Genomic DNA, 107,204 nt, shown 5'->3' on the forward strand with positions numbered 1-107,204 from the left:
CTCCCAAGTTCTATAATTTATCTGTTTAATAATTCACCATCTAGTTAAACAAATGATTACTGTCTGAACTAAATAACCAAGAACAAGTTCTTTTGTTTTTCTTGTCATGATCTGTTATATTGTAAACACTGATCAGTACATAGTCGCCAGACAATAGTAACCTGTCATTTTACTAGTAGTAGTTTAGCTAAACCGAATATTTACAAGCCTCCTCTTGATAAACTAACATAACTCACAGACCAAAAATAATTTTCCCATCATCGCTTTGGCACCCCCTCTAGCGCAGCGCATACCCACTTTTTGCGCCACTGTTTCAGGAGATTCAAGGTTTTGGCTCATTGAATACGTCAACTAACCTGTACTTCTTATTTTACTCCAACGTGTTTCTAAAGTATTCTTAACCCAACTTGATCTCCACTTACATTTCAGGAAAAAATAACCGAGTACTGTTTCTTCGCAACAATCGACGATCTTGGGTAAATCTTTACGTAATGCGGAACAGAAACACCGACGTTGAAAGTTAACTATGGCAAACAACGAATCAAAGCCGCGCAAAGATCTCGATGAATCGTGTGTTTTCTGCCTTATTGCGCACAATAGAGACGAAGTGACGACTGTTATAAAACAGGTGAGGCGTTTTTTGTTGATTTTAAACGGGAGAGATAATAAACATCTATATGAAAACATTAAAGATCAAAGTGAATTTCTTGGCATGAAAAAGTCTTGAAAGGCCATATTTCATTTATTAACTCACGTTTATTTAATCAGTTCAGTTAGCTTCTAAATGTGTGTGTTTGTTTTAGTTGTTTTTTGGGGCTAATAAGTAGGTATTATGTATGTATGTATTTGTAATTATTTAAAAGTTAAACAAAAGGAGATTTCCTCCTTTCCTGCATCCATTTTGTATTTCTTCTGTTTTTGCCTTATTTTCACACTTACGTGTTTCAGCTCATTAAACAAATTTTAATAGCAAAAATAACGTGAATAAATACAAGGGGCAATTTTCCATTAATGATTTTACTTATTGGGTATGGGGTATTATTCATGAATAATTTATGATTACCCACATTTGTTTTGGAAGTCTGACTTCAATTTCGCCAGGTATACCCAGGCTGGGTCACTTCCAGACATGTTGAATCAAGAAATGACTTCAATAGAACTTGTCTGACTGTATGAAGTAGGATAAAAGATCTCAAAGAGCATTATTTTTTTGCTTTTTGGGATTCCAGTGGACAACAGTGAGACCTGTTATCCTCCAAGAGGTTACAAAAGGACCCAAGGGTCTCTGTTCATGGTTTAACAATAATAGACACTGGGTAAAAAGGGCACCATGGGAGAGATACAAGGGCAAAACCACTGCTGACCAAAAGGAGCACAAAGGCTCTTCTCACATGTACCAAACAAAACCATGTTGATGATCACCAAGACTTTAAGCGAATACTTTCAGGACCGATGTGCCAAAAGTAATTTTTTTGAAAGCCTGGATCCCAATTTATCTGGCTTAGAACTAGAAGCATTTCAGAAGAGGAGAATTGGACATGGTGGTGGGAGTGTGATGGTCTGGGGCTGCCTTGTGACCTTGATGACTTGCAGTATCTGAAGGAACCATGAATTCTGCTCCGTAGTAGAAAATCCAGAAGGAGAATGTCTGGCCATCTGTTTAAGCAGAAACATTTTGGGTTATGAAGCAGGACAATGATCCATCAAGTCCACATCTGAATGGCTTCAAAACATGAGGGTTTTGGAGTGGTCTAGTCATAATCTGGACTTAAGTCCGATTGACCTGCCTTAGCATGATTTTAAATGGGCAGTTCATACTCAAAACCCCTCCAGTATGGCTGAATTAAAACATATCTGCAAAGAAAGTCCTCCACTGTAATTTAAAACACTGACAAGAACAGCTTGATGGCACTCATTGCTGCAAAGGGTAGCACCATCAGTTATTAGGTTTAGGTGGCATTTGCTTTTTCACATAGGGCCAGGCTTGTTAAGCTTTTTCCCTCAATAAAGAAAGTAATCATTCTGTATTTACTCGGGTTGCCTTTGTCTTGTATTAAACTTGTGATGATCTGCACCATTTAAGTGTGACAAGGCAAATTACAGTGCTGGGAAAACCTTTTCACAACGCTGTAAACATGGGTTGAGTCAGCTTTCTTTCATAACATCTGATTACTTCAATCCTCGGCAGGACGAAGAGCTGGTTTGTTTCAGTGATATATATCCCGCTGCTCCTCATCACTACCTGGTTGTTCCTAGAGAGCACATTCTCAGCTGCAGATCATTGAACAGAAGAAACATTGACCTTGGTTAGTTATGTTCTCATTATACTGGTTCTATGAAATTTTTATAGCTGATGCTCACAGCAGCTGAAAAATGTAAATACTCTCAAAATGTCTTGCAAGTAAATTTATCCTTTCTTATGTTAGTAGACTACGGGTAGACTTCTTACCTGTGGATGCTACCACTAAAACGACTACATTCATTCAGCTAGTATTAACTATTCATATTTCAAAATTTAGGTCACTGTGAGACAGGTTGAAACAAGCACAATGTTTAGTTGTAGAAATAAGGCCATCCATTGAGGTGATTCTTCTTTTTCTAATAAAATCTCTGCCAACAATAACAAGTAATGTGTTCAACAGTTGAAAGGATGGCCAAATTTGGGAAAGAGGTGCTCTGTGAGCAGGGGATCACTGATCTGAAGGATGTAAGGTAGGTGGAAAAACACAAAGTGTTTATTTCCCGAAAACAACCCCCCCCCCCCCCCCAAGAGTTTATACATGGGGACAATAAAATGTAACTATAAGATATTCTGAATGTGAAAGAGACTAGATTCACAAATTAAAACAACATAAATGAGACAAAATGCCAAAATATGACAAACACAACATGTAGCACGGTGAGCAGAGGATGGCCATTAAGAGACAGATGGAGCAAAAATCGATAGTGAGATTGTAACAATAGACCAAAATAAGGTAGTAAATGAAAAAATAAAAAACCGACATACAAATAAAAGGATATGAAATGGACAAATGTAAGCAAAAAATGGCCAAAGTGAGGAAATTGATTTAATCTTAAAAATTACTGGAATGTATTGAATTTGATTAAAGTATATTTCAGGTCTGGATAGGTATGAATAAAGAGCATGCCTGTTTCCTTCCTTTGTCCCTTCCTCCCTGATTTAACGTCCAATTTATTTTCCTTCCCTTTTTCCTTCCTTCCTTAATTCCTTCCTTCCTTCTTCCTTTTTGTCCCTCTTTCTTTTCTTCATTCCTTGAGTCCTATCTTTCCCTCTGTTATTTCTTCTTTCCTTCTTTCCTCCTGTTTCTTCCTCAGGCTGCATGGTGGTGCAGTTTGTAGCACTGTTGCCTTGCAGCAAGAAGGTCCTGGGTTCAACTCTTTCTGCATGGAGTTTGCATGTTCTCCTTGTGTATGCGTGGGTTCTCACCGGGTACTCTGGCTTCCTCACACAGTCCAAAAACATGCCTGTTAGGTTAATTGGTTTCTCTAAATTGCCCTTAGGTGTGAATGAGTGTGTGCTTGGTTGTTTGTGTGTTGCCCTGCAATGGACTGGCGACCTGTCCAGGTTCTACCCCGCCTCCCGCCCATAGACTGCTGGAGATAGGCACCAGCTCCCCCGTGACCCACTATGGAAGAAGCGGTAGAAAATAAATGAATGAATTTATGGGTAACAATGTATTTGTATTCTAAAAATGGGTGAAATGGAATAAAAACTCTGAAAAACTGAGTCTGGTAAAGAATGGGAATATGCATAGGATGAAAAATGTGTTAACTTCACTTATGTATCGTGAGACTTTGGTAAAAAGAAACTGAGCTCAGCCCTGGTATGTGTTTGTCTCCCAGGTTAGGGTTCCATCAACCTCCTTTTATCTCAGTAGACCACCTCCACCTCCATGTACTCGCACCGGCCAGCCAAATCTCAAGTTACATGGAGTACAAGTTCACCCCAGGGACCGACTGTTTTATAATTGTGAGTTTGGCAGACACGTTTTCTTCATCACTTTCTTATATCATTATAATGTTGGCTTCAGCTTCGGTGTCTTCGGCTTCATCCGGGACCGGGTCGCGGGGGCAGCAGACTCAGTAGAGACACCCAGACGTCCCTCTCCCCAGACACCTCCTCCAGTTCCTCCAGGGGGAGCCCAAGGCGTTCCAAGGCCAGCCGAGAGACATAGTCCCTCCAGCGTGTCCTGGGCCGTCCCCTGGGCCTCCTCCCGGTGCAACATGCCTGGAACACCTCCCGAGGAAGGCCTCCAGGAGGCATCCGGTATAGATGCCCCAGCCCACCTCAACTGGCTCCTCTCGATGTGGAGGAGCAGCGGCTCTACTCCGAGCCCCTCCCGGATAGCCAAGCTCCTCACCCTATCTCTAAGGGAGTGCCCGGCCACCCTACGGAGGAAGCTCATTTCCGCCGCCTGTATCCGGGATCTCATTCTTTTGGTGATGATCCAAAATTCATGGCAATAGGTGAGGGTAGTAACATAGACTGACCGGTAAATCAAGAGCTTCGCTTTTCGGCTCAGCTCTCTCTTCACCACAACGGACCGGCACAGCGTCCCCATTACTGTGGCAGCCGCATCGATCTGTCTGTCGATCTCCCGCTCCATTCTTCCCTCACTCGTGAACAAGACCCAGAGATACTTGAACTCCTCCACTTGAGGCAGAAACTCCCCTCCAACCTGAAAAGGACAAGCCACCCTTTTCCGGTCGAGAACCATGGCCTTGGACTTAGAGGAGCTGATCTTCACCCCCGCTGCTTCAAACTCGGCTGCGAACCGCCCCAGCATTTGCTGTAGGTCTTGGCTAGAGGGGGCCAGCAGGTCCAGGTCATCTGCAAAAAGAAGAGACGAAATGGTTCTCAAACCAGACCCCTTGGCTGGAGGGGGTCCCCGGCAAAGGCCTTACCATGGAGGATGAGGAGTGTGATCCCCCTGCAGTTGGAACACACCCTCCGGTCACCCTCCTTATGAAGAGGGACCACCAACCCAGTCTGCCATTCCAGAGGCAATGTTGAAGAGCCGTGTCAAACATGACAGCCCCACAACATCCAGAGACTTGAGGTACTCAGGGTGGATCTCATTCACCCCCAAAGCCCTGCCACTATGGAGCTTATTAACCACCTCAATGCTTCAGTCTGAGTGATAAAAGAGTCCAACCTCGGGTCCCCACCCTCTGCTTTCACCAGGGAAGGCATGACGGCAGGATTGAGGAGATCCTCAAAGTACTCCTTCCACCGCCCGATAATGTCCCCAGTCAAGGTCAGCAGCTCCCCACCCCCACTGTAGACAGTGTTGGCGAAGCACTGCTTCCCCCTCCTGAGGCGCCGGACGGTTTGCCAGAATCGCTTCAAGGCCAACTGGTAGTTCTTCTCCATGGCCTCACTGAACTCTTCCCAGGCCTGAGTTTTGCCTCTGCCACAGCTTGGGTCGTGGTACTCTTGGCCTCACAGTACATGTCAGCCACTTTAGTAGTCCCACAAGCCAACGATAGGACTACTTTTTCAGCTTGACAGCATCCCTTACTGCCGGCATCCACCACCGGGTTTGGGGATTGCCACCGCGACAGGCACTGCAGACTTTACGACTACAGCTACAGGCAGCAGCCTCGACAATAGATGGGGAGAACATGGTCCATTTGGACTCTATGTCTCCAACCTCCCCCGGAATCTAGTCAAAGTTCTCCCGGAGGTAGGAGTTGAATACATCCCTGGCCGAGGGCTCCGCCAGACGTTCCCAGCAGACCCTCACTATGCGCTTGGGCCTGCCAAGTTTGTCCGGCTTTCTCCTCTTCCAGGGGATCCAACTCACCACCAGGTGGTGATCAGTGGACAGCTCAGCCCCTCTCTTCACCTGAGTTTCCAAAACATGCGGCCGAAGGTCTGAGGACACGACAACAAAGTCAGTCATCGACCTCCTGCCTGGGGTGTCCTGGTGCCAAATGCACTGATGAACAACCGTATGCTTGAACGACAATCCATGACTAGCACAGAAGTCCAATAACGAAAGACCACTCGGATTCAGATCGGGGAGGCAATTCTTCCCGATCATGCCTCTCCAGGTGTCACTGTCGTTTCCCACGTGGGCGTTGAAGTCCCCCAGCAGAATAATGGAGTCCCCGGGAGGGGCACTATGCAGCACCCCCAACAGGGACGCCAAGAAGGCCGGATACTCCGCTCCGCTCGGCCTGTAGGCTGATACGACAGTCAGAGACCTGTCATCAGCCTGAAGGCACAGGGATGCGACCCTCTCATCCACTGGGGTAAACCCCAACACGAGACGGTTGAGATGGGGGGCAACAAGCAAACTCTCCCCAGCCCGCCGCCGCTTCCTGCGGGCCACTCCAGAGTAGATGAGAGTCCAACCCCTCTTCAGGAGATGGGTTCCAGAACCCACGCTGTGTGTGGAGGTGAGCCTGACTATTTCTAGTCAATATCTCTCGACCTCCCGCACAAGCTCAGGCTCCTTCCCCCCAGCGAGGTGGCATTCCACGTCCCTAGAGCCAGCCTAAGCATCCGGAGATTGGACCGCCAAGGCCTCCACTTTAGTCCACTGACCAATCCTATTTGCACCGGTCCCTCATGGTTCCCCCTGCAGGTGGTGGGCCCACTGGGGGATGGCCTCACATCTCTAGTTCTGGCTTGGCCTGGCTGGGACCCATGAGGAGCAACCCGGCCACCAGGCGCTTTCCGACGAGTACCGACTCCAGGCCTGGCTCCAGGGTGAAGGTGTCTTGAACCGCTCTTTGTCTGATCTGTCACCTAGAGCCTGTTTGCCATGGGAGACCCTACCAGGGGCATTTAAGCCCCAGACAACATAGCCTCTAGGATCATTCGAGCACTCAAACCCCTCCACCACGTTAAGGTAGCAGTTCAAGGAGGGGTCATTATAATCTTTTCATTTCTCAGACTTTAGATATAACATGAAACAAATACAGTGATGTCTGTTCTTTCTCTACTCTCTTTCCAGGAAGAGTCTCTGAGGAAGCGCTTAGGGAAAGTGTCCTCACCAGCCATTAAGAAATTTTGACAATTTTTGGAATATTTGTGAGTTTTCAGATCCAACACTGACCCTAAAGGGACTAAAGCAGAGCAACAAACGACCTGTTCATCAAGAGGAGCTCATCAACTTCTAAGTGTCCTGCACCCGTGCCAAAAACCACAGTTTGGAAAGAAACTTGTTGAAAACATTAGCATTCCAGCATGCTAAGTTTGTGGACATGCGCTGGATGTACTGTATGAGTGTTTTGTTGTTTGCAGTTGTGTACACTCCTGTTTAGTACATTTATCATTATTTAAAAGAAAAGTGAATGAAATTATATCTGTATTTTGAGTAAAATTTGGATATGAAGGAGACAGGAGGGTAAACCCAACAAAGCCAAACTGCTGCCTATAAGTTATCAGTTTCAGATTGAATTGTTTATTCAAACCTGTTTAAAATGATTTGTTGTATTCTGTTGTAATTTATAAAAAAAAAAAAAAAAAACTGCCCGATAATTAATATTTAAGTGTTAAGCACCAAAAGAGGGGTTGTTACTTGTTAAATCATGGAAAAAATGTCTGGGTATAAAAAAAACAACTTAATTTAGGAAGTGCACATCTTTTTAAAGGTGATTTTGATCAGTGGAAATAAACCACAACACCAACATTTCCATCACCACAAACAGCTCAGAGTAAAAACATTCCCAATGTGTCGCCATGAAAGCTTGTTCTAGACCTTATGTTCAATTCATAAATGTTCAGAAAACTAATAAAGGATTGTTTTATAGGATAGAAGTTAACCTTTTTTACACCTTGGAGTAATTTTTGTTCACGTCATTTGGAGTCAACTATCGTTCAAGGTGCAGTCAAATCAGACTAATCAGCTTGATGTATTTTTCATTTTATCAGTGTGCTGTGGATAGCTTGCATGTATGCAAACAATCCGATGTACAGTGGACATAAAACGTTTACGCACCTCTGTGAAAACTGCCAGGTTTTTTGTGACGTAAAACAATATTTGCCCAAGATAAATGGTTTCAGCACTTTTTTCCAATTTTTTTATGACAAATGCTTCAATAACCTGGTTGTGTATAATAAGTGTGCCAAGACAGTTATCTGTAATTGGACAAAAAAAGAAACAGCCGTGACATTACAGAAACTAGATGTTCTTTGATAAAAAGGCAAGAAGGAGGCTGCAAGAATTTCTACAATGATTCTCCATACAGGACCATCAAACAGGGCTGAAAGACATAATTTTCTTCTAAAGAAAACATCCAGAACTGGCTAATGTCTGCATTAGCGGGACTAAGACCTTAAACACAGCTTCAACAGAATGATTTTAATCAAAGCATATTCATGTGTGTAGGTGGCCCAGTGAAAACCCAGACCACAAACCAGTTAAGAATCAATAACAAGACTTGAGAACTGATGTTCACCAACACTCTTCATCCTATTTAACTTAGCATTAATTATTTTGCAAAGGAAAATGTGGCATAAAAATAAAGTTGGTGCCTTCTTGGATTTAAATACGATATGTTTTTTTTCAGGTGGGATATTTTATACTTAATATTATTATATAATATTACTGTTCAGTATTACTATATTACTGTACAGTCAGGAGGACATACCAGCAGTTCTTTCAATAAAATGCTGTCATTGCTGGTGCTGACGTTACATTCCTAACATACGTTAACGTTGAAGCGTCGCTGCTGTGGTGAAACCCCGCCCCTCCCGCCGTCAACAACTGGATTCCTGCTAATTGTATTTTCGACAACTAGCATCGCTAGCCTGCTAACGATGATTGCGTTTGTAAATAAATAACGTATCCTCGATGGACTTGTATTCGTTTCTTTTCATCTGAGACGGGCTCCATTTACGGCCCGTGTCGTCTGCGCAAGCGACTGGACCAGCGGCCGCAAGGCGTACCGTCCTTTAGCCTTCTCCGAAACAAGATTAGCGGCTATCGCTAGCTGGCTCGCTGACAGCTGCCTCGGTTAGCTACGTGCCTTTAACGGCACCGTAGCAAAGATTTATTTCATAAAACAATGAGTCGTCTCTGACATTGGTGAGTCAGCGTAATGATTTAATTTGTTTTATTGTTCACGTTATTTTTCAAGGGAACAGTGCTAATCATCGGCTTGTTTGTAGCCGTAGCTACAGAGCCACGCCTGGACCATTTAAATCACTGCGCCGCAAGGCACTAGGAACTTATTTCGGCTCCTGCTGTCTTACAGTGTTTGTGTCCAGAATATTTAAGGCATTTCAACTGTTTTTGATTCACAGAGAGTGCTGAGGCCCTGTTGGTTGTCACTTTGGAGTTATCCGAACTCATTTCTCGGTTGACTCTGCATTGGTGCCATTGAAGATCCGCTTGTGCGTACACGGTGGTTGGGTTTTACCAGGGCTGCCAGTATGATGCCGGTGAGTACATACTGAACATGGATGACTGCCTGGATTAATGTTGATTTGGGTGCTTAATTATACAAAAATTTAATATGCTTTCATTAGATCGATCTGCACAATTTCTAAAAGACTTGTGTGAAAACAAATCATTTTGAAAGATTATTGAATGACCGTTCAAATCGTACCAACACTAAGAAAGTTGAAAAAATATGTTGTAACCTAAATCAGTATGTTCATCACATAACTTGGCACATTATCAATTTTCTTTCTAAATATCGCAATTAAACGTAAAAATATATATATATATCGATTCAGAGCATTAGGAAATCAATTTAATTTTTTATAGTTTTATTTTTCTGAATTCTATGTTTTAGTAGATTTGCAAGTAGGTTTATTTCAGGGGAATTAAAGGAAATAATGATTTTGGGGGAGGAAAAGACTTACAAAGGATGTCGTGGGTTTCATAGGGCAATAATTAATGTTTTTTCAGCAGTTAGGACTGACTTGGTAATTGGTCAATTATATAATTGAATTGGAATTGTAAGATTCCTTATTTTAGCCAAAAGGTTACTGTGAAATATTCTATTTTTACTATTAAAAAGAGCCACAGAAAACAGTCTGCCATGAAATGCAAAGGATTCTGCTAGTTTCATTTTTCATAGTAAAATGTATTATTTTCTTAAATTAAGATCATTTCTATTTCAAATTAATTGAAAAAACATTTTTAAAATAAACCAAAAACTTTTTTAGAATATGACAGAATATCATAGTTCTTGTTTTAAACAAAGAAGTTGGTTAATGTAGAATATGTTTTCACTGTAAAAAAACAGAAGAAAATTGACAGACGGCATTCTGCCATTACAAAAAAGTAAGCATTGTAGAAAACTGTGCTATTTGTTAGTCCAGAAGTGGGCTTATTAAAATGGAAAGCTTAGCATCTTATAATTTTATTTAAAATGTTTGTTGTTGAATATTATTCAGGTAACAATCTACATTGCAATTTCTATGATGTCTTTTTATTGCTATATTCCATATTAATGTAAACCAACATTCAGTTTATAGTACATTTTTCCAAAGAAAAACCTCTTATGTCAGCTCTGTTGATATTGGCTACATACCCACTACTGTTTATTAAAAAATTATTCTAAACAAGAAAGGCACTGATGTACCTACAGGAATGTTTGTTCATGCTTCTTTCATATTTCTGTGCAGTGTTTACCTCATTGTGTTGTTCTGTTTAGAATATAATATCTGAATGACAACTCTGTAGTACTAAGACTTTGTTGGGGCCTTTTTAGTTGGCTGTAGTACTGAAAACACAGTGACGAATTGGGTGGAAAATAATCACACTCCTTTTGGGCAACATAAAAGCAAATGTAGCATAAATTTACCGCAGGGAGGTGTCATGATTAGAAGGAGGCGATTTGTACTTGCTGTGCCATCTAAAAGCTGCAGAGAACAACCTCAGTGAGGCTCCTAGAGCTTCAGGTGTGCAGAGTTACTATACGTTTGCTCCAGTGGTGACCTCCATCGGGTCCGACTGCAGCCACAGTGTCGGCGAACAGTCGCATCCTTTCCAACCGGATGTCGGAGTCAAAAGGTTAGTCGTGCAGAGAGGAACTCCGTTCTCTCGTGTGACTCGGCCAGCCAATGAGACCTGGGTAGATCTAGGTCTGAGTGGATTGTCAAGAGGCATTAATCTCGTACAGTTGAACTGGGCAGAGCGTGACTTTACTGGAAAAAGTAAACATTGTGGGTTTTTTTCTCACTCCAAATGTTTATAGATTTGCTGGTTCGACAGTAACACCAGCAGAGCCTCATGGTGGCGTTTAAAAGTGCTTGTCATAAAAAATAAAACATTCAGAGTTGAATGTGGAGGTTATTACTCTTTATCCTTTTTACCAAACCCATTATGAGTAGATGGAAAGAGTCGGGTATTGATTTATTTAACAGCTCACACTTGTTTGAGGCAGCTGTTTCTATTTTATCGCTTGAATAATATACATTACTTATGCTTTTTGAATGTCGTCCTAATGAACATCAGTCAGCATTCGACTCAGAAATGGCCCCTTTATAAGGTGCAGAAAAGACGTTGTTGGACTTTGACACCTTTTCCTTTTTAAGTCGCGGCATTTCTTCTATTCTTTTTGAAGAACTTTACAACTATGTTTTATAATCTAAATGTGAAATATTAAGACTTGCTACAGATTATTAAGCACACCTGCTTAAATGTTCCAGAACAATCTCCTAAATAGCCAAAGTAAGTCTTAAATCAGCTTATTCAGAGAGGAAAGGCCTTGTTGCAATGTCAAACCAAAAGAAACATTTCCTAATCACGTTTGTGTTGCCTGTATTTCAATTTTGAATTCATATTGAGACTCCTTTTCAGTATTATATTTTGTGTTTTAACACAGAATAGTGTGTCATTGTCCAGTGTCAATTAAAAATCCAAGCATCTAGTTATAGATTCGCTTTCCTATGACAACAGCCTGTTAAAACTGTCTCTTTGATTTCATTTTAATCATTTTAACCTCATTGTGCTTTAAATTATTTTAGTTATTGGGATTGTTTCTCTTTTTCGGGGTTTATTAAGGTTATGTTTCCCTCTGCTCCATTCTGGGCATAAATTGTTATACTATAAATCGTATGAAAAATATGTAATTCTTTTTATTGTTAGAAAGGCTGCTGTAAGAAAATGTAGTTATGAGATTTACTAATACTTAGTGGTGTAACGGTACATAAAACTCACAAGAATGAGTCGGGATGAGGTTTTAATGATACTTTAAATAAAACTTTAAAGATCGCATTTTTCAGTGTTGTCTGTCCTGTCGATATTGTCCCCACAGGTGCTGCTGTTTTAGGCACGTTGCTGTGGCGGTTTTGAAGATGTCTTTGCATTGTGCTAGTGTTTGCCGCAGTGTACGCTAATGTTTCTTTGCAGTGTCTGTCATTCTGTCGCCATTTATTGTTTCTACTGGAAACCCAAAATGCTGCCAAACAAATGTTTAAGAGTAGTTGGGGGCATCTTCTATAACAGCTTCATCAGGAGAAGCCATGCCGACCACAACTGGCTACTGCTCGCGAGATAGCAGGCGCCTCGACGAGAAATACCGTGACGTTTTAATATCGCGAGATCTCATACGACAAGATCTCGTTACACCCCTACTTATACTTGTTTTTGGTTTGATTGGGGGTTCTTATCTGTCATGGCTGACAGGTGAACAGCCTTATAATGAGGATTTAGAATCGTGACGAGGGTGGAAACGGGTGCAAAACAAAATCCTCAGAAAGTGTCATGGAATAATGCTTGAGGTTTTATGATTTTTCAGATTATTTATTTCCGTAAATCACAAAAATTTTAAATTACCAAACAAAGTAAACTGATTCAGTAGTTGCATACCTGGTACAACACCATACTATGACTTACCAAAAGGCTGAATTGACCCAGGGCCTTTTACCTTAGCGCGTTTATCCTGACCATATTTGATATTTGTGCTCTCTTGAAACCCATTAAACATCGGCCTAAATCACAACTAAATGAATCACAATTAAAGCTTTTCAGTAATAGTTATATCTGCAGCTAACAAACTGTTGTGGACAAATTGTTTAGATTACAATTCTCACAAGGTTTTTAGTTATTCATGAGGGTTTGAGGGTGTTTCTTTCTTGCTCTTAGGTTGTAAAACACTGCTTTCACGTTCAGCCGTGAAAAACCGACCTCGTCCCATTTTTGCATGACGCCACAGCTGCCGTTAAAGTAGCAGGCAGCACCACATCCCAGCCACGCTTTTCTGTCAGAAACTCTTCTTATCCTCCTCTGCCCTCTCTCCCTCTCTTGTCCGTTCTCTCTTTCTCTTACTGTTAGTTATACACTTGCTCACTCTCCCTCGTCCATCCATCCCCCCCACCGAACTGCACATCCAGCTCCTGTTTTTTTTTTCTTTCCTCCCGTCTCCTCTGCACCACTGTTGTAATGCACGCACCGCTGTCGGCTTTAGAGCTCTGCTCGCGATGGCATAATGATTAAGTCTCATGACTGCAAAAGCAGCAGCGCAATGATGAAGAGGTTTGTGAATATAATGCTGCGTGGCCTTGTTAGCCTCTCCAAGGAGAGCCCCATTTGGGCAAAGGAACATCATCAGCCGCTGCCAAAAAAGAAGATCAAGAGGAAACGGAGGGCGGTGAAGAGAAACAAGAGTATGGGCAGACGCAACTTAGTGAGGGCGGTTGGTATTTCTCCTGTGGTCCTTCACCAGGATCATTTGAGTTCCTGCTTTCTGAGCTGCTGTTATCTTTATGCAGGTTTTTGATTCTGTTTTTCTGTCGTGTGATTAAGTTAATTCTTATGTGAGGATGAATGAAGTTTAAATTTATGTCTTGATTTTCTGATTCGTTTGAGTAATTGTAGGATGGTTTTGAGGCAGAAGATTAGAATGATGTGTTGAATTGTAATTAGAATATTATTACTCTAAAATAAACAGTTTTAAAAGAAAACAAGGAGGGATGCATACCATTCCCTCTCAAATCTAGTGGATCAATTATACCTGAACCAATTTGTTTGTTGTTGGTCATATTGGTTGTTCTCAAAGTTTTCTCCATGAGTAGATGCATAGCTTCATTGTTTTTGTCAGTATTGGTGTTTTTCCCAATGTTTTCATCATCCTATTATTATTTTGCCAATATGGTGTCACCACCCGTGACTTATCTGCCAAGGTTCACGTTAATCCAGTTGGAAACATCATCAAAAATAGGTGGTTTTCTGTCGGATTTGTAAAGGAAAGCAAAGATAAAATATTTGCCTCTGAACCTTTGGGCTCCTGGTCATATTAGTGAGGATTCAAAGAACAAGTGATCACACGGGTATAGTTGGGCTGCTGCTGAAAATGTCAATGAATCAGATGCTGCATCACTGATATTCTGAGTCAGTTTGTCTGAGAAAACCTTCAGGAGTTAGTGTTTAAATGTAGCTCAGTGACTGGAATTTAAATTATATATGACAGAGCACCTGAGCTGTAAATGGACTCCGCAGCTGTTTTCACAAATGTGAATCTGAAAAGCTGAAAAGCTTTATTTAAAGCACAATCATTGAGTTTGTACCTGTAGCCAAAAACCAGACATGCTGCAGCAGCAGTGAGAAAACATGCTATTGTGCCTAAAGATCAGTCATGTTTATAGGCATGTTGGGTGGATAAACCATTTTTTCAGTCCACTAAATATCACGATTATAGACTTTTTTAAATTATACTTAAATTAAGGTGACCAAAATATATTAATATTTTGCTAACGTCACACCTCCAAATAGGAGACGGCACGCCAACAATATATGATCACAATTTTGTTTCTTGTAGTAAATTCACAAGAAAGATTTTAATGATTTATACACAGCCACTGACTGTATTTTGTCTCAAAAGGTCTTTTAACCAGAAATTTAAAAAGCGATCCCACTCAGGTAAATTGCTATATAAAAGGTAGTTTATGAGGCTAGTGGAAAAAAGATTAAACTCAATCTGGGTCCAATGGACATATCGTGCCTCTAGATGCGATCATCAACTCAAACTGCCTCACCGATAAGTTTCTCCCAACATGCAGACACATTTCTCCCCTTTTTATGGTTTTTATGGGATGATATATTCTGCAGATTCATTGACTTCACTAATTTATAAAAACTATATGTTTAAGTCAGCTACAATTTTAAAAGTGAATGTTAGCTGCTCTTGTCGGTTGGTTATGAACAGATTATCTGAGGTTTGCTGATGACCCTCTGTTGCTCAGCAGGCCTCTGTTTTGTCAAAATGCACATTTGCGGTTTTTTTTTTTTATCCGTTTTTTTCCCTGACCTTCACTGCTTGTCTAAAATATGAATGTTTTGTTCAAAATATTCTGTTGTGATCATTTTCCCAGAAAATTTTAATATTTTTTTACTGGACCCAAGCAGTTGTTTACATGGAAGCGTCTTCCATAAAGGGGAGACGAGTTACATATTTGAATAACACCAAAAAAAAGCCAACATTGCATGTAGGGGTGCACCGATTGATCAGCTGGCTGATTGATTGGCCCTGATTTACTTAATTTTTCGGAGATCGGTTATTGGCCGATTCTTACATGCGAAACCGATCTTATCTACTTGTAGATACGAGTTGTAGTTCCAATAAATAAATGCAGCGTAGCTATATTCTAAATGTTCCTGCTTTTTATGAACGTTTGTAGTAAATGACCTTTACACGTGCAGGCAGAAACATTATTGTGCTTGACCTTCCAGCCTAAACTGCATATTCAATATCGGACCCTAATCTATGTAAACAGAAAAGTGGCAGGCACAGGCCTGTGTATATCAGGAGCTCAAGCTATCAGTCACGGATGGTGTGCAGCATAATGTAGCGTCAGCACAGTGGGCTTTGTAAGTCACTGGAGTGGGTAAAGCTCCAGCCTTCAACCACACTGTCACACAATACTGGGTTCTGGTATGGATTTAGGTTTCCTACAGTTTTGTTCCCTAGGTTGTTTATTCCTCACTCAGACTTTGCCTGTGTGTCTTTCAGGTGATACTGACGGTGTACCTCAGTGACGGGGAACAGATCACAGCCGAGGTCCCCATCACACCCGAGACGACGTGTCGCGATGTCGTAGAGTTCTGCAAAGAGCCTGGCGAGAGCGGCTGCCACCTGGCTGAGGTCTGGAGAGGCAACGGTGAGATGTGCCATGAGCTCCCTGGTCTTTTAAGTAGTGCATAAAAATGATGTAATCTGAAGCCCATTATTGCCGAGGCTGATGCTTTCCTTTCATGCACAGTAATTTCATTTTGCTGTCTTTTTTTAATTCTAGAAACATGCTCCATATTACTAAGGTGTTAGGATGAGTTAAGCATGAGTTACCTTAGTACCTCATTACGAGAAGTCAGGACATGAAAAGAGGAAGACATTATTAGCTAGTAAGGTAAATGGCTTCAAGTTTACATTTTAGAGAAGGGTTACAGTTCACAGGATTGTCACAACAGGTTCCCCTTGATCCAGGTAATTTACACCCTTCATACCATACTGTCGCACATGGTCCAATCAGCAGTTTTTGATCAGAGGCCCTTCTTTTCTTCTACATCCAAACAAAGTTATGCAATCATGTTTGCTTGGCATTTAATAATCCAGCTCTCCCCTCCTCTAAAATCTTTCTGAGTTTCACTCTTTTATTCCACTCTTTTCACTGGACTGTAATGACATCCAAAATGCTTTAAGCTGTGGAAGACAACACTGATCTCATTCTACAGCCTTGCTGTAGCAGGCAGGCCGATTTAAATCCCAGCTAATCAACGTGTTCCTGCTTCCAAACTTTTTTCCTGCTTTACAGAACGGGCGATCCCATTTGAGCACATGATGTACGAACATCTGCAGAAGTGGGGGCCTCGAAAACAAGAAGTCAAGTTCTTCCTCCGCCATGAAGAGTCTCCTACTGAGAGCAGTGATCAAGGTGTGTACTGCTTTGCTCTGTGTTGTCTCTATAAAGACCAAATGGGGCTTTGTTTATAAGTAAGGAAAAATCCTTGACTATAACGTTGCTCTTTATGATGGACATTGCTGTCATCCTGAGTTTAGTGGAATCTTCTGGGTCTGTTTGACACATTTTCTGTTTTCTGTCATTGCACTTCAAAGCATGAATGCTGATTAACATCAAAACATTTAAGCCAGTTTCTAACGTCGACTTTCGAACATCAACGTTAAACAATAAGACAGCTTATATGGGGCAGGTTTTTTTGGAGTATTTACTTTTTTAAGCACATAATTAAATAAATGCTTGCGTAGTTGTTTAAAATGCGTGCTCAGTGTGTGTTAAAAGCATTTATGATAAGGTGTGTTTTTGTGTGTTGTCACTCAGCTTTACCATCAGCTTCACCACAGACAATTCTTTAAGGAATTCAGATTTAAACAATTTAATTGTGTATCTAATAAAGTAACACATTTAGTATAAATGCATTTGTTATATATTCAGTGTATTTTTGTTTTTAATATTAGATATAAAATTATTTATTTAGCTAAGTATTTTTTGGATTAGAGTTTTGACAAAAATACCTACTGATGTTCTTGTGAACAGTTGACAAAAACATGGAATTGCTACAGGAAAAATACAACGGATGAAAAAATAAAGGAATTTTTTCCACCTATTTGTCTTAATATAAATTTGTATGTGATGTTAAAACATCCATTTACAGTTTTTTCCACTGAGCTTTAACAGTGCCGTTTCCATAGTTTCCAAGTTATTCTGTCAGTTTGTTCCACTCATTGTTTATTATCTTACAGCCGCTGTTGTCTGTGCACCAGCATGTGCATTGGTCGTGTTTTTGTATGTTTGGATCTGTTGGTTCGTGATGGTGGCCGCTTCCTATTTGTTTCGCAGGAAGTCAGCAGTCTCAGGATCAAACCGGTCACAGAAGTGGCAGCACTGGAGAGAAGCACAACGAGAATGGGGTGAGAAGTATTTCATTTTTAGCAAGCTGTTCTGTGTTTAAGTGCATTTGGCTCATAAACATTCCTAAATTTCCAGAGTGGTTTTGATAGCACCTGATTTACGTTCTGTCTCGCAAGTAAAAACAAGAATAATGGATATATGATCCTGCTGTAATGCCCTCAGACGGCTCTTCTGCTTTAGGACGTATCCACTTGGAGATGCGACTGACTCAATAAGAGCTCCCTCTGGCACGACATCCTTTTTCTGTCTGACCGTCTGTCCCAGATTTTGCATCTAAGTGTTGCGGTCAAGGAAATGTAACTAATTGAGCCTTTAGGGTTAGGACAAGAAGCCAGTGCAGCTAGTGAGATGAGAGGAATACTGTTTTGTAGGTTTTTTCTACAAAAAAAAGAAACTGCTAGTTTGAGACAGGAGCAGCCAGAAGCAATACCCTTTTTACTATTATTTGTTTGGGACGAGGAAATATCATCATTATAAATGAAAAGTATTTGGATACCATATCATTTTCCTTTTGCATATTTTGTCGTCATTTTAGAGATGTTTGTGATGCTCTTAACAGTAAAACAATGATTAGGCCTTTGGTTATCCAGTGTTTTCAATAGAGCTGCACAATAAATCAAAATGCAGCATCAATGTGCAAAATCGCAGTCGCAATGGACTGCTTTGATGCAATATTTTGCAGAGGAATTGGGATGCAAATAAATACAGGTGAAACCAGACATTTACATTCACTATAAATAGACATAACCTTTCATAAAACAAACCATTGATTCCTAAGGATGAAATTAACTCAAGAGCTGCATGGATGGCTTTCTGGAAGCTCTCCCAACTGTCAGAGCTCATCTGTGTCAGAGTTTCTCCCCTGTGTCAGATTCATAGGACTTTACCACACAACCTTCTGGAGGATACAATTGTCCCAAATAGGACGATTTTCTTTGGCTTTCTTCAGCATTTCCACAGGCTGTTGCTCTGCGGAGTGCGTCTGTCTGCCAAGCAGAACCAGTCGTCCACCGAGGGAGGCTGCTGCTTAGAACAAAGGAATAATTACATTTTTATTTCTTTAAAAGTCTTCAAAAAACCTGACACAGTTATCTATATTGACTATTCAACTGAAAAGCACAAAAATAAACATTTTGAGACATTAAAGGCTGTTAAATCAGTTAATTCTACAGGTTGTGTTATAAATTCTTGGTTTTATTCGGGTATTTAACAAAGGCCTTGACTTCAGTTCTGTTAAGAAGGTAATCATGAGATGGCGTGCAATTGTCAAGACACCATAAATCTTGGTGTCGATTAGCTATGACAACAGGGTGCAGGATAACTTTACGCCACTGGAAATCTCCCACTCAGTCCACTTTTAAGGAGTGGATACAAGTTTTAAGTTCAATGGCGGGTTACCTACAGAGTGGCTGGGAGGGAAGACTTATTCAATGAGGTGTGGGGTCCATTTCTAGCTCAATTGCAGGACATGTGAGGATGGCACTTTCTACCTATATTTTATAGATACAGGTACAGGACTGATATAGTATGTAGACTTTCTGGGGTGTTTTGTTTTTTTTTGTGATTTATGTTTTGTGTTGTAGATCTGGCTTGTTTTTTTTTTTTTTGCATTTGCTTTCCTTTTTGTTTCGCCTTGTTTTTGTTTGTTTAAAAATTAAAATAAAAAGAACATTGCAACAAAAAAAAGAAGGTAATCATGAGTATCTGGAGTTTTTAATTCTCAAGCTTAATCCGTAATGGTTTTGTCAAGCATACAGCTTTAATTTGTTGAATATTTACAAGTTGATGCAGTTTGTTTTGCTAGCACAATCTAAGGGTTTGCATGTGTGTGTTTCTGCTTCTCCCTCGGATGAATTGTCATTGATGCAGCTTTGCCTGAGTGAATCTGAGCGTAGCTTCCTTGGCATCCTCCCCTCTTTCTCTTCTAGACATCCTTTCATGCGAATGCTTTGACAAATGCCACGTCGGGACAGACTGCCTGAGTTGGGCTGGCGACACTGCGGAGACGTTGGGGCATGTCTCAGCTTAATGTTGCTGTCTTCCTGCACGATATTTCAGAGAAATGGAAATGTAGAAATTAAAATCGCACTGGAAAAGAAGCAGTTTTTTATTCTTAGGAGATGAGTCGCATTAATCTCTATCAATTAAGTTGAAGTTTAGTACACTAGATACCCATTTAGCTAGTTTAGCTGAATTGATAAATGCAGTAATCCTCTTGCTTATCTCTTTAGCAGACAGTACGCTCTTTCTGACCTATTATTCCACAGTAAAAGGCGCCACCATCAGATGTCTGGCACCATCTGCTTTCTCTGTAAGCAAAGTCTGGGAGAGTCTCAAGCACGTCAGTAAGGCAGTTTGAAGAAGCATGGAGTTCACTCATAATGCTCTTTTGCTCAAAGGTTGCCTGGATGGGTGCCTGATGTTTAGATGTTTGGTTTGGAGGAAAAAACAGCTGAAGGCTTAATAGAAGTCTCCTTTGTTCTGAAAGCTACAAAGTATCATGTTGGCACCATGTTCTGTGGGTAAAGAGGAGAGAAACGTCATTAATATTTCAGCAGGTTCTCCAGATAGTTGTGCATGGAGGCTGTCACCTAAAGGTCTGCTGGTGGTGGATTGTATTTACATTGCAAACTCTACGAGTTGTTTAGGGCCATTTGAATTTCTTTTAAATATTTGTCTTTCAGGATTTAGTTGTTTTATTATTATTTCTCTGTATTTTTTTTTTTTAAACCGGCTGGATTTGTTTCAGAAAATAAAATGGGTACAAAATAAATTCTAAAAAAATTATCAAATGGATTTAATATTTCATTTATACATTTTAATATTTGTGAAGTTTGGCGTAAGTTTTTTTTTTTTTCCTTCCTTTTTATTTAAATTGTCAGGTTCTAGTTCTTTTCTCATGTAAACCCAGTATTGTGTTAGCCATCATTATCCACTTACCCCTCAGATCCCGGCTGTGCCAGGAATGCTGCCTGGTCTGAGATAAGAGACGCTAAATTTGGAGGAGGTCTGTGAACCCGCACGGAGGTGCAGAAATAAAGAAGAGGGGAATTTCTCCAGCAGTTAAAATGACTATAAAAAATCCTACCAATTGGCAGCTTATAAAATACATCATAAGGTGCTGATTTTGTTTAAGCTGTGTTTACAATGTTGACCTTCCTATTGTTTGTGCACACAAAATGGATATTGATACACAAATACACAAATTAATATTGTTAAAAACATCAAAATATAACTGCTCCATCTTACCAACAGCAGATCTCCTTCCAGGAAAGATGATGTGCTGTTTTGTATGGCAAAGCTACACTGAACAAAAATATAAACGCCCCATGTCAAATATAAGAGTTCTATTAACATTTGTGTTACGCAATATATAGAGAAACTCAAAATATATTTTCAGTAATTACTGATCTTCATATCAGCATTGATAACATCGTGGTATGGCCATTTGTAGCGGATTGACAGTCCTTTGAACATGATAGGGGTCAGGTTGAGGAATTTGATTTTTCAGTATCTTGTGTATCCGCCAGCTGCGTCTCTCAGAGCAACACATCTTCTTCGCATGGAGTTGATCATATTGTCTATGGTGGCCTGCGGAATGTTATTCCATTCCCCCTGGAGTGCCACACGGAGCTGACCCACATTGCCTGGAACTGGAACACGGTCCCGGACACGCCTATCCAGAACATCCCAAAATGCTCTATTGGGGACATTCCAGTCCAGGACTTCAATGTCCTCTGTTTGTTGCCAGCATCCATGCAGATGCAGGTCATGTTGAAAGGTGATGTCATGCTGCCGCACCTACGGCACAACAAATGGGGTGAGAATCTCGTCCCGATATCTTTGTGCATTAAGGTTCCCTTTAATGAAGTGCAATGGTGTCCTTTGCCCGTATGTGATGCCTGACCACACCATAATGCCACCACCTCCATGGGCAACCCTGGGCATAACATTTGCATCTGCAAACCGTTCACCCACCCGTCGCCAGACACGATACAACTGGAACCTGGATTCATCCGTGAACATCACTCTTCTCCAGCGTGCCAAGGGCCATCGGACATGTGTATTCGCCCATGCTAGTCGGTTCCTACGCCGGACAGCAGTGAGATCCAGACCACAGTGAAGGCGCCGAGCATGCAAGTTGGCTTCTCGTAGGCGGTTATGGACAGTCTGAGGTGTGATGCGTCTGTTGTGCAGACCAATAGTCTCATCAGCTCTGTGTGTCGCTGATCTTAGTCGATCCTGCAGATGGACGAGCCGGATGTGGCGATCTTGTGCTGGAGTGATCACACAAGGCCGACGAGGATGAAGTCGGTTTGCAGTAGTGCCAGTCTGTTGGAAACGAACTCTTAAATGGCCTATGGTCCAATAATGGACATTGAGCCGTGACTGACAGAAAGTTGGATTAAAAATTAAACATAAATCAAGAGAAATATTACTTTTGTACAATAAAATGTCAGCAACTGGTCATTTACAGTTGTTAACTCCACATGGCAACAATATTTTACTTGGGCCGTTTATATTTTTGTTCAGTGTAAATATTCAGATTAGAGTTTTGTTGCCAGTTTCCAATCTCTAGTTTCAGTTTTTGTAAAGTTTTAATCTGCTGATAACTATTTATTTCCTCATAAACAATAATTGCAAATGTTAAAATATTTTTTTTGTTGCCTTCCTAGCTGTGAACTGTATCATTAGAAGTAGCTATAACGTCACACCGTGAATGAGACACAGGATTCGTTGTAAAACAGTTGTACTATTAAAACAAGGACATAATAATTTGGACATTTTGACATTTCAAGCTGTCTTTAGCAGCTATTAGCAATTAAACGGTGGTCTCTGTGTGCTTCTAAGAGTGCAGATCGTTACCTCACTCTGAGATTTCCAAAAGGCTGCCTACATTTCCTAATTTAGCATGTGCCATGACAGACAGACGTTTAAAATCCCTAAAGATAACTGCGACTTTGCTGTAACCCTACAGCCTTCCTGTTATCTGCTGAAGTCGGCCCGATTTGCAGATTCGTCAAAGCGTCCCCAAGGAAAGGTGCAGAGTGACATCCCGTGGTGCACGGCTTTATCTTGTGTTTTCTCTGACTTTATTTTTAAAACCTCGTTAATACTGAAAATATTTACCTTGGAGACCCTGCCCTTCCATCAGTAACTTCTTCCACACTGAACAGCGTTGTGTTTAGTGCCACCAGGGAAAAAAAATACTTCGTCGATCTAAAAATTATCCAATCGTGTTTAAAAGCCATTTTGTCATTGCATCTCTACATGTAACCGATGCAAGTATTTACCTGCCACCCATTAATTCGAAACAGTTCTCTGTACTTGGGTTAAACTCCCAGCTGTGGACAGCATTGAAGGTGCGTGGGGTCGAGGAGTTTCCTTCTAACGTAACCAATGTATCTCCTGGAGATTCAGTGTGGTGTCTTTAAATGGTTGATGCTCTGGTATCTAATTGCATTGTCCTCTTCATGTGATCTCATATAAAGCTCATGCCACTAAATGGCACATTGCCCTCATCTTCTCCCCGAGTCACACTGAGGATTTATTTGGAGAAGACAGACTCGCTGTTGTGCAGAATTCAGCCCGATGCTGTGAATATCTTTTGAAAATAATTTTTACAAATGGAATATTTTGCGTAACTTATCCTTTTGTATTTTAATCTGGCACTTTTTTTCTTTTTATATAATGTTTTTAGCTTATGTAACTTTGGATGCCAAATGTATTATTCCGCACTTAATGACTTTTACATTTGTGGTTGCCGTACAGACTTGTGGAACATTTACCTGAGTGGTGGCCTTAGGAGATACACAGATATGTGACGCGGAGTCTCGGCGGCAGCTTTCAGCTCTTACAGCTTTTTATTTCTCAGTTAAACCTTGATGTTGTGGCTGGATGAAAAGCTGGGTATGCGCTAAAGTAAATCATCCTACTCATCAAAGCTGGAGGGGTGAAACAAAAGCTCAGGTCACGACCTTTTCTGAACCAGGCAGCTTTTAATAGTGGGAAACTATCTTCTGTGTTGTGTGTGTGTGTGTATGAGTAGTTCTTGTAACATTTCAGTGCGTGTTAACATTGGGATCACTATGTTCAGATTTTAGTGTCTTGACCACTGTGTGTGTGTGTGTGTGTGTGTTTGTAGGTGGGGAATCAGCGCGGGGAGCCCACGCTGTCAGAGCTGCAGGAGATGGCCACACGACAGCAGCAACAAATCGAGGCTCAGCAACAAATGCTTGTTGCAAAGGTAAAACCTTCAATCCTAATTTATTTTCCAGAACTGTTCTATGTTTTTAGATTTTGAGTTTCTATAGTTTAAGTTTCATGTATCTTTTTCTTTGGGTGTGTTATTTCAGACAGTCACGTTCTTTACATTTCATACTTCCTCTAAAATGAATTAGTGAAATGGCAGGTATATCATAAAGGGTAGGATTAAAGTATTGTAAACCAGACCTGCGCATCGTGTGTGCAGAAATATTACAGATACACTTTATTTCCTTTTTTCATTTTTCTCAAAGACCTTAAAACTACCTATTACATGTGTAATATATGTATATATCATGGTAAAATTTCTTAATGTAATTTTCTTAATATAAGTTATTAAGAAAATTGTTTCTTTCTAGTACTTCTTCCATCATTTGTGCTCAACAGTTGCAGTATTTCCAAATTAAAAGACAAATCCATGCAAAAGGTAAAAAGATACAATTTTTTCAGATTTGCGTTCTGCTAAATTGGTAGATGAAGCCAATATTTGGGTTGTTTCAGGGTAAAACCTGCTGGTAATGAAGCATGAGATTCTCAGTCTAATAAGTAAAATTCCAAAGGATTGACTCAAAAAGTTTAAACAATAACGTAAAACACAATCTAAGTGCTTTTATTTAAAGCTAAAAAGAAACAATTATTTCTTCTGCTGCTAAAACAGTATACAGTTAAGTCCCAAATTATTCACACCCCTGTCAGATTTAGGTTTAAATTCATCTTTTAATTTTACCAACATGTTTCCTCTGACTGGAAGAAATTGTATTACTTTGGATCGGCCCAGCAAGAGTACTGACTTGAATCTTACAGAGATTCTGGGTAAGGAGCTTAAAGATTAGGGTGATGGCAAGGAGGCCTTCTATGCTCAAAGACAGAACAGATATAACAATCGCACTTTGCCAACTGTAGTTTTAAAACACCTTTATCTTAATAAGGGTGATGTGTGGCCCTTTTTAAATCTCTACACCATGACTCACTAGAATAATTTTATTACAAATTTATTGTGAGGGAAAAGTATTCGAACCTTCCTTCAGCCAGCTGGACAGCAGTGCACAGCAAGATAAGGGGGAAGGGACAGTACTGCTCTAATCTACGCTTCATCCAGCCAGTGAAAACTGGTATCTCAGGCAGTTTTCCTGCATCCCATTAGAAAGACTTGAAACTGTAGGAAAAGTGTCAGTTCAGAGTAAATTTCATCAATGCATGTATCAAATGCCCGCTTGACTTTAAAAAACCTTCAAACTTTTAAATTTGATTCTTTACTTCATTTATTAGTGGAGAAGTTCAGTGACTTCTTTTAAAGCAGCCCAAACTGATTAAATGTAAAGCAGTAATTAAAATGTATTCCTTTCAATATGACACAGATTATTCATATGTTTGAGCTGATCAATTAGAAAGAAAAGCTCAGTTGATGGATGCCTGTGTTTGAAGTACCAACCCCCTCACTGATGGTTGGAATCCTAGCTAATAGCTGCTCTCAGATCCTGCAGGCTTGCCTTTTAGTTTGCATTTTAAACCACTTATGCGTTTGTGTCATGCAAAGCTTTTCTCATGACCTCAACGAAGGACCAAGCAGTTATATAACGATTGAAAGGGGATGTAGTGTGACTTGTAGCAAAGACACTACAAACACATTCAAAAATACAATGCATTTAAAAAAAAGAAAGTTTACTTGTGAAATCCGCTGTTTATGGGGATTTTGGCAACACTTTGATGCACTTGGTCCATCTGTTGTGTTTGTGTCACTCAGTGACATTAAGATCTGTCTCTCTAACGGGAGGAAGGGGACCCTGTGCCGTTTTAGCACACTGTCTCACTCCAACGTTTGTGTTTGTGGTTTTGCTGATCAGTCATGCAGAATGTAGCCCACTGAAGACCCCCCAGATAACGTAACAGTTTATTTCCTTTGTTGTGATGTGTGAAAAGTAGGCCCCACTCGAAGCCCTGCAGTCATTTGGAAACACAGGCCTGTCGTTTCCTATTTTAGGACCCTAACTGGAGCAATTCTCACTTGGGTAGAGATGAAGTCATCTGACCCTTTCTTCAGCCCTCAGACAGCCCTGACACAATGGAGCATCTCATCTAATTCACACAGCAGACCTGTTTTAGCCTTTTAAAAAGAATGTCTTCCTCAGAAAAATATTAAAAGCGGTGTAGGGCGGTGCTTTTAATGTGTTTTAATTGTGTTTTTTGCAAGTAAATGTAAGTTGATCACTTGCAGCATAGGTCAATATTTCGTCCTTCTGTTACAAAGACTTAGAAGGCCTCGAAGGTCAGACATAAATTTGCTGTCGCCCCCTGTGATTTTTCTTTTTATATCATTTTTTCTTTTTTTTTTTTAAGGAGCAACGTTTGCGTTACCTAAAGCAGCAGGAGAGGCGTCAGCAGCAAACTGTGTCCGAGAGCGAAAAGCTGCAGCGGCTGAAGGAGCGCGTGGAGAGCCAGGAGGCGAAGCTCAAGAAGATTCGTGCCATGAGAGGCCAGGTGGACTACAGCAAGGTCATCAATGGCAACTTGTGTATGTAAAATGACCATATGTACTCAGGTCTTCCTACACCTAATAAAGTCTTAACTAGATATGCACCAATCAGGCTTTTCCTGGCCGACACAGATTCCTAATTTCTTTACCTTATGAGTGTCAATGTTCTGATGGTAGTACAGCACAAATAAGCTAATCCAATGATTATATGTATAAATATGTTTGCCAAAGAACTGTGATGAATATTAGTGTGTACCTGGTAAAATGAACAGTATTTATTTTGGATTTTGAATGAGCTGATGGGATTTTTGTTTTGACATCCAGCGGCAGAGATTGAACAAGTCACCAGTTTGTTTCAAGAGAAGCAGGCCGAGTTACAGGCGGCTGTGCTGAGGGTGGAGCAGCTCAGCCTGCAGCTGGAGGACCTGCGAAGAGGAAAGCTCAACGGCATACAGACTGGCCTGGGCGGCCAAGTAACTGGCGCAGCAGCCTTAGAGCTCAGAAAGCTTTACCAAGAGCTTCAGGTAATGTGCTGCACGTTCTCACTGGTTTCAGGAGATTTACTTTGCTCCGGACTGCGGTAATGAGGATGTTTTTATATTCTTTAGATTCGGAATAAGTTGAACCAGGAGCAGAACAGCAAGCTGCAGCAGCAGAAGGACCTTCTGAACAAGCGCAACATGGAAGTGACGCTCATGGACAAGCGCATCAGCGAGCTGCGGGATCGCCTCTACAAGAAAAAAGCTGAGGCACGTCAAAAAGAGAATCTTCCTGTAAGACTAGGAACACTCACCCCATCTCTGATTTCTTGTCTTTTTAACCCCCAGGCATCATCATGGACACTTTTCTCCATTTGATCACTTTTTTTTTTTGGTCACGATTAAGCCGGCATTTTTGTTATTGCACATTGGCAGAAAATTAAACTGACGCCTGAGGGTTAAAAACCTTTTCAGTCAAATATAAAATTAAACATCAACTCTATGTTCCTTTAGGTTCTCTGAAAGTATCTATTTATAAACAGATGTTTTCCATTTTAACATTTAAACTGTCTGACACTCTTCTTACAGCTTAATAGAGCCAATGGGCCCCCCTCCCCCCAACCAGCCCCTGGTACTCTGGGCCGTGTTGCTGCTGTTGGACCCTACATCCAGGTTCCCGTACCGAGCCGACAGGATGGAGGCTACACACTACCGCCTGATCCACTGAAGCCTCAAACACTAGGTGTGAATGACCAAGCCAACCAGGGTCGTCCCAAATCAGGTGGGCTGGAGCTTGTCGAATGATGGATAACACTACTACCAGGAAAATGAGAAACTTTATAGGGTTTTATTGATCCCGGCGGCAGAAACTTTCAGTCAGCTTGAGCAACAAATTTAAAGATGAGCTTCTTTCACAGAAAAAGTGAAATATGTTTGATTTCAGTGTCTTCAAAATGTTTCCTGTTAGGATAGCAAGGCTTCAGCCGTCATTCTGCATGCGCTTTAAACAAATAAGGCTTTTCACTTCTTCACTTTGAACCCTTCCTGCATTAACCAAAGCTATTTCTTCCCAATGTCAACTGTTAGATCACAGCTTTGACTTGACCTCTGTGATTTCTATTTCCCTCCTCTCTAACCTTCATTCTCTCCCTGTGTTGTGTGAACTGTGTTTTCCCTCTCTTTGCCCGTCCTGGTCTCTCCTCGTGTTGATTCTGTCATGTCCATGTAATGTCTCTGTTTCACTGGGGGTTGGGCTTTTGGGCAGACGGTGTGCGAAAGCCTCCTGGTCCTTGGAAAGTGTCTGATTTAGACATCGTTGTGGACCCGGTACCCCCGTTCTTTCCAGAGTCGCACCCGGGCCCCGGGGCCTCCAGTGGCTCTGACGGCGCGTCCCGTGAGTCCACAGAGCTGCATATACAAAGGAGGGGCAACAAGTGAACCTTGTCTCTTGATTGTAGCACAGGATTCTCAGTATGCTTTAGATATTTTATTTGACAACAAATAACAGGAGGAAGAGATTGTCACCCTTATAATCCTCCTCAGAAACTCAATAAGGCCCATATACCACTTTTATTTGTTTTTATATTAAACTGATGACATCGTGAGGATTTCCTCAAACATTTGCAGATCCACAATACTGTACTCTGTTGCCTGAGTACAGTATTTATACCCCTTGACATTTCTCCCATTTTAACCGATTACAACCACAAACTTTAATTAACTTTATTGGGATTTTGTGTGATAGACCAACACAAAGTAGTGCATAAAAAGACGATGGACAGAATGCATGGTTTACAAAATGTTTAAAAATAAAACTGATGTGCTTTCCCCTAAATAAAATGGGAAACTAGCTGCTTCCAAAATGTTACCAATAAGTTAGTTAGGCAACCTCTGTGAAGGGCTCAGAGGTCAGAGAACATTAGTGAACAAACGGCATCATGAATACCAAGCAGCACTTCAGACATCTAAAAATAAATATAGTTTGACGCAATCTGCAAACCCGTCGAGACATTGCCGCCTACCTAATCTAACAAGCCAAGTGAGAAGAACATTAATCGGAGAAGCAGCCGAGAGCCCAGTGGTAACTCTTGAGGAGCTGCAGAGATCCACAGGTTAGGTAGGAGAATCTGTTTACAGGACAGTTTTTATTCGTGCACTCCACAAATCTGGCTCTGACGGAAGAGTGGGAAGCGGATGAAGACGACCATGGTTGAACGAAAGTGATAAGTTCTTCTTGTAGGGGGCATGGCAAACGTGGAAGAATGTGCTCTAGTCAGATAAGACCGGTTTTTTGACCTAACAGGAAAACTTGCTAGAAACCTAAGACTACACATCACGCTGAGAACACCATCCTCGCTGTGAAATATGGTGGTGGCACCATCAGGTTGTGTGGATACTGTTCTTCAGCAGGGAAGCTGGTCAGAGTTAATGGGACGATGGATGGAGCTAAATCCAGGGCAGTACTACAAGACAGCTGTCATAGACTGGGCTAGAGGTTCAGCAGGAAAAATTACACTACACACACAATCGGAGCTACAAATGAATTTAGAACAACGCATATTTTTTGTTAGCATGGTCCAGTCAGTCCAGACTTCAGAAATCAAATCCAAAATCTGTATCAAGACTTGAAAAATAATGTCCAGAGTTGCTTTTAATCCAGTGCTCCTTAATCTTAAACGGTTTTGAGCTAATTTGCAAGGAAGAAAGATCTAAAGTGTCTTTCTCCAGATTAGGTTTGTACAACATATCACAAATTTGTCCTTACCAGTATATCACTGCATGCAGTTTACATAATGCGAAGAACTGTCTGGGCTACAGTTAATGTTAGCTAATTATTAAAGACAGTTAATGTTAGCTAATTATTAAAGACAGTTAATGTTAGCTAATTATTAAAGACAGTTAATGTTAGCTAATTATTAAAGACAGTTAATGTTAGCTAATTATTAAAGACAGTTAATGTTAGCTAATTATTAAAGACAGTTAATGTTAGCTAATTATTAAAGACAGTTAATGTTAGCTAATTATTAAAGACAGTTAATGTTAGCTAATTATTAAAGACAGTTAATGTTAGCTAATTATTAAAGACAGTTAATGTTAGCTAATTATTTAACTACCACGCATTTAGTTGCTTAGTGACAGATATGTTCTGTGACACTTGTAGATTATTGCAGCATAAAAAAAAGTTTTAGAAGGTAAAGAGGAGGTTAAAGCTGCTGTAGGGAGTTCTGAGAAAACCGTGGACTTAGCCAGAAAATTTGAATAAGCACACCTTACAGGGGTGTGAGCGGCGCTTACATGAGCGTTATTGACGCGGCTAAGACATTCCTCCTGACTGAGCGGGAGCGGCGTATTTCTGCAAATGGCAGTAGGACCACTGGGAGGCGCTTGATTTATTTTATTTTTTTTTTCCTCAGATCATCTGTCTCATATTCTACTGTCAGGACGTAGTGACAGTTTTAACAAATATGTAAAAAATACATTTTTACAAAAGTTACCTACTGCACCTTTTAAAGGTGGACAAGTCACTAAGAAACTGCAGCTAAGCTGGTTTAAAGCTACAGCAGGAGACAATGTTTACAATAAAACATTTTTATTGAGATGGAAATAATTAATTTATCATTCTCCGGGAGCTGAATAGACATCATTCATCACTCATAGACTCAATATACTGTAGTTGTAATGGGACAAAATGTGGACAACTTCCAGGGGTATGAATACTTTAGTACGATGCTGCACATTTTACCTCGAGAGTATTTGCCACATTGTTAGGATTAACTCATTGTTTTTACTAGTTTTACGTCTCTTTAAAATATTTTCCCCTCTTTAGAAATGTTTGCTTTTGTTAAATGAACAATGAGCAAAGCACTGCTGATCCCGTGCATTTCATTTACAGTTTTGAGAAGGTTCGAAGAGTTGAGCGCCTCATTTGTTTTCTCATACAAACCAGCCAATAATCTCTTTTTTTTTTCTCAATTTTATAACATTCCCTGACTGCCTGTTGTAGCACTAACCTACATGCAGATATTGTAACATCTAAAGCACTGGGAAGCATTCACTGTTGTCAAATGCTTTGCATGCACAAAATGTTGACTTGAATCCTAAAATGTTTCCTCATAATCATTAAGAATCCTGATTCAAGTGTCAGAATTATTAGTTTTAATTGATTAAGTGAAAATTATTGCTTCCCAATTAATTGAAGGTTCCAACAACATGATTAAGCCCTTTCTGCTTTAGTTGTTGTTGATTAAACTTAGCCTCCACTTGATCTAAGACCTACAAGAAATCTGTTGATGAAATCTCTTAAACACATCATTGCTCACCCGCTTTATGGTTTTCTGATTTTTGTCGTCTTCACATTTACTTCTGCTGTTCTGTTGTTTCTTCTTCAGTTTTTTTTTTCCATTTGCCCTTTCCTTGCTGTCTAAAAGTGCAACCACTTAGTAAAAGAGAATTTTAAATGCATGTATTTGCTGTTTCAGCCTAAATCCACATCTTGGTCCAAGTGCAGTAGCTAAAAACTAATGCATGCAAATCCATTGGCATCCCTGCTGTGAAGTCCAGGCTCAGGATTTTTGTCCTATTGATCAGTATTCCTTTTTAAAGTCATTATTTCCAGCTCTGGTTCTGATCGATATCAGTTCAGATGGATTTTAGGCAATCTAGATATCTGAAATACAAAGTTGAAGTACTTCCCAAGAAAGTGTTGCTGTTCCCTGCTGAAGCAGTGCATTAGATAGGTCTCAAACCTGGATCAGTGCGTACCCAGCATCAGTGTCAGAGGTAAACACAGGGTTCCTGCACAGTCCTCAAAAGCATGTAATTTGATTTTATTAGATTTAATTTTCAATTCTGAAAAAGTATGGAAAAGAGAAAATTAGCAGTGGTTTCCAGACTTAATTCCTTATGCCAGTATCTAAAAAGATAAAACATTCTCTTTAAAATGGAGCTTTCTTAACATTTACAGTCATTTTTATTCAACATCATAACTTTTTTTTTGTCAAAAGTCATGTATTGATTTAATTTAATCAACTCATTCAAATATAAAAGATCAATTTAACCATTTGTTGGTCTGTAAACCTTTTAGATCAAGGTTTTTGTTTTAGATTCCAAACAGAGAAAACATTGAAACGCCTTGTTTTTTTAAAATGTATTTTTACTGATAAAATATGGTTATCACAGACCACTAAAACACCAAATTCTAAATATGTTGTGTAAAATAATCCAGTCCAGATTGGAGAACTCTTAGCTTTTATAGCTTTAAAAATACATCTAATTCATGTTGGCTCAGAGCTCTAAAACCAGGCCAAAAATTACTTTACCGCACTGACAAATCAAAGCCAACTTCCCCATCAGGTTGTTCAATGATTTCTGTAACAAATAGATATTAAAACTTAACAGTTTTTTATTCAAATATCCACAAAATTATAAGAAGTCCCAAATCCAAGTCTGGATAATTATAAAATGGACAATTTGTAGAAGACTTGATGAAACTGCCTGTCGGAAAACTTGTAGACGAACAATCTGTGTCACGGCATGATTTCTGGTTAATAGGAGCAACGTAAAAATCCTGAATCCTTCATCTAATCTGGCAACATGTGCTGGTGCTTACATTCCCTCACTAATATTCCACACAGTCCCGAACAACCATTTCATATTTACAAAACAAAGTCGAGTTAGTAAGAGGCGTGCATAGTGATGTTTGTCATTTTTCAGCATACTTATTGTGCCCTGGTTGTGTCCTAGCTAATGACACTGGCTGGCCTACTATAGGCAAGACCAGCACAACTCTGAAGCCTCCTGAGAGACGAGACTCAGGGACCGACAGCCAGGGCAAGAGCCCACCCTCAGGCTCCCCCGTCACCCCAAATGCAGAAAAGGTAAGGTGTTTTTTTTTTTTTTTTACATATATATATATCCTTCTTCATTAAAAAATCTATTAACTGCAGCTAATTTCTGCTTTTTGAACCTGTGAGAACCATAAGATTTGAATAGTCATCAACCTGTTGTTGCAGTGGTTAGGAAAAATCACATTATTACATTTAAACAGAGGGAAAACCTTTAGTTTTCTCAAATATAAACAACGAAAGCAGCTACACTTGAAGTATTCAGTCCTACCATTCAGCTATCTCTCTCTATGTACAGCTTCAGGATGTACCATATCGTCAGATCAATGTTTGAAATATGGCATTCAAAAATTCAAGCAATCCACTGGCATATTGCAACTATAATTAATTCAAACTCTGCCTGCCACTGTTATGTTTAGCTAACGTTTAGGGGCATTAATTGATTCTCCTGCTCAGACCAGACATGTACTCTGTGGGAATGTTGTAATGATGGAAAAGGGAAGAAAATAGTCAGGAAAATGTTTGTGTGTCATTGATATCGTCATCTTAATATTAAGAAAAAGCATCACAATTGCATGTTTTCCTGATATCAGTACAGCCCTAATAGTGGATGCTATCAATTAAATAATATGCTGATTTATGTTCAGCAATTGAACATAAAATGTTACTTTACAAAACCCTGATACTAAGTGGTGTCCTTTTTCAGAAATGTGAACTGTTGCATCCATTTAGTTTTTTTTTTGCTGTATTCCTTAGATTTTTTTGAGTAGAAATTGATGTAGCTTCCTTTTTATAGAAATGTTTTGGCTGTTTTCTGCTTTTTAACAGGTGCTAGATCCAAAGCTTGCTGTATCCTCCCCTGCCATAACCAAGCCACAGCCGCCACCATACGGATCACACCTCACCTCTGCAAACTTAGCCAGCTCCTTGGAGCGCCGCAAAGATGCACCTCTTCCACGCCCGCTTCCAAACCCACCGGCGCCCGCGTGGCCCCGTGTGCCACCCTCTACCGGCTCCTCCTCTCAGCAGATCCAGCAGCGGATCTCTGTGCCACCGAGCCCCACCTTCCAGCCCAACATCCCGCTATTCCCTCCTATGCTGAGTGAGCGTCTGGATCCTCCGCCTGCTGTGGCAGTGCGCCCCTTTATCCCAGACAGAGGGACACGGCCTCAGTCGCCCCGTAAGGGGCCTCCTACCGTAAACTCAAGCTCCATTTATCACATGTATCTCCAGCAGGCTGCGCCAAAGAGCCAACCATTGAAGCCTGCTGTTAAAGCAGGTAAGATTTAAGAACGTTTATAATTAATTTAAAATATGAGATTGAAATAACGGTTTGCTTTAATTCGAGCATCTGTTTTTACCTCTAGTATACGGGAAGCCTCTTCTCCCCTCCAGCTCGACACCAGCATCTCCCCTGCCATACGTCCAGGCAGGTGGGGCTTTCCCGGCGCTCCAAGGCCTGCCTGGCAGTGACGACTCTGTAGATGGAGAACTTCATGATCACGAGGGCTTCCAACGCCTGGACCCATCTGCACCTCCTCCAAGTGTGGAGAATATTCCACGACCACTCAGTCCCACGAAGCTTACGCCTATGGTTCATTCCCCGCTCCGTTACCAGAGCGACGCAGACCTGGAACTGCTCCGTAAAAAGCTAGCCAACGCTCCAAGGCCGCTGAAGAAGCGTAGTTCCATCACCGAACCAGAGGGCCCCAGTGGACCTAACATCCAGAAACTTCTGTATCAGAGATTCAACACTCTGGCTGGAGGCATAGAGGGGAATGGTGGGAGTGGATCAGGTGGGAGTACTGGTGCTGGTAATGGAACACCGTTTTATCAACCAGCTATTCCACCTGGATACCTGGGAGGTGATTTGCTGGCCGACACAAACAATGGCAACCTTCTCTCTGAGACACAGCTGCCTCCGCCACCAGGAAAGAATGGACCAGGCTCTGAAGCTCCCTCTACCACCGATGCTAATGACAATGAACCCATGACCTCGCCACCAAAAGCAGATACAGATCCAGGTGAAGAGGAGGAACCAGAGGACAACACTAACAACAACGTAGGAGGCTCTGAGGCATCTCTGCCCAGCCCGGTGCCAGAGGTCAGCACTCCGGAGGAGAGCGGGATGGCTGTCTCACAACAGCTGGTGGGACACTCACAGAGGTGTTTTTTTTAAAAATACACCGTTAATTTAAAAAAATAACAGACATATCTCTCTCGTTTTTATTGTTAAAGGAGAAGCGCACAAACCTGAAAAAGCCCGACTCTGATCGCACTGGTCACGGCTTCAGAGTCAAGTTTAATCCTTTAGCCCTGCTGCTTGATGCATCATTAGAGGGAGAGTTTGATCTGGTTCAGCGAATCATCTATGAGGTATGTCCTTAAGATGAATGTTTGATGTGCTTCTCATTTATAGAGCTTTGTAAAAGTATTCATACCCCATGAACATTTTCCTTCAAAGTCAGAAACGTTTGTGTATTCATTGGAACCAACATAAAGTAGTACATCACTTTAAAGTGCAAGGAAAAGCTGAAGAGCATCTGTGATCAGCTTCTTATAAGTCTTGAAACGTTTTCTCAATTGGATTTAGGTCTAGACATTGACTGGGACATTCTAACACATATACTACATGTGACACAAATATGGCTTGGTATAAACCATCCCAGTTTATCTGTCAGCTCTAAGGAACTTCCCTTTCCCTGCTTAAGAAAGGCATAGTGTGAATGGTGTGTTCAGATTCACCCACCTGGCGTGTGGATCTCTGTAGCTCCTCCAGAGTTCCCATAGTTTCTTCTGTAATCAATGCTGTCCTTGTCCAAGCCTTTCATCTCGGATGTACAGCCTCTGAGGCATTCGCAGAACAGAGTGTTTGCACGGGATTTTGTGTAACTGCAGGTCACTTTTTTTCTTAACTGATTGCTGGAAACCGTGTATTATCTTCCTTCCACTTCACAATGATGCACTACTTTGTGGTAATCACATAAAACCTTAGTATACAGTGAGGTTTGTGGTTATAATGTGAAAAGGTTACGAGGTGTATGGACACGGTTTCTTTCCTCCAGGTTGAGAATCCCAGCACTCCCAACGATGAGGGCATCACACCTCTGCACAATGCAGTGTGTGCAGGACACCACCACATCGTCAAGTTCCTGCTAGATTTCGGTGTGAACGTCAACGCCGCAGACAGCGATGGATGGTGAGTCTGACACCAGAGCTCTGCATGGCGACCCCTCCTGCATCTGCTTCCTTGAACTGTTTGTGTTCATCTGAGCAGGACTCCTCTTCACTGCGCCGCCTCCTGCAACAGCGTTCATCTCTGCAAACTGTTGGTCGAGTCAGGAGCCGCCATCTTTGCAAGCACCATTAGTGATGTGGAGACCGCAGCGGACAAATGTGAGGAAATGGAGGAAGGCTACATCCAGTGTTCCCAGTTTTTATATGGTAAGAAACAGCGCATTGAGAGATTGTGAGGAAAGTCTTTGTTTTCTAAGGCTTACTGCTGTTTCATCTCATTAAAATCTGACGGCAACTGTTCTGGACTCTCTGGCATAGGTGTTCAGGAGAAGCTGGGTGTAATGAACAAGGGCACGGTGTACGTTCTGTGGGACTACGACGCCCAGAGTCCAGATGAGCTGTCGTTTAGGGAGGGAGACGCCATAACAATCCTGAGAAGACAGGACGAAAATGAAACGGAGTGGTGGTGGTCCCGGCTGGAGGACAAAGAGGGCTACGTTCCCCGCAACCTGCTGGGGGTACGAAGAAACATATCACTTGTTTAATACTCTAGTTTTCCCTTCTGATGACATTCAGTCATCAATACCCTACCTGGCGCTTCCACTGCTGGGATAGAATAAGCTCTGTGCAAAATAAACTTCTAGATTTATAAACACTTAGATACAGGAAACGTTTATCGCACTAATTTATTGAACACTAAATACCACACATTAAAACAGAACAACATTCTCTAGGATCTATACAGCACTAGTGGGAAAAGTCATTCAATAGATGGTGGAAAATAGGATTCCTGCACAGTCTGGAAAAGTATGGAAAAAATACTAGTATTTTCGTGCTTTACTTCACGTTTTTTTTCCAGCCTTCGTTACTTACTTCCCACCTTATCTTCCTGTTCTTGGTTGTCTTCTTTCACTTTTTCACTCTTTTTCTTACTTTCACTCTTTCATTTTTCAATCTTTTTTCATTTTTTTCAATCCGATTTCTGGCTTTTGCAGGTTCCATGCACACATACACTCAGAGCTAAGTTCTAAGTCTGGTGAAGACTGTAATGAACAATATAGAACAATAAAGACAAAATAAAACTAGCACAAATAATTGTTGAAAAACAGGTAAATAATAAAAAATGTGAATAAATTCTGAATTGGTCAACCCAGAAATTTAGTATGAATGAAGTACTGGTAATAATGCAAAAGAAAAGAACTGTGATATCTGCGTTTGTCTCCGCAGCTTTGTCCTAGAATTAAGCCTCGTCAGCGCTCCCTGGCGTAACGTCCCACACCTGGACCAGAGACACAACAGAGGAGCCTGGAGCTCTGACTCCCCCCTGTGGCCATAACCTTCCCCAGCCTTGTGCTTTCACTAAATCCTCCCCTCATATGCAGAGGGAACTGAACTTTGACCCACCTAAACATGTCTGCACACACAAAGACAAGCACTCCAAAGTCTCTTGACTGTCTCCTTCCTTATTGATCTCACCACATTGTTCTGACTGATGATGATTTAAAGATTCAAACACTATCCCTTGTCTGTATTTCTTGCAGTGTTCACACTTCAGCCATCTCCCTAAAAAAAGTCTATTGATGGCATAGGTTTACATGATGCTGTATAATAACTGGAGGTTTATCTTTAAGTCTGATTTGAGTTTTAGGACGTTCTTTTTCTTGTTTTGCTCCACCTGAATAAACACTATTATAGGAAAAACTAACCACCAAAGACAAAAATAAGTTGAGTGTTTTAATTCACATTCTCTGTAGAAGCTGGAAGAAACGCTGAAGATAATCAGGTTCTTTGCTGCGGTCAGTAATTATTAACGTTCCCAGCAGTTAAAGTTGCTCTTGAGATTCTAACAGAGCTGAAATTGAAATATTATGGATAAAATGAAAATATAAATCCTCAGTATTACTCACACAAGCTACTTCAAAGGTTAACATAGAGTGACCTCTCATGCATTATGTAATTGATTTCATTCTCTTGTTAATGTGTAAAATCTGGGTGCAGAATTACTGTGGATCTGTGGCAACAACAATAAATTATAAGTGAGCCTTTGAACAATAATTTTCCATGTATTGTGTAACAAAGCCCAAACCGAGAGGGTTTAACATGTATACAAATAATCTCTGAAATTAGCACATCCCAAAGACAACGTGGTGACAGTGGGCAACAATCAGTGTTTTGCTTTTCAAGAGAATGTTGTGTGTGCAACTGTAGAGAGCGTGAGGAAATGCGTGTAACACAATTGATAGCTGCGTTTGCAGTGAAGAAAAGAGGTCATTATTGTTAAATGTCACTGAAATCCTAAATAGCTTTATTTATATCCATCACCCCTCCACAATTCATTGGTGCCCCTGGTACAGACGTGTACAAATGCCTTAAAGTAGATTATTATTGCAACTCTGTGACCCCCTGCAGCAAAGAGCCGCCACTCTTTGTTGCACCTATCTAACAGTGGGCGTTTAGAGTTTTTTTTGTCTACCTATAGTACCCCTCCTCAGTGTACGAGCAGACGTTATAAACTTGGGTTCTCATTCAGTCATGTTTATTGCAGTTTCCATTGTTTTAAGCTTAAAATATTTAATTGTTCTTACTTTAGATAAGATGAAGTTGTGGTAACTAGAGTTCTAGCCATTTCCTCCATTATAGAGATTAACACGCATCCACCATACTTGAGTGGTATGTTCTTTTGTCTTTCCCATTTTGAGGAGTGGCTGAGAGAGCTGGGCCTTTACGTCAAGTCATATCTATTCCCCAGAAAAACAGGATGTCATGGGTTACTTCATACAGATTCCTAGATACTCTGATAAATGTAAACAATTTCAAAACTTCTTCAGTTACATTTATTTCTGCGTGTTTGTTATTGTCAGTTTTATTTCTGCAAGTTATTTTAAAACAGTGCTGTGCAGGTTAGTTTGAAAACACACAGAGGCACTACAGCAATGTCTACAATAAGTGAAATAAAGTATGAGGAAATTGAGTAAAAATAGACTAAAACACTCAGCAGTATGAATATCAGGTGGCAGGTGGGGCGTTCCAATAAGTGGTTATTTCACATTTATTTCTTAACCTAAGATTTTTTTTCCCCACCTGAATAAATGCATTCAAAATAAAGGTTGGATTTTCTAATTTTTTTTCCTATGAGATTATCCTTGTAGAATTAAAGATGGGTTTAATTTAAGGCATTTTACGCATCTTTACCGGGGCGGTCAATGACTGAGTGGAAAACGTGCCGTCATTTAAGCAGTAAAGGGTTTCAACGTTCTTAAGGAAAAAAAAAAAGTAAGACGAAACCTGAAAGGACACCAAGTTAAATACACAAAAGAAAATGACTGATTAATGTTGCATAACTGTTAGCTATGATGTATAATTGCATCTCGAGGCGTTTTACTGGTCAGTTTTCTTTACGATTGAACCGCTTGTTGCTTTCAGACTCATCCCTACAAACTAGCTTTAAAAAAAAAGTACAGATAATTTATCATAGCTAGTTTTAGACTCTGAAATATTGGCTTTCCTTAACACGCAACTTCATAATCAGTCTGAAAAGAATGCAGGAAATGGACATTGTTTTTCTTTGGATATATTTCTTATTTAAAAAAGGTCCAAGCAAGTAGACCCAGTAGCAGTATCTCACTATTCTCTTCCAACAAAACGGACACTCATGATTTCAAAAACAATTACTTAACAGTTGTTTTTTTTTTTTTCGTGTGACCTTACACTCAAGTTCTTAATTTTATTTATATATTCTCTTTTTCTCCGTTCAAATCTTTTTTTCCCATCCTAGCTGGAATATACAATAAGTCTTTGGTTTATTTCTTATAATTTGAACAACTCCACTGAAATATCTCAGGACTGACAAATTGCAGCAGACACATTTCATCTCAGCTTTGGTATAGCATTTAACAAATTGCAGTCTGTTGCAAATATGTCTGGGCCATCATTGTAAAACTCCTGTTACCTTTGGTTTGTGCCATAAATACCTTTAAATTAGAGTGTGAATATTAGAATTGAACCTGTTTGTTTGAGCTTTACGTTGCTGAAATGCTAATAAAATCTATTTGCTCTGTTTAACTATTCATGGTAGTTTTTTATTGATTTTAAAAATTACAAAACTCTTGCGGTAGATGAATATATTCCAGCTGATCTTATTAAACTGAACACTAATATTTCACAATTTTCCATGTATTGCAGCAGATTGCAGAATGGTCATACACAGTATAGTTGTATGCAGGGTTTTTTTTTTTTTTGTGGAAATTAACTTGGTTAACCAGCTTGAGATTTGACTTAAAGTTAGTTTTTGGGTTCTTCATCTCTGGGTCAGGCATAATTTCTAAATGATTAGGACAGTTATTCTTAACAATCTAGCAGATGACCGAACATTAAATGGCCTTGCTTCACAAACGCTTTTTTAGACTATGACTTCTAATTGAACACTTTTTCCATCAATACTTAAATCTTAGTACTCGATACTGGACAAAGAAGTGGGTTGGCTGTGTCAATATGGAGAGAAGAAACGGAAAAAGACAGATTATCTTTTTAAGTTCAGACTGTAATTATGTAGTTTGGTGCCACCAGATGGCAGTAAATCACTTCTGTCCATGACCACTCAGTTTTCAAAGTTGGTTCCTGCTGATGAAAACCAAGATGGTTCTGGATTTTGTCTTCATGTTGGTTTTAGTTGAAAACAAAATAGTTTTCTTGATTTGATGAACGAGCACGACCCCTGGCAAAAAAGAAAAATGGAAATGCTACTTTAGAAAAATGTTGCAGTGAATTCTTTCTACACCTAATGTTAAAAAAGATAAGGTGTAGAAAAATTAATCTTGCAAACTCTGGAGGAGATCAGATGTGTTTCTTTGTTTTATTCTTTGTATGTTCATGTTAAATTTAATTTGGAGCTTTCAAAAACTTAAAACTGCAAAAATGTGAATTCTGTGCATAGACACTGCAGTTTATAATCAAAATCAGAATCAGCTTTATTGCCAAGTTCGTGCATACAAACAAGGAATTTGACTCCGGTACACTTTGCTCTTTTGTTCTGTTTTTGCATTACAGAATAACACAATATTTAACGGTTTTTTTCAGCATTAAAGAATGAACCTATGTTTTATGGTGACAGATTTTGGCACATTTGTTGGCACCATAGGTAAAGATGTGTAAAACGCCTTTGTGCAACCATCTTTTTACAAAAGGGGAATACTTGGTCTCCTTCCACAACATTTCACAAGGTTCAGAGAAGGACAGAGAGAGTGATTTTTCACCATCACTTCACAGTTTTATTTTATGGGATTTAGGTTGGGGAATCAAGATGGCCATGAATGTAAGGTGATTTTGTTTCTGATAAACGGTTTTTGTGTTGATTTGGTAAGATGCTTTGGATCACTATCCTGTCAGAAGACCTGCTGACAAACTGTTTTCAGTTTATTTGCAGAGGCTACCCAGATTTGATGTAAAATGTCCTGGTATTTTAAACAGTTCATGATGCACAGCATTTTCCCATAGCCCATGAATGAAAAAAGAAACATCCCATAGCATCACAGATCCTCAACCGTACTTAACAGTGAGAATGAGTTACTTTTCCATAGTGTTTGTTTCACGCTAAATCTACCCTGAGTGTTTGTTGCCTTAAAGTTCAGCCTCAGTTTCATGGGACAAAAACAAACCATTTCCATTAAGTTTAGTAGTTGGTAGTAGACCACAAGTTTATGTTTGTCATGGTAGGGCAAAGAAGGCTTTTTTTCTGGCATGTTGATGGTGTTTAATTACTGCTTTGGGTGCTTGGTGACCCACAAGTGCAACTCATTTTTGCAGTTCTCAAACCTGAACCTTTTTAAGCCCGCCTTCATGCTGCTTACTCTGTATGGCGACAAGATAAACATGAGTTCCTCACACAGCCTTGTGGCCAGTGACGGGAAGAAATGCGGTTATGTTTGAACATGTTTATGCCCCGGGGTAACAAGTTGTCAAAGATGACAAAGTTCCTAGAAACTCATGTCTTACAAAAGTGCTGCATAATAAACAAAGTCAGTTATATGGCATTTAAATTAGTCATTACTGCAAAACCAGCGGTTTAGTTAAAACTTTGCTTTTTTAAATGTGGGATTAATTCTCCCCATTGAATAAATGCTACTATTTGGGTAAAATTATTTATCTTAAGGTATTGGGAGAAAAAAAACAACTTATGTTACATAGCTCCTAGAATTTCTTTCCTGCCTGACATTAAAAAAGAAAATCAAGCACTACAACCCCCATGAGGCACCGGGGTAAACATTGAACGACGCGTGCGCATTACCTGGTCGAGTAAACCGATAAGGTAACGCGCAGCTCGGACCAACCAGCCAGAGGAATTCTATCCATCCGTCTTTCTGTTCTAATGTGGTGGTTTTTTCTTTGATAAACTCACCGACACAGAAAATTAGAGAAATGTCCGACCTAACGAGGTAAGTTCGGCGGAGAGACACCGGAACCGGGCCGTTTGCTTTGGTCGTGTTGATTGTGACCTCCGCACCACCGCCCGGTGAGGCCAGTCGGTAAAAAGCGGAGTAATGTCGGGGCGAGTTCAATCACGCTGGGTTGGTTTTCTGAACTGACTCACTGAGCTTTGTAATCATTAGAAACGAAAATATTAACCAGACAGGAGCAGGCAGGAGTCGGGTCAATATTTGCATATATTTTGTTTGTGTTTGGCGCACTTTTTTAATCATCTCTGAAATAAGCTGACCTGTCTGAACAAGTGAGATTAATAGAAACAGGAGCAAAAATGTTCCAAAAAGGTCCCTAAAAGTTACATCTACAACCCAGCCTTATAGACTTTATTCACTCTACAAGCTGCTTTAAACATGCAACAGTTAAATATTTCCTACATTGTGCTTGGACTTCGGTATTGTCTTTTGAAATGTATCCGAATAGTTACTTTAGCCAATCAGTATTAATTTTAACTGGTAACTGTAGTATTATTTGACCAAATCTTGCTTAATGGTTCTATATATATATATTCGTATGTCATAATGCATGCAAACCTAGCATTATTGTTGTATGATTTCTGTTTCCATGTTTCTAAAGCACCAATTGGTTATGAAGATGCCTGAATTAATATTTGCCTCCAAAACTTATTATTTAAAGCAATTATTTAAAATAAAAAACATTTTGCAGAATGTGAACCAGGTGAAGCTAAAGCTAGGCCACTTGAAGAGTTTTGGATAGAGCGTATTTACAGACAGGTTTTCATCTTAAATGCAAAATGTATATATATTTTTGTACAGTTTTGTCCTAATTACTGCTCTGAGTGGGTTGTTCTTTCAACAAATGACATGTTTTAGAGACTGTATTAGTTGGCATTTTTTCAAAAATCAATGAATCTCAGCTGATTAATTGTTTCAGCCCTAAAAAATAAAATATATGTTTATCCTTTGTGGTATATTCTTACTTACCTACCTAACTGGCCTATTGAGTTATTATTATGACCAAACATTTCATGGTCTTTTTTTTCATAATTAATATCTTCTTCCAAATTATGATTTTTAAAATATTTTAAATTAAATAAACACTTTTATTTCATCAATATATTGTTAATAGGGATTGAGATTCAGCCTCACAATGACTGCATTTATTTCTTTTAGCCATATAAATTATTTTCTTAAAGCAGAATGTTTTTATTTTGTCATCCACCAATTGCAGCATCATAGTATTAGTTGACATGACACTTTCCTCATTAAAGTCTTGAAGTTATCAGACATTTAATACTTCACTGCCATGGTAAAGTAACCAGCTCCATCGTGTGGAATAAACCCCTTTGTGGAGTAAAACAGTCACAGGTTGCTTAGAGTCCACAGCTGAGATTATCTGTAGTCTTATACCCAGTTGGACATTATTCAGAAAAGATTTAAATTCCAGTGCATTAAACAGCCCTCCATGGTTGAAGGCCTGCATGCGCTTGTAAGAAGGCTTAGTGATGTGGTGTCATCTGCAGACATGTTGTGACTGTAAACACTGGAGAGGTCTGACGTTCTTTTGTCCACAGCTTTAATGCTCAGAGAGGGAGGTGAGCAGGTGAAGATCAGCACTGACAGGCCTGGATATTTAAACTGAGTGTCTTGTTTTTCTAAATACTTTGCAGATGAGTAGTTTGTATTGAAACGGTGTTTTTCCTAAGCGTTAAGCTATTTTGTTGGCACCTAAACAATTGCATAACAAATGGTACATTTCCATATTTTAAATCAGTTGCAGTTTTTTTTTATTGTAATGCACTTCTGCCTTTTTGTGTTCAGGCTCATTATCCTATAAGTGTCTAAATGTGGTTGTATTTTGTGGCCATGTTTTTAAATGGCTGCGTTTCCTTCCATTAAGCGGTTAATGTGTCTTTAGGCTCGTCGCACCAACACCAACAGGTTCCATGACAACTTTGTTTCTTTTTGTTTGTTGACTATGTTGCTGTCCATCAGCTGGTATGAATTGGCTTTTGGCAATCTCAAGCACATCAGGTGACCCATCATGGCATCACTTCCTCTAATGGCGCACAGGGTTCAGCCAGAGCAGCTGCTGTGATGTTTTTTGGCGTCTGGTATTTGTTTGTGTTCTTCAAACTCATTTGATCATGTGGCTCATGTTTGTGATGGTGACTGATCCCAGTTGAAGGTTGATGTCAGTTGAAAATAATTGTATAAATGCCTGTTGGAAGGTGATGGATTAATTCGTCCCATATAAAAACCTTCAGTCGAGTTTGTGCTCCAGACCAAGGCTTCAGCACCAAATGTGGCACTCCATTAACAGTGGCTGCCCATTGTATGTCTTTTGGCACATGTACCACCAACACATGGGTACCTCAGTTAATGATCTGTGTTAAATTTCACTGGGCTGGCAGCGTGTCAGGGTGGAGGCTCCCTGGATAGTTCACCACAGCACAACTAAATGCCTGCCTCAACAACAGAGAGGAATGCTCATTTAGAAGAGTCTGTAACACAGCTGAGACCTAAAGGGCTCCATCTGTCTGCATTGTTTCTAAATCTTGTGTTGCCATTAATACACATTGGCCACAGCAATGACTAATAGCTCAAATGTAATTAGCAGCCAGACCATTAAGCTGACCGCAGGTGTTGTTTGTGAGCATAAAGTTTCTTGGGCATGAACATGTCTGCTGACATTCAAAAATCAGATTATTAAAGTAATTCAGCAGCAGTTCTCTTCAAATGTACCTACTACCTGTTTGCACAGGTCAGTTACCTGCAACAGTTCTTTATTTTACTCAATGTATGAGGGAAATCAGTCATGCATTGTATTTCAGTAGTTAGCTTCCCTTCCAGTAGAGCAGCATAAAATATTTAAAGTTGTCATAGCATTATCCTTGTTTGCAATACGGCGGCCAAAACAGACTGCTTGGACGCAATATTTGGTAAGATACTATTTTTTTATATAATGATAAATAATTGCTAATAAATTTATTGTATATTGGTAATAAATTTGTCCAGTTGGGTCTCTAACTGTCCTTAATGCCCATAACGCATGCATATTTTTACTGGCTAAGATGGAAAACTCATGAAGAGTAGTAGGGACTACATTTAATAGTTAAAAAGAAGAGTGTCAGCAAATATGGGCGTTTCATCGCAATTTTCAGCATAAGTTTTGCAGTTTAGTCATTTCCTGATATCATGCCGCCCAACCTTCCAAAGACGACATATATAGCAATAGCTTGCAATCACATGTCTATCCAAGCAGCAGAAGACCAAGAATTACGTAGTTTGAGCATTATCCTCATAATACCATGTTGATGTATACATTACTGTAAAGCAGTTAAACCCTAATGAATAACACATGAAGTGAATAAGAGTGCGTTTTTTTTTTTAGCTGCTTTCATTCACTGCTGCTATAGTTTACACAAGGGTTGTATGGTTCGCCAATTTAAAGTTCTGATGACAGTTATACAGAGCAACAGTGAAAACAGTGAAATTTCAATGTCAACATGAAATCTGCTATAATCTGTGTTTTTGGTAATGATGCATTTTTTGTCCAGTGTGCTCATTCATTAGTGTGGTGATGTTCATGAATAATGGGCTTGGCATGTCCTTTTAAATCCCTGGGAAAGGGTGCCGGTTTGTTAGGTCTCCAAGCTACTGCTCTTCAACAACATTTCTCCTGACTTCCTCCGCCACACTGGACAAATTGCCATATAAATCTTCACACCATGAGCTCGCGTTTTTGCTGGAGACTTTCAATCACCATTTTTATCATGGGGGTCCATTGTGTGATGCTTTGTTGTCCAAGTTTGGCGTTCTGTGTGCAACAACGTCACTGTTAGTCAACATTCTCAGCTGCGTTGTGCTCTTTCTTTTTTACATGTCTTGTCATTGAGGAATGAAACCATTTGATTAAACACCTAATTGAAAAGTGCAACTAAAAATAAGATATGAGAGTTACACTAAGCTGTGTTAGATGAATGGGCCTGGCTGTGTTACTTTAAATCATGCGCTGGGGAGTCTTGCTTAACCTGTTCCAATCTGATGTGCATGTGTCAGTGTCTCAGATGTTTTTGTTTAAGCATTTAGAGGATCTGCTGAATGAAAACATGCTGGCTTCAGTAGCTAAGGTGGTAAATCCGGTTGGTAAAGATACCTCAGATACTTTCTTGGGGTTAAATATTGACTACCACTGCATGTGTACATGCTGTTTTCCAACAGTGTGATTATAAGATAATTCAGTGGTGTTTAAAAAAAAAAAAGCTGTTTGTTTCTGTTTTTATCATTCTCTACTCATCCACATGAAAATGTAATATCCTTGATCTTCAGCATCTGTTTTATCACATCCAGGATGTCCTCCCCCATGATCAAACCATTATGATACCTAAAAACACCTGAATTTGTTTGGCAGGAGTGGAGGAGTTCTAGATGGTGTCACTGTTTCATGTTCCCCAGTCAAACACACTCAGCATGATGTGTGGTGGATCTTGTGGCTTCAGTGCGGATCTGCGTTATTCTGCTGGCCCGTCGCAACAATAGGCCTGTATGATTGTTTGAATGTGCCATTCTTTGTGCGGTGTGCTTCACTTGGGCCAGACAATGGCGTCATTTAGCATCCCATCTCCGTTTAGGCCTGCTCTGTCACCACGGCACCCCCCCTGCCATACCACACACTACCCCCCAGTCTGCCCTGCCTTTGCACTTGTTCTTGATATTGGGGCAGCTGTTCTCTAGACAACCTTTGTTGGCCACACCCAAGACCCAGCCTCATATTTTGAGGATTGTTGAGCCATGCCAGGATGTGGGTGCCTTACTACTCAAAACAAACAATTTCACTCCAGGAATTTCCTGATTTAAAAAGAAAATAAAATAAATTCCTGCTGATATTTTAAAGATTTTCCTTGAAATAACTTTCTAGGAATAAATACAAAAAATAACATTATTTTAGATTGGAACAAACACAGTACCTCACATAAACCCGAGTCCTCGCTTTATACAGTTAGTTTGGTTTTACAAAGTAAACATTTTTACACAAACCTTTACAATAAGTTATAACTAACATATCCATCTGCAGGTTAGTTTAGGGGCCCACTAAGCGAGTCCACACTGCTTGTCCCTCTTTGAGACCGTTGACTCTTGACCCTCCTGATTGTTGAGAGGTGAAAAGGCAACGCACACAGCGCCCAGCTAAGCCACTTGGTGATGGCAGATGTTTCATTGATGTGCTGCAGCCTGAGTGACCTCAGAGGTCTGGGAAGTCCTCTACCCAGTCTTAACTCTGAAAACGCATCCTAATGCATGTGAGCCACATCCGTAATAACAGAAGAAACACATTCATAGCAGATGTTATGCAGTCTCAAACTTGATGTGCTGTCGTTTAGGGTTGGATGAATACAAACCTGATGTCATTGTGCATTGACATGTCATTGATGCCAACATCTACGTCACCCTCCGCCCACTATAACACCTGTGGTTATTAAGTATGTTAGGGTTTTTAGACTCCGTCCCAGTTCCAGTTTGTGCAGCTCAGACTCGCCTCCGCAGTTTAGCCCATCCTTCACCGTAAAGATCCTTGATCTGCAGCTTTCTGGTTTTATATCTAGAACTGGGTGACCTATCTGATTTTATTTTGGGCGATCTGACCTTGTTGCAGCCATACCCATGAGAGTACTGGCAGTACAAGTTGTGCTACTTGAAATGAATGCAGCGAGAGATCCCAAAATTGTTCATACCGCGTGAACATTGTTTCATTGGGCTTTATGTTATAGACCAGCACAAAATAGTGCTTTATTGAAAAATGGAAGAAAGATGTGGTCTGCATTTTTATTGAGCTCACTTTACTCTGATGACCTCTAAATAAATTCAGTTAAATCAAAAAAGAAAAAAGGAAGCTGTTAAGCTGTCCTGTTTTCAGTTTGCCACAAGCAAATAGTAGACACTGCAAACCTCTTGGGGAAGAGCCTTTGGTCAGATGACTTAAAATCTGAATTTTATGGCTTTCATTGGAAAACACTGTGTGTGTGTGTTGGGTCACCTTGAACACATCATCCCCATGGTGAAACATGGTGATGGCAGCATCATGCATGGGGATGCAGTCAAAGTCCAGACCTACAGCCCCAACACTTGAAGGTTGATGTTCACAGACGCTCTCCATCCAATCCTACTGAGCTTGAGCTGTTTTAGAGTTTACATCCAACGCTGATGAGGAATTACTCAAACCCTTGCAGATGTGAATGCAGTGAAGGGTGGTTCTACAAATCATTGGCTCTGAAGCTAAATGCAAATGCGCCCCAGCGTGTTTTTGGTTTTTATTTGTAAGAATTTTTTTTTTTAATGCATCCTGTTTCTTTTTGCTTCTTAATTACACAGCTTTGTGGTGCTCTTCCACAAAGAATCCCAATAAAATGCAGACATGGAAGTGTTTAAGGGATGAATACTTTTAAGGCACTGTGGTTTCCCTTTTAGTGCTTAAAAACGCAGTACCTGCAATACGTGTGTAATAAAACTTGTAGCGATGAGGTAGACACTCTCTCAAGTAAATCATTAACACTTCCTTATGTTTCACTTTGCTGTGAACTCAATCAGATTTTATGACAAGTCTCATCCTCCCACATTAAATCCCATCAGCGGTGCCGGTTTACCACAATACGGAGTGACGTTTCTATTTTGGTTGATGGTCTTTCCTTTTCCTGAGGTCTGTTATTTGGACTAATTGTTTTAAGCTGTTAGTCTGTCGTGTAATAGAAGATACATTTATACCTTTGTTGGGGTTCAGCCATAAGCATTTGGATCGCTTAATTCTTCTCAGCATGTGCCGTTTTATTTTTCTAATTAATCAGTTGCTTCTTCCTTTGGTAAAAGAGGTTTTTAGCCATGTAAGATGGAAAATTACATCTGTCTTGGCAGTCGGAACAAAACGAGGCAAACCTTAGCTTATGACAATAGGGATCAAAATGAATCACGTTGGAGACTCAGCCACAAGATGTGTAAAGAGTGCAGCCATGGAGGGCGTTCAAACAAAGGGAGCATGAGGGTCCTGTGTGCACGTGTGAGGGGGAGTCCCTTAACCAAGAGTTTGCTTTGAGAGAAAGGGAGGAGGTTTAATAGGCCTGGAGGGATTCATGTTTCACCTCATGCTCTCCTTCTGTGCCTCTTTGTCCTGGTCATATTATAGCTGGTAAATCCTGAAGCAGGAAAGTTTTCCCCTGTGGCGTCTGTGAGCTGTCTGTCTTTTATTGTTTTTGAAGGACAGCTTCCAGCTGGTTGGGTGCCAGCTTTTTTGTTTGACAGCATATTCAATCAGATCAGGCTGCTACTTGAAGTTCTGGTAATGGCAGCTCAATTACTGAAAGCTGACGCGTGTTCAACATTTCAAAGGGTGAATTATTCCACACGCATTAATCCACCTTCAATATGTGCATGACACGCTGTTTTAACCATCAGATCTTTTAACGTTTATCACGTTAAGCTTTCACGATGCCCCCTCAGAAGGTACAATGTAGCGGAGTTGGACTTCAGGACCTACTCAGGGTGCAGATTTTACCCGCACACTTTTTCTTGGATCTTGTTGGAACACGTGCATTAAACAAAGCTCCTGTGATGACCTCACAAATCTAAGCTGTCTAATTGTAAGCCTCAAGGGTGCATTTATTCAAAAACATCATGTGGATTTTCAAATTATGCCATGCATAATTCTTTTGTTTTCTTTGACTAGATTAGGTTTGACGCCAACACGTGCCTTGCCTGTACACAAAGCTAACTGTGTGTAACCGCTGCTGATAAGCAGATGGATATTGTATTTAAAAAAACAGCCTGTGCCAGACCATGGCATGCTTAAAATTGTTACCACACCCTCCAGAAAGTTAGGCTCGTGTTCTAACTTGTAGTTGACTTATAAGAGCAAGGCATGGAAAAAATATGTTTAGACTATGTTCTGCACCCTTCATTCAGTCATGACTTCATCAGCTCAAATGATTCACAGGTCCTCAAGATGCTTTCAGACCAAACTTTCATTGGAAATCATTCATGTCTTGATTATTTTTAGCATAAAAATGTTTTTGATTAGTATTGTTTTTTTGTTGTTTCTTTCCCGCTTACACTGATTTGTTAGTATATTTCCTAGTTAATTTAATTTCCTTTAACAGCCACTGATGGCAGTCATGCTCATTTTAAATGAATTAGAAGAATTGGAAATTGTTTTTAAAAACAGATACCTTTGTTAGGCAGTAGGTTTCCTGTTGCACTCATTTCAGACTTAAACTACTGTCTTTATTTTGCCTGAAACTGCATTGGCAGGTACAAAATATGTTGTCCTTATCTGTTTGTCCTCCTTGAACTCCAGATGCTTTGGGTTCCTTGAACTTGACTCTAAGCTGCTGCTAAAAAGAACAGGTTCCTGCAGTATATCATATATCTGTGTGAGCAGCGTTAAGCACCAGTGTAGTCTGATGACATCAGCTGGCTACTCACATACTTGTGAGTCATTATATTACTAGTCTGGTTATTTTCTTTTCTGAGAGAGGGTTGTTTAAAAGTATTTACCTCCTGACAGGAGGTAAAACAGATATAAGGAGGTATATCTCCTTATATCTGTTTTACAACAGATGTAAGGAGATACAGAGCCCAAAACGTTCCACCTTCGTCTAGTTGGTCCACAAAGGATTTTCCCAAAAGGTTGGGGGGTCATCAAGGTGTTTTTTTGACAAATGTGAGATGGGCCTTTGTGTTAATTTTTCTTAGCGGTGGTTTTGGTCTTGAAACGCAACCGTTAGTTGAAACAGAGGCAATTGAGGGCTGCAGTCCTTTAGATGTTGTTCCAGGTTCTTTTGTGACCTCCTGAATGAGTTTCTGGAGTAATTTTTGATAGGCCGGCCATTCCTGGGAAGGTTCACCATTTTTCCATGTTTTCTCTGTTTTGTTTATAATGCCTCTAACTGTGGGTTATGGAGTCCCAAAAGCCTTTAGAAATGGCTTTGTAACCTTTTCCAGACTGATAGATGTCAATGATTTGGTTCCTTTTTTGTTCTGGATTTGTTTTAGATTGGGGCATGATTTGTTACTTTTTGAGGTCTTCGAGCCTACCTCATATTGTCAGACTGGTCCTATTTAAGTGATTTGATTCTACAGGTCTGGCAGCAACGAGGCCTGGGCATGGCCAATAAATTGAAGCAATCAAATTTGTTAATAAGTTAATTTATTAATTAACATGTAGAACAATACATATTTTTCCACCTAGGGGCAGGTTAGTTTGCATAGCCTTTTCTCTAAATAAATTAAATCCTAATTTGAAAAGTGCCTGTTGTATGTACTCAGGGCATCTTTGTTTGAAATTATCACTTAAATCATTTAGAAAGACAATCAAAAGCGGAAGAAAACTGTAATGGCATCAATACGTTTCACAGCACTGTTATCCACTTACAAAACTTTTGAGGGGTCTGATTTCATTCTACAGCCTTATAAATAGTCATTTGAAAAGCATAATATTTTAACAAACAGTACTTTGAACATTTACCATGTATTAAATTTGTTATATGTTAGCAGCTGCAGTATAACTCTGCTCTTAGCACAGTTGTTTGTTTCTAATGTTTGCATTTTGCAGCTGATTGCTGCGACGCCGCAGGGCAGAAGCTGCCAGGTCAATCCTGTTAAACACCAGGTGTCCTTGTTATACTCCCCCAAACATCTTATGTATTTTTTTTTTTTTCTTTCTGCTGTGCATGTTTTGCTTGAAGTTTTCCTTTGCATTGCTCAGAGTTATTGTGGCGTTTCATCGTCTGGTCCCATATTGTTTTCTTGTTCTGCTGAGATTATGACAGCAGATAAGCAGCTAGTATTCCAGACGCCTTGGATTCTCTGTATGACACACAAGACTTTGCTTCTGTCATGAATCCAGCTGGCCAAGAGCCAGTTTCACATCTGTGTTAGCTGAGTAAGATAAGGCCAGAACCACAGACCTTTCTCACTTAGATCCAGTCTGGCGGATGAACTCTCAGAGCACCTCTGTGTGTCAGTAGCTAATAGCCACACAGTACTTTGAAGCTGTCTTCACACTCATAGCAGTCTGAGCACTGAGTGGATTATGTTGGATTAACGCTACTTTATTTGATTTGTTTGTTTGTATGTATCCAAGCTCTTCTGTAATACTTATTTCATGCTTCTCTATTTGTGAAAACCTCAACCACTAGCTTCTCACTGCTGGCCTGCATCTGGAGAGATCAGCAAGTTAAGCTCCTGTCTTTTAACCCCCAAACTCTGTCAATCTGCCACAAGCAGTTTCTCTGCACCTGCTTAATGTCGTCATATTTTTTCACAGCCTTGCATTTGTTTTTGTAAGCCCTTTAGTCCAACATACACCAGCTTTGCTTGAGAAGTAGATGTATTTACAGTTATGTAGTTAAATGCAAAGATGTTAGATACAGATGGAGATGCCCTGATTCAGTTTTTGGGATTCCTATCAGATATTTGCAGATATATAGATTTTCTAATCTGGAATACTTTTTATTTAAACATTAGGTGATGTTTTCGTCTTGGTTGCTGTACAAGCTTTTATTAATAACCCAGACAGGCACCGTCAACTACAGTGAATCACAACCTCAAAGTCAGAGTATTTATTTATGAAATCTGGATTTTTCATTGTAAACAAGCACCCGATAGCATATAGGTGTGAGGTGTAGAGAAAAATCGGCTTTTGTATTCAGCCCACGTGAGTCAAAACTTTATAGAACCACCGTTCACTACAGCTGCAAGTCTTTTGGGGGTATGTTTCTACCATCCTTGCACATCTACAGACTGGAATATCCAACTTCACATTAACTCTCACAAGCTTCCCTGTCGCCGCTAACGAAAAAAAAATCCCCACAGCATGATGCTGCCATCACCATGCTTTACAGTGGGAAAGGTGAGTTCAGGGTGATATGCAGTGTTAGTTCTATGCACATACTGTTTTGCATGTAGGCCAAAAAGTCACTTCTTCCACATGTTTGCTGTATCCCCTATAAGGTTCATAGCAAATTGTGAATGGGACAGCGTCCACACAGCATGATGCTGCCAAATACATCTGTTAATATATAATCATCTGTTTGTACCAAATTGACTGTATATTTATTTAATATTTGCTACAAAAGTTTGGCTTTAAGCTCAAACCTCCACAGTAAAACTAGCCAAAACATTACTTACAGCTGTACAGGACCATGTCATCTGGAGAGGTGGCCTTGGTGGTCCAATACCAATACTGGATCAAATTAGTCCCATTTGTAGTTTAGATTCTTACTTCGTATTTACTAAAACGTGAAATTAATTACTTAATCACATGACCAGGAACAGCATTGAAACCACTTCAGTGTAAGTGCTTTTTTGGACCCGAGATCCATTTTGCCAGCTCTTTACAACACTCATCTTTTTTGCATTATTATGTTATATACACTCAAGCTCAGTGAGATAAGTGACAGTATAATTGTGGATACTTTAGTCATGATGTATAAATTGAAAACACTCCTCCCTGCCATTAATATCATTTCCTTAACACAATTTGCCTTGTTGGCTGCTTCCACTTTGAAACATATTTTCTTGCTTGGTTGTTCTCTTTCACAGCCCTGCTTCCTCTTTTTCTGAATATCTAGCCCATAAAGTGTTATTATCAGATCTTGGACCACCTTTCCTTGTCTACACTTGCTTGGCTGTGCACTGTGTGGGCTTTCTAGGATGGACCTGATTCAGAGGGTAATTACAGGCTTTCTGAAGGGTGGGTAGAGACAAGAGGGACCCTCTCCACTCCTGGCATTTTATTTGTAAATGATGGGGTCTCCTTCATGGGAAGGGTTATATGGTTGGAATTTTTAGATACAGCCCCATCCTTACCCTTCACAATATGCTCTCCCTTATTTGCAGTTTGTAGGCATTTTAGTCATAATCTAGCTCAGAATAAAGACATCTGTTGCTATGTTTTAATTTTCTTTTTTAGTTTTGTTCATTTGTGTTTTCTGCTTTAAATCTGTACAAACGCTTACTTTTAATAGCATTTTACTTGTGTGCTTTAATTTCCAGAATACAGGGTTCCTTGGCTTTCTGGACAAGTAGGGAAAAATATGGAATTTGATTTGGGCAATTTCCAGGTCTCGACAAGTACGGAAAAATGAAATAGTTTGCTAAAACATATTTGTTTCCATCCATTCATCCAGATTCCATATTTAAAGTCTGTTGTCTGTTAAAATATCTGTTCACAGTGACATTTTGTATTCATTCGTTTAAAAACGGGCAAAAAGTGAGACTGAAACCTTCGGGGGTTTGTGTCTGGAAAGCCTGAAATTCTCACTTGAAAGATGTGCACGAACAATCAGAAAAAAACTATTTATCACAGCAATAATCCTGAAATATTTTATTATAGCTGAATTTCAGAAATTGCACCATCACCAGAATATTTCAAACTCTACTACTGTTTCTCACATTTGAGTACAAAGTAAAGTAGCTGTGATCTGTCAGCAACTTTCAGCTTTAACTTAATTTTATTTAAGGAATAGGACACCCCAAAAGCAATAATATGATCTGTTTGTGTCTCCTCGCAACTTCTTCTCCCCTTAGAAACTTTTCAGATGATGGACAGTAGCTCTTATTTAATCATTACCAGGAAATTTAAGTATGACTTCAGTTTTAATCTAATAATGCCTCAAACTAGTGCTGAAACATGGAGGTTGCCATGTTTATTATGTCTCTCAAGCTTTGATGGCTTGATCAAAAGATCCTAAACAGACTGCACCTCCCTTTTAAAAACTGGAATGAAAAAAGTGTTGATGTTCAGTATTTTATCCAGGATAATACTAATTATGTCTTTTAGTTTGTTCAGATATGCTTCTGTTGCTTTAACCTCAAATTAATACAGCACACAAATGTAGGACAATATAGGTAACTGTGAAAACTATCATCACCCACAGTGTGCTTCCATCTGCTGATGTACCAGGTGAGCTTAAGGTCAACAAAACATCAGCGGTGGCTCTTTACTGACAGAGGAGAAACGTCCCCCAAGAACAGAGGTCCTCCATGGGAACAGGTCCTGTCTGTTATTCCAGCTGCATGCCATTCTTTTCAGAGGCAGCTGTCCAGGACTCTACAGCTTCCACTGTTATCCATTCATGACTGCACCGGAACGGCTTGCCAATGGAGTCTGTTATACCAGCACGGAAGAGATTGACTGTTTCACACAGGCTCGGTTCCGTGGATTAAAGCTCCCAACTTAAACAGGAAAGCTTGCAGCGTTTTTCAGTAGATGAGGAATGGTATTGGGCAGCTTCAATGCGTGACTTGGAAGTGCTTCAGACATCTTGAAGATGAAGGCAACGTTACAAGCTGGCATCTCTGAGTGAAATGCAGCTGTTGCAAGACTTTGAACTTTTAACAACATGGAAAAGTGACATTACTAACTAACCCACATTGTACCTTCTCATATCATCATGTTTACACATTTTTCTATTCAGTTGTGTCTGCACTTGTAGCTCACAATACGTTTTGTCAATTTCATGTTCAAAGTGTTAAAATAAAATCATGGGCAGCTAAAGGTTGCAGTAGCAGTAGCTTAAAGACCTAACAGACCGGCACCCTAACCAGGAATTTTGAAGCACTCTGTCTCATGGCCTTTTTCTGCCTGTAATTCACCACAGCGGTGAATGTCTGTCTGCTTTTGACCAAAATTGCAGTTAAAAAACTTTAAATTCTGGCAGCATTTAGAAAGCTGTAGTAATTTGTACTCCAGTTCGGAGCAACATTGTCACTCAGATGCACATGGGAATCAGAACTCACTTTTCTCCCAGAGTGGCTGGTTAAAGCACAGCACCAGTGAATGGAAGCAACAGAAAGTAAAGTGTGTGTTATTAAAATTACTTAACTCTTTTATGACAGGAAATTGGCAGATAGTAATTTATTTGTTATACGGTATCAAGATTAGTGGCGTGTTGTTGCATTTATGTCCTGCAGCAATGCTTGACTCACCAATAAAAATTAAGTCGTTGAATTACGTATCTTTTGTAAACAGCTGCCAGGAAGCATTCTGGGCTTGAATCAGGTAGAAGACAGCTGTTCTTTTATGAGGACATGTCTGATTGTCTTTTTGCCTTTTCCATAAATAAAGATGAATAAGTAATAATTAGTCCTGATTATTCAGCCAAAGATATAACTTAGAAAAGATACATGAAGAGATGAGTAACAGGCCAGTGGATACTGGGTTTCTTGCAATTTTTGGATGCTGGATTTTTGTTAGTCAGCAATTAGCTAAGATGCATGTGCTCTAAATCATGTGGGAGTGTCAGGAATTGTTTAGATAAAAGGAAAAAAAATCCTCTGAAATTTCTCCAGTCACGCCATAGGCTGCCCTTGAAATGGATCATAGGTGATTATGTGGGGTTAATGCACAAAGAGGTGTTGTTGGGACCAGAACAATGTCAAGGTAGAGAATAATAGTAGCTTTTCTTCCGTATTATAGCTTTTTTATTCTTCCCTAGCCTTTCAGCTCACATCCACATTTGCGCCGCTGGTTTTACACCTTAATCTTGTTCTCATCTTGCAGTTTCCAAACAAGACTTCACTAAACAAGCCTTAAACAAGCTTTCCAAAGTCCTATCTAAAGGTGGGGGAGGGAGGGAGCGAGCTGGGCGGCGGCCACTGCTCGGCTGCATCCTATTAGAACTGTGAGTGTTGAAAAGGGGTGTGGCCTGAAGCCTGTAACATCTGTGCTTGTCCCCTTTGCCCCCAAAGCATTCTGCAGAGAAAGGGAGTGGAGAAGAAGGCTGGGGAGAGAGAAGATCTCCTAAGAAGTTCGTGCTGGCCAGATGGCTGTTTTGCAAGATCTCAATTAGATGTTGTCTTCATGGCAGGTTTATCCTATTTACCCCCTTGGTAACGGAGAAAACCATCCCCCATGTAACTGGGATTTTCTTCTTGTCTGATTTTTTTTAAATAATTTTTGACAGCTTCTGGAAAGGTGCTCATTACCCACTTCAACCACAAACAGATGCCTTTGAACCTGCATGGATTACATGCGTTGCAAAAGGAAATGCTCTTCTGTGTGCTGTGTACAAGTTTTCTTTATGCCGAGCCTGCAGAGAGCTGGATGCTGCAGTGAGCAAAGGATATAAAGGGAATGCCTAGAGCACAGCAGAGGCAAGCTCTCTCCAGGACAGGGTAAGACGAGCCCTATAAATCTGTCTCTTATACCCTATAATCAAATGAATGCAAGGAAACAGAGAGCTGGAGCTGAAACCGGCTATCTGGTGACTGGAATGTGTGCACGGACTGCATGTGACCAGCAGATAGTTAGAGGCTATCAGTCTGCGAGTGTGCCTAAGAGGAGTTGTGGCTGCTGGTTTGATTTATCTCTCCCCCCACCAGGACGTCAGCTGGATTCCTCTCACCAATACGTAGGTTATTGTGTCATGTCTGTCTAATTGAGAGGTGCTGGTGCAGGGAGCGGTGTTGCTGTAGTAACCAGAGAGAGGGGGAGGATGACACGGCACTCCTGTTACGGCCCCGGGCAGATTTCTCGGTGGGAGAGTTGTGCCGTGCACGCAGGGAATGCCCCGTAATGACAAGGCTGTTCTGGTGATGGGGTGAGGCAGTGGTAGAAAAATGTGCTCTCACATACAGGGGGCTAACCTCCCACCAGCTTTCCCTCCCATTATCAGCATCAAGTCAGTCTGAAAAAGCGAGAGAGGATGGCATACTTTTTCCATGATTGGGGGGGAGTGGAGTGGAAATAATCAGGTCAACGAGAGAGAGAAAGTCACCTTGAGCGAAGACAGGTCCGCGTGTCCTCTTCTCTCATTTCCTGCTCCAGCCCACTCTTCTCGGGTTCTGCTCCCAGGAGGGTGTGTGTACTCCACATCACATGCATCACAAAGGGACTGACAGCTAGTCTTTGTAATTCAGTGGGATTGTGCTGTGTCTCAGAGTGATGAAGCTGGATTTTTACCCTGTAATCCTTACTGGTTCTGTTACTGATTTTGTCTGCTGAATTAGAGGGCCGATCTTCTATTCTTCCTCTATAAGCATCCAGAGCAGATTAAAAAGGAGGGCAATGTGCATTGGAAAGGGGCTTACATTAAACTTACACCCAGCTTGCTCCGGTCCCCCACTGCTGCGGTTACTATGGCAACTCGGGAAGAGGCAGGGATTTTTTTTTTTTTTTTTTAGGCTTATGCTGCCTCTCGGGGAATCTTCGGAAATATTACAATGCTCCTTATGCTCTTTTATTGACAATCTGTCGAGTGGCATTTTTTTTTAATGAGAAAGAGATTAGTGAGTATTGTTTGCCTGCGAGCAGCTGAGCACACATTAATGTTTACTGTTCCGTCTGCAAAAAGAGACTGAGATGTTTGCTGTTGTTGGTTTACCCACCTCAGTCTTTCAAAGTCTGTAATTTATGTATAAGCTCATCAAATGTTTGTTTTTTGGTCAGATTTGATCTTTCATCAAGTTTGCTACTTTCTTTTTATTCCCTTCTTCTTCACTGCGAAGCCAGTTACCTCTAAAGATGAAAGAAGCACACACTTACCAGATAATAATACAAATTTCTCTCCCAATGCTGGGTGTCTAGAGGATATATTACACTGTACCACCCACATTTATTGACACCATAAAGATGTGTCAGAAGCCTTAAAATTAATGCATCTTTTGTTGCAGCTCCATATCTGGAAAATATTGGAAAAATTCAACCCTTTTGATAATAACAAATTCAGCAGTTACCACTAAAACTGAATATAATAATAATAAATATAACAAAAGCATCTCTAATTAATGCTTTGTAAAAAGTATTAGTTTCTATGAACTTCCTTATTCCCTGTGCTACAATTATCAGACAGCACAGGGGTCTATTTCTTTTAACTGCTGGTCAGTAAACTGGATGAGGAGACATCATTTATTTATTTTAAACATAATCTCAGTCCACTATTGAAGAACTGAAACAAAGAGTTGTGTCTTAGGGTCACCAAGTTTCCATAACCATTAGATGCTGTCTACATGCCAGCCAGTAGCTGGTCCTACCATCGCAAATGCAAACATGTGGATCTTGCTAAACTCTACTTAGGTAGAGTAAGCATTCAAGGTAGGTTTGCACTGAAACCAAGAGTAATTGAGTGAAAAACACTGTCATGGAGGATCTGGGAATCTTGTTTAAGTCCGTGGCATCTGAACTCTTTGAAACACCAGGACATCTTAAGCAAAATTCTAATGCAATCTACCAGAAAAACTAAAAGTACATTGCCATTAGGTCTTTCAGCTGGATTATGATCCAAACCAAATGACCAAATTAACACAGAAATGGTTTACTGGGGACAGCTCATTTCAGACCTAAAACCCGTAGAAAATCATTCAGGTGAGCTGAAGAGAAGAGAGCACAGGAAAGAATCCACTATGGACAATCCAGAAAAATTGTGCAAAGAGAAATAGTCTCTCTTTATGCCCCAATCTTGTGAAATGTTTTAGACCACAAAGTGTTGTGATAATGGCAAAGGGGGGCTGCACAAAGTATTAACAGCAGGCTATAGATGGTTACTTTAATTAAAAACCGAATAAATTCAGTTGTATTAAGGCTGAATTTGCAAACCTATTTTGCTAATGGAGAACTCGCTTGACAACGTTGTCTGTAAAAAAAAAAAGAAAACAAAAAAAGAAACAGCCTTTAAACCTGCTTTTTAACCTCTGTCCTCTCTACATTTTTTTTTATTCCCATTCTTTAATTAAACTTTTGCGTTATTTTAATCTGTAGCAGCAAATTTAATGCTATGATAAACTTGTCATTTATAATCTAAATTGGGAGGCTTCCACTTAAGCACTTCTCTTTAGGGATAAAAGGTTTAATAGACTCAATGATGTTCAGTATTTCCAAAGCAACAAACATCAAAGATTATCTGCTTATCAGCACAATTTGCACAATCCTTTGTTGATGAAATAAATCTCTTGCCTCCTATAGGTAAAACATGTCAGGAGCTCCAGCTACAACTGATTGTTGCTCCAACATTCATTTATAGCATGAACAGTGACCTCTCAGAGTTGATTAGTTTGCTTCGCAGTCTTTATGTCCCTCCTCTTTCTGTTTGAAAACCTCTGGCTGCTGGAAACAGGCTCGCCTCCAGCAGAGCTCATCCAACCTGTGGTGTTTCTGTGTGCCGAGGATATGTGTGAAGATTTTGAGGTTTCTTAATGAGGAAAGATGGGCTAAAAATTGAATTACCTTTATGTAAGAGGGCTAAAAGAATTTACAAGTTTTGAAACGGCAGACACTTCCTTGTCTTTTTAATGGAGACCCACTGCAAAATCATAATCATCCCTATTTCTGACTTTTAATTTGTTATTTTGAGTCTTATGATTGTACCTAAACTATCTTGGCAACATTTGGTTTTATTTCAAACAAAGCTGTACTCTAAAGTACATGGAGGTGTAGCGTGAAGGTACTTTTTACAAAAATAGTCTGGGCTCAGACTAACTTTGCAACAACTAAAAGTTGTAAATGAGTAGACCGTTTTTAACCCTCTGCCATGTAGGCAAAATGTTTCTGTTGTTAGAAGAAATGCTTCCTTTGTCTGCTCCTGTGCTGGTATCACCCTTCCTCACTCCCCTGTATGTTAATCCTGTAATCCGAGAGCCCCTTCAGCTCTCTCAACCATGTGACATTAATGCTCCAGAGGCTATACCACAGCCACATTTCAACACACAATCATGTAATTCAAATGCACGGTAGCACCTTACTATCTGAGCCAGACTGCTGCTGTAATGCTGTTGGCCAGACAGTCCTGCCAACTCTCAGCTATCAGAGAGATGTGATTGATTTTAATCTGCTAACCTTCCAGCCAGCGATGCTGTCATGGCTCAGGTCTGTCTTTGTTCACGCATTGTGTTCTCTGTCCACCATTACCTCGTTGGTCGCAAAAAAGCTGAATGTGTGATCAGGCTGTTCACAAAACTTGGGCACCAATGTGGCATTAAATATCACTATATTTGTTGATTTACTATGGAATATCTTCACATGGGCTTGGTTTTGATAATCTGTAAGATACACAGCACCCTCATTAGATTTAAAATGTACATATGGGAGTGAAGTGCAACTGTATTCTTGAACCCCACTGTTGATAGTGCCTTGCGAAAGTACTCGGTACCCTTGAACTGGTCAACCTCTTGCCACATTTCAGGCTTAAAACATAAAGATATAAAATTCAAATTTTTTGTGAAGAATCAACAACAAGTGGGACAAAATCGTGAAGTGGAATAAAATTTATTGGATGTGTAAAACTTTTTTAACAAATAAAAAACTGAAAAGTGGGGCATGCAATATTATTCGGCCTCTTTACTTTCAGTGCAGCAAACTCACTTCAGAAGTTCAGTGAGGATCTCTGAATGATCCAATGTTGTCCCAAAAGACTGATGATGATGAATAGAATCCACCTGTGTGTAATCAAGTCTCCGTATAAATGCACCTGCTCTGTGATAGTCTCAGGGTTCTGTTCAAAGCGCAGAGAGCATCATGAAGACCAAGGAACACACCAGTCAGGTCCGAGATATTGTTGTGGAGAAGTTTAAAGCCGGATTTGGATACAAAAAGATTTCCCAAGCTTTAAACATCCCAAGGAGCACTGTACAAGTTATCATATTGAAATGGAAGGAGTATCAGACCACTGCAAATCTACCAAGACCCGGCCGTCCCTCTAAACTTTCATCTCGAACAAGGAGAAGACTGATCAGAGATGCAGCCAAGAGGCCCATGATCACTCTGGATGAACTGCAGAGATCTACAGCTGAGGTGGGAGAGTCTGTCCATAGGACAAAAATCAGTCGTACACTGCACAAATCTGGCCTTTATGGAAGAGTGGAAAGAAGAAAGCCATTTCTCAAAGATATCCATAAAAAGTCTCGTTTAAAGTTTGCCACAAGCCACCTGGGAGACACACCAAACATGTGGAAGAAGGTGCTCTGGTCAGATGAAACCAAAATCAAACTGTTTGGCCACAATGCAAAACGATATGTTTGGTGTAAAAGCAACACAGCTCATCACCCTGAACACACCATCCCCACTGTCAAACATGGTGGTGGCAGCATCATGGTTTGGGCCTGCTTTTCGTCAGCAGGGACAGAGAAGATGGTCAAAATTGATGGGAAGATGGATGGGGCCAAATACAGGACCATTCTGGAAGAAAACCTGTTGGAGTCTGCAAGAGACCTGAGACTGGGACGGAGATTTATCTTCCAACAAGACAATGATCCAAAACATAAAGCCAAATCTACAATGGAATGGTTCACAAATAAACGTATCCAGGTGTTGGAATGGCCAAGTCAAAGTCCAGACCTGAATCCAATCGAGAATCTGTGGAAAGAGCTGAAGACTGCTGTTCACGAACGCTCTCCATCCAACCTCACTGAGCTCCAGCTGTTTTGCAAGGAAGAATGGGCAAGAATTTCAGTCTTTCGATGTGCAAAACTGATAGAGACAAACCCCAAGTGACTTGCAGCTGTAATTGCAGCAAATGGTGGAGCTACAAAGTATTAACACAAGGGGGCCGAATAATATTGCACGCCCCACTTTTCAGTTTTTTATTTGTTAAAAATGTTTGACACATCCAATAAATTTCATTCCACTTCACAATTGTGTCCCACTTGTTGTTGATTCTTCACAAAAAATTAGAATTTTATGTCTTTATGTTTGAAGCCTGAAATGTGGCAAGAGGTTGAAAAGTTCAAGGGGGCAAAGTATTTTTGCAAGGCACTGTATGCTTTGATGATATGATCATAAAATGTTATGATTCATCCCAAATCCAAAAAGATTAATATTCAGGGCACTTTAAAACCTTCCTGGTCTTCCCATAACACGGCTTCAGCTATAAAATTATATTTCTTTCATTTAGATGCTTATGAAAAATTTCCATAGGGTTATAACCCGGCCCTATATTCACAAAGAATCCTAAGACTAAAAGTAGCTTCTAGTGACGTCTTTCTAAGAAAAATCCTTGAATTTTAAGATTTTTCTTACAATGTTCCCTTGGTGAGATAAAAGTTTTTCACAAAGCATCTTACGCCTTAGAGAGCTCCTAACGTGAGGAAATGTTAAAAGTATTCAGGAGGACTTTTAGTGAGCCTAAGAGTGTGTTAATCAGAGAAGATGGTAGGAAGACCGAGAGAAAGGAGAGATATTCTCCTAACAATGATTAACAGTGAATTAATAAAACGCTACCAACTCAATCACGCAGGGATCCAACCCCTTAATAGTCGAGTAAATGAGCACATAAACGTCTATAGCAATCTTACAATTATTAATATAGGTATAAGATAAAGTTTATCATCCCCCTAGGGGGAAATTAAATAGTTTCAGTGGCAGGACAGATTAAAGGTTTACCTCTAGTAAGGTAATATTAGGAAAGATAATATAAATATAAATAATAGAAACAATAATGAATAACCATGCATAAAAAGTGAACAAAATTACAAATATAGTACAAAATTATTTAAAATTTTGCTGTCTGTAAAATGTTTTCATAAAATAAATTTGGAAAAAATTGGAAAAACTCGAAAAAAAATATTTACATAAATACAAACTCTAGACAACAGGACATTAATCTAAGCACTATATAAATAGAAGGAAGATGTAAATGATGTGAATAAGTATTTGCTGTATTGTACATAATGATGTCAGCAGCCTAAATGGTCATCTACAACGCTCCCCGTCTGTAGAAACGTTCTTTGGTTTGCTGCTATCTCCTCTCTAGCTTCTGATCACAGCAGGAACCAGAGCTGCTCCCGTTCCAGACTGGTGCTCAAAGCAGAGGGAACGACGCATTGATCTGCTGGGAATAACTGTTCGCACCGTAATCCCAGGACCAAATTTACCTTTCAACACCCCTCTGTTCTCCTCCACCAGCAGGCTCTGCTCCTCTGTTCAGTTCAGTTTTCTCCACCTTATTTTCTCCATTTTATTTTGCTCATTTTACTAAACTAAACCTTATTATACAAGAAGCAGATCACAGTAAAATGCTGAATTTTAATATTAACATGAAATGAATTAATATGAAGAAGATGCAGTTTGAAAACGACCAGCATGGCGAGTAAACATAATAAGCAAATCAAAATGACAAGCACATAAATAAGCTATGTTCAAACATTTTGATGCTGTGTGACAATTAATTTAATCAAAGTTTTATCATGATTTACACATTTCTGAATCAGGTCTAAATTCTGTCATCGGTTAATTTCTCTCCATTGATTATTAGGAGCGTTGTTTTTTTTGTTGTTTTCTTTTAACAACCAATCACAGCTCTTAGAGGACAGCGTCACACCTAGTAACTGGGTCAACCACACCTCCTCACTAAGAGGAATTTCTGTTGTCTCCTCGCTCAGAGTCGCTCTCAGCAGCGCACAGAATCAGAGTCCTTGCCAGGATGTTTAGGCTAAAATAGGAGTTCTTTGAGAGGACTCTGTGAATCTCTGTGAATACGGGCCAAGATCTTTATCTCTTTTAACAACTTAATGTAATTTTCATTCAGACCCTCGAAATTATAATCTGAGATTGGGGGGAGAAAGCTTAATACTGCAGAGATTCAGCAAACAGAACTCTGTGGCAGATTTCTTTTTTCAGATTTTTGTGAAGATTTTGCCTGCTGATCCCGATTTTAGCCAATTCTGAACTAAAATAAGACAAAACATTGGAAAATATGAATTATTTACATTATGAGCAAAAGTGACCTCACTGTGTGTATGTGAAGAATTCACATTTTAAACAGTTTTTAGCATCTGGTATTAGCAATTAGTGTTGCTAGCATTATTATTAGCACAGTCTCCCTGTGTATTCCTTTAAGATTGTATATCCTTACCTACTCTTTTATCCTTATTTTTGTGTCTAAAGTTTATGTATTTCTAGGTAATTTCGGCATGATGTGAGTGCTGGAAACCGAAGTTATATTATTTGTTTGTGCACACAAACTCAACAAAGATTCTGGTTCTAATTCAGATTTCCAGAAGGCTGCTAACAACAAGTCTGACATGTTCCATATGAGAGCCTATAAGGACAAAACAGAGAAACTCTTTCTTTTTCTCTCTTTCTCTCGTTTTACTCTACAGTTTCTGTTCTATATTTAGTGCTTGCCTGCTGTTGAAATATTTGTCATAAATTTTTAGTGAAGCTTAGTATTTTATATATTTAAATAAACATAAAGGACTGGGAACTCTGGAAAATCAATCTGGAAAAGTCTGGAATTTTGCATGAACAATATGGACTTCATTTTTAAATACCTGACTGATCATTGAGTCTTCTTCCAGCAGTAACAGCCGCACCTATGCATGGTGGCTTCACTGATTGCAATAAGATAAATTTTTCAGTTACCACATCACGTCTTAATATCTCTGAAGTTTACTCAAGATCTTTTTGCAGAAACAGATTGTTGCATAAGTAAGTGTCAAAACATAACAGATATTGTGTTGTGCTTTTGAAACAAATCAATAACAAGCAATTCTACTGTGAAATACCTTTACTGATTGTCATTCAATCTGCTGCCACTTTCCTCTGTCTGATGCTACAGTAAACAGTTTATCTCTATATTTTACAGACAGCATACATGTGAGGTACAATATTAGCAGATTATGGTCACTGTATATTTAAAAAAATTAAAACTAATCAGTCAGAAACTACTGAGAGATGCCAGCTAGTGTAGAAGAAGGTATTTCACACATCTGTTTCCACTACACAGCTATCCACTATGTTCTCTGTCCAAGGTTGAATTCTTGCTCCAAGTCGAGCACATGCTCACGAAGAGTCATCATCCCCAAAAATGACCTTTTTACTATTTTTAAATTATACACAGATCAACCTAATTATGTTTTTTTTCTGGGACTGATACAACTATACAGTGTATTTATGTAAACATTTTATACAATTTATTATAGTTTTATTGTTATTTGTAGTGTCACTGTCTCATATAGCCTTGAATAAATTGTTATTTATAGAACAGAAAATCAAATCCCCTTAAGATGAGCATTCATTTGTCTGCAGTTATTGACAGGAGACTCAGTCTAAATAAGATGGGAATGAAATGAAAAAAGGCAAAATCTGGAAGGAGACCGTTGTATGAAAAGTGTCAGGTCATCTTAAAACCCTCGCTCCTTATTCTTCTCATCACATGTCTGGTAAGGTGTGGGTCTCTGTGTTTAGTTTAAGATGTTCTTCTCAACTTCTGCTTTTCCTCCAACAGACCTGACAGTTTTGAGAGTTTTAATAGGGGGTCCCAGGCAGGCACCATGCACGAGCTCACAAACACTGGGATTCTTTTTACAGTTTGGACCTCTGCCAGGTCATCCGCCAAACCACATGGTCAAGAAAACAATAAAACCATCCAAAGACTGAAGTCTCCCTCAAACAAACAGAGAAGTGTCTGGATATAGGCAGGCGGGGTCTCGTTAAATGTGCATGAATTAAGGAGCACAAGAATTGTTCTGTAAGCAGGAGCATGGCCCTTCTACTGTGGCCTGGTCCAAGAGTTGATTTCTGGTGGTATAAACAGCATTCTTCTTGATTATATGAAAAATGCAGCTGTTGCATGGCATCACCATCAGCTTTCAGCCTTTTCACATTTCAAACATGCCTATCTAAAAGAATAATTCCCAAAGAGCACTAAGTGCTGGTAAATGGTAATGCTTGGACAGCTAAGGGTCATTTTAAAAAGCTTGCCTGCACATTCAGGAGCTAAAACTGTGAGATGAACTGTTAGGGCAGCTGACGGTGGAAGATGTCTCTTTATGGGTGTTGTTCAGGGTCACAGGGCTCACCTGGCTTTGAGAACAATGTCGTCCAGTTTCAACAAGCCTGTTTATTTGTTGGAAACCTTGACCGACTGTCAGGCAACCTCTGGGGCTAATGTCTGAGCACACAGGTCTCCCAGGTTAAACAGTGACAGCATACAAACAGAGCCTCTGCAGTGACACTGTCTCTGTGTACCTTGTACCAGTTCCTGTGGCTTTATATGGCTCACAACTTTACACAAAGCTTACAGCGGGCTTTAGCTAATGGAAAAGAAGGGTGGTGTTTTGTACTAATATGGTCAAAGAGGGCTTTGAATATCTTCTTCCCTTCATGCCAGAATAGATGGTGAGTGTGAAGCCAAGCAGCTGCTGCTGAGACCTCCAGTAGTCCATTCTGAAACATCGAGGATGTGTCAAAATAAATACACTATTCAGGGCGTAAGGAAGAGGGAGCTGCTGTGTACTTTATCCCACATGTGGTCATCTGGTTGAAGGAAGTGCAAAGTCTGAGGAGTATCTATATTAGCACATTAATAGTTCTTACAAACCTAAGATTATTTTTGCTGTGGAGTTTATTGGCCTCCGGAGAGCAGTGGTGAAGTAGGCCACTGTGTAAAGTTTCTGGTAGAACCTCTTGATATATTTCTTAGTCTTAACAGACTAGACACAAAGTAACACAGCAGGACTTTGTGTTTGACTCTAAGTAACGATTTTTCCAACTATTGCTAAAATGATATAACATACTGAGTATTATAGGTGTTATTTTATTGGTACTAGTTTTCAATTAGAGCTGGTTTGGGATGTAAAGGTATACAGAAATCAAGGTTCGATACATTTTAAATACATTTCAGTCGAGACAAAAAGCCAAAATGTAACAAATCTTTTTTTTTTTTTTTTTTTATTTTTTATTTTAATCAACCATGAACAGAAGATGTTTACAATTTCCGACAAAAAAATTTTTTTTTTCTGGTTTGATTTGGTATACATGTATGTACCAAACGGGGAAATTCTCAGTAGTAATACACCTACCTTTAAACCACTGGTGCTGGTCATTTTACACCTTTGCAATTTCATACCAATGTGGTTTTGGCCTAGCTAAACCTAAAGTAGACTGCTAGTAGAAAACACGTACCAACAGAAGGTCACCTGTAATGATTTTGGTATGATCTGGGATCATAATTTGTCTATTTTCATATGAGCCAACTGGTCCAAACGAAAAAGAACCAAAGTAAATGTTAACGTGGTATAGTATAAAGTTTTTAGAAAATAATATACAGCTAATTAAACATTAAATTGCAACATTTTTATGACTATTCAATTATTCTTTAAAGTACAAAACTGCAAAGGGAAATAAACTGATATGCAGAGTTTAAGTACATGGGTACAAAATCATCTTTTATGGGTGCAAAATGGAAGTTGAAAGGAACAAAATCGCAACATCTGGGTATGACATGGAGGGAACCAATTTGGCAAAGAAGCAAGGCAGTTTTCAACAGCTTATTTTTTCAGAAAATTCAAACTTTTTATTGTGCTGCTCTTAATAGAATAACACAAGTATAACAAGTTGATTTTAACGTACTAGTCGGATACCTGCTCTTGTAGCTAGCCTGCAGTCTGCTTCTTTACAGACTTGCCACTTAAAGTCTAACTGGGGTTTTTACTAATAAGAGTAATTGGTGGCACTTCTTTAGCTTCAATAACATGACCCAGTGTTTTTGGTAATTGGAAATATATCCAAACAGCCGAAATGTGATTTACGTAGTAGTTGTCTTTCATCAACGGGTGGGGGAGGGGCAGCATTTTAACTCCATACAAGTAGAGAAACTGGTCACTCTTGCCCTTTCTCTGACATCTCATTAAAATGATCTTAAGCCGTTGTATAGTATTCTATCACTTTTCAGACCATAACTTTGTCAAAATCTTGGTAAACAGCCATTGCAGACTTTTGTGGCATTTTGAAAAAGTAAACTATCTAGTAAGGAGTTAGAGAATCTGAAGTTTGAACAGACCAACCCTTGTAATTCAGACACACTGTTGATGCCATCTTATCAGTGTCATGTTTGTTTTGGTGAGTTTGGCATAGCCTACCTTTTGACTTGGCTAAATGAGTAGATACCACAGACCTCCATTCCTTACTCCAGTATGATGTGAGCTCAATGTTTTGTTAGCTTCACAAGCAAACCAAAGAGTCACAGCAGATTCACGAGTCAAGAAAGCGGATTACTTTAATGTTTTAACATGGTGTCAAACTTTGGGGAGTTATTTTAGGTTCTGGCTAATACAGCTAACATTTTGGGAGTGGGATGAATATTAAATGGCATTTGAAGTATGGCCTAATAAAACCACATGTGAAGTGTCGGCAGCCAACGGGTTTTATCCTGTCTGCAGCTCTGCTGATTCATCTATATGTTAATCTGCAACATAATCTAAAGTAATGGCCTCCCTCATAAATTATAGACAACTGCTGGGATGTTAATCTTAAAATTATTTTACATAAATTAGCAATTAGAAAAAAACTTCTCAAAGCCTTTCTTTGCTGTTAAGACTGATGTTTAAGCTGCCTCATTTTTAAGGAAACTGTGACATTTTTCAGTTCATAACAGAGCTGTTAGCTTAAATTATATGCCCAGACAGGAGAGGCATGGCAGAAAGTTGAGAGACCATTAAAAAATGTGGGCTACTCTGTTTTCATGCATGACAGGGATAATGCCACGAATGCATGAAAACAGGAGTTTCTATACTACTGGTTTTAATGAACGTTTTTGTAGGATTTGGGAAGCTGCTTCCAGATGGTGAGGCATACAGTAATGTAAGTGTTATGCATGTTAACCTCAGTTTTTATGGCCCAGCTGACCAAGCAGAACTTTTGTAGTAGGATTCCAGGAGCTAAAACAGAGCCTTCCAGACAGGATGACAAGAGTGTCTGGGTAATGTACGACACAAGGCAATGAGGAGATGACGGGGTTCCTATACGGTCTTGAAAAGTCTGGAATTTGCCTTTTTATATATTTTTTATGTCTGGAAACTGTGGATGCATGGAAAAAATAAAATTTTCTTAAATTGTTTTCTCTTCACATTTCTAAACACAAAAGTCTAATGTGCATAGTTTTACAATGATCTATAATAAACTGGTATGGTTCATCCTTACTTTGACATCACATGTTGGTTTCTTTTCTAAAACCCAAAAAACATTTGAACACGTTTGGTCTCTAGACAACTTTAAATTTAGGTTGAACTGGACCAGTGATTATTAAACTCAGTCTATAATGCCAAGCATAGTATTAAAACTCTACATTTTAGGACATTATTAAATGTTGTAAAGTTCCCAAACTGTGTTTCAAGTAAGCTACATTTAGTCTAGTCTAGATTCTCCATTCCTTAGTTGCTGTTTTTGAGGTAAAACTGATCCGGAAGGTTGATCCAGGCACTAAAAAAAGCACTGAGCCTTTACCACACTTTGAAAATCAGAAGCCAGTTTTAAACTTTTGTTGTTTTCATTAGTTGTGGTAACTACAAATAATAAGAATGACTCCCATTCAAAAACAGACCTAATATGTTGTACCCAAAAGTTCTAATTATTCTGAAAATACTGCTTGTAAATAGAAGAACTTAAATATACAGATTAGACCACAACATGTATTTTCTATATAGATGAGGTTGTCTTAGGACATGTTCTTTTCTTTCCCTTTAGAACAATTAAATATGGCTGTATGCCCCTACCTCAACTGTCTGACTATACGGTCCTGCAGTTTTCTGATTACAGTAGAGGACATGACCTGAGCAGAGTAGATTTAGAAATTAATTCCACAGTTTATGATTCATACTGTCTGGATGTAGACATCAGCATGTAGTAAATCTTTGCAAAAAGGTGAGTGTGGTTGGGCTCAGCAGAAATCTGGTCACCAAGAAAAGACAACCAGAAATTCCTGTAGGTCAGAGTCAGCGCTCCCTCTGCGGTTTATGACACCCTGCTTCACAGCGTGGAGGGAGGCTGCAGGGCTGCCATGGTGAGATACTGACGTCCTAGCTGTATTTGCCAAACAGCAGAGATGCTTCATGAATTTAAAGGCAACCAGCAGGTTAGAGATCCTGCAGTTTTATGTTTGTTTTGCATGTTTGTTCTCCCCTTTTTTAAGTAGGATGCTCATGTCAGGTCTGAGTAGGATGACTAAAGGACAGCATTGTTCAAACCAGAACTTGTAATAGTGGAGGAAGAGATGTTATTAATGTTTCAAATACAATTCCATGCAAATTGTTGTTTTCGAGCTGTTTGGTTTACATGCATCAAATATAACTTCCCTAAACACCCTAGAAGAAATTCCTGTAGATAATCAAAATGGTTTTGGTCTTTTTATATACAGTAGCTTTTGCTGACGCAATTTCATTCAATCATTTCTTACCCACACATCACCATTTTGCCTCTTTCATGTCAAATCTGTGACCTTAAACCACCGTGTATCTGTGTTTTGTTCTTTATGTTAAGTATTTTCAAAATTTTTGGAGACAAATTGTCCCATCGATGCTCTAACAGCATGTATTATTCATTTTAATGGTTGATTAATTTCAAAAAAATTGTGTACTACCCCGATTTCCATTTATTTTAGTTCTTGGTTTTTATCAAATATGACGGGTATGACACCTCTTAAGAAACTCCTGCTGGTCAATATAATTAAAGTCACATAAAGTCATTTTCGTACATTAGACTTTGAGCAGATGATGGAAAATGGCTTTAAATCAAGTTTGATGATTGTACTGTGGTCAGTACAAAATGCCCAAGGCAGATGACCTCAGCTACCAAATGACCAAAGCTACAAAGGTTCAAAAAAGGTGAAGGAGCACAAAGTCAGAAACAACCCAAAACACATAGTAATCATTTGTATTTCGCAGTCTACCTAAATTTTGCAGTGCTTGTTTTTTATGCTCAGCCCTTTTCTGTAATGTTCATTTATGACAGCTGATGTATGTATTTTTACTCTTCATAAACATGTAGGCAGATGGAGCCACAGTCCAACAAGAATTGCAAACATTTCAAATATCACTGGTAAAACTGCAGCTGTTGGAGGCTATGCTATGGTCTGTAAAAACATTGACTCCTCTTCTGAAAAACAATACGCTGTACCTCTCAGGGTGGCTGATGCCAACAATGAAGAAAGTGGAGACAGCGGGGTCACCCGCTAGCTGCCTTTTATTATCTTTTATTGATTTTTAATGACATCATTTAACATTACCAGGTTCAGAGATTCAAGCTCTACATTTATAAACTTCATCCTCTTTAAAGACGTTTATTTGGTCATAATGAGTATTTTTGTACAGTTGTTGGGGATTTCATGTAAAAAAAAAAAACCAAACATATTAGTCTTTTTACTGAGTGCTCTTCAAGTAATATGTCTTAAGCTGATCCTAATAATTGGTTAGCTTCTGTAACCATGATTCTGATATTTAATTAAACACATCTATGGCACTTCTGTGACTTTCCTCCCAACAGATTTTGGCGGGCCTCGGTTAAAGCCTCACCCTGTCCTCCCTCTGTGTCCATAGTGCTCTCTGACGGAGGCCTAACTGAGAGGTGGAGGAGGCCGTAAAGAGGCCCAGAGGAAGCCTCCCATCCTCCCTTCCTGATCAACGCTAAACGTCCACCAGCCATGGCTCCTCGGAAGCGCGGGGGCGGCGGCAGCCGGGGTGGCCTCTCCTTTGTCTTCTGTTGTTTTAACAGCAACGATCACCCAGAGATTACCTACAAGCTGCGGGACGACTTTGCCCTGCAGAGCATGGAGCCAGCTCTGCCAATGCCCGGATATGACGAGCTGGATAACATGTTCTCTGAGTTGGTGGTAAGATATTGCTTCTGTGCTTTCTTGCTATTGTTTTCTTGCTGCACCCAGCAGGAGGCCGTACTAAGAAGATCCCTTTATCTAGTGCTTTCTGCTAAACTAAATGCATTCATCTATCTCCATCTGAAGACTTTTAATGCACTCAAGAAGCCACACTTTTTTTGTGCTGAAGAGTCTAACAATTTGGCTTGGTTCAAACAAGACAGCATTGTAGAAAAAGTCACATTAGTATCCAATGGCATAGCCAGATGATAAAATATTTAAATTATATGAGCCAAAACAAAAAAGGTATGTATTTGCAGATAAACCTTAACATATTAAGAAACTCTTTGGATTTAAAAATATTCTCTCAACTTTTATTTTAGGACATTACTAATTGAAGTGTAATTTTCTCCTCGTTTACAGTTACAATGTCTTGTGAGTAACCAGGCCAGCATGCTTTCCTTTCTTTCTTATTGTCACTTCTAATTTGTCCAGCCCCCGTCTCTCTCTCCTGGCCCGGTTTCCCCACGGTTTCCGCCACAGTAGGCTCTTTGCAAATCAATGGGCCTCATTCAGGGGCTCTTTATTTCTCGGCCCGCTCCATCTGCTAATTGCTTGTTTTTGTCTGTTGATCTATATGAAGACATAATTGAGTAAGTTTAGTGTTAAGACAAGGAGGCTTTCTGTTGCTCTGTTTACCACAAGGACAACAGCTGAGTGCTTTCTTTTTCTCAGCCACTAGCTGACCTTTTTGTGTACATCCTAAATAGGTTTGATAGGATGGGGAAAAAAAGGTTAATACTGGGAGAAAACTTGTTGACATATCTGCCATTACAATCAGTTAAACCTAACCATTGAGCATGATGACAGTGAGTAAGGGTCAAGCTTATTTCCCCATCATACATTAAGTTCGGTCAGAACTTATCATAAATCAACCAAGATCAATGAAAAAGCCTTAAAATAAACTGATATTTTTTTGCAACAGCATAATCTTACACTAAAGATTTTAGAAAAATCCAACTCTTTGTTTGAGTACTTTTATTTACTGGATTTAAAAAATCCCATGTTTAATACATTATTGTCAGCTCTATTATCCCGTTTAAAATGAATGTAGCTAAATCCATATTATTATTTTAAGTGGAACCATGTAATCCATGACCTTCCTTTTCCACAGTGTACAAAAATGGCATGAAATAGAGGCCCATTTCTGTAAACAGCATGCCACTGGGCTGGTCAAAAACCCAGGTTTACCTTAGCGAAGTACACACTGAGCAGAATGGTAAGGAAGGGAAAATAATCTTTGAAGCTTGCTGCAGCAAAGAGTGGTATCTTGGGCTCACCAAGTCTCTATCTCAGTTGCTAGATGCAGTGCACTTTGGTTGTTTCAGAGTGATTTCAGAAAAAAAAACTTTTTCTAACTTCTCATCACAGAGGTAAACATTGTTTGTTAAATTCTGCTGTGGTTTTAAACGTAATTGTGTGCCTTGGTCAAATGAATGATAAACTGAGCTTTTTGACAACGATAACTACAGGTGGGTCTGAAACATCTCCTGAGAAATGTTAAGTAAAGTAGAGGATCTGTGATGCCCTGGGCCTGCTTCTCTTCCAAAACCCTTGGCAATCTATTGCGAAGTGTCAGGTGTGAATACAAAACGACCTTGATCCGACCCAACTACATATCCAAGTATGTGTTCTGTCCCGCCCCCATCATTTCTGTCCAATGGGAGCAACGATCGTCACATGCATTGCGAACCGCAACAAATTGTAAAAATAAAGTCCTCTTTTGGTCCGGACCAAACAAGCGGACCAAAGGACTCTCCTGGTGTGAATACACCCTTAGAGTGGATGGCATTATGGACTCTTTGAAATACTAGACAGACAGATAGGCATGCTTTATCTTCTGTCCCAAAAGTAACACAAATTCTCCTTTCAAAGGTCTTAGTTAAAACATGTATTACAACAGGAAAACAATCAGAAAAACATTACACATTATTTCTATTAATAATTGAGTATGATGGCTTGTTCAGGGCCCCTATTGCAGAAGGGATAAACCATCTTTTATACATGTTTTTCCTGGCAGAGGGAGGTTTGTAGTGCGGTCAGAGGGGGAAAAGCGGTAAAGGTGGAAGTGAGTCGTCCTTGGGATTTGGGTGGCATTCCCGACCACACCGCATTGTACAGCTCAGAGAGTGAGCTTTAAGCTGAACTACTAGTTAAACACAATCATTATCCTATTAAAAGACCCCATTGTGTATTTAACAGTTTAAAGATCCAAAACATATGGCCTAATCAACACAGACACAGAATCAACCTTCTGTCATGGTCATCTTAGTCACTAGACCTAAATCCTGTAAAAATCTGGACGATCCAGAGTGATCCCTGTTTCTGTTTGCCCCAACCTTGTGAAATGTTAGAGCAAAAGTGTTGTCCTATGTGGAAATGTGTTAACAGGAAGGGTACCAATTATAATAATAACCTTTGTTTAACCAGATCTAAAGATCTATTTTGCAAGCGAGACTTCTACTCAAATTAAAGGTTGGATTTTGCAAAGATTTTTTGTGAGATGGTGCTACTGCAATAAAAGACATTTTTATTTTTAGGCTTTTGGACGTACTGGTGGCAGCAAATTTTTCTGCATCTGAATGTTCCTCATAAAAAAAAAAAAAAAAAAGTCATTAAATCTATAGTCCAGTGAGACAGGGCTCAGGATTTATCAATACTGATTGATTATAGTTAAACTGCTTATGGCGCGTATTGATTTGCAGGTCTTGAACACTGTCACAAATCACTTGTGAAGTGTATGTTAGTTAAAACAGATTAACTTATTAATCTTTGTTTCAAGGTACATCCAAAGTTGATTTGTATTCTTCATTACATCGTCTCTCGTGCTAAATTGCTTAAGAGCTTTCTCATGCCTTTCATTACCTCCTTCACATGAAGCTAATTAGAGGCAGTTATCTCCAGCTGAACGTTCACGTTAAACCTCAGACATTTTTGCAGATAACTCACTGATACGTCCCAGTTTTCCAAATTGGCTCTGCTATTCAGTCCGAACACTTCCTGTCAGAACCCTTTTATATGTGCCTCTGTGAACCTCATACACTGTGACACATGTTGTTTCCAGATGTTTGTTACCAAATGCTGAACATGCGAACCACGCCTCATCTTTTTTACCCCATTATTCGCATGTCCAAAGCCTGGAGGAGATCCGATTTAATTCACAATCAGACTGAAATTACGGTGACAGACACCAGCCAACGCAAACTGATCTGCAGCTAAAATGAGATTTGTTTGAGCCTCTTTTGGCAAACGTTTTTGTTTTGCAGGAAAAACACATTGATTTATGTGAATGTTTCTAAATTTGCAAACTCGGTAATCAATGGCAGATCATCAGTGTCTCCATGCTGTTGTTGATGTTGAATTTTGAAGACCTTTTTCTCACTTTGCAGGATGAGCTCGACCTTACAGAGAAACACAGGGAAGCCATGTTCGCCCTGCCTGCAGAGAAGAAATGGCAAATCTACTGCAGCAAGAAAAAGGTAAAAAGATCAACATCTGCCAGCTTTCACTTGGTTTCTACCTGGTCTGCAGATGTTCCAGACCTGGATATGTATAGAGAAAATTTTCCAGGATATATTCCCTATCCCATTTTCTTTCCTTCTGTCTTTGTCATTACGTTTTTCACATGAGTCCATCCTTCCTTGTATTCTTCCTTCCACCCTTTTTTGTGTCCTTTCTTCCTTCCTTGTTCGTTGTCTTGTAACTTTTTCCTCTACATCCCTGCCTTGTGTCCTTCTTTCTGTCACTCCATCTCCCCCGTTTCTTCCCATCCTTCTACCTTATTTTCTTGCGTTCCTTCAATTTTTTACTTTCTTACTTCCTTATGTCCATCTTTCCTTCCTTGTGTCCATCTTTCCTTTCTTCCTTCCTTCTGTCGTCTAATCTGCCTGTCTGTCTTTCTTGTGTTTTTGCAGATTCCTTAATTCCTTGAAGCTTGCTCGCCATAGAGATATCCTCCATAAGTAGAAAAGCCTGAAAGTTTTACATGAATAATGCATACAAACCACGTTTACAGAACATGGATATCTGCTTTTATACTCTGATTTTAACTCACTGTATCACCTGAATTATCCCTAAGGGGGAATATTTCTGACCTTTATCTCCTGGCTGATTTATTTATAGTTTGTGAAGATTTGCCCTTCCTGCATAAAAGCCTTTGCCTACATATTTCTGTTCTCACAGCAGACTGTCTGTCAAATGATTAATAACCATTTTTCTTTGATGTGAAATGTGTCAATGATTCGCCAAACGATTTTGACTGTGTGTCAAACCTTTGTCTTGTCACTTTTTTAAAACCATATGCATTTGTCTAAATATATTTTTGCTGTCCAACCTCGTGCTCAGAGGAAGATGTCTAGCTAAACATCACTCTTATTACTGTTTACTATTAAGCTTGTCCAAAAATTGGGATCCTTAAAAAACTGCTTTATGTTTCATTTGGATGATGCCAAACTACATTCTTCCTATGTCAGACCAGATTGTTCTTAGTAACGACGACCAGATTGTGACACACTTAAATAAATGTGGCTTTTTTTTTTGGCAAAACAAGTTTGATTAAAGAACCCTGAAATCGTTAAATACTTGAAATCTTTTATTAAGAAAAACCCGGAAAAGGTTTTGCTTTTTTAAACAACATTCGCTTGTATTCATGGCTCCAAAAATGTGATGTAACAATGTGGTAAATAGTAACACACTATTAATAATACATTTATTTTCTCTTTGCCCTGATTTCACACAAATTTGTGGTTTAGATTAGGTTTAAATAATTATATTTTACAATATGGACTTAAGATTGCATGGTATGGGGTATGAACTCTGTCAAAAACAATGTGTATGTAAAGATGGAAATGTGTGCATATTAGTCAATAGTTGTGCATAAGTAAAATCCAGAAGAGGTATTGTATATTTTCTCTATAAGAATACAAAATAAACAGCTTCAAGAAATTACAAAGACAAAGTTCAAGTTTACAGTTGTGGTTTATTCTTTATGAATACAATATACTATAAGAGTTTGTGAATATGATTTCTTGTCTATGAGAATACGAATTTACATCAACGACTTGGTGTCACGTGATCTCAGGTGGGTTAGTGAAGCACAGAGTTAGTCGATTCGCGTTGCGCATGCGCTGTCACACTCCTCACCGCCAGTAAACGCAGTGCCGAGATTGGATGACGGAAAAAGCCAATGGGAGATAATTCAGTTTAAAAGGAATATTAGGAACAGAGGGGAGATATGGGGGAAATCAAGAACATTATAAATAAAGCATTGTTCTTATTTTTATGAAATACAAAACTAAAACATTAGAATATAGTGGGTGGAGTTATACAATAATGTACAGTAGGTGGCAGTATGCACCTCTGAATTTGTTGCGTACCGCCAGCAGAAGAAGCAGAAGCAGCAGCACTAGCGTCAAAAGAACGGACCAAGAAACTACGGTACAAAACCAGGTAATGTTAAAAAGTTTATATATGTCTTACTGTTGTTAATATATGCTCTTGGTCCATCATCTTGGTGCTAGTGCTGCTGCTTCTTCTTCTGCTGGCGGTACGCAACAAATTCAGAGGTGCATACTGCCACCTACTGTACATTATTGTATAACTCCACCCACTATATTCTATGTTTTAGTTTTGTATTTCATAAAAATTAGAACAATGCTTTATTTATAATGCTCTTGATTTCCCCCCTATCTCCCCTCTGTTCCTAATATTCCTTTTAGACTGAATTACCTCCCATTCCAGCACTGCGTTTACTGGCGGTGAGGAGTGTGACAGCGCATGCGCAACGCGAATCGACTAACTCTGTGCTCCACTAACCCGCCTGAGATCACGTGACGCCAAGTCACTGATGTAAATTCGTATTCTCATAGACAAGAAAACATATTCACAAACTGTTATAGCATATTGTATTCATAAAGAATAAACCACAACTGTAAACTTGAACTTTGTCTTTGTAATTTCTTGAAGCTGTAACATTTTATTTTGTATTCTTATAGAGAAAATATACAATACCTCTTTTGGATTTTACTTATGCACAACTATTGACTAATATGCACACATTTCCGTCCTTACATACACATTGTTTTTGACAGCGTTCTTATCCTCATAGCATGGCAAGAACAAATAGTGTTGTAAAAATAAAACTTACAAAGGTGCATCTAGTAGTTTACTGTACCGTAAAATGGTTCACAATAATTGCATTCAGTAAACAATTTGAAACAAACACAGCATCTGTTGACAACTTTGTGGAGGCAACGGTGGAAAAGCCATTCAAAAGGTAAAAGTAACTAACTCAATCATACAGTTTATTTAACGCTGGAATTTTTAATCTTAGCATCATTATTTTTATGGTAAAATGGTTTTTTACTATATGATTATATTTGTTTATGTAACAATAAGCAATATAATTGCCCATCCCTTGTATCCGCTATACTGGGGCTGTCCAAAGTGCGGGCTTATGTTTTTATTTAACAGTTAAAAATTTACTCACAGTGGAAAACGTTAAGAACAACACAAAGTATTTATCTTTTAAAAACCAAGCTTTTTGCATTCTCTTTAATTCTGTAGTAAATAGGAAAACATTTATCCAGTGATTCTTACTGGAAAGCAGAATTTGGTGCACCCAAATCTGCTTTTACTTAATTTATTAAACTTGGCTAAAATACAGCAAGCGCTTTTAAAGGAAAGGTGACTCAAAAGAAAAGAAAAAATTTTACTTATTTTTGTTCAATTGAGCTCAAAAGAATTTGCAAACTAGATGCCTTTTCTTTCGACACTTCCCTTTCTTTCAAAACATCTGACCACTTTATTTATTTGCATAACATTACATGCTTAGTCTATTGTTGAGCAGATAAAAAAAATCACAATATAATTTTTTGTGAAAACTCAAGTACTTTTAACTTGATGATTTTGGCCTACATGACAAAAAGATTGGACACCCCTGCCCTATACAATACATACAGGGTTTGTTGCTCAGTTTCCGAGTAATTTAGCATAAATCTGGGGATGTCCCAGTCTGGATCTGTTTTGTGCTAGTTTTTATGGCTGTCCTTTGTAAATACAGGATGCATAGTAGATGTTCAGTCTCATCTATTACTTAACTATTAGCAGTTATTAGACATGTAGTGTCTGTTTATTGACTGTTGAAGGCTAAACATCTAGACACACCTAATCCTAGATTATCAGCTATAGTGTAAAGTTGTTGCTAATAACTTTATTCCCCAGTATTAGATTCACTCAGCACAGTAGAAGTTGTTGTTTTAGCTACTAATCAGACTTGACAGCTGGAAACCTCGATGTTATCTTTACAGAAATGACACCTGTCCCCTCAAACTTTTCATGTAGCCATAACATTCCTGGCTGCTCTGTAACCGTGTCATGTTTCATTAAGCTCTTTCTTCCTGATAAAAGGCGCCTCAACTCTTCCTCTTTCCTCCATATATAAATTTCACCCTCAGCATGCAGGAAAACACAGACGCCTATTCTAGTGTAGATCAGTGGAAGTGATGCTCCCACTGAATGTGCCCTCACATTTATGCAGCATGAGGTATAAGCCTGTAGGATATCCTGTCCCGGCTAGCAGGCCGATTGGGCATGCAGATGCAATAAACTTTTCCTACATCTGGAGAAGAGAGAGGGACAGGGAATTAGTCTGAAGGATGGACCTTGGGTGCATCAGTGTGTACATTAAAACTCCTCAGTCACCAGTCTTTTAAAGATGGAGGTGCTGTGCTTTTTCTAAATCTGTGTTTTTATCATCTGGGACCAAGTCCAGTGGGTTTAATTATTCAGGAAACAAATCCATCTCACAGCGATAAAACTTGAAGTGATTCCTTGAAAGTACAACACACGGTCGTGTGTTTTCATGTTGATAGACAATCTCTATGGCAACTTCCTATGCTGCAGCAAAGTGAAAATGATAACAGCCTTAAGACGTTACGTCATATTAAGCCTTTATATTTGTGTCTGTATATTTTATTGTTTGGCTGAACATTTAGATGTTCTTAGTTTCTTGGCCCCTAAACTACATTTGCCCCTCAGTCAAGACAGGATAGGTAATAAATAGAACAGGGTAGAAATGAAGTATTTTGATCTCATAATCCTTAACTGTCTTTCATAAGTAATCATTCCCCTTGAACCTTTTCAGTTTGACACATTATAATCACAAGCTTCAATCACTTTTAGTGGGATAAGGGTAGGAAAAGCATCTCCATAGCATGATGCAGCCACCATTATGTCTCACAATGAATATGAGATGTTCAGGGGTGCCACACTGCATCTTTTGTCTTGTTAGGCAACAACAAGAGGACTTTTATCCTCGTGCTGTGCCCACTACACAGCTTGTGGCAAACTTTAAATGGGGCTTTCTTCTTGCCACTCTTTTGAAAGCCAACATTTGCGGTGTACAGAACTGCACACAAACATGTAATATCAACTGATTCTGAGTTGTGGATCTCTGCAGCTCCTCCAGAGTCACCATGGCCCTCTTTGCTGCTTCTGTGATCAATGTTTTCCTTTGACTGACCTGTAAATTTTCGTAGATGACCATGTTTTGGTGGATATGCTGTTGTGCCACACTTTTGGGTTGAATAGTGAGATGTTCACAGCTTGGGATTTTGTCTTATAACCTAACTCTGCTTTAAACTTCTCCACAAAGTTCTCCCTGACCTGGGTGTTCCCTGGTCTTCATGGCGCTGTTTGTTCTCTAATGTTCTCTAACAAACCTCTGAGGCCTTTACAGACCAGGTGGTTTTATACTGAGGTTAAATCACACAAAAGTCAAATCTTATTTACTAATTAGTTGACTTCTGAAGCCAGTTGGTTGCAGTGAGTTTTATTTGGGGGAATCAGAGTAAAGCGGTGTGAAAACAAGTGCCAACCGCGCTTTTCAGATTTTTTATTGTAACAAATTCAAAAATCATTGATCTTCCTTCTACTTCAAAATTTTGCAATACTTTCTGTTGGTTGCTCACATAAAATCCCAATAAAACACATTGAAGTTTGTGGTTTTAACCACCTTTTATAAGAAAAGGTAAAAAGTTCAAGGGAGCTGGAAAGCTTTTTGAAAACAGACTTCAGTCTTTACGAAAGATTGATTTGCTGGTGCAGTGGGGGAGGATTTAGATGGATCAAAGCCTTAAGTGTAAGCATTGACCTACAGAAGGGGGCAGGGAGTATTGCTGACTTGGCACCAGGCTCTGGCTCCAACCCAGACAGATCCAAACTGAACCATCAGAGCTCAGACGGGAAGGGTGTGTTTGAGAGGGGAAGGAGCCAAAGGAAGTACTCAGCTGTCCAAGCCAAACAGGAAGGTTCACTTCCACAGGTGCAGCTCTTTTATGAGAGCTGTGGGTGAGGGGGTGCAATAGCGATAAGGAAGTAAGTGGTGTAGCTATCAGGGCCCACTAAAAGCCCACCAGTGTTGAAGGTGCCCTCTTTTTTTTTTTTTTTTGCTTTAGAAGTCCATCTGGATGCAGGGGAGATAATTCTGTCAGAGCTGTAGCTGTTTGCTTTGGCCAGATACCTGAACTGATGAAATCATTCTGTCAAGAATCAGTCTCCTCTCTGCCTTTTGTCAGCGCTCCTCAAGACTACATCCTCTGCCAAGAGGAAGATTCGCTGATCCGGTGGCTAAAGGAGACTTTGCGCTCGGGTTTCAAGTTTCATCCAACTCCAGAGAAGACTAAGCTGTAACTTCTCTTTCATGCACGCTGTCCTACTAAAAACAGAAACTCATTCCTGGTTCCCAAAGCATCTTTGATCTTTATTTTCCAAAATGTGGAGAAAATAAATCCCCCTCTACATGCACTCCCCACTTCACCCTGAACAAACTGGAGTTATAAGGTAGGCTGCTGACATCTGAGTTAGAAGATCAACAGTAAAAGGAAAGTCGCCCCACTTCTGTGGCTGCTCCTCTAATAGACTGGACTTTTTCCAGCTCCCACCTGGTCATGCTGGCACTGTATCACGAGTGGACCCAGCAGGATCAGGTCTGACTGTCGCTGCACAGTCCACACAGACCGGCCAAGGCTCCGCGGTCCACTTTAATAACTGACGCTCAATTAGTTTCTGACGGTCACAGTTCACTTGTGCTTAATGGAGCAAGAGTTAAACTGGGAGTCAGAAGGCCTTTTATGTACAAGCCAAGTTCAGGAGAAAGGAGCTTTCTCTTCAGAGAGTTTGGAGAATCCTCATGAAAAATTATGTTTTTAGGTACTTGTGAAACAAACATGCCCATGAGGACATTAATCTCACTATAAATCAGGCCATGTCCCTAATCCACAGTTTTAACAGTCATTTGTTAATCTCCAGATTTTCTCAAGCAGCTGGGCTGTCTTTTTTTGGCACCTACTGAAGCGCTGGAAGATAAAATAGGTTGAATATGTGTCGTCCTACTTAGGAGTTCTTCATTTTTAGCTATTTCTGTCTGCTCCCTGAGCGCTGCATGCTGTTTTCTGCTGGTGTCTTTTACAGCTTTATTGATGTGACAAAGGATGGCGAGTAGGAGGAACGAGGAAGAAACTCCAGTTCTACTTTGAAGTCATTCTTTGATGTCAATAAAGATCAAACGTGTGAGATGAACCAGATGGAAACGTGACTTTCTGCAATATTTTGAAGTCCCGTCCCAAAAATCTGATCTCATCCAGTTAATATTCTTAATTTAAATATGCCCTCTTTAATCCCTATGTTATATTAATGTGTTATTTGTCTTTTAAAGATGCTTCAGTCAGTCACAGAGTATGATTTTCAAATAATTTATTTCTGTTGTTTTTTTTATAGGAACAAGAAGAAAACAAAAGTGCAACTAGTTGGCCAGAATATTATATTGATCAGCTCAATTCAATGGCAGCTGTAAGTAATAATGTTAAACAGCTAAACTTCTTATTTTTGGTTAAAAAAGTGTCTGTTTCATCAGATTTTTTTTTGAAAGGGAAAATGTTCCTACTGTGCCCTCTATGCTTGTTTACACCCCTGGTGGAGATATATATATTTTAGCAAAATCACCGGTTCCACAGTTATTGGCCCTCTAGTTATTTTATTAATCTCATAAAATAAATGTAACTGAAACCTTTTTTATAAAAAAAAAAAAAAAAAAGCTTGGACCCTTTTCATTACGTTCCTGTTTCTTACATGCCCTCTTTAAAATGAGAAAGACAGGAAAACATGCCTTTCAAAAATAATTACTCCCCCAAACTTGCCCACTAGCAAAGAGTGGCGTCACCATGACATTTCATTTTTAGGACTTGGTGCACGTCTTTACCAGGGGTGCCACTAAATGTGTCTGCTATATTTTCCCATGCATCAAGTTAGGTGACTGGAATATTTATGTACTCCTGTTGCGAATGTTGAAACATAAGCATGAACTTGAAAATGTGTCGTTGAACAGAGAAAGACCCTTCTCGCTCTGGAGAAGGAAGATGAGGAAGAAAGAAACAAAACCATAGAGAGCCTGAAGACGGCTCTGAGGACACAACCTATGAGGTGGGAATTATTGGCTTTTAATCTCTCTCTAACAATCTCCTTCTTGGTCTTTATTTCTAATGTCACCTATGATTATATCTTCTTTCATTTAACCTCCTCTCACCCTTTCTGTCATTCTGTTTGGTTTCTCAACACAGTATGGAAATGAGTCCTTTAAAATGTGAAGGTCACTATATTGAAAGAGCCTATTTCTCTTATCGGGTTCATTAAAGCTTTATTTTAAGGCATCTGCTCACATTTGTGTTTGTGGTAAAACTAGGATAGAGTTACCCGGTCCCTTTTTATTTTCAGGTTTGTGACCCGTTTCATCGACCTGGATGGCCTGACATGCATCCTGAACTTCCTGAAGAGCATGGACTACGACACCACCGAATCGCAGATCCACACGTCTCTTATCGGCTGTATCAAGGCTCTGATGAACAACTCGCAGGGCCGCGCCAACGTCCTTGCACACTCCGAGAGTATCAATATCATCGCTCAGAGCCTGGCCACAGAAAACATTAAGACTAAGGTGGCAGTGCTGGAAATAATGGGTGCTGTGTGCCTGGTGCCTGGTGGGCACAAAAAGATCCTGGAGGCTATGCTGCACTACCAACGCTTCGCCTGTGAGAGAACTCGCTTCCAGGTGGGTCATTGCAGATTTTTACAGTTCAATGAAGTGATATTTTCTGAAGATATTAAAAGCTGGTTATGTCCCGTCGTTCCTCAGACACTTATAAATGAGCTGGACCGTAGCACGGGGAGGTACCGAGATGAGGTCAACCTGAAAACTGCCATCATGTGCTTTATTAACGCTGTGCTGAGTCAAGGAGCCGGAGAGGTACATTATTAAATTATTGGTTTATACTGGAGCATTTTCATTTAACGATTTATAATATTTAACTAACATTTGTTTTCCTTAAACAGACTAGTCTGGAATTCCGTATCCATCTCCGATATGAATTTCTTATGTTGGGAATTCAACCTGTCATCGATAAGCTGCGATCACATGAAAACGCCACATTAGACAGGTAAAATATACAGTTTTAATCAAAACTGTTTGTGATAAACAGTTAGAAATTAAAAAAGAGATTATAATGAAAACCTGGGACTGAATTTAAGGATTTCACCTCAGGTATCGTATTTTCCCTGGAATTGTGGAAATCTTAATCCTTATTCAGAATCCATCACCCTTATCTTAGCGTAAGCTGTAACAGGGCTTCCTCGTAGCCTTACTAGATAATGCATAAATATAAACAGTCCAAGCAGTATACGTTCCTGAATGCAACATATTTTCAGCCTTTCAATTACATTCAGTGAAATAGTTTTCTGTTGCTCTCTCAGGCATTTAGACTACTTTGAGATGCTGCGGAACGAGGATGAGCGGGCTTTGTCGAAACGGTTTGAGTCGGTAAGGAAGAGAGCGACCTAGTTTACTTCTGCTAATCAGAGTCAAAGAATTACAATATCCTATTTTGGTTTTTCTCTTATAGGTACATATAGACACCAAAAGTGCCACACAGGTTTTCGATCTCATCCGCAAGAAGATGAACCTCACCGATGCATACCCGCACTTTATGTCAGTGCTGCATCACTGTCTGCTAATGCCACGTAAGTCTTTCTTTAAAAGGTAGTTTAATATAGGTAGTACTTATTTCTGCACTGTTTTTAAGTAAGTATCATGAGGCTGAAAATAGCAGTCTAAAGGAGGAGTATTTCTCCCACACAGCACACAGTACTTGTCCTCTTCAGTTTCGTGCCAAAAAAGATAAGAGTGTTAACTTTGGCGAGATTGGATGGTCCAGAAAATTGGATAAGCACATTCCCAGCCTAGATGAACACTATAGTCCTTTAGACCCTGATATTTACTTTGCCAAAGAGTTTTTGTAAAAAGGTACACCATTCATAGTTCCCACATCGTGTGTTTACAAGTGAAAGTCTCTAAGTAAATAGGTAATAGGTTTATATGATGTTTTCTTTACTAATCAACTCATTTCAGCGGTGAAAGTAAAACCACCTCCAAGAGACTTGAAAAGTTGGATTCTAGTACTAAGATTATAGTACTCTAGGATCTAAGTGTTTATAGTACTTGCATCTAAATATCCATCCATCCATCAGTCTTTAATGGTTTCAGGTTCAAAACCATAAATCTGCCATAAGTTTATAACAGTTTTACATTTTGAAGTTAAACTTTGGAGTCATGAAAAGTATGGACGTGTGAGAAATGAAAACCATGTAGGAACCTTCGCACAGCTACCAATAGGTTGAAAGGAGACATCTGCAACCTTGTCCATAATTCAATGGAAAATTAATTCAAACACAAATTAACAATATAATGCTCTGAAATTAATACAAGGCATTTTGTCTCTGACATTGTTAAAGAATAAGAAATGATTTGCAACATCGACTGCCAACTTCTGTATTCCTGTCTTGATTTCCAGACAAGAGAAGTGGAAACACGGTACAGTACTGGCTTCTATTGGACCGGATCGTTCAGCAGATGGTCCTACAGAATGACAAAGGTCACGACCCAGACATCGCACCCTTGGAGAACTTTAACGTAAAGAATGTTGTCAGGATGTAAGTGCGCTGCTCGCCCTTTAACACACAGATAAATGAACGAGGACATGGAAGAGATTACATGACTGTAGGAGTGAGGAATGCACAAGAGTGTTGTGTTCGCTGACAAGCTGAAAGTCACAAAGTTTACAACGTTGGCTCCAAATGGCTTCTCTTTGAAGTTCATCTACAGGCTGTGATTAATTATCCGTTGTCATTTGTCTGTGCAGGCTGGTTAATGAAAACGAGGTCAAACAGTGGAAAGAGCAGGCAGAGAAAATGAGGAAAGGTGCGTGTAATTCTAGCATTACTCTGTAAAATCAGGATCGAATAAACTTGATATTAAAGTCATTTATCCACAACAGAGCACCACGAGCTGCAGCAAAGGTTTGAGAAGAAAGAACGCGAATGTGACGCAAAGGCGCAGGAGAAAGAGGAAATGATGCAGACGCTCAACAAGATGAAGGAGAAGTTGGAAAAGGAGAGCAACGAACACAAGAATGTCAAACAGCAAGTGGCTGAACTTACAGTGCAACTGCACGAGCTCAGCACCGTATGTTTCCCATTTAACAATATTACATTAAACTAAGCTGAAAATGAAGTCTTTTTTAAATCTAAAAATAACTCTCTTTAGATAAATAAAAAAGGTTATTAATTTCTGTAGTTTTCATGGCAGACCACATCTGATCTCTGGTCCATTATCAGGGTGTGCAACATGAGAAACGTTGACGCATTTTAACCCTCCATTGTGTTTACAATCTGTCCCTGCAGAGACAGGCAGCAGCTGTCGTTCCTGGAGGTCCTCCTCTGCCCCCCGGTCCCCCTGGCAGCCCTCTGCCTCCTCCATTGATGCCAGCATCTGCAGGCATGTGCCCTCCTCCTCCTCCTGGTGGTGCGATGCCTCCTCCGCCGCCCCCTCCCCCGGGTGGTCCTCCACCTCCCCCTGGACGCGCACCCATTGGAGGCATCCCTCCACCACCAGGAGCCCCCCTGGGAACATCTTTGAAGACGAAGAACATTCCTCAGCCATCCAATGCGCTCAAGTCTTTCAACTGGTCCAAGCTGGCTGAGGTGGGAACAGTCAAGATATTTAATTCCAAGGTTTTATGTTTTTTATGGGTAAGATGTCTAATTGTTTCCTGCACAGAATAAGCTGGAGGGCACAGTTTGGATGGATGTGGACGATACCAGAGTCTTTAAAATCCTGGATTTGAATGACATAGAAAAGACCTTCTCAGCCTATCAGAGACAGCAGGTATGAGTCAGGGTCACATTTAATTAAACAGGAAAAGCCCATTTCTCTGATATTCAGATTAGTTCTGCCATTTTTGACTCTTAAATCATTTCAGGTTGTCATTGACGCTTGAATCTTTCTGATCTTTTTTACATTTGAACTGATCATTTGGTGTGTTTGATTATATGTGCATAAGTTAAATTCATAATCGGCTTTCTGTTGATTTTGGTTTTCTTTTTGTTTTAGCCTCAAAATTTTCACTTTTTATTATGTGAGAACAGCACACCTAAATGTATTTTATTGAGATTTTATGTGACAGATCAACAAAAATGTGCATTAATTCAATTCAATTGTCTATTTATATAGCGCCAATTCACAACACATGTCATCTCAAGGCACTTCACAACAGTCAGGTTCATACATTCCAATTAATCCTAACCATTGAACAGTGCAGTCAAAGTTAGTTATTTATTCAAATTGGATAAAAAGTTTTTCTGTCTAAGGAAACCCAGCAGATTGCATTCAGTCAGTGACTTGCAGCATTCACTCCTCCCGGATGAGCATGTAGAGACAGTGGACAGTCAATGGCGTTGACTTTGCAGCAATCCCTCATACTGAGCATGCATGTAGCGACAGTGGAGAGGAAAAACTCCCTTTTAACAGGAAGAAACCTCCAGCAGAACCAGGCTCAGTGTGAGCGGCCATCTGCCACGACCGACTGGGGGTTTGAGAGAACAGAGCAGAGACACAAAGAGAACAAAGAAGCACTGATCCAGGAGTACTTTCTATGGGAAGGAAAAGTAAATGTTAATGGATGTAGCTCCTTTAGTCGTTTCACCTAGAAAGAAAGACCAGATAAACTGTGAGCCAGTTTTCAAGGTTAGAGTCTAAAGAGAGCACATATAATTAGTTACAGTAAAAGCTCAGTCAATCACCATGTCTAGGAGAGAGAAAGGGTTAAACACTGAAAGACAGGGCTATGTGGATCATCAGTAGAGGGTGAGCATTAAGTTGTTGCCAGCAGAAGCTTGGACGATTCCCCTCTCCAGAAAGGTGTCGCAGGTAGACACAGAGTCAGGCCAGGTGTAGCTTCTAGGAAGTGAAAAGAGAGAACAAAGTTAAAAGCTGAAATAACAGCAAATAATGCAAAATTGAAAAACCGTGTAAAACACAAAGAGTCCCCAAACGTTAAAAGTAGCAACAGAAAGTATGTGTTTTAACGTGCTTATGTATTATAACAAGTAAGAGAAATCACAGTAGAGAGAAATCAGATCAAACGAGAGAGCCTTCATACACCAAACAATTCACCAAGTGCAACAGTGAAAACAGGAAGTGACGTTACCCAGAACTCCAGCCGACTCTCTGAACCAGCATACTGCAAATCTACTCCGTTATTGTGAAATGGAAGAAATATTATACATTTGTATTCAGCCAACCTGAGTCAATGCTGTGTAGAGGCACCTTTCATTGCAGTTAGAGCTGCAAGCTTTTAGGACATGTCTTTACCAGCTTTTCACAGCTATAGACTAAATGTTTTACCCACCTTGTTCAAAATAGCTCAAGCTTAGTCAAAAATAGAGAGTGTCTGCAAAAATCAGTTTTCCTGCCCAAAAAGTCTAAATTTCTGTTTTATTTGAACTGGATTTTTATTTTAACTGGGCAATTCTTGGAAAGTGTTTTGCAGGTTTTCTTTCAGTATTACCCTGAATCTTGTTCAACCAACTCTAACTGGGGTCTCTGTCCCTGCTGAAGAGGAGCGTTCACAAAGCATGATGCTGCCACCACCGTGTTTCTATCAGATAAAATGCCAGTAAAATACATTGAATTCTGGGGTTTTGATTAAGAAAATAGGCTGAGCTGTGTTTGCAAAAGTAATTCTCAGCCTGATTAAACTTCACAGTGACCCAACATAGAGACGGTCCATAGATGTTAATGAGCACAGCATGTGACGTCGAGCACACATTGATTAATCGAACCACTCATCCCGTCTCACTGCTGCTCACCTCATTACTGATTCATTGTCACTGAAGCGCTGAATGAGCTCTGATTCATTTACGCTCTGTTCTTATGGGCTGCAATCACGTAACTGCTTCACTCATTCTAATGAATGCTTCCATCTTCCCTGCTTTCCTACTGCATTTTAGGACTTCTTAATGATCAATAACAGCAAACAGGTGAGTTGATTTTACACTACAGTAAGTTTACAGCATCATTCAGGTGTTAATATGGCTTTGGTTATATATTAAATGTGTGCTTTATGTCCTTTGAGTAGAGTCATTAAGATATTTGTTGTCTGCGTGGCATGTTTGTGTTTTTCTGTATGTTGTGAAATTGCCTTGTTTACTCCAATGTATTTGTCGAGTTTTAGTCCCGTCCTTAGGTTGTGTTAGGCTTCCTTCTCACTGGCTTAAAATTACCCAGCTGTTATGGGATTTCCAGTTCAAAAGTCTCTGGTTTGCAGCAAATTTGGAAAACCTAATTTCAATGCGAAGGCAAGCATGATCCTGCTGCTCTCTGAGCACAGAGGTTTATCTTTGCAGCTTTTTTCAGAACCATAGTTATCACCACTACACTAGGACAGTTTCTCATAATCTGAAAATTTCCATTAAATATAGTAGGTTTCTGCAGCTCCAGCTTCAGTTTCAGATTTGCTTTGGAGGAGAAAACCCTTAGTATTTTTAATATTAGTATTAGTAAGGTGCAGTGTTTGTTTTTATTTTTATTTTGGAGAAGTATGGACTATACAATTTGGTGTTTTGGTGAGATCTTCTTTCTCACAGGCAAAGCAGTGGCAGGACCCCCATGCATTCTAGCTGCAGTGTACAAAACTGTCCATGGTGCACTGCAGGCTGCATCCTTGGCATTAGACCGTCTGCAGCCAATTCTGCTTTACATTTTCCGTTTTCCAAGCCGTATCAGACCCCAAAGATTACACAGCATGAACAAGCAACCACGGCAGCTACCAGGTCCTTCATGCAAGACCCAGACATGCTGCCAGCTTGATAATGAACCATGTTAAAACCAATCTGGAAACTCTCCATGCACCACAGAAGCCCTTTCAAGACCCTCTACATTCTGGCTTTATTATTCTTTTTTAATCTTGTGGTGCAGTCTTTGGCTGTTGTGAAGGGGGCTTAGTCAATGATTTGTTTCTGTGACTTACATAAATACGTGTAACCTGCTGAAATAACTAATATAGCTCTAATAATAACTGTTAACAGAAAGAAGCAGAAGACGACACCTTGGGGTCTAAGAAGGTCAAGGAGCTGTCGGTCATTGATGGTCGTCGGGCTCAAAACTGCAACATTCTGCTCTCACGGTGAGTTAAAGGCATCATGGGAAGCTGAAACAAAAACAGTGTTTTTTAACTCATTTTTTGCGTGCTGCAGACTGAAGCTCTCAAATGAGGAGATTAAAAGAGCCATTCTTACCATGGATGAGCACGAGGACCTTCCTAAAGACATGCTGGAGCAGGTAGGAACGTGGAAGCACAAATGGACGAAGCAAGAATTGCTTGTATTATACAGTTCTGCTGCCTTAGTGATAGGTTTGTAAAGATCCTCTATGCCCGATCAGCTGCTGAAGTTTGTTCCTGAGAAGAGCGATGTGGATCTCCTCGAGGAGCACAAGCATGACCTGGATCGAATGGCCAAACCTGACCGCTTCCTCTATGAGATGAGCAGGTAATTACATTTTCTGTGTGCCGGGTCCTCTAAATTGAGAGCTGAGAGCTTCAGGTTGGTGCAGCTCAAACAATAAGTCTTTGTTTCAGAGAGCAGATAAAGGCAGTGACACATGGGTTTCTACTTAGCAGGGAACAATAGCCAACTGTGTGAATCACAACTTCTGAATTTGGCCAGTGTATAAATAGTAACGACAATGAAATAAGAGTATTTTTATTCCAGGTTTGCAAATAGAGTTGCAAGTTGAAAGACATAAAGAAAAGGTGTTATAAACGCAGTTAATATCTGCAGAAAAATTGTTAAGACTAACTGGCACTGCTAAAGTGTATTGTTTGAAATAAACATTTGTTTATGTATTTTTCATTTCAATAATCTGCAGTGAATGTTTTATGGAGATCTGAAAGAAGTACACGTTTATTGCTCTTTCGAACCCTCCCAAAAATACTCTCTATTACCACAAACTTTCTATCATTAAGTGAAATGACTAGTTCTGCTTTCATAAAGGATCTGTTTTGTGGCTTTTTAATAAATCTATCTATTTCCCTATTCACATTTAATTTTGTCTGCCCTTCCTCTTCCATTCAGAATAAACCACTACCAGCAGAGGCTTCAGGCTTTATACTTCAAGAAGAAGTTTGCTGAGAGGATAGCTGAGATCAAACCCAAAGTTGAAGGTGGGCATTGTCTGAGAATTAGATAAAATCCTACCCAGCAACATTAATTGGCACCCATGATAAGGGTGTGCTTTAAAGTGAATTAAACCCCTACTGCAGTAGCATAAGCTTAAAATGAAACATTAAAAAATACTTTGACTACATTTATTTAGTTATGTATGTGTTCTTGATGCTTAATGATAAACCACCAGGTCCCAACATGGAATGGAGGGTTAAAGTCGACCCATCAATATTCTGCCCGAATACAACTCTAGTGGTAGCTGTAAACCTGTAACAGCTATAAACTGTAAGGGTCATACCAAGAGCTTCAGGTGGTGGCCAAAAAAGAACTGAAAATGGGTTGTGGTCAGGTTTTCTGGATTAGGATCCATAAAATGTGGCTAAATCATTATGGATATTGTTTCCTATAAACAAAATCAACCTTCTAGCCATCTACGTCCCTCAGGTGTGGGCTGAGCTGAAGTAAATGGGGCATAAGAAAGGACCCACGAGTCTGGACTATCTGTTCTAGACACGTAGTGCAAAGTGGAATGGTCACATCCCTCTCTCTGTAAGATGCAACCTTGAAGTGTCTTCTTAGTAGAAGATAAGCGCTGTCCTATTTGCCTATTTGCATATGGGATTGTAGAAAGTGTTAACAGCAGGGGGCAATAAATGTACTTCAACTAAACATGGGATTATTTTTTACTTTGAGATTATGACACTGCAATTGAAAATCAGATTTATTTTCAGCTTTTTACCTAGTTTTGCCATGGTTACCAGTAAAGGTGATTGGAACTCTATTAAGCCAAACTCCTTTCATTTCTAAGTGGGCTTTGCTTTTCTCTGTTTTAGCTCTTTCCAAGGCTTCTAAGGAGATATTACACAGCAGAAACCTAAAGCAGCTGTTGGAGGTGGTGCTCGCTTTTGGAAACTACATGAACAAGGGTCAGAGGGGTAATGCTTATGGGTTCAAAGTGTCTTCACTCAACAAGATTGCCGATACCAAATCCAGTATTGACAAGTAAGATTTTCAGCCACTACATCGACACTGAAAATATGCTATAGAAGACATCAACATATTATAAGGGCCTGTGAATGTTTTATCTGTCTGTTAAAGATCCATTAATGAATACAGAATACTTAGTCTATTCCTTGTGTCTCTTTAACTCAGAAACATCACGCTGCTGCACTACCTGATCACCATCCTAGAGAAGAAATATCCCAAAGTCTTAAAGTTCCAGGATGACCTCCAGAGTGTCTCAGAGGCAGCTAAAGTCAAGTCTGTGAAATAATGTTTTTTTTGTGTTTTTCTCTTGGCTGCTAGATAGTATTACCCCCTGATATTATGCAAATTGTTCACACTACTTGTGGCCTACTGTTCAATAACACAAGTCTAAGAGGTTAGATGTATTTTTTTTAAGATGCTTTGGCACTAGTGGCCTTTATTCACAGCATTCAGACAGAAACAGCTACATTACTGTAGTGCAGTAAAATCCATTACAACTAAAACGCAGACTGTGTAGAAAACCGTGACTTTCAGCTGCTTCCCTTCACTGTTGCTAATCTTAACGACACGGGTCGCTAATTTAACGTATTTTTGTGGCAGAGTAACAGTGCTTGCCGGAACTGGAGCATAAATTATACCGTGTACGTAAATACATCAATTAGAGCTTTTTTGTCAGATAATGTGGCTACTGGTACTGACAGCGTTTAAATCTCTGGCTACAGTGCCAGTTTGATAGATCTCCAAGCTAATGCCTCCCTTTTGAATTATTTATTTTTCTATTAACCATACAGTTGGGGAAGAATCCCATCTTTTGCCATCTGCTATTAAACCCCCAGCTGCGGTACTGAAGACGATCCCTCTGTTCTGTAGACAATGATCCACCTTCTCTCATTCATTGCAGCATGACAGAGCTAGAAAAAGATATTGGCAACCTGCGCAGTGGCTTAAAAAGTGTTGAGAGTGTAAGCCAAACATCCACCTTACCATCACAACAGTTCTATCATTTCAAATACACATTCTCAGCCTTTTGCAGTGCTGCTAAATTGACTTCGTTTGGATTTCCACTTGCAGGAGCTGGACTTTCAGAAGAAACGTCCGCAGGAACTAGGTGACAAGTTCGTGTCTGTGGTGAGCCAGTTCATTGCCGTGGCCAGCTTCAGCTTCTCTGAGGTGGAGGACTCTCTCACAGAAGCCAAAGAACTGGTGAGTCAATCAGACCAAAATGGCGGATCTCTGCAGAAAACCGCATGTGTTCGTGCTGACAGGAGTGCTTTGCTATCACTCGAAGATACAGGCGCTAAAAGCTCTCTTCTGGTTTCCTCTGGGCGCAGCTGTTTCTACACGTCTGGTTGACCCCCAACAGTCACCTCTGTAGGAAATCGACCAGCAGGGGTGAAAAGGTTCAGCTTCCTGCTGCAGGACCTCTCACGCTTTTATTGGTCCGAGAAGCAGGGGCACCAGTTTAGGATCATTTCACCTGTCAGCTGCGTGAACATGAGACTCCATGGATGCTTTTTCTTTCTTAAAGGAAAGCACAAGAAGACCAAAATGATAAACTGACTACTTTAAAATCCTTTAAAAGGATCTTTGATCTATTTTATAGTTTGCATGTCAGCACTGCTGTAAAAGTCTCATATTTAAGGTATATATTCTCAGCATGACCTGACATCTGGATCTTCTCCTTTTTAACTCACCGTTTAAAACACCCAACAAACACGTTAATAATTTGGGCTCTAGCTCCAGCCTCCGACCTCTGTTCTAATCTGTAGCCAGTCATATCTAAGCTACCTTGGGCTTCAAAGCTCCAACTACTGTTACCCTGCTCTGATTTCAAAGAGGCAGAAGCCTTAATGAGTCTCCTGTAAAAACAGTAAAAGACGGAGGAAGACGTGGTTCTGCTGAGTGCTGCAGTAAATCTAATCCCCTGTGCCCCTGTCTGTGTTCCTCTTCGCGTTGGTCCTGCAGTTCCTGAGGGCAGTGAAGCACTTTGGGGAGGATGCCAGCAAGATGCAGCCAGATGAGTTCTTTGGCATCTTTGACCAGTTCCTGCAGTCCTTCACTGAGGCTCAGCAGGAAAACGAGAACATCAGAAAACGCAAGGAAGAGGAGGAGCGCAGGGCTAAAATGGAAGCTCAGGTGTGTGACTGTTTTTACTGCAAAGATTTGATTTAAGGGCATAAAGGAAAAATGTACACATCCACTCAGAAGTTTACATACACATCATGGGCATGAAGATCGTACTAATTGTGCTAAATTAATGATTGTTTTGATGGTTATTTTTTAAGGATGAGAATATTAAATAACATACAACTTTAATTATATTGAAAAAAACAACGGGGTTCACAAGTTTACAATTTTTCTTATCGTCAAAGGGTCAAAAATAAACATACAGGCTCAATTATATTCAAATATCTCCACAAAAAGGATCAGGGTGGCTGGGCACTTCCTTAGAGATACAGTGAGGAGCTTGGGGTGGAGCTGCTGCTCCTCCATATCGAGAGGAGTCAATTGAGGTGGCTCGGGCATCTGCATCGGATGCCTCCGGAACGCCACCCCTGGTAGGTGTTCCAGGCACGTCCCACCAGGAGGAAGTCCAGGTGACGGCCCAGGACACGCTGGAGGGACTATGTCTCTCGGCTGGTCTGGGAACGCCTTGAGCTCCACCGGAGGAGCTGGTGGAGGTGTCTGGGGAGAGGGATGTCTGGGCGTCTCTGCTGAGTCTGCTGCCCCTGCGGTCAGGGAAAAAGACTGAAGACGAGTACTTCCACTAATGTTTGGTAAAATGTACCTCAGCAAGTTACAGCTCCATCACATACTTTATGTAGCCATCACAAGGTTCTGGCCTAAATCCTGCTGGTCTGTTTCCTGGCACAGACCGGACCTTTGGATATAGTTTGCTATTTTTAATAGATCTGAGGTTGATTCCAGAAGCTTGATGTTAACCTTCTTTATCCCTAAACACCGGTTTTGATGTGCTTTTAAGGATAATAGTCCTGTTGGAACATCCAGCTGTGACCAAGTTTCAACCAACTAGCTGTTAAAGGACATTTAGGTAGTCCTCTGTTTTAATTATTCTACCCAGCAGTACCAAACAGCCCCACAGCACGATTCTGCCACCACTATGCCTCACAGTTGTTACAATGTAACTTTTTTTTACTTAATTTGCTTTTTCTTACATAAATCTTGATTACATTAACATTTTTAAAAGCTGCTGTCACATGTAGTTACTGCAGTACAGAATAGTACAATACCGGCAAGTGTCCATCTCTATAACTAACAGAAAAGCAGCAGAACAATTTATAGGCAAGAAAATGAAAAAAAGGGAGAAAAACCGTTAAAAAAAAAAAACCTTCAGGATTCAGCTGAAGTTTGCAACTCTCTTTGTCTTTTAAACACTGAAGAAGCAGAACGTTCTTAGTTTTGAAAGCCTCACCTTGACTCATAAAAAACATGCTTGGCCAAATAGCTCAAGGTTTGCCTCGTCTCATTTTGATGCAGGATCTTCTTTCTTGATTGGGTCTTTCATTACGATGTAAAAACTTGTTTCAGTGTGGACAGTGACACCCGAGCCTGAGTGTTTCCTGAGAACATCCTAAATATCCTAACCTAAAATCTTATGGGTCTTCTTTCAGACTTTGAGCAAGTGGTGACACATCTGAATACCTTGTACCTAAGCATGCTTGTCTGAACTGAGCTTGAAATCTGCAGTTGTTTAGAAATGGTGTGAATCTACCATTTCTATTGTTCTATTTCTTCTTTTTATTTTGTTTCTTTTGCTACTTCTTTGTCTATACTCAATCATGATTACTAACAAAAAGTCAATAAGGGTCAAGTTTGAAGACTTAAGCGAATGTATGTAAAGTTTTGACTGTGTTTTAAGAAGAAATTCACAGTAAATTTAAAATTGTGGACAATTGTGCTTCTTCAAAAATTATCATTCAGTGCTGAAAATATGTTTGAAAAAGTCCTAAATAGACACAAAATGAATGCTAATGAGCTGTGTGTGTAAACCTCAAACCGAACCTGTATTTCATCATTTTATAAAGCACATTTAAGAAACTGGGTTGCACGGTGGCGCAGTTGGTAGCACTGTTGCCTTGCAGCAAGAAGGTCCTGGGTTCGATTCCCAGCCTGGGGTCTTTCTGCATGGAGTTTGCATGTTCTCCCCGTGCATGCGTGGGTTCTCACCGAGTACTCTGGCTTCCTCCCACAGTCCAAAGACATGCCTGTTAGGTTAATTGGTAACTCTAAATCGCCCTTAGGTGTGTGAATGAGTGTGTGCATTGTTGTTTGTGTGTTGCCCTGCGATGGACTGGTGACCTGTCCAGGGTGTACCCTGCCTCTCGCCATAGACTGCTGGAGATAGGCACCAGCTCCCCCGTGACCCACTATGGAATAAGCGGTAGAAAATGACTGACTGACATTTAAGAAACTGCTAATTAGCTGTACATACAGATCCATCAGTAAATTAGAATATATTTGAAAGGTTCATTTATTTCAGTAACTCATTAAGTGAAACCCATTATATAGATTAAGTGCACATGACTGAAAACAAGTGAAAGTGTTCAACAGGTAAACCAAGACCTTATTAGACCTTAAACAGTGCTGTTATTGAAATACATTCAGAGAGATTTCTCATAAATACGGTAAATGTTTCTGTGTTACCAGCTGAAAGAACAGAGGGAGAAAGAGCGCAGGGCCCGGAAAGCAAAAGCAAACGGAGAGGACGACGGCGGCGAATTTGATGACCTGGTGTCTGCACTGCGATCGGGCGAGGTCTTCGACAAGGACCTGTCTAAGATGAAACGCAACCGCAAGCGGATCACCTCACAGAACACGGAATCGAGCAGGGAGCGGCCGGTCACGAAACTCAACATCTAACCGTCCATCCCGCTCGCTTGTTTTTCCTCTTCAGCATTGGTTTCCCTCAGGGTCAAACTGACCTGCACATTCCTCTGCACCTTCATCCACTACCACCCAGATAGGCTTGAATAAATCATGACCTCGTTGCAGAGCCATGCACTACACAACCCCTTCAGAAACTGTTTTTTTCCCCCCTAAGTCTGTTAGATTGCAATATGAGAGGGAGCAGACACCAAATGCTGATGAAGTTTGACCAAATCAGATCAGTTCAGACGAAGCTGGAGAAAAGCCTCCCTCCAGGTGTGGGAGATGCTCGTGGTTGTTTGATCAGATCCCTTCTGTGCTGCTTTTCTACATCAGAATCTATGCACAAACCGAAACGTGCAGCTTTTAGACTCCTTTAGAGCCGGGTGCTTGATCCCAAAATAAAAAAATAAGGGGCCATTTTGTACAGAGTGTTTTCATAGATCAAAAGGAGGCTGCGTTCAGCTACCTGAGGTGTCCTGGAGAGACTTGCAGCTCCTCTGCTAGAAAAACATCACAGGACTCTGCAATGTTGGGACAAATGGGATTCAAACCGCTAGTAACAGAAAAGCAGGGATTTTTCTATTCATTAATGATGGGGAGCATTTATTATATATATATATGTATGTATACGTTTTATTTGAACATTCTCCTGTTGAGAGCTGGCCTTGACTACGTTGGTTTTTATTTGTTGGGTTGAGTACTCTCATGTCACAGACACCATTTAAGGATGTGTGCTTGCACATTCACATAGAAATGTATAATTCTTATGCTAGATGCCATTTTAAGAACCGAATACAGTTCTTGCAATATATTCCCCCACCCCTGAAGAGAGTGCCCCCCTTTATTGTCTTTATTTGAACAGATTGAATATCTTTTCAGCACACTGGCTGGATTTACACTGCTTAAAACAAAAACCCATGTAGAGGTAACTTCTTATTTGAATTTCAGCTTTGTGAATCCATCCTGCGTCAAAACATCCCCACTCAACGTTTATAATTTAAATCCTGCCTTCCATTTGATCAGTTAAAATAGTAATAAATGGGAGAAATTACGTTTGAGTTTGTGTTTTGTTTGACTTTAACATTTGTTTAGGTTAAAAATACCATATCAACGCGCAGTGCTGATGGTGTAGGGGTAAAGCGTGCAACCACATATACAGGCTACAGTCCTTGCCGGATGTCTCTCCCTCTCTCTACCCCTCTTTCCTGTCTGCCTACTGTCAAAAAATAATACAAAAATGTCTTTAAAAAATACCATATCAACCAGACCTATGGCTCCACCTAGTGGTCAGTAAGTATTTTTACTCTACCTATAGGACTTGATTTAAAGCAGAATATTTTAGGTAAACTATAATAGCACATCAACAATGAATGCACTATGCCTTATTGTTTTCTGCTAAATTGTTCTTATTGTAACAATGCATTTTCTTCACTTTATTTGAGCAAATTTAAACAATTGGTACAATTGTCACAAAAAAAAATCAAAACATGGTTCCAAATGTCTTCTTGGAGCATTTTAAGCCACAAAAGCACTGTAATATTCCAAACGCGTCACCACGCATGAAGTGAAATTCCCTCTGTCGACGACGTTCCTCACTTCAACAGAAACCCATGGGCCAGCTGGTCTTCAGGCTCCTGGACGAAGCGTGAAACCCCAGTGTAAAAAGCTCGGCCAGCTACTTCCACCACAACCGCCCTGAAGTCTCCGCACCTGGTCTCCTGAAGAGAAAACAGAAATATCACCGTCGACTGGTAGGAAAAGGTTTGTGGGGGTCAACTCAGCGGTCACCTTCGGCTCATAAATTAGGTTAAAGCTCAGTTTCAGAGCCAGTACCAATGAATGTAGGAATCTATTTCTTATGAAATGAGCTGTTATTTAAAGATGGCAAGAGCTAAATATTAGGAAAAAATCTGCTCAGTCTTTAAAGCTTGGTTTTTAGACCCATGTGATTTTTTTTCCAACTTTATCTCATTGTCCAGTTTAAGGTCTTAAATGGTACATGTATTCATTTAATTAAGTTTGATATTTATACGCCTATGGTCCTAGTTGGAGGACAGTGGAAGAAGGAAAAAAATATTTTTAAATAGTTACATAAAACTTTGACAATCCCGTGTTTTCTATAAAAGTGATGAAAAATGCATGACTTGTTTGAGCGACTAATTTAGCTAAAATGAACTTTTTTCCCTTTTAGAAAAAAATGATAGAGTTTAAAAACACTAATTCTTACATATTATGTGGAAAACGGGACCTTTGATACAGGGGGCTGAATATAAATACGTGCCACACTGCTTCACAGATATTAGAAAATAATTTTAAAAACCATGTATCATGTTCTTTCTTTTTAACAATTAGGTACTAATTAGTTTTAATCACATACAATCCTAATAAAATACATTGTAGTTGGTTGTTGTAACGTGATAAAACGTAGAATAGTTCAAAGGGTGTGAACAGTTTTGCATGGAACTGTATCTAGATCATTTCTTTACAGCCAGTACATGAAAAAACAAATAAATCCCAGTAAACAAAGATTTCTTCTACCTCCACAGCTTTGCCCGTAAACTGGGATCCGGTGGCTCCGCTCTGAAACGTCCTGGTCTGGTTCAGCTGGATGAGACCTTTGTGATGTTGAAGAGCAACTCGAGCTGTAACACCTGATCCGGTGGGACTTCGGTCCACCTGGGAAACACACAGCTCCTTACCTATTACCCAGAGAGCATTCGTTTTGTTTGCTTTTATGCGTTTTACAACATGCTCAGCTGCTGCTGGTCTGACATGCTGTGATTATACGAGATATGAGGTTTTGAACACACCAAAGCAGATCCCGGAGCTTTCACGCAACTGCTGCCCACTGGGTGGTACTCGTCCAGAACAACTAACTAACATACAGGATATTTTTTATGGCTTTATTCGTTACTTTTCTAGAATCAAACTTCCAGCAATTAACACATTTTGATTCACCAACTTTTATTCTTATTTCCCTTCTTATTTATATTATGTATAAATAATATATAATATATATGTATATAAAATGTCTCCAACAAGAGCCGAGTGGAACCAAAGTTAAATTCCTTGTTTGTGTTCACAAACTTGACGAATAAAGATGTTTCTGATTCTATGCTTTCACTACAGATGTTCCCACAGATGTGAGGCTTTAAATCTGAAATCTGTAAAATCCATGAATATATGGATGGATGGATGGAAAGATTAATGTATGGTTGAATCGACAGATGGACCAACAAAGAGGCGGACTGACAAAATTGGTGGACAAACGAATGTAAGAAAGGATGGACTAATGGATGGAGAAACGGAGACGTTGATGAATGGTTAAAACTGATGAAAATGTGGATGGAGGGATGAATGGAAACATGGACAGATGAGTGAATCGATTGATGGACAAACAGATGAATGGACTGATGACTAAACAGAGACATGGATCATGTAAAAGCTGATATTTCCAGAAACCCTGAACATACCTGAGCTTCAGCGAACACACAGATGTTGGCAGTGGGCTCAGGTGAGAACTCATCTCTGCCATCTGTGAGGATGGTGCCATAAAGGAAAGCCAGATCATCACTGACTGGATGGTGCAGCTTCACCTGCAGAAGACAAGAGGAAGAAGAAAGAGAAGCATGTGGACAAGCTTGTATATACTGTGCACCTGAGAAGAAAACACTGGTTTCATTTACATCCTTGTGGCCGACAGGAGAAGGTTTCCAACCTGGGATTTAACGGCCTTGGTCACCGCCGTTGCTGCGTCTACAAGATCCCGAGTCTTGGACTGCTTCACATCCAGACCAAACCTCTGTGCATCAACAAAGGCGTAAAAAGCTCCCCCATAGCTGATGTCCACCGTCACCTCACCAAACCCCTCCACCGTTACCGTCACATCTGGTGTAAAGTCATTTATTCAGGCCTGCGAGATATAAAACCACCTGACCACAGTTTGTATAGAAACAAGAAGACCTCCCACCTGTTGCAAAGGCAAACGCTGGCACACTCAGAAACCTCACTGCTCCTGTTTTACCAGCAGAGTACTCCACAAAAGCCTTCACTAGCCCACAGGGGCAGTGGATGTTCACCTGCGTCTCCGGTGACCGCGGCTCCTTTACCAGCTTGTAGTCCACGGCAAAGCGTCCCAGGGCGATGACGGCATGCCCGCACATTGTGCTGTAGCCCTCATTGTGCATAAACAGCACACCCAGGTCGGCCTCGGGCATCTCGCTGTCCACAATCAGGGCTCCGTACATGTCGTAGTGACCCCGGGGCTCGTGCATCAGCACCCTCCTGAGGTGGTCCAGGTGCTCCCGGGCATACCTGCGCTTGGAGAGCACACAGTCACCCATGACCTCTGGGTAGCCAGCGACGATGATGCGGAGAGGTTCTCCTCCTGTGTGCATGTCGACCACAGAGAGCTTGATTCCCTCATGAGGAGGAAGCTGCAGCTCCATCTCAGAACTGCTAGAAAAAATAAAATGGCAAATAAAGTTTTAATATCATTTAGTTCAGTTAATTCAACACCTTCCCTTACTGCAGGAGGAAGGAAAACAATACATTAAATAACCAAATTAGTAAAAGTCCACCCCTGTATTTTTATGTTTGTAGCTTTCATAGTACATCTGGATTTATACTGAGGTTTGAGCACATTAGTAAACACACAGCTTCATGAAGACCAAGGAACACAGCAGAGCAATCAGGGATAATGTGGAGAAGTTTAGAGCAGGATTAGGTTATAAAACTACACTGCTCAAAAAAATAAAGGGAACACTTAAACAACACAATATAACTCCAAGTAAATCAAACTTCTGTGAAATCAAAGTGTCCACTTAAGAAGCAAAACTGATTGACAATGAATTTCACATGATGTTGTTCAAATGGAATAGACAACAGGGGGAAATCTTTGGCGATTAGCAAGACATTCAATAAAGGAGTGGTTCTGCAGGTGGGGACTACAGACCACTTCTCAGTACCGATGCTTTCTGGCTGATGTTTTGGTCACTTTTGAATGTTGGTGGTTCTTTCACACTCGTGGTAACATGAGACGGACTCTACAACCCACACAAGTGGCTCAGGTAGTGCAGCTCATCCAGGATGGCACATTAATGTGAGCTGTGGCAAGAAGGTCTGCTGTGTCTGTCAGCATAGTGTCCAGAGCCTGGAGGCGCTACCAGGAGACAGGCCAGTACACCAGGAGATGTGAAGGAGGCCGTAGGAGGGCAACAACCCAGCAGCAGGACCGCTACCTCCACCTTTGTGCAAGGAGGAACAGGAGGAGCACTGCCAGAGCCCTGCAACATGTTCTCCAGCAGGCCACAAATGTGCATGTGTCTGCACAAACGGTTAGAAACCGACTCCATGAGGATGGTATGAGAGCCCGACGTCCACAAATGGGTGTTGTGCTCACAGCCCAACACCATGCAGGACGCTTGGCATTTGCCAGAGAACACCAGGATTGGCAAATTTGCCACTGGCGCCCTGTTCTCTTCACAGATGAAAGCAGGTTTACACTGAGCACATGTGACAGAGTCTGGAGACAATGTGGAGAGCGATCTGCTGCCTGCAACATCCTTCAGCATGACCGGTTTGGCAGTGGGTCAGTAATGGTGTGGGGTGGCATTTCTTTGGAGGGCCGCACAGCCCTCCATGTGCTCGTCAGAGGTAGCCTGACTGCCATTAGGTACCAAGATGAGATCCTCAGACCCCTTGTGAGACCATATGCTGGTGCGGTTGGCCCTGGGTTCCTCCTAATGCAGGACAATGCTAGACCTCATGTGGCTGGAGTGTGTCAGCAGTTCCTGGAAGATGAAGACATTGAAGCTATGGACTGGCCCGCCCGTTCCCCAGACCTGAATCCGATTGAGCCCATCTGGGACATCATGTCTCGCTCCATCTACCAACGTCACGTTGCACCACAGACTGTCCAGGAGTTGGCGGCTGCTTTAGTCCAGGTCTGGGAGGAGATCCCTCAGGAGACCATCCGCCATCTCATCAGGAGCATGACCAGGCGTTGTAGGGAGGTCATAAAGGTACATGGAGGCCACACACAATACTGAGCCTCATTTTGACTTGTTTTAAGGACATTACATCAAAGTTGGATCAGCCTGTAGTGTGTTTTTCCACTTTAATTTTGTGTGTGACTCCAAATCCAGGCCTCCATTGGTTAATAAATTTGATTTCCATTGATGATTTTTCTGTGATTTTGTTATCAGCACATTCAACTTTGTACAGAACAAAGAATTCAATGAAAATATTTCATTCATTCAGATCTAGGGTGTGTTATTTGAGTGTTTCCTTTATTTTTTTGAGCAGTGTATATTGCAAGCTTTGAACGTAAAAAAGGAAATGGAACCGCCTGCAAACCCACCAAGACTTGGCTTTCCACCTAAACTGGCAAGGAGAGCTTTAATCAAAGAAGCAACTAAGAGGGCCACGGTTACTCTGGAGGAGCTGCATAGGTCCACAGATTGGGTCGGAGAATCAGTCAACAGAACAATTATTAGTCATGCACACCACATATCTGGCCTTTTCATGGAAGAGTGCTGAGAAGACATTGTTTAAAGATAGACATAAGAAGTTAAGAGTTTGCCACAAGCCATTTTAAAACACAGCAAACATGTGGAAGAAGGTGCCCTGGAAAAATAACACATGGCACATAACCTTGAACACATCCCCACTGTGCAACATGGTGGTGGCAGCATCATGCAATGGGGATGCTTTTCTTTAGCAGGAACAGTAAGACTGGTGAATAAAGATATGGAGGTCAAAAGAAGCAAAAGTTCACCATCCAGCAGGACAGCTAGAGTTATTACAAAATAGTTCAGATCAAAATATGTTCAGGTGTGAGAGGCCAGTCTGACCGAGCTTGAGCTATTTTGAGAAGAAGAATCAGGAAACATTTTAGCCTTTAGATGTGCAAAGCTGGTAGACAAGAAGCAAAATTGGATGTAAAATGCACACCACACTTTTCAGATTATTACTTTAATTAAAAATAAATAAAATATAAAACACGTGTATACTGTTACGTCCACTTTACATAAAATCCAAATAAAATGAACTTTGTGAAGTTTGGTGTTGTGACCAAATGTGAAAAAGTTAAAGGGCTGTGAATTCCTTAAAAAGCCAGGAAAACCAATCATGCAGCAGATGAGGATTTTTAATCAGGCATTGGTCGTCTGCAAAAGCTTATTATGCTCTGTGTGTCATTTTTATTAAAAGCCGTTCAGCGGCAACAAAATCAAAGCAAATAATTTATTATAAACAGCTTTAAAGTTGCAGCAGCGACCAACAGTACTAGAAGCAGCGCTAATTTCCACAACACAAAGACAAAAAGGAGAAAAATGTTTACCTGATCAAATTTTCAGGGTCAAACTTCTGCAACACTTTGATCCCTTTTTAATGTGTTTCCAGGTATGTTGTTACCGACACAAAACGGGTCGGAGTCGATGGGGAAGAAAGAGAAATGGCGCCACCTGTTGCTCTGGAGGACTAAATTAGGTTTCTATCGGGTGATGCATTCAGGGGTCATTTTTATGCACAAAATGGCCCATAGATACAAATAGCAACCAAAACTGGGAGTAATACCTCCATGTGTGTCAAGAGAAAGTGTGAGGTATTCAAGCTTTTGTTTCATTACATTTGGATTTTTGCAATGCACCATACACGTCTTAGCACAACGCCCTTACAAGTTGTTCAAAACATGTTACCCTAGACCTCTTCACTGACAAACACCAGGTTATATCTGAAGGCGCCTGCACCCGTATGTGCTTGGTAGGTCCCTGAGGTCCGGTTATCAGGGCCTGTTGATGGTGCCCCATACTGAGCTGAAAACTAAAGGAGACAGAACCTTCTGCTCAGTGGCCCCCAAACTCTGGATCTGTTTTCCTTTGGGCTTAAGATCTATGGACTCTTATAAAAGCCGGTTAAAACTTATCTTTTAAAATGAGCCAATTTTTTTTTCATTTCCCTTGTTTTATTTCCATGCCTAGTTGTATTATTGGCTCTTGGGCTGTTGTATCAGTTTATTGTAAAGCACTTTGTAATTTTTATATCTTGAAAGGTGCTATATAAATAAAGTTTGACTAACTGACTAAACCACATGGAATCAAACTGTTGTCCTTTGTGTTTTTCAGCTGAATAATAACCCCAAATAACATCAAAGGTGGGGTTTGAATAGGTAAACCAAACTAACATTAAGCCTCAGACACTTCCTTTCCAAAGTCTTGGTATCAAATCTTTTGAAAGTTTACAGATTTATGCTTAAAAACTAGATCTGTCCCAGACAATCGACCAGTTTAAATACATTTGACCAATTCTGCCCCCAATTTAATGATATTTATGTCCATTCATGTCCATGATGAATGCATTTAAACTTCTGACTGCAACTGCAGGTAGATGTGACAATAGATCCACATCTAAACATGTTTAATAGATTTGAATCATGTAGATTAAAAGAAAAAGGCTTATTTTTATACAGTTTTACAGGGTTGCATTTGTCACCAACACTGGA

General features: G+C 40.0%; 4 protein-coding genes across 13 annotated transcripts; 3 read left to right on the top strand and 1 right to left on the bottom strand.

Annotated features, from left to right (window-relative positions):
* The first annotated feature begins 468 nt into the window (after window positions 1–468).
* Window positions 469–8,051, top strand: LOC124881864 (adenosine 5'-monophosphoramidase HINT3-like). The gene is made up of 5 exons (XM_047387704.1): window positions 469–628; window positions 2,189–2,306; window positions 2,643–2,712; window positions 3,865–3,991; window positions 6,987–8,051. Exons 1-5 carry the CDS (start codon window positions 527–529, stop codon window positions 7,044–7,046), a joined length of 477 nt encoding a protein of 158 aa, XP_047243660.1. The 5' UTR covers window positions 469–526; the 3' UTR covers window positions 7,047–8,051.
* Window positions 8,052–8,678: 627 nt separating this feature from the next.
* Window positions 8,679–40,217, top strand: ppp1r13bb (protein phosphatase 1, regulatory subunit 13Bb). Of its 4 annotated transcripts, none has more exons than XM_047387702.1 (19): window positions 8,679–9,062; window positions 9,281–9,418; window positions 15,940–16,087; window positions 16,739–16,858; window positions 17,783–17,853; window positions 24,000–24,101; window positions 26,456–26,630; window positions 26,916–27,115; window positions 27,200–27,364; window positions 27,659–27,851; window positions 28,335–28,463; window positions 32,813–32,946; window positions 33,742–34,192; window positions 34,281–35,017; window positions 35,152–35,289; window positions 35,979–36,112; window positions 36,191–36,357; window positions 36,469–36,668; window positions 37,378–40,217. In XM_047387702.1, the coding sequence occupies exons 2-19, from the start codon at window positions 9,410–9,412 to the stop codon at window positions 37,417–37,419; spliced, it is 3,315 nt and encodes a 1,104-aa protein (XP_047243658.1). In that variant the 5' UTR covers window positions 8,679–9,062; window positions 9,281–9,409; the 3' UTR covers window positions 37,420–40,217. The 4 variants fall into 4 exon arrangements, with proteins under 4 accessions (XP_047243658.1, XP_047243657.1, XP_047243655.1 ...); XM_047387701.1 differs by having other exon boundaries at window positions 8,684–9,062; window positions 27,200–27,340; window positions 34,281–35,062; XM_047387699.1 differs by having other exon boundaries at window positions 8,685–9,062; window positions 34,281–35,062.
* A 2,214-nt stretch (window positions 40,218–42,431) lies between these two features.
* On the top strand, window positions 42,432–99,752 carry LOC124881892 (disheveled-associated activator of morphogenesis 1-like). 5 transcript variants are annotated; one of them, XM_047387790.1, is made up of 26 exons: window positions 42,432–42,581; window positions 72,882–73,174; window positions 76,606–76,695; window positions 83,993–84,064; window positions 84,600–84,694; window positions 84,986–85,319; window positions 85,404–85,514; window positions 85,601–85,704; window positions 86,018–86,084; window positions 86,167–86,284; window positions 87,115–87,253; window positions 87,463–87,521; window positions 87,598–87,785; window positions 88,004–88,303; window positions 88,380–88,487; window positions 90,611–90,640; window positions 91,688–91,785; window positions 91,856–91,940; window positions 92,043–92,149; window positions 92,735–92,823; window positions 93,658–93,826; window positions 93,977–94,084; window positions 94,713–94,773; window positions 94,883–95,014; window positions 95,777–95,947; window positions 98,480–99,752. In XM_047387790.1, exons 2-26 carry the CDS (start codon window positions 72,986–72,988, stop codon window positions 98,690–98,692), a joined length of 3,237 nt encoding a protein of 1,078 aa, XP_047243746.1. In that variant the 5' UTR covers window positions 42,432–42,581; window positions 72,882–72,985; the 3' UTR covers window positions 98,693–99,752. The 5 variants fall into 5 exon arrangements, with proteins under 5 accessions (XP_047243746.1, XP_047243747.1, XP_047243745.1 ...); XM_047387791.1 differs by lacking the exon at window positions 42,432–42,581 and adding an exon at window positions 57,344–57,755 and having other exon boundaries at window positions 72,829–73,174; XM_047387789.1 differs by lacking the exon at window positions 42,432–42,581 and adding an exon at window positions 57,344–57,755.
* Window positions 99,753–100,119: 367 nt separating this feature from the next.
* Window positions 100,120–106,191, bottom strand: LOC124881893 (trans-L-3-hydroxyproline dehydratase). Of its 3 annotated transcripts, none has more exons than XM_047387794.1 (6): window positions 106,044–106,191; window positions 102,672–103,159; window positions 102,420–102,589; window positions 102,175–102,297; window positions 101,240–101,377; window positions 100,120–100,419 (listed from the first exon to the last, which is right to left on the bottom strand). In XM_047387794.1, exons 2-6 carry the CDS (start codon window positions 103,147–103,149, stop codon window positions 100,294–100,296), a joined length of 1,035 nt encoding a protein of 344 aa, XP_047243750.1. In that variant the 5' UTR covers window positions 103,150–103,159; window positions 106,044–106,191; the 3' UTR covers window positions 100,120–100,293. The 3 variants fall into 3 exon arrangements, 2 of the variants coding, with proteins under 2 accessions (XP_047243750.1, XP_047243751.1); XM_047387795.1 differs by having other exon boundaries at window positions 102,672–103,156; window positions 106,044–106,157; XR_007041773.1 differs by having other exon boundaries at window positions 100,283–100,419; window positions 101,240–101,400.
* Between the last annotated feature and the right edge of the window lie 1,013 nt (window positions 106,192–107,204).

The sequence above is a fragment of the Girardinichthys multiradiatus genome, chromosome 15 (assembly GCF_021462225.1).
Source record: "Girardinichthys multiradiatus isolate DD_20200921_A chromosome 15, DD_fGirMul_XY1, whole genome shotgun sequence".
Lineage (NCBI taxonomy): Eukaryota > Metazoa > Chordata > Actinopteri > Cyprinodontiformes > Goodeidae > Girardinichthys > Girardinichthys multiradiatus.

Coding starts and splice junctions, on each gene's coding strand:
- ppp1r13bb (XM_047387699.1), top strand. Junction 16,088..16,738: donor TGAGGTCTGGAGAGGCAACG/GTGAGATGTGCC, acceptor CCTGCTTTACAG/AACGGGCGATCCCATTTGAG. Junction 28,464..32,812: donor TGGCTCTGACGGCGCGTCCC/GTGAGTCCACAG, acceptor GTTGTGTCCTAG/CTAATGACACTGGCTGGCCT.
- LOC124881892 (XM_047387790.1), top strand. CDS start 72,986: ATGGCTCCTCGGAAGCGCGGGGGCGGCGGCAGCCGGGGTGGCCTCTCC. Junction 85,515..85,600: donor TGAGTCAAGGAGCCGGAGAG/GTACATTATTAA, acceptor TTCCTTAAACAG/ACTAGTCTGGAATTCCGTAT. Junction 87,254..87,462: donor GTAAAGAATGTTGTCAGGAT/GTAAGTGCGCTG, acceptor TTGTCTGTGCAG/GCTGGTTAATGAAAACGAGG.
- LOC124881893 (XM_047387794.1), bottom strand. CDS start 103,149: ATGGAGCTGCAGCTTCCTCCTCATGAGGGAATCAAGCTCTCTGTGGTC. Junction 102,590..102,671: donor AGCGTTTGCCTTTGCAACAG/GTGGGAGGTCTT, acceptor ACTTTACACCAG/ATGTGACGGTAACGGTGGAG. Junction 101,378..102,174: donor GTGTGTTCGCTGAAGCTCAG/GTATGTTCAGGG, acceptor TGTGTTTCCCAG/GTGGACCGAAGTCCCACCGG.
- LOC124881864 (XM_047387704.1), top strand. CDS start 527: ATGGCAAACAACGAATCAAAGCCGCGCAAAGATCTCGATGAATCGTGT. Junction 2,713..3,864: donor ACTGATCTGAAGGATGTAAG/GTAGGTGGAAAA, acceptor TTTGTCTCCCAG/GTTAGGGTTCCATCAACCTC. Junction 3,992..6,986: donor GGACCGACTGTTTTATAATT/GTGAGTTTGGCA, acceptor CTCTCTTTCCAG/GAAGAGTCTCTGAGGAAGCG.